Below are 142,050 nucleotides of genomic sequence, written 5' to 3' on the forward strand. Positions count from 1 at the left end.
ACAATGCTCATAAGCTTTTCAAAGGGCATACATCTTCCCATACCATTGCTCAATCACCCTAACTATAATTCTCAACCAACTATGGGAAAGTCAATCACAGTCCAAGAAGTTCCGTTAACTTATCTATATTGACTAGGACAAGTTTGATCTACCGTGTAATATAGTGTTAGCATTCCTGTGCAAACAGACATGGTGTGGTACATAACCCATACCTGACGGCAGAAAGTAACTTCCAACCAAATGGTTTTCAGCACCCAAGGGCCCTCAGTATACGGCTAAGGTTGTCAACAACAACTGACGAAGGGGCATACAAACCCCCAAGATTAATGGCATGATATTCCAAAACTTTCCATTGGGGGCAATTAAAGCCGTCTATATTGGCTGCTAATAGTCTCCAGAACCACGGTTTTCGGCAATGCAGATACTATATGCGTGAGACCTGCACCATGAGCACCAATAATAACAGAAGCATCTTGAATGGCCCGGACTTGTTCTTTCATCGACATGTGTGCAAACAATCCATTCAGTAGGTTTAATTTGCACTCCTTGTGATTCGACACCCAGCTCTTTAAGGCATCAAAGAGTTCTTGTTCATTGCTTAACCTTGATTCAACTCTACTACCGTGACGTGGATGCAGTAGATAATCTTCACGCCGAACAAAAAGGATATGGAGACCTGAGGCTTGCTTCTCAATATGCTGCCTATGCACTGGAATTCCAAAAGCAGCTCTAATCATTTCTCCAAACTCAGACAGTCGTGCAGTTTTCTGGTCATCAGGGTGCTGCCAAAGCTCTGGTGCAGAAGCTCCCTCACACTTTATATCTTCAGTGAGCCCCTTAAACCATGCAGTCTCATATCCAAGAGGTGAAATAATAGCATGACGAAAACAAACTGGACCACTAAAGCTTTTCGCATATCTAAGGCTAGAGAACAATGCTTTCCATGTTTCTTCCAATTGTGTCTGAATGACCAATGCAAGAGAGATCAGAAACAGAAGATTGGACCAGCATTCAGACCATTTTAACTATAAACAATAAAAATAGACAAAGTATAGCTGCATTTTACACCATAAAGTAGAGATCTTCTAAGGAAGATGAAGAACGAAAAAGAATAATATACAACAGAAGAACCAACAAAACATGTCATCCTGTCCTTAACAAGGCATCCTAAATTGCTTATGTTTTGGGGAAAACCCATTCTTGGAATGATATTTAGTAAGACTGTAAAACCAAAATCTAAAAAGAGTGTAAAATCCACTTGTAAAACCTTTTCTAAGGCCCACCTACAAAGTCCCTCCTATTATGGCCAATAATATTTAATTCATCCCAACAAACTACAAGTATTAAGGCATCTCAGTCCTTATCATGGTTGATACAGGTCAATGTTGTTGGATCACCACATTGTCAGTTTTCCTCAATCAGTTCATGATATCTCCATGTAATTTGTTCATGATATCTCCATCTAATTTTTTTTATTTTAAAAGTAAGTTTGACTGACATCACGCTCAAAGTAGCAAAAGGATCCAGGGGTATAGAAATCATATCAATTGAAAAACGAGAAAGATAAAAAATGGTAATATTCATCCTATCGTATGTAAAAGGACATCAACTGCAATACATATATGTCCCCTCCTCTAAACAGATACCCAAGAAAGTAGATGGTCACTTTCACTTTTCCAAAAGAATAATGTACCTCAACTACAAAAACCAGTGGAAGACTCTACCCTAGCATGTTTATGGAAAAAGAATTTGATCTCAAAAAATCCTAAACAAGGAACCAAATATGCAGAAACGAAGAATCCAAACGCACCGTTGCGAACGCACCGTTTCGAAACTCAGGCAACTCCTCCTCCTCCTCTTCCTCCTCCCCTCTCCCAATCATATCCTCCAAAACCTCGCCGCCAATCGGCATCTTCACCCTCTCCGGCACCATCCGGATCCTCCATCCCTCGCACACCGAGCTCCTCAGGGTCTCGCTGAATGCGCACCGGAACCAGCTGCCGGAATCTTTAGTGGGCTTCAGGAGATCGACCCGGCGGGTGAAGCCGTTGCCGAAGTAGGCCTCGCAGGAGCGGAACTCCCCGCTTGGGGTCGGGGACCAGGGGAGGTAGGAGGGGACGATCAGCCATGGCTTTAAGAAGCGGTATATGTGGTGGGGGTTTTGATCTGATAAAAAAAACTCCTAAAATTAAAATTTCAGCTTGTAAAATATTTTCGGGCACCATTTTAATCACTGAGAAAGTAAAATAGCTTTTAAAACAGGGGGTCGAAATTTGCACACCCCATTTTACATTCCACACACCCTTTATACTTTTTTAATATTTCTTATCAATCCACTATATATCTCTTTTAAAACTACTCTTCTCTCTCTCTCTCCCCCTCCTCCATCCCTCCCGGTTTCCACTTAAGCAACCTACACTTTAAGCTTGAATTTTTATCATCAAAATGAATGGTGAAGGCCAAATAACTTGGACTGATCGGCGACGATGAATTTCAAATGTTTAGTAACTAATGCAATTCTTGCATGCACACTTTAAGTGTATTTGATCGAATACAAAGCTCATAGAACCAGAAGCAGATAGAAATTAACCATTTCTTGCTAATACAGTCTACTCAAGCAAAATCACAGAGAGCCAAGCTACTACAGTAACAATTGAGCTAAATCCCAAGCTCAGAGCCACAATCTCTCATCAAAATCCAAACGAGTGTCACCGTCAGAAATCGTACATTCTCGACGGAGTGGAGAGCAGCGCCGTGGCCGCCGATGCCGATGATGAGAGCCATTCGAATCATATGAAATCTCCTTCCCAAACGCCACTGTTTCCGAACCAATACTCCGGGGCATGGCGGAGAAGCCCAGCACTCTAGAAACCACTACATACGTATTAATCATCTTCTCCCCAACAAAACTATCACTCAGGTCCAGCCTCAAGTCCCGCTTGAAAGCTTTCTCCGATGGGATAAAAACCGTGAAAGCTAGATCTTCCGGCAACATTTCGATCATCATCTCCCCAAACTTTCCGATCAGTAACTTGTTATCACTATGGGAATGATGAGTGGTGGCTGTTGTGGCTGGATCTGGAAGACGTATTATTGTGAGTGCGAGTATTACAAAGTTGCAAACCAATACCACCCCCAATGCGAACGTGATGAAGACGGAAATGAGGTTCTGGACCCAGTCCAGGCTGAGCTTCCCTTCGGGGGGCCATTCGATTGGGAAGTCTAGCTCCGGAGGCGGTGACAATGATCCTAGGATCGCTGGTTCTGCAACTTTCGGGACTTGGTTTGGAGATAAAGATTGTTCTTGATGTTGGGATGTGGGTAGCGGAGGTTGTTCTTGATGTTGCTCAAAAATTTTGAGTTTTGATGATGAAAATTCTAGTAAGCTTAAAGTGTGGGTTGCCCAAGTGGAAACCGGGAGGGAGGGGGAGAGAGAGAGAGAGTCTGAGATTTGGATCGGAGGGGGAGAGAGAGAGAGAGAATGGTAGTTTTGGAAGAGAAATATAATGGATTGATAAGAAATATTAAAAAAATGCAAAGGGTGTGTGGAATGTAAAAAGAGGTGTGCAAATTTCACCCCCCTTAAACAATCTCAACTTAGCTCGACAAATTCTTCAGGGACTTACATTGGCATCTCAATTGTTTAGCTTTAGGTTTTTATGATTAGTTCATTTTTGTAAATTTTTAGTCAAATTGAAAAACACTACGACATTATTGTAATTTACCATTATCGATCAATATAAATGGTTCTGGTTAGACAGACGTAGTTGATTAATTGAAGTGATCTAGTTCAGTACCTTAACAATATTTCAATTTGATGGAATATTCACAAAAGTGATATACTCATGAAGATTTAATAACTGAAAAGTCGATTTGCCAAGTTGTGATAAGTAAATGTGTTCCACAACCAATCTCTTACGTTGGCAAGCAAAAAAGCTATTCGATTGTGGACAAGCTCTATGTATATATGCACATGGCTGGAGAGATCCTTGTTGGCATTTGAATGATGGCACTCATGGCAAGAGGGATAAATGGCCTGTGTTTGCTTGGCGCACAGCAGGTGACGGCGGAGAGGCTGCCTGTGGTGGGGCAGCATGGGTTTTGTAGATAGGATGTTGGTATCACGGCCTTAGCCGTATTCAACTTGGACTTGGGCTTGTTGGTATTTGGGCCTGGGTTTTGGCCCTAGTCCAAGATTACATTTCTATTTTGATTTATTAAGCAATAAGTTTAGTTGGACGTGGCTTTATGCCGGTAATAAGTCCTTATCATTTTTTGGTAGGGCGACGTGGGCTCTATCCCGGATTGCACACTCAGTGTGCCTTGTCTGGCCTAGTGAGGTGATGAGCTATTTGCTTGATCAAATGGATGCAACCTCCTAGTGGCAAGATGAAATTGAGTGTCGCCGGAATTAATTCTATGCTGCAACATAGTAGGAAAGCTGTGCTATTTGTAATGATACTTCTTCGTAATAGAGTTATCTTTCCGGAATGTCACCGCTATGTCAAAGCAAATAGAGTAGCCATTCGTGCACTCTTTGTTACTTGGTGCTTGTTCGAATACATAGATTTTGTGGAGAATTCTAGTATTATTTTAGGATGTTCTCTTTATGCTTATTATAATTTGGGGTTTAGCCTCTACGTCCTTCCCCCCCCCCCCCCCCCCCCCCTTGTATTGTGCAATTTTATTAATCAAGGCTTGAGGGCAACCGCACCAGCCCATTTCAAAAAAATACACACACACACACATGGCTTCTTTGCTAATTGCTTTCTCAAAAGTACGAACACCCACGGTTAAACGTTAAACGCTAGACAATTAAATGTGATATCCCAAAATATAAGTGAAATTGAAAACTATTTGGTAAAAGATCCCTCGCTTATATAAACTATCCACTTGAACAGTTGCCATTAAGTATATAAGCGAGGGTGTTTGCACTAAATAAAAACCGCCACAATTTTGCACTTTTAAACATTAATCGCACATATTAACGGTTGCCATGAATTTTTTTCCCTCAGTTCAAACAAACATAGATAAAGTTGATATGTTATTACATGCAGTTGATTCTCTCTCTCTCTCTAAAACACACACACACACATATATACACACACTATATTGCTATATATGCACCTCGTACAGTATAATTACAGAGAATGTAATTAAATCACACAAAGCCTGCTATATTATCTAGTTTTGGACACCACAGTAAGTCTTCAAAGCAGATTGAGCTATCTGACCAGCCTCTGAATAGTAAAATCCAAGAAACTCGACATGATCGAATGGCTTGAAAAGCAGAGGATGCTCTTCATCCACAACCTCCTCTGGGGCTTTTATTATGTAACCTGCTTTTGGGATAGAGAACAATCCAGTGGAGTACCTAGCCTCATTTCCGGTCATCATCACTCGATGATGTGGAGAATGTAGTCGACCATTTGTCCATGCCTGCAAATCAAATCAGCACAAGTTTTATTATAGTGAAACCAATTAAATACATAGCAATTGGTATAGTTCTGACTTTTATGGATCCAAGCAAGTGTGTCACACGGAACTCACTGTTTCTGTTGAAATCAGAGCATTCAACCCAAACCAATAGGCAATGAGTGAAGACGCAGATGATGTATAAATGGTTTGATCTCATATATAAGCATTTGGCAAGACTATATATGAAGCACTGATTGTGGATTTCTTTACGTTTAGACAATTACTGTGATAGTATTTTCACAATCAAGAATATATGAAGCAACTCACATAGAGAGAATCGCCAATCATGGCGATAAATGACTCCGGCGAAGGTTTGACATTGATCCATTTCCCATCTTTGGTTTGCACCTCTAGTCCTTCAACTTGGTTTTGGTGCAAAATGGTGACAATGTTCTTATCTGTGTGGGAGTTTAGGCCCAGCTTAGTCTCGCTGGTTTGAGGGCCCTTATATTTCATAACTCGAAGAAGGTAGTTTGTTGACCCTATGTGTTCCTCCAGGTATTTCTCAAGTCCCAAGCTCTCCAAAATCATTCTCCTTATAATTTGATCCAGCTCAGATAGTTTCTCCGAGAAGGAATGAACAGTTTTGCTGCCATGAAAACCAATATTTGCAAGATAAGCATTTGATAATCAACCATTAGGTCTCATGCGTTCAACGGCCGGAAATTAAGTATATTTTTATTTTTGGATTAATCAATGGATTGCATGTATGATTAAGAGTAATAGTTACCGACAAGATAATATAGCAGATATATTTGTTGTTGCCACTATATACAGTCGGGGGAAAGAGTGTACTAACCTAAAATTTGGGTTTTGTTGAGGCCAAAAAATGTTTGTGAAACTTTGAACTTGTCGATCGACGGTTGCTTCCTCAATACCCATGCTCTCATATAGGGGCACCATGGGGTATTGCCCGACATAGCCATGAAAGGGCTTTTGAGAAACGTTTCGCAATTTGGTTTGTAAAGGGAGGTCGAAAAGCTCTTCTGTTGCTTCAAATATGCCTTTTCGAACGTCTGAAGGAACTTTGTTAAACAAAGCCTCGAAGCAACCATACTCTTCGAGTGCAAAGCGGACTCGAGCTCTAACTGAGTCCCACTCGGTGGTGCCCGGCTTGAGGTTTTGCATGGAGAAATCTATGGTGGGAAGTTTGAGAGGTGTTTCTGATCCCATTGTTATATTTGGTTGGGTTTAGAGAGGAAGATAGAAAAGCTCCCTTGTTTGAGTTCGTTTTTATGATTTCTTCAATCTTCGACTCCATCTATTTATACAACTCGATCTGACGATGTTATTACGAAGAGTCACTTCTAGGACTTAATTACTCAAATAAAAACCTAGTTTACTACAATGAAGACCTTATTTACCATATTAACAAGGTTTTTTTTTTTTTTTCATTTACCTATTTTACTCTAACGAGAATCTTATTTACCTTAATGAGGACTTTTTCTAGTTATCACATGAATCCTCAAAATAGTAATATGAGTTCTCAAAATAATAAATATTATATGAAATATGGCATGTATAAAAATATTAATATACGTATCTTAGCTTTACGCTCCTTGAGTACGTGGATATATTTTTCTAAGAATATCTTGAAACAACTCTATTCATACCTAATATTTGGTCTATATATTTGTTCGTTTGTTCTTTTGTCAAATGATTCAATGCGTGGTCCTCATTTTTGTTTTATCTTTGTGGCTAAATTTATTTATTTATGTTCTAAGGTACAATTATTACAACTTTTTTTTTTTTTTTTTTTTTTGAGTGGAAGACGACAATAGAACCAACACACACACCCATGCAGTGTATCCCAGCATAGCTAGACTAATCACTGCACCGCAGACGCACGAACCATTGGGTGTTTTAACTAACCCAGGTCCCTCAAATCTGCTGGCCACGGGATGGAGTTGGGATTCGAACTCTAGACCTGGGGGTTCCAGACTAGTCGAATAATGAATCTATCTCTTCGCTGATAAGTGCTCTGCATAATCTGCTTCTGGTAGTACTTAATCAATATAAAAGCACTGGGGATATGTACAAATTTTCTAAATGGTAGCAGGTACTGACTACTACCAATCACGTAATACGATGTTTTGCAATTGCTAAAGTTTTAAGTTATCAAATAAGGGACCCTTAATTTTTAATTGGAATCCAATTAAACTATTAAATAGAAGATCTTTTCTGATTAAGACCATTTCAAGTATTAATCTTAATGGTCCATGCATGACACATGAAGTTGGAGCTTTGTTAACTAGCTAAAATATATAATTCTCAAATGTGATACACCATTTCAATTAATATTGGTGGTCCATGCATGACACATGAAGTTCAGGTTTTGTTAACTAGCTAAAATATATAATTCTCAATTGTGATACACCATTCCAAGTATTAATATTGATGGTCCATGCATGACACATGAAATTCGAGCTTTGCTAGCCCGCTAAAATATATAGTTCTCAAATGTAATACATGATTGCTTAAAATATAGGTCTTATATATTATCATTTGAGAGGAATTCGTACAATAAGTCTCTAAGTTAATTTGAACGCTTTATGGCAGTACATATGCACATTGTTTATTTGAATATTAGAACATTTCACTAAGAAAAGTACCAAGATCAAGGATAACAAAAATGTCATTTGCCTTTTTAATTGCTTCCTAATCAAAACCCAAGATTATCCATTCATAGTATTACACAACAACGGGTAGATCAGTTGGCCAATTGTAAAATTTTTAAAGGGGAGGTTGATGGTCATCACCACTGTGTCAAAAGAATGGACTCCTCCTTAATCCACGTTCACTTAACTGTTAAAATTCATGGTTTGCATTAGACTGATTAAATTGACAAATATAGGATCGTTTATGATAAAATTAGAAATGCAAGGACTTAATTGATATTCACTCTAATATACAAGGTAGCAAATTGAGTTTAGCCCTTTTCTTTTTCCTCCTTTTTCTTTTATCTTCTGTACTACCTCACGCAAATCATGCACACATATGCTCCAAATCTTCACAAAAATTCTTTGTCAAATGGAGTGCACTTATTGCATAAGTAGGTAAGCCTTGAGCCACGACTCTTATTAAGATATCCTTGCCTATTCTACTTAACAATTTCCCTTGCCAGTTAGCAACCTTCTTAGCCAAATTCTCCTTGATGTACCTGAAAGTAGCCGTTTCTTCCTCCTAACATAAGAAGGCAATCCTAGATATTTCTCATGTGAAGCCACAACCTCCACCCCCAAAGGACTAGAAACTTCCTCTTGCATTAAGACTGGTACATTCTTGCTAAACACCATAGAACTTTTATCAAAGTTGACCAACTGACCCGAAGCTCTCCCATATGTCTCAATGACATCTTGTATCTCATAGCAATCCTCCAAAGAACCGTGAGCATAAAGCATACTGTCATCCGCAAACAATAATGGTTAACTGAAAGAGCCTCATTGCAAACTTCAATACCAAGAAGAAGCCCATAAGCTTGTTTCCATCTAAGTAAAGCCGAAAAACATTTAGCCCTAATGAGAAATAAATATGGAGATAACGGATCCCTATGTCTCAAACCTCTACTCGGAATCACATGACCCTGAGGCTTGCCATGCACCAAAAAGGAAAATCTCACATAACAAACGCATTGCATCATCATCTCAATCCAAGAATGAGCAAACCCAAATATTTCAATTACTCTCCTTAAGAATAGTCACTCCATTATGTCCTAAGCCTTGCTAAGGTTCAGCTTCAAAGCCATATAACTGTCACTGCGCCCTCTTATTTGTTGTGTACAAAATAAGCTAACTCATTTGCCAAAAGGATACTATTTGTGATCAACCTACCATGGACAAATGCACTCTAAAAAGGAGATATCAAATTTGGTAAAATCATCTTCAAACGATTAACAATGACTTTGGAACAAATTTTGTAAATAACATTGCACAAACCTATAGATCTCAAATCTGACATGTGCTTTAGATTACTAACTTTTGGAATAAGACATATGTGAGTGAAATTTATCTGCCTGAGAAGCTGACCTGACTGCAAAAGCTCTGAATAGCCTCAATGACGACTGTTCCAATAGTATCCCAATAATGTTGAAAAAATAGAGGAGGCATCCCATCTGGTCCTGGTGATTTAGTAGGGTACATTTGAAAAGGTGCATACTTTACCTTATCCTGCGAATATGAAGCACAAAGCTGTTCATTCATTGCTTGAGAAACGCTCCTTCTCCAATCAAGTCTCTAATTGTCATGGACGCGACTTGAGTTCCTTGCCATTGAAAGATCATCCTAATTGGATTATTATCAAGACTTTGATTTGGGACTTGGATTGTTACTTAATTAGACCAAGTCTCCAATATGAGATTTGTGTCCCAATTTCAATATTTGAATTGGAATTGTTAATTAATTGCCCTCGCAAACTTAGAGAGAGATTGCATGTAACCCTGTTAGGGTGCATGTTGGAGAGAAAATATCCTACATTAGAAAAGTGACAAAAGATAATATAAATTATAAGTGAGTAGCTTACACCTGATAGAGACCTTTTGTGTTCAAAACAAAACATCAAATAGGTAGTTAAGTTAGGACAATATCGATACAATAGTAGACCACATATTACACTTGTCGTTGTTTAAAAAAATGTACCTCTACTTATTATGTTCCCCAAACTATAATATAATGAGCTAGAGTAGATAAGAAGAACGGCACTGGTTCAGGTACTATTGTGACAATATATATATATATATATATATATAGCATAATTTTGTAGTTGATAGGTACTCGTAGCAACTTAAATTTATCATTTTTATGGTTGAATTGGTCTAAATATGTTCTAAATGTCTCATTCTATACATATACATACATACATATATATATGACATCAGGGCAACAATCTCACCTCTATATATAAGTTTCATATCAGAGCCATAATTCTGCAAGTAAACTAGCGAGCTGTTACAATTAAGAAATAATATTTCTTATCGATCACTCAAAAACTATGGGGTCTCAAACTCAGCCAGCTAAGGTTCCCATTGTAGATTTATCAAAAGAGGACTTGAAGCCAGGCACAGATGCATGGCTCTTGGTAAGCAAGGAAGTCATGTATGCCCTAGAAGAGTATGGTTGCTTTGAAGCTATTTACAATAAAGTTCCCTTGGAACTTCACAACTCAACTTTTTCTTTGCTCGAAGACCTTTTCAATCTTCCCTTGGAAACTAAGATGCAGAACACCAGTGACAGGCCTTACCACAGCTATATTGGCCATGGACAGTATTCCTTTCTTCCTCTCTACGAATCCTTGGGTGTCGATAACCCGACGACATTAGAAGGAGCTCAACGCTTCACAAGTATCATGTGGCCTAAAGGAAATGACAAGTTTCGGTTAGTGCATGTGGCTCATGACTCACTCTAACGCACTAAATCAAATTTTACTCATCAAACTAATGATTTGTCAGTATTTCATTTATTCAAATCCCAGCGTACGCATGTGATTGTATAATTGTAAATATATACATATTTTCTTATTGTGTAACTATTTAATCTCTGAAAAATCAGTGAAAGTGCTCATTCCTTCTCAAAGCTGGTGGCCGAATTGGGAGAAATGGTGACAAAAATGGTGTTTGAGAATTATGGTGTGGAGAGGCTCTATGAGTCCCACATGGCATCAACGACTTACCTCCTCAGATGCTCCAAATATAGAGCGCCTCAGCTGAATGAGACTGATATGGGATTGCTTCCTCACAAAGATAAGACCTTCTTATCCATACTTAATCAAAATGAGATTAATGGTTTGCAGATAAGAACAAAGGACGGAAAATGGATTGATGTGAAACCTTCACATTCATCTTTTCTAATCATGGCAGGAGACGCATTCATGGTGGGTCGATAACTTTTGCTTTTTTTAAATAAAATTTCATCAAGGAATAAGAGAATTTCATTAATTTCTTAAAGATTCGATAAATAATAGTGTACGACTAACTAGTTAGATCCTGAATTTTAGTTTTTAACAATTTAATTAGACAAAACATAACCTTAACAGAATTAAAGACTTAACGTGTAACATGGTAAGAATTACAAAAACGAAAAATATAATCTGACAAGATTTGCAAACAAATAATAATTTTATATCATCGTTCGCATACAATTGTGTGTGTATTTTCTTCATGACGTTGTGAGAGTGGTATTCATAATAGAAATGGTGATAAGGAAGGGAAATTCATGTCAAACATTTTCGTTCATTTCATTTTAAATCCCAATTACGTACATGCCTGAATCTCAGTACCGTAAATCTTTTATTTTCACTTGATATATAGGCATGGAGTAACGACAGGTTACACTCTTGTGAACACCAAGTCGTCGCGAAAGAGAAGAAAACCAGATACTCCTTGGGATTATTCGCATTTAATAGTGGGATCCTGCAAGTACCTGAAGAGTTAGTCGATGAGAAACACCCCTTGCTCTACAGGCCTTTCGATCATATTGGTTTCCTTTTTTTCAATAGGACACCAGAAGGAATAAAATCTGAGTGTCCTATCAAAGACTACTGTGGTGTTTGAAATCTCTATTGATCTAGAGGGAGCGTGGTCGGGTTGTCATCTTAATTACTTGTTGTCTTTCCGCTGTATGTAGTGATAATGTCAATTAAGGTTGTTGTCGTATTTTCTATATTTGGCTGCTACTGTTTGAATAAATAAAGTAAAGGAAAATAGTTTCTTAACTTCTTCAACATGGAGTCTCAAATATGATTATGTTGATCATTTAGATGAAAAAAAACATGTTAAAAATAAATAAAAAGGGATGCACTACCAGCTTTCTCCTTTGACAGTCCGACTTTTTAGTAAATTATAGACCTCTCCCTGAACCTCAGAACCCTTTTATTTATTTTTTTTGTTGCAAATTGCAATCAACTAACATTAAACTTTAGGAAAGTTACAGAACCCAGAAATTGGGTCAAGTGCAGAAACGAAGACGAACAGCAACATAAACTGGAGGGTAAGAAACCAAACCCAAACAACAATATAAACAGAGAAACAAAGATAGAGAGAACAACAACAACAGGAACCCAAAACCAGGGCAATCCATCCAAACCCAATCTAGCCAAGCAATTGACGCTGCCACGGCGATAGCGCCACTGCCAACGAAACTCGCACCAATGTGCATGAATAACATTGAACCTGATTTGGAGAGCTTGAGAAGGTACGACGGCGATCCCGATCGAGAGCACCCGAAAATCCTAAGTCTAGACACACAAGAGGGAGCAATAAACCTCAAATCATCATTAGAGAACATCTTCGACAGCCAAAAGAGGAACCGTAAAATCCAGAACAAGAACTAAAAGAAACAGTTCCACAAAGGGATCAAAAGAACAGCCACCTAAAGGGTGAACAATCCGGTGTTGCACGAATGGGTTCTGACCCAAGTGCGCTACCGGGCAAATCCTGCTTAAAACAAAAACAAAGGCGGAAGGCAGCAGAAGAGAGACGCTGAAAGTAGCGAAACCCAAACAAAGAATATGATCTGAAAGTTGAAAAGAAACTAGATATGGAAGGGCAATTTGGAGCCGACGAGAACACACCGAAATAAAGGAAAAGAAAGAAACAAATAAACATAAATGAAATAGAGAGGCAAGATATCTCAGATGCAGGCTGTAGCCTGAGCAAAAGCGCCCATGATAGGCAGAGTACGCTGCCACCGACTTTCACTAGGGAGGATAGAAAAGCCGAAAGAAAGGTTTTGGTACGGTCTTATAACTTAAGAGCTTAAGTTTATTAATGGATACGGCCGTGAAAACAACCTGCAGACTCTGGTGAACATGAGTTCAATTAGTACTATTGAATTTTTGTTACATCCATAACTAGAATTACCTGTTTGGGTGGTCCTTTGAATGATAAACGATTAAAATCTTTATTTTTACTTTCATTTTAAATTTTTAGGGGACTCTAAGTTTTGTTGTAAAACAGAAAAATTTCTGAGAGAGAGAGAGAGAGTTTGGACACATAGAATCAGATTGTGTGTGTATTCATCTCACCATGAGGGGGTTTATATAGGAGTACATGATGTATACAAATAGGCAACGTTTAATAGCAACGTCAATTACTCCTATTCACAATCCTATCAATCACTAATCTATAGTGAAAGGAAAGGCATATATGACTCTCCATCTATTTACATGATATTAGCCATAATTATTTACAACACTCCCCCTTGGATATTTCATGTCAATAGTGTTGCCTAGGCTGAGCGCTTCTAAGTTGCCTCGTCAAAAACCTTGCCAAGTAATAAAAACCCTGTGGGAGAAAAACAACCTTGGTCGAAGGAGAAAAAGAGCACAACGCGCTTGAGTGTGGAGTAGCAGTATCACAGCTTCAGAGATCGGTGACGTCTTCTTATTAGCACCATAAGTAGGTAGTATGTCTACGAGAGGGATGCATTAGAGTTGCTACACCAAAACCTTGCCCAGTAAGCCCAGTGGGAGAAACCCGTGGTCGAAGGGAAAAGATGAGCAAATGCATATATGTCAAATCAAAGCATCTTCAGGATGTACTATAATTGGGGTGACCATGCTAAAGATGTGCCTCGTTAAAACCTTGCCAGGTAACAAAACCCAGTGGGACAAAATAACCCTGAACGAAGGACAAAAAGAGTACACGATGGTCAAGTGGGTATGCTTCAAGATACTCCCCCTGATTTCGACTCCCCCTGAAAATTACATGTTAGGTAATTCAGATAGTTTACGTAGACCAATACCTTGAACATACTTCTAGAATGTAGACTTTGGTAGTGACTTGGTAAAAAGGTCTGCACGATTGTCTTCAAATCAAATATGCTTAACTTCAATCTTCTGATGCTCCTGTTGTTGCTAATTGAAGGAGAACTTCGATGCAATATGTTTGGTGTTGTCTCCTTTGATGAAACTCGTCTTTATTTGCTGTATGTAAGCAGCATTATCCTCGTGCATAATGGTTGGTTCATCAATGGTGGAATGCAGTCCACATGTGCTTCGAACATGCTTTGTAACGACTTTTAGCCATGTACATTTACATACTGCTTCGTGAAGAGCTAGTATCTCAGCATGATTCTAAGAGGTAGCAACAACTGTCTATTTCGTAGACCTCCAAGAAATTGCAGTATTCCCAATGGTAAAGACATAACCAATCTGGGAACATGCCTTGTGCGGGTCTGATAGATATTCTATATCAGCATATCCAACAAGGCAAGCATCATTCTGAGGATCAAGGGGGTTTGATCCATTCCTTGATGCGTAGGGATAGAATAAGCCCATATCCGCCTTACCTCTAAGGTAGCGAAAAATGTCTTTTATGCCATTTTAGTGGCAGTGTGTTGGCGCAGAGCTATATCTAGCTAACAAGTTCACATCGAATGAGATGTCCTGTCTAGGTCATTCAACCAAGTACAATAATGCGCCTATTGCACTTAGATATGGGACTTCTGGCACCAATATCTCTTCGTTATCATCTGCAGGACGATACGGTTCTCTTTAGACTTCAGACGACCATGGTTGTGCTTGCTTTTATCCTCATTAAAGCATCTTAACATCTTCTGGATGTAATTTGGTTGATGGACCAAAATTTCATCTGCACTGTGCTCGGGCTCCAGGTCGAGACAATAATTTGTTCTCCCAAGGCCTTTCATCTCAAATTCCAACTTCAGGTGCTTTGCGGTTTCCTTGATCTCTTCAGGAGTATTGATCAAATTCATGTCATTAACATAGACCGCCACAATTCCAAACTAGGAACTTGTTTCCTTAATAAACACGCATGGGCATAGTTTATTATTCACATATCCCATCCCGATTAAATATTCACTTAGACGGTTATACCACCTCCGTCTGGATTGTTTCAATTCATAAAGTGAACGCCTCAAAACTAATGAAGAGCGTGTTCCGTGGTCTAGAACTATTTGCATCGGATATATTAAGTCCTTCTGAAACTTTTATGTATATCTCTGTATCGTGATCCCCATAGAGATAAGATGTGACCACATTCATAAGCTGCATATTCAGTTTTTCGGAAACTACCAAACTGAAAAGGTAGTGGAACGTTATGACGTCCATTACGGGAGAATACGTCTCCTCGTAATCAACCACAGGGCGTTGAGAAAATTATTGCGCCACTAGACGAGTCTTGTGTATCACAATCTCGTTTTTCTCATTACGCTTCCTTACAAATACCCATTTAAATTCTACAGGTTTAACATGGGGAGGTGTAGGAACAACAGGTTCAAACACCTTTCTCTTTATCAAGGAATCTAATTCGACCTGGATTGCTTATTTCCTTTTTGGCCAGTCGTCTCTTCGTTGAACTTGATCAACAAAGCAAGGTTCGACGTCATCGCATATTATAGTTTCGGTGGCCACCGCAAATACTAATATATCATCGATGATGATCTCATTCCAATTCCAAATCTCACTAAATTTACCGAGATTTCTCTATTCTCGGGAGTAGGTTCAGATGTTGGAGCGTCCCCCAACATCGTCTCTTCTAGGACAGACCCATAATCCGGATTTATCTCATGAGATGGATCGGTTTGAGATTGCGATGTTAAGAGGATTCATTTGTGCCAAGTTTACCCTCTTCTGGGGATAAGAATCCTTCAAACCTAATGGTCTACCTCACTTCAGGGAAGGGACATATGACTGGTTAGCCGCCATGGTCGTACCTCGTCCATCTGGGACGACACATCCTACAAGGACGTCTATCCTTGCAAGCACATTTGCAGCAGGTATATATGATCTCGTCACTTTAGCTAGATCAGAGAAAGCATCTGGCATATTTTGGGCTACACTCTGTAGATCTAGAATTCTCCGCACTTCATTATCACATTGTGCGGTTTGGGGATCAAGATGAGACATAGTGGGGACATTCCACATCAATTCACGTCGTTCATCAGGAACGGTAACGTTCTTATCTCCCCCTAACGGCGGGAAGACTGTCTCATCAAAGTGACAATCCGCAAATCTAGCGGTAAAGAGATCGCCTGTCAAGGGCTCGAAAGAGCACATAATGGATGGGATTCATAATCGACATGTATGTCCATCCTTTGTTGAGGACCCAATTTTGTACGTTGTGACTGCACAATTGGCACGAGGACTGCATACCCAAATGCGCGTAAGTGCGAAACATCAGGTTCGTACCCAGTCACCAACTGTAACACGGAGTAAGGTTGGGTAGCAGTGGGCCTCAACGGGACCAACATAGCTGCATGCAAGATTGCATAGCTCCATGCAGAAATTAGAAGCTTGGTGCGCATTACCAAGATTCTATCTGCGAGATCATCTTGGGTGTGAACATAGGGAACTATATGTTCAGAATCAATCCCAAGGGATATGCAATAATCATCGAAAGACTTCGATGTATACTCTCCGGTATTATCAAGTCTTATGGACTTTATGGGATAATCCGAGTGGTGAACCCTCAATTTCATGGTCTGGGTGAGTTTAGCAAAAGCAGCGTTTTCTTGTGGACAATAGTGTAACATGTGATCACTTTGTCGATACATCAACCAAAACCATTAATATTTAACTGGTCCACATGGTGGTTGGATATGTCCACAAATTTTCCTTGCATTCTGTGCAGAAAAATGGTGGTGTATGTACTAGTCTTTGCATATGATGGTCTAGTATGGCAGAGCGTGTCATTATATACAAGACCCTTATTTAGAAGGGGGTGCACCTGTGATGAATTGAGGATACGGTGTATCATACTTTGACCTGGATGTCCCAAAAGGTCATGCCATAGCAAGTAATTGCTTGAATTAGTTAGCTTCTAGCTAACAGATTTCAATTTCTCCAATGTACGCTTCTGGTCGCACACTCGGAGGTTATGCAAAGATATTCCACGCATTTTTCTCAATGGTTTCAATGTGGTAACTGTTGGTTCGAATATCCTTAATACTCAATAACGTTCTTCTGGAACGTGGAGATTATAAGGCCTCATTAATGGTAGGTTCAGTACCATTGGACAACATATAGTGGGTTTTGCCATAACCCTCTATCAGGTTGGATTGGCCTGATACGGTTGTCACAGAGGTATGAATAGACAATAAGTTTGAAAAACATCTCCAATCTGGGAGTATGGTGTGTGTAATAACACTTTTAACCAGACAACAAACTTCCCCACAGAATATATCTATTCATTTATTTAATTCAATGGATCACATGTATAAATAAGTTTATTGAATTAAATATATTCGAACATAACCACATTTCTATAATCCAAAATAATTGAAAACATAAATCACCAAAATCTGAAAATGTTTCATTCATTAAGATGAAATAGATATGACACAAGGGATCAATTATACCCATGTCTTCGAGTTCTAATCCTCGGTATGTTCAGTAACTGCCTGAAAATCCATGATCTCTAGTGTCGAATCGATAGAAAATTACCCTTCAATAAAGTTGGTATTTCGAGTTCCTCGACCGGCGTAATACTCATCTACTGCTTCGACTATCGCACAACAGGTGCGGGACCAGCAATCGATTCCTCCACATCGATAACAAAGATCATGCTGATTCTGGTGGCAGCGGGCCGGACCAGTGTTCCTTTGAACTCAGGCTTGTTGAGTTAGGGCATCACGGTTCCTACAACGTGGGCCTTGGCCACGTGGAGCTGGATTACATGCACCTTGGCCTTTTGGGACTTGGCCACGTGGCTGATGGTCATATGGGTTATTTTGTTCTGCCAATCATGTCTTGCTTCAAGCAAGAAATGGTCATCTGATGGTGAAAGTGCTCTTCCAGAATGACCCAAAGAGTCTGTATATCCTCCTCATCGGATACTCAACTTGGAGTGTTTACTCCATATGTTTCCTTTTTGAAAATTATGGCACTTATATTAAAAGCCTCAATGATGACATTGTTAGCATTGATTGTTGATCTTATCTTCTTTGCAGTCAGATGAATTTTCACATCTTGAGTTCACTTTAGATAGTTTCTTCTGGAGACCTCCAAAGCAACAAAGTCAAACATGTTGAGATTTGACATTTCTTACAGGAAAGGAACAAATAATATTAGTGCTTTGGGTAATATCATCCATAAGCAAGTAATAAGAACTTCAAGTTCTATAACATGGTATGAAAAATCGGATTAGACATGTAAAATCTACTGGTTTTATCATGTGTGGTGAATTTATGAAGGAAACTTCAAGTTTCTTAAATGGCATTATCGAAACTACAAGTTATATTTATGTATGAACTACTGGTTCATCAAATACCTGCATTTTCTACACATATATTCTAATGCGAAAATTTGGCAAGTAACAAAATGATATTGAATAGAGCAAATTGTAATAATATCTCACAAATTGGATAAATAAAAATCACAAATCAATTGAGATATTAATTGCATGCTAGTAATATAACAGATTAATTATCACACAATTATGTGAATAAATGCTTCTGGCAATTAATTACACATATTAGATATGGTGAATTTATTTACAATATGATTTACAATATGAAATCATTTTTCCTTTTATTTTTGATTCTGTTGGACCAAAGAAGGAGTGGGTTTGATAGTGAAGCCTATCGAGCTTAGTCTGCAGGCTTGTGACCTAGGCTTTCATGCGCTAGTCAAAAAGTATGTGAGGCCTGCTAGGCTGCTAGGTCCTGCAGAGGGAGAGTGGGCCTGCTGGGCTCAAACTGGTCTGCCAAGGAATGAAAAGTTATTACTCAACTCTTTCGGTAACTCCAATTGAATACGACCAGGTAAGGAAGGATGAGGTTTAGGTGGAGCGAAGCTCGCTTAAGTACAATGCCTCATCTGAACCTTTCCTAGACATCGCATCCAACTGGATGAGCCTAGTTTGAGAAGATTCATAACTTTTGTCATGGTAACATGTAGTAAGTTTCTATTCTGGCCTTGCAACTTGGGCCTGAGCTTCTGGCTCGAATTTGTTGCTATGACTTTGGGCTTGATTTGAGCTTCTGACTCAACCTCTATTAATATTCACAATTATAACATAACCAAATTCAATATATGTTATTAAATCGTAACATAAATAAATTAATGCAGAGGTTATATACCTAGGGAAATGGGTTCAAATCTCATTAATGCTTCTGACATTACGTACAGGTAATAAATTTGGCAAATGCTTCTGGCATAATGTTTATGTAATAATCACGTAATAATTTAGCCAATAATGCTTCTAGCATAAGGAATTATAATGGCATAATTCAAATTTGTGTAACCAAAAATTAAGCCCATAATTCTTCTATCATAATTCAGGCAATAATTCAGAATTGTCTCAATGTGATAATGAAGTGATTGTGGTAATGAGCATAAATTACAATGGTAATTGCTTTGGATAAAATCAATCAAAATCAAATCACGGGTTGATCAATCACCAATTAATTGGCCTCAAATCTGCTTCTGGCAGAATTAATACTAAATAATGTTAACACATATTAACTTGCCATAGTGGTACAGCGGACAACATGTTGAGTTGGTACCTATTTTAGCTGGGTTCGAATCCCAGCAACTGCATAATCTGTTTTTTTTACTACAGATATATAGTTGCAGTCCATAAATTTTTCTCTTTTCTTTTCCAATCAAACAATCCCAAACACATGAACAAATATATACAAATACATATACCAAGTAAATAAATCATGTAGGATTTGCTAGGGTTCATGCATTATGGTGATTTTTCATATTCAATCAATAGGCTCAATAAGCAAGAAGCATGAATATAAAATTAGGTTTTGGAAAACATTACTTGATGAAGGACGGATAAATCTTCAGCTTATGTGTGCAGAACTGAGAAGGTTGTCTTCTCAGCCAATCCAAGAGCTATTCGCCTCTTCTGGACAGCTCACACTTCAACTCCAATAAGGCTGAAATTTGGAGGGCAAATAGAAGAGGCAGAGACGAACAACTTTGATGAAGAAAAGTTTTTGATCTGAGGTCCCGATCAAGAGGTTTCGGGGCGTGCAAACAGGCTGCAGCAGGGGGGTTTTTTTTTTCTTGGCTAGAGCTTTGGTTAGAGCTTCGTGCTGATAACGTGTTGTAAAACAGAAAAATTTCTGAGAGAGAGAGAGAGTTTGGACACATAGAATCAGATTGTGTGTGTATTCATCTCACCATGAGGGGGTTTATATAGGAGTACATGATGTATACAAATAGGCAACGTGTTGGTGAAATTACAATAAAATTATAATTTCTATATGAGAAACTCGTTGACAAAAGGCTGAGGCGCGGGTATCTAGCTCTCTTTAAGGAGATTCAAGCCCTCTGCGGAACAATGCCGGTGCACCAGAAATCTCTTGACTTGTCCCCTCCAGGATACAACAGCCCAACAACAAGTTGTGTGGCTCACACCAATCTGCACAAATTGGAGGAACCCAAAGCTCCACCAAAAGAACACCTTTCTTTGGCCAAAAAAACATACAAGACACTTTGGGGGATTTTTGAAAAGAAAGTTGATGGGTGAATAGTAGTGTATCGTAATAATATTACGTAAAAGCAATGATGTATATTAGCATGCAACAAATGGTGCTATTTATAGGCTCTTAGGACACTCCCTACCATTAATAGGATAGTAACCAAAAGCCATAGGTTACAAGAATTAAAACCCAAAATAAATCAAAATAAAACACCATGAGTTACAAAATAAAATTCAAAATAAATTCTGAATTTAAACACACAAATAAATTCAGATTTTAAACACAAAATAAATTCACCCAAATTTAATTTCAATAATAAATAAAATATTAAAATGTAACAACATTCCCCCACTCATTTTAATATTTTAAAAACAAATATCAACCAAAGTTACCGGCCAAAGACAAACCATTATGCGTCATGAAGGTGTGCTCTGCATTGAACCTTCACTTAGTGAAACAGCAATCCCTACTCCAGAGTTGATAGTGGTCTCAGACTTGAACTACAACTGCTTAAGGGAAAATAAGAACTACTGCTCACACATAATAATTCAGGTGTTAATATGAGCTTTATTAGCCAGCACGTTACGGCCTTGTGCTTATCCCGGTTTTCATGAGTATATTTCAAGAATAAGCCCAATTCTTATAGAGAGCGGCCCCACTCTCACACTCATATAGGTAAAATCCGTCAAGGATGCTCTTGTAACTATGACATCCCACTCATATAAGCTACAGATTTTATTAAGAGTTTTAAGTGAACTCAACCTTCATATACGTTACAAGATTAATGCACTTACATCATAGGGATGAGTAAGAAAATATAGTGCATTTTTCTTACGGCCACCTTATGATTTGTTTTTCCCATTGAACCCAGTTTTTAGGATCTCTAATCACCGGGTTGGGTGTCCTCATATATGGCTCATGATGATATGGGCTTCAATCCCATCCCCCTCGATGTATTCCAGACCTTTTCTCTTGCCAAGCCCTTAGTTAAAGGATCTGCAAGATTATCACATGATTTAACATAATTCACATTAATAATTCCATCACTCAAATATGATCTCACAGTACTGTGCTTTCTTCTTATAAGTCTGGATTTACCGTTATAATAACTGTTATTTACTCTACCAATAGCTGCAGTGCTATCACAATGAATCAATATAGGTGGTATAGGTTTTTCCCACAAGGGAATTTCATGCAATAAATCTCTCAACCAATTTGCTTCTTCACTTGCTGAAGCTAGAGCAATAAGTTCAGCTTTCATGGTTGAATTAGAGATAATTGTTTGCTTCTTTGATTTCCAATGAATAGCACATCCACCTAATGTAAAAATATAACCAGTGGTAGAGCGAGAATCACCTGACAGAGTATTCCAATAGGCATCACAAAAGCCTTCAAGTACAGCAGGATATTTTTTATAAAATAATCCATAATTTTTAGTACCAAGCAAATATTTCACAACACGCTCAATTGCATGCCAATGTTCTTTACCTGGTTTACTTGTGAACCTGCTAGTACTCCAACTGCATACGCAATGTCAGGTCTAGTGCAGTCAGTTGCATAGCGCAAACTGCCAATTATGCTAGCATATTCCTTTTGATTAATCACATCATTTTCACTTTCAACAGGAAATAAGTGAACACTAGAATCAAAAGGAGTAGACACATGCTTGTGGCCAACATAATCATATTTCTTCAAAATTTTCTCAATATAATGTGACTGATCAAGAAAAATACCATCACATGTTTTTGTTATTTTCATGCCCAAAATAACATTAGCCTCACCAAGATCTTTCATATCAAAATTGCTCTTAAGCATAGTTTTTGTCTCATCAATTACATGCAAATTTGAGCCAAAAATTAACAGATCATCCACATAGAGACTAATAATAACATGTGAATTTTTCCAAGATTTATAATATATGCACTTGTCACATTCATTTGATTTATAACCATTTTCAATCATGCAGGAATCAAATTTTTCATGCCACTGTTTAGGAGCTTGCTTTAAACCATAAAGAGATTTAGATAACTTACATACCTTATGCTCTTGACCAGGTTCTATAAAACCTTCTGGTTGGTCCATATAGATCTCTTCATCTAAATCACCATTTAAAAAAGCTGTTTTCACATCCATTTGATGAATAATCAAATCATGAATTGTAGCAATAGCAATCAATAATCTAATGGATGTAATCCTTGTAACCGGAGAAAAAGTATCAAAAAAGTCTAGATCATGTTTTTGCTTAAAGCCTTTAGCAACAAGTCTAGCTTTATATTTGTCTACACTTCCATCCGGTTTGAGCTTTTTTCTAAGGACCCATTTACACCCAATGGTTTTAAAACCTGTTGGTAAATCTACTAATTTCCAAGTATTATTAGAAATTAGAGACTCCATTTCATCATTTACAGCCTCTTTCCAAAAAATTGCATCTGGTGATGATAAAGCTTCATGTAAAGAAATAGGATTTTCCTCAATATTATAAACATAATAGTCAGGGCCAAAATCTTTTTCAACTCTAGCTCTCTTACTTCTTCTAGGTTCATTTTCATTAGTTTCTTGTATATGCAAATTAGAAGAAGAAGAACTAGGTTGTGAAAAAATATTTTCTCTAGATTCTTGACCCCCACTATTTTTTGATTTAAAAAGAAATTTTTCTTCATGAAAAATTGCATCACCAGATTCAATCACAACATGATTTTCAACATCAAGAAATCTATAGGCTGTACTATTTAAAGCATATCCAACGAAAACACAAGTAGTAGCTCTAGCACCCAATTTTGGTCTTTTAGGGTCAGTTAACCTCACAAAGGCTAGACAACCCCTAACTCTAAGATAACCCAAATTTGGTTTATGCCCATTCCACACCTCAAATGGTGTAATTTTTGTATTTTTATGTGGCACTCTATTCAACACATAACAAGCAGTTAAAACTGCTTCACCCCAAAAATTAGAGGGAGCACCTGAATCAATCAACATGGCATTTGTTAACTCAATCAAAGTTCTATTTTTTCTTTCTGCCACACCATTAGATGCAGGTGAATAAGGTGGAGTAACTTCATGAATCACTCCTAAAGATTGAACAAAAGAATTGAATTCAGAAGAATCATATTCTCTCCCTCTATCTATCACTTCGGAGCCTTTTAATTTTTCTACCAAATTGATTTTCAACCTCAAGGAGGAACTCTTTAAATTTGGCAAAAGTATCACTTTTATTTTTCAACAAATAGACATAAGCATATTTAGAACAATCATCAATAAAAGTGATAAAATACATGTTACCTCCACGAGTTAAAATTCCCTCAAATTCACACAAGTCTGTATGAATTAATTCCAATAGCTCGGTATGCCTTTCAACATTTTTGTTGACAGAAGAGTATGTTATATCATAATAATCATAAAAATGATCAGCAAGACAGTTCAAGAGATAGTACCGACAATTATACTCATCCTTTTGAAATTTTTCAACTTTTTCTTCATGAGCAAGGAGTTCATCATCCTTCATGCCTTCGGTACTCTTCTTTGATGGATTCTTCTCCGTTAGCACATAGGCAACTTTGAGAAGATTAAGGTAGAAGAGAACTTTTCCCTTCCATCTCTTGAAATGTGCACCTTTGAAGCGGAAAGGCTTGTTGAGATCTCCCACATTGTCAAGCGGCTTCTCTTGAGTACGCTCCATCTTCTTTGAATCTCCTTAAAATTGTTGGTGAAATTACAATAAAATTATAATTTCTATATGAGAAACTCGTTGACAAAAGGCTGAGGCGCGGGTATCTAGCTCTCTTTAAGGAGATTCAAGCCCTCTGCGGAACAATGCCGGTGCACCAGAAATCTCTTGACTTGTCCCCTCCAGGATACAACAGCCCAACAACAAGTTGTGTGGCTCACACCAATCTGCACAAATTGGAGGAACCCAAAGCTCCACCAAAAGAACACCTTTCTTTGGCCAAAAAAACATACAAGACACTTTGGGGGATTTTTGAAAAGAAAGTTGATGGGTGAATAGTAGTGTATCGTAATAGTATTACGTAAAAGCAATGATGTATATTAGCATGCAACAAATGGTGCTATTTATAGGCTCTTAGGACACTCCCTACCATTAATAGGATAGTAACCAAAAGCCATAGGTTACAAGAATTAAAACCCAAAATAAATCAAAATAAAAACACCATGAGTTACAAAATAAAATTCAAAATAAATTCTGAATTTAAACACACAAATAAATTCAGATTTTAAACACAAAATAAATTCACCCAAATTTAATTTCAATAATAAATAAAATATTAAAATGTAACAACACAACGTTTAATAGCAACGTCAATTACTCCTATTCACAATCCTATCAATCACTAATCTATAGTGAAAGGAAAGGCATATATGACTCTCCATCTATTTACATGATATTAGCCATAATTATTTACAACAAGTTTGACTTTTTGACGATACACTTTTTCTTCAAATTCATGAAATATGTAGAGTACCTTAGATTAGTTATCCGAGGCTAATATGTGAAAGTCAAGGAATGCATTAGCATAGGAGCTGGATGTCAACAAGATATACAAGCGAAAAGTGACATCAATCACTGTGAAACCCCCTAATTCTGATTCTCTCTGATCAAATAGAAAAAGCTAATAGAAGCCCACCAAGAATAGAAACTGCAGTCAGAGCTGACTGATAATGAAATGAAAGGGCGAGTAATCAAAGAGAAAACTGAGAAACACTTCGTTCCCATCAACTAGTAGAAATTAAGTTTACTCGCAATCATTAAATCAATGAAGCAAATCACTCATCAAACACAATCCACTGCAGAATCATCAAGTATAGGGATACAACCTTTGGGAGGATTGGTAAACCTTTAAACTAGCCTTTACTCTGTCATGGTTATTCCTGTTTATTTTAGCACAACCCTTGAATTTTTATTTTATTTTTCATTTTTATGAGTACATTTCTCTAACTGGAAAGGATAAACAGAGGAATATTCAAAGTAAAGCTAAACTAAAATGCAACATCATTATACAAAAGTCTAGCTAAAGAAAAATGGTTTGAGTGTGTAATGTATCAGAAATCTACAAGCATCTAAACATTTTCATTCAAAATACCTCATGCACAAAATTTTCAATTTTACACTAACTAGCCCAGTGTTCACAGCTCACATGAACATTTTTGTGGTTTTATGATCTTTCTGCACAAACCATCTAAAAGAAAAAGGAAATCAGTGATCAGTCATGACGAGTGATAACAAACAAACATAAGAATGAAGAGTAAGGCTAGTTACTTAACGTCTTCTTTGGGAGATTAGAGAGACTACTCTCATTCCCTTAATCATGCATGATCACATTGTGACAATATTCCTTTTCACAACCCTTTTGGATGATTGGTTTATAGATGAAACAGAACTTGAATCTTTACTTTTACTTTCATTTCAAGCTTTTAGGGGCTCTAAGTTTGATTTTCTGACGATTCACTTTTTCAAGAAACTTTCTTCATGAAATATGTAGAGCACGTTAATTAAACCGAGTCAATGAACATGCGCCATGCAAAATCGGAGTTCGTATAAAGGAGTTCTGATCTGAAAAGCAGAATTTACTATTTCAGAAAACATACTATAAATAGCCGTTTCACCTTTCCTCTTCAAGAAGTTTCCAATTTCAATTAAAACTGGAGGTGGCAAACGGGCCAGCCCGGCCCGGCATTACCAAGCGGGCCTAGTCGTGTTTCGTGGTGTGCTCTGGTCGGCCCATTTATTGTCGTGTCAGGTATTCGTGCTGACCCATTTACTTAAACATTAAGCCTGGTCTGGCCCATGGCCTGAGCCCATATCGTGCTGGGCCGTGGTCAATAAAAGGATCATACTTGCGCCTACCCATTATAAAATATGATTTTAAAATTTTAACTTGAATAAGTAAAATGTAATGACCTGGATTTTTGCATTAATTTCTTGTATATTTTTATGAAATTAATAAAGGTCCAAGTGATGCAGAACGGATGACAGTCCAATTCAAAGAGCAGTTTGATCGTGCAAGAGGAGGAAAACGAAAAGTTACTAGTAGCCATGACATAGCTCGGAGTCCGATTGGAGTGTGCCATAGCTTTCTGGAAAGGGAATCACGCTAGGAACAAAACTCGTAGCTATGCTACGATGTGTGGGCTTTTTCAGGGTTTCAGGGTCTTTTAGGGCCTCAAAACTACAATTTACTGTTTTTTAGCTTGTCCGTTTCCTAGTTTTTTTTTTTTGTTTGTTTTTTTTTTTACCCGTGGGCTTTAGGGTTTCAGTGTTAGTCGCCTTAGGGTTTCTTTTCTCATATAAGCAACCTTAAACGGGTGTAGAACTATCTTTTATCATATTATCAATCAAATTGATTCTCTTTTATCTCTGGTGGACTCCAGAATCCTTTATTTAGGTTTATCGCTTGTAAACGTAGTTTATCATTCCGACAGCGTCACCAAGTTGGCACAATTATAGGTTCGGTGCTTTGTTCTTATGTTAATTGAGGAATTAGAAATTATTTTAAATAATTATTCGCTCGGAATGCTTCGATTCAAGGGTTGATTTTCCATACGTTAGGATTTTGTGAAAACTTCTTTCATGGAAATCGTAGAGCGCGTCGATACTAATTTGTGGATATGTGGAATGTGAAAGTCGGAGTTCATATGAAAAAGTTATGGCCACTGGAAAAGGTTTCTATTTTTGTATAGAGGACAAAATTTCAGGAAAAAAAAAACCCCTAGTTTCTTTTTTAAGAAAACTGGATACTCTCTCTCTCTCTCTCTCTCTCTCTCTCTCTCTCTCTCTCTCTCTCTCTCTCTCTCTCTCTCTCTCTCTCTCTCTTGCGACCAGAAATCGCTTAAAAAATTCGACCGGCAATATCTTCTCCGTTCGACCGCCGTTGGACGCTCCACCACTTGCAATCGCTTCGCTCTTCCTCCTCCACCATTCTGTGGCAGCTTTGCCACCTATCTTGGTGTCTACGCGGCGAAGCAAGGAGAAACGGATCGTAAACCCAGTTTTTAGTCAAAGACGGTTTCTCCGCCGTCCGGCCACCCTAAGCTTTGCCACCGGTCATTTTGGAATTCCTAGAAGATAGTGATCATGCTCTCCAAGAGGCTTGAACAGATCTGAAGCATGGAGAGAGAATCGAAGCAAATAAAAAAACGGTGAAAAATCTCCGATCTACCCACTGTTGAGGTAATTTTCGATTATTCCACTTTGATTTAGACTTCGTGCTAGTTGTGAAAGTTGTTGTATATATTGAGAGAAAAATTTTGGCATAGGTTCCGCCACCTGATTCGTAGGATGATGGTGGCGCTTGGGGGTAGTTTTCGGCCACCTAAGGGACAATTTCTGTGAATATGATCTATTTGTCGATACAAGCATTTTGATATACAACGCTTAATTTTTGGAATTGTATGATTAATTATGTTAGGGTTTCTACAGTTTCGATGATCTTGATTTTTGATTTGTAAGGATCCGGCCTTCCAATCGACTTGCAGTTTTATTATGTTAATCGTAGAAGTATTCCGGAGAATCAGATAAAGTTTGGCCTCGATTGGCTTTACTTTCGGGTTCTAGTTCAAATGAGGGATTCGAACTTTAAATTAAACTTCTTGAATCGTTCAGGAATAAATTCCAAGAACCTTCCTCTAGTAGACTGTTGAGAGGGATCAGTGTTGGCACCCCATAGCATGGTAGACATTCATTATCCTTGGTGTGTAGAACTACGGAATTGCATCATTGAAGCTCACTCTGACCGGGAATTTTAATGGTTGACTGATCTATTCTCTCTCTAAATGTTGTCTAAGATTATGAAAATCCCACTTTCAATCATGATCCTCTCTTCAATCTTCTGTCTCCTCCACCATTTGAATCACATCTAGAGACCTGCCAATGTGCTTTGAATTTCTTGAAAATCAGGGCTTTGGGATTCAACAACCATAATCACATACGTGAAAATCCCATCTTTTTCAGCTTGTACACTGACACGTTTCACCATGGTTGTCTTGCCAACGCCTTCTCTTCCATGCACCCCAATCACAGTGATGTTATCATCCTCCAGTATCTTAGTGACTTCATCCATAGCTCGTCTTATTTCTTCGAACTCTTTGTTACCTCCATTGTTTTGAATTCAAATTTGATCTCTTTACATACTTCACAAACAGCAGCTAGCTCTAGCAACATGTGTGTGTCTGTGTGTGTACACAGAGAGGATCAAAAGAAGACGTCCGCAAAGAGGCAAAAGTGCGAACGTCCATCCTCCGGCCTAAATCAGGCATCGACGTCACGATCAAGATGAAGGCCAAGGTGATCAAGGTTGATGGTCTAGGTGGCTAGCTCACCCAAAACTTTAAGCACCATCAAGGTCGACTTCGAACTCGTAGCCGACAAGTCCACCGACAAGAAGCAGCTCAAGATTGAGGCCTGGTTTCCGTTCGGCAAGAGCACCGCTGCCGTTGATGCCTGAGGATGGACGTCCGTATTTTTGCCTCTTTGCGGACGTCCCTTCTAATCTGGCCTCCACACACACACACACACACAAAAATCAGAAACCAAAAACTTATAAAAGAGAAAACTCCAAAATTTACAATCAGACACTTATTAAAAAGAAAGCTGGGAGTTCTGATTTAGCCAAAGTTTAAAGCACCATCAAGTTCGACTTCAAACTCGTAGCCGACAAGTCTACCGACAAGAAGAAGCTCAAGATCGAGGCCTGATTTCTGTCCGGCCAGAGCACCGCTGACTTCAATGCCTGAGGATGGACGTCCATATTTTTGCCTCTTTGCGGACGTCCTCTTCTAATCTAGCCTCCACACACACACACACACACACAAAAATCAGAAACTTATTAAAAAGAAAACTCCAAAATTTACATGCAATCAGAAACTTATTAAAAAGAAAACTGGGAGTTCTGATTTTGAATGGTAACCACACAAAATTTACAATCAGAAACTTATTAAAAAGAAAACTGGGAGTTCTGATTTTGAATAGTAAACACACACACACACAAACAAAATTTACAATCAGAAACCTATTAAAAAGAAAGCTGGGAGTTCTGATTTTGAATAGTAAACACCAGTGTTTTCAAAGGCGTCGCCGAGGCGAGCCCGGGGCGCGCTTTGGTGTGAGGCGACCGGAAATCGCCTTGCTCCCCCAAACTCAGACGTGCTGCTGGAAAAGCGGCCGCCTAGGCGACGGAGCGTCGCTTTTTTGCAGAGGCGGCACCTCAGGCAGGAACGCGAGGAAGAAGAAGACGCGAGGTATTTTTTTTTAATTTTTCTTTCCGTCAAAACGACGTCGTTTTGACTTCTTTTTTTTTTTTAGTTCCCATACGGCACCGTTTTCTTCTAGGTCTCTTACTCTCTTTAACCCCGGAAACATAGTCACGACTCGCGACATAATTTGATAGCTGAACACGGCGCAGCCAAGGAAGAGTGGAAAGAAGAGTGGGTGCGTTGCTTGGCTGGTGGATCTACAAGGTACAAATTGCAATCTCACTTCACTTCTCTTTTCTTTTTTCTTCTTCAAGTGTTGGTTTGATTGAGGAACCGATAGTCTGGGTTCCATCTCAATTTTGTTTAGCTTGATTCTTTTTTTTTTTCTTTTCTTTTGTTCATATTCAAGTCGGTGCGTTCCTTTGCTTGCGATCAGCATGGTTGTCTTGGTTGTATGTTTTGCTGCGGCACAATCAATTGCTAATAGTATTTTTGTTGTTGTTTGTGTTTGATGTGGTTGGTAATTGGATTAGCCATGAGTGAGAAAGGGGAAGATGGAAGAGACAAAGCATGGAAGTACACAAAAAAATTGGAAGGGGAGAGATACTTTAGATGTGTATTTTGTAATCAAGTATGCAGTGGCACTATATCTAGACTTAAGCATCATTTAGCAGGTGTTGCGGGTGGTATGAAAGCATGTAATAAAGTCCCTGCAGATGTGAAGAAAGAGTACAAATTAGTTTTAAAAGTATTTAAAGATGATAAAAATAAGAGAAGCATTATGTTGCGTGAGATTGGGGAAGGAATTGGTGTAGGAAGTAGTAGTTGGACATTGATGATTGTGATGATATTCATGTGGGTGTGGATGGATATGATGATTATGAATTGGAAGAATGAAGTGCAGTTGTTATTTTCGAATTAATTTAGTATGAAACTATGTATTATTGAATTTAATGTTATGGGAGTTCTTATTTAGAAGTTAGAACCTTATTTAAGTATATTCATATTATTTATAAATGTAGAGTATTATTATAATAATTACGGGAAAGGCGGTCGCCTCAACGCCTTGAGGCACTCGCCTTGCGAGGCTCTAGGCGGTCGCCTTCGCCTTCGCTTTCGCATTTGAAAACACTGGTAAACACACACACAAAAACAAAATTTACAATCAGAAACTTATTAAAAAGAAAACTGGGAGTTCTGATTTTGAATGGTAATATTTAGTATATCACAACGGAAGGGATCGAGTAATGCAATTGGCTTGAAACTTACTGTCACCAGAAACCTGACACCCATCATTAGTGGGGTACTCAATGTTTGAGCCTAAACCCATGCTCAACTTCTGCCTGTATTTAACATTTGTCATAGAAAAACAATTTAAATTCCTGGGGAGTTATACATTTGTGTATTGATATATAAGACCATTCACTATTTCTTGAAGATCGTCATCCCCCCGCACCGCCCCCCACCACCACCACCACCACCAAAAAAAAAAAAAACTCGGACCAAGACATAACTTGTCCTTGTTCAAATAACAAAAGCAGGGTCAGGAACAATAAATCTCCGAAGAGAATCGATAGCTTCAAATATCTTGGAGGCTTGGAGCTTTTAAATCAGTCATTCACAACCACTGACTAAGGATTACTAATCCTTTTTACCAATTACTAATGGCTACAAACACTACAGCTGAAGATTCAACTCAATCTTCTGATGTGATTATGGCAATTATCTCAATTTGTGTACAATAATAATAGCATTCATGCATGCATATAGTTACGCTGAGCATCTCTTTCTTTTGCCTTCCCTATATCAGCTCTCTTAAAGCTTATACATATCCTCCCATCTGATCAATAAGAAAAGAAAACTAAATAAATAATTAGCTATTAATAAGTGTCTCAACATATAAGGACAACAGTACAAACTGGAATTGAAAAAAGAAAAGAAAAAATAAAGTGGCAGAAGTTTAAAGCAAAAGCTGAACGAAAATGCAACACTACCATGAGAAATAAATTGATGATCTGAAATAAAATTGCCTATATATACCGTTTACTTTGTAACATTAAGAGACAACCTATTCACAAAAATTTCTGTGTTCATTTTTTCTTTGTGTACACATCCATCATCTAGTTAGTGTAATTTTGTTCATTGGTCCTAAGCTAGTGTCAGTTGACTACCAAAAGAAAATTTCAAAATATTCTGATCACGTGAAATGGTAACATAAAGATCTACAAAATGAAAAGCTTGTTAAGATTCTTTTGATGAGAATTATAAGAGTTTCGATGCACCAATCAGATTCATAGGTGCATATATAATCCACCCATATATAAGCTCAAGCTGAAGCTCAAGAAGTGCAATAGGAGTAGCCCAATATGTCTTTGGAAATAAATTTATGGCACTGGAATAGAAAAAAAGAAACAAAAACAGAATGATAATTGACAAAAATATATATGACAGATGAAGATTATAACACAGAGACATACCTTTTCGCTAGAGAATTCAAATGTTGTTGATCGTTGAGTTTAACAGAAGCAGAAGCAGAGTTTACAAACTGGGGGCACTCATCCACATACAAGTATTCCAATAAAGGGCATTCGGTATGAACAGTACCATTTTCGGTGCAGAACCATGTGAGCTCTGGAAGATTTATCAAAGCTAATTTCTTCAATTCTGGAAACAGATATATCTTTTTCAAGCTGGTGCATGCTTCAATAACTATGCCCAAGTTAGGGCAGCGCTCTACAGAGAGGTCTTCCAATTGCACAAGAGATCGAGCTACATCGGATGGGAATAGATTTTTCAGTTTTGTACACTTGCAAACTGCCAAAACTTTAAGATTCCCAAAGATTGCATGTGGAGCCGGACCATTCCAGATGCTTATTAGTTCGAAGAGAGCGCACAATCTCATCTCGCTCAATTTTGTCAAGAGAATCGTTCCAAGCTCCAGCCCTTCAGATGCAAACACATATTTCATGTGTTCCATATTTACACAAAATACTGTTTCTAGATTTGTTAGTCTCTGCAACAATTTTGGTGGTAAAAGTGCATTCACCAAGTTACAACAAGTTTGCACTTTCAATAACTTGAGATTGCACAGAGATCCCAGAGGTAATTCACCAACACATAACTCCTTGAGGCATTGCAAGTGAAGGAGATGCAGCTCTTCCAAGCTCTCGAACACAGGTTTACTTGGATCCCATGTTGTTGCATTTATCAACTCTTCCAAGTTTTCATGGCACCCAATTACAGAGAGATGCTTGAGTCCATGTAATCTCCCATGCTCATATTCCTTAAGAATGTTGTTTAATCCCTTACACTCTCTGTACTCTAGTTTTTCTGCTTTCTGTGTCACCACATTGATAAACCAATCCGATAAGCCATTGATTGTTCTGTCAAGAGTCAAGGTTCTTGAAGGTTGATCATCCGGAGCAAGCATCATTTCCGAAGAGAGATCTCTGCTGATGCATATGTCAAATTTTACCCAAGTCGGCTCAAAGTACCCAATTTCTGTGGGTAAGCAAGCTGCATCAGATATGTAAACCTTCAAAATGTTTAAACGGAACAAGCTAATTATCTCATCAAAGTCGGCATTTGTTTGTCCCACTGCTTCCTCGACTTTACTTCCCCAGTCCCCAAATTCACATTTCATGTACAATTCTTCCAGTCTATACAACCTCGATAGCACTTTAGATGGAATTTTGTGAACACAACCACCAGTGACGTCCAGCATCCTTAGACTGGTCAAATTTCCTATCTCTTTCGGCAACTCCTTATGAGGAATTTTTTTCAAGCTAAGAATCTCAACTTTCTTCAGCTTCCCAAGTATGGAGATGTCGGTTATTTTATTGCAACAATCCAAATACAAGGCTTGGAGGTTGGTGAGGAGATTGAATGAAGAGGGTAGTACTGAAATACCGGTATAGCTAAGATCAAAGACCCTTAGTGCATTTGGACATTGAAAAAAAGTTTTTGGAATGTCACTGTTAAAACAACTAATGCACATTGGAGTTCTCTAAATCTTTCTCTAACTATCTAGATTAGTCTAGAACTTGTTCAAGTACTGGGTCTAGATTAATCCATAATGATCATGTAATCAAATGTCTAGAGAGTTCTAGTGTTGCTCACTAATGTGTGGTTATTAATTAACCACATGAGGAAAGTCGGTTGACTTGGCCTATATATATATATGTACTAAGCTTTGTGCAATTAAGAATGAATCATCAATTATCACAACTCCTCTGTTTTACAACCATCTCCTCTGTTTCTAACTTTTAACACCTCCTCTACTTCTAGTCCTAGCTCACCTAGCTCCTAAACATCTTTTTCTAAACACATTGTTCTATCCCACTACCTCTAAAGCTTCCGCACTAAATTCCAACAGTGGTATCAAAGCCACAAATTCTAACAGTGGTATCAGAGCTTGCTTCGATCAAATTTGGGGCGTTGATTTGTGTCTTCCACCATGTCTACCTCCACCTCCAACCAAACATCAATCCCTCTTCCCATCTTCAAGGGAGAAAACTATGATTTTTGGAGTATCAAGATGAGAACCTTCTTTATGTCTCAAGATCTATGGGACATAGTAGAGAAAGGATTCTCGACTCCAGAAAATCCGACGGTGGAGCAATTACGGCAAGAAAAGAAAGAAAAATTAAGAGATGCTAGTGCTCTCTTCGCCATTCAACAAGCAGTGGACGATACAAATTTTTCAAGAATCATGGGAGCTACCACATCAAAAGAAGCTTGGGATCTACTAAAGGAGGAGTTTCAAGGGACGACAAAGGTACGTTCCGTTAAACTACAAACAATGAGGAGAGAGTTAGAAAATTTGAAAATGAAAGATTCTGAGATCGTAAAAGATTACTATTCCCGGTTAAAGGAAATAGTAAATCAATTAAGAGCCTATGGTGAAAATATTAGTGAGACTAGAGTAGTTGAAAAAATACTCATTAGCCTCACTGAAAAATATGACCCAATAGTTACTGCCATCGAAAATTCTAAAGACATGACAACTCTTTCGGTGACAGAACTAATAGGCTCTTTAGAAGCTTATGAGAAAAGATTGAGTAGTCGGAATGAAAGTCCTATAGAAAGTGCATTCCGATCTAAACTCAATATTCGATCTCAGAAAAATGAAAAAGAAAAGAAGTTTGAAGAATTTTCTAGAGGAGGAGATAGACCCAAATATTGGGCAAATAAAAAAGATATAAAGGAGAAAAGAAATTATTCTCCATGTGGAATCTGCCACAAAAATAATCATCAAGAAAAAGATTGTTGGTTTCGGGGAAAACCAAAATGTCGAAACTGCAACAAATTTGGTCATATTGAGGAAAATTGTTTCCTCAAGAAAAATCACCGAGCAGATTTTTCAGAAGAAAATGAGCAAGATGAGCAGCTCTTCTATGCATGTCACTCGGCGATTGAAGAGAGAAATAAGAAGTGGTACGTGGATAGCGGCTGCAGCAATCATATGTCTGGAGATAAAACCATTTTCTCCAAACTTGATACTTCACAAAAGTCTCAAGTGAAACTAGGAAATGGAGAAATGGTGAAAACTAAAGGCAAAGGTACGATTTCCATCCCGACTAATTTAGGAACTAAAAAGATTAATGATGTTCTATTAGTTCCTAGCCTGGAGCATAATCTCCTAAGTGTCGGACAAATGCTGGAAAATGGTTATGCTATATTATTTCATGGAGACTTCTGCAAAATATTTGACAAGAAAAGAAGGTTGATATTCAAAATAAGGATGAAAAATAGAAATTTCCCCATCCAATGGCAACAAATGGCCATGAAAGCAGAAGTCAAGAAGAAAAATATTTGCCTAGTGAAAAAGCAGCCGAGGACTCTACCACGTCAAGCAAATAAAGAAAGGAGTTCAAATCCTCCACAACCAAAAAGTTGTGAAGTTGCGATGAAGAAGAAAGCCAGAGAAAGGCTATGGAAGAAGAAAGCTGAAGGAAGGCCATGGAAAAAGAAAACAAGAGTGAGAACACCTTCGCCAAGGCACTTCCAAGATCAAGACTTGAATTACTACGAGATTGCTCGGAATATCATCAATGTGCATTAAGGAGGAGTGTTAAAACAACTAATGCACATTGGAGTTCTCTAAATCTTTCTCTAACTATCTAGATTAGTCTAGAACTTGTTCAAGTACTGGGTCTAGATTAATCCATAATGATCATGTAATCAAATGTCTAGAGAGTTCTAGTGTTGCTCACTAATGTGTGGTTATTAATTAACCACATGAGGAAAGTCGGTTGACTTGGCCTATATATATATATGTACTAAGCTTTGTGCAATTAAGAATGAATCATCAATTATCACAACTCCTCTGTTTTACAACCATCTCCTCTGTTTCTAACTTTTAACACCTCCTCTACTTCTAGTCCTAGCTCACCTAGCTCCTAAACATCTTTTTCTAAACACATTGTTCTATCCCACTACCTCTAAAGCTTCCGCACTAAATTCCAACAGTGGTATCAAAGCCACAAATTCTAACAGTCACATATACCAGCATTACTTTGGAGCAGTAAAATTTGGAGTTCAGAACATACCAAAGATTCGGGAACCTTGCTAAGTTTGTTTCTCATTAGTGAGATTGCTGAGTAGCCTTCATGAGCATCCATTGGCCAATCCTTCAATTCACAACCAGCTTTTACGAATAAAGCATGACCTTCTTCAGACAAAGCAATAGACATGGCCACATTTCGGATGCCACAATGCATCCTTATGCATCCCTTCTTGCCATCCAAAAGCAACCCCGAAGCTTTAAGGTATGCAACCATAGAATTTGCTCTGTCTCTAGCTTCTTGCAATGTGTCAGAATATTGAAGCAAATCCTTTCCAATCCCATACTTCAACAATTCTTCAACTGGGATATCATAACCTTCTGGAAACATGCAGCAAAGCAAGAACAATGACTTGGCATCATCAAACCTCAAGGTATGATAGCTTAACTCTATTCTTTTAAATGTATCTGTCTCATCTTTAGTGTGGACAAGTTGAGATGCATTTAGTTTTTGAGCTGCTTTTTGCAATTCATTGTCATTATCTCCAAATGCCTTTGAAACTGCTTCATTCCACTCTTCCACGTATTTATATCCAAGTGCCCTTGCAGCTTCTTCCAGTACGTTTGGGAGACCAGCACATTCTCTAACTATGTTCCTCTCTTCATCATAGGAAATGGTAGATTCATGAAAAGGCTTTCTCAACTTCTTCATGAATAACTTCAAAGAATCTTCCTCTGATAGGACATTGAGAGGAATATGTGCTTGGCACCCCATAGAATGACAAAGATTCCTGATCCTTGTGGTGAATAGGACCTTGGAATTGCATCCTTGGAGCTCGTCATAGCTAGGAATTCCAATGCTTGACAAATTTATTACCTCCTAAATGTCATCCAAGATAATAAGGATCCCCTTTCCTCCCATGATCCTCTCCTTCAATCTACTGGCTCTTTCTATTTCTTCATCCTCCACCAATTCCATTCCCAGCTGATTTACCAATGCACCTTGAATTTTTTGCAAATCAGGGTTTCGGGATATAACAGCCATAACAACATGATCAAAAAGCCCAATTCTTTGGGCTTGTGCACTGACATGTTTCACCATGGCTGTCTTGCCAACGCCTCCTCTTCCATAGACCCCAATGACGGTGATCTTATCACCTTTCAGCATCTTCTTAACCTCATCCATGGCTTCTCTTGTTGATTCAAATTCTTCAAAATCTCCCCTTGGTGCTTGAGGTACTTTTTTGAGCACAAATTTCACAATGTCTTCAACCAGTTCCCTTTCAGATCTGCATTGAGAAGGGTCAAATTCCATTAGGCAACTAATGAATGCAAACGTACGTACAACAACTTTAATTTTTAATGATAGAAATCATACTTATGGTTCTTTGAATGCCAGCCAGAGAGATTTCCCACTTTTGTTAAATCAGCTCTCCACTGCTTCACCTTCTCTGTGTCATACCTTGCCTTGCTTTCATGCTTTGTAAAGGCCACTTCAAATTGACCCTTCTGATATCGTATATCAGAAGGATCCACATGATAAAAAATTGGTAGAATTGTATCCTTGCCTTCCATGCATTGAAAAATCTTCGTGAGTTCATCTAAACACCATGCAGAAGAAGCATAGTTTTCTGACAGGACAATGATCGCAAACCTTGATTCTTCAATTGCTGTCAGTAGACTTTGAGAAATATCCTTCCCTTTCTCAAGTTGTTCATCATCCTTAAATGTTCTAATTACTTTCGTGTTTTGCAGTTCATGGTATAAATGGGATAGAAAACCCTTGCGAGTGTCTTCACCCCTAAAACTCAAAAACACATCATGCTTCCACTGAGCTGGTTCAGCTGTACCTCCAAAAAAATTAGAAAAAAAAAAAAAGGTATCAAGAAAAGTCAAGAACTGAACAAAGAGAAACAAAAGGGAAACCACAACGAAAAACAGACAAGAAGGGAGGTTGACAGATCATAAAAAAGTGATGGAAGCACAAGAAGACATAGAGTTAAAAAACAGAGTAACTCACAGTTTCCAATGGTGGCTTGTGTTGTTGCTTCAACTGTTTCAAAATCTTTGCTCGACTTTGGCATTGTAGGCTCAATTTCCATAGTGGCTTGCTCTGTTGCTTCAAATGCTTCAAAATCTCCCATATTGATTTCAATAGGTTCTACTTTACAGTACGCAGATTCCGCAATGGCTTCAACAAGTTCTCTTTCAGTACTACAAGGAAGAGTTATGGGCAATAATCATCAGGTAAACTAATAATAAATCTGAAAGCACAAGTATAACTCTTGGTTGTTAATGTATTCTCAATGATACAAGGTTAGGATTCTGTGTACGCCAATTAGACACTTCGTTTAAAGCATCGACACATTTTTATTAATGTTTTGAATTTAACATCATGGATTCAAATTTACTCACCACCAATACTTTGGTGGTGATACCACCACTCAATATAAAATTGTCATGTGTTATAAAACATAATTATAATTAATCATAATGTTTTATTAAATAAATAAATTTTAAGTATTAAATTAATTCTACATGACGTGGTAAGTTTTAATTGGGTGGTGATATCACCAGAAAAAATGATGAGCAAATTTGAATCCTAACATTATAGACCTCTATTTCGTTTCCGTTGATATTTTTTTTTTTTTTTGGGAGGTATTCAATAAAATAAGAGTGATAGAGGGGTTGCTATATATTCCCCTCCTACCCTCGATCAGATATAGTAATTAATAGGCAGTCAGTCATATTTATGGCATTGCCACAATTATATACAAGACTTAAAGAACGAAGATGACTTGGTGGCAACCAATGTTGATAATCACTCCATACATTTTAAAGGATGAAATAGAAAAGTCAAAATTATAGAATATAAGAAAAGAAGAGTGACGTAATTACCTTTTGCGTATTAGACCAAAGTAATATAACTTATCACTCCTAAAAAAATGTTCTTGTTCTTGTGAAAAGAACGCGCCTCACGCGCGGCGAAAAAACAGAGAGAGTACGAGTGCTTCTCCCGGCCGAACGCCGCCGGCGCTCCTGCCGTAGCGTTCCGGTCCGGGAGAGGATGATCGGTGCAGTTTTATGCCGGAGGCTTGGCCTAGGGAGGGATGGCGGCTGGATCTCGGACAGAGAAGACCGATCGGTTTTCTTTCTTCTTGGATCGGGGGTCAAGGTGGCTCGGCGTGGTGCGATCTACCGGCTGAGTCTGGTGTCACGGCAAAGGATGGTGGCTTGCCGTTGCTTGGCGATGGCGGGGCTGAGGTTGGAGGCTTGGCGAAGGCTGCGGTCTCAATCTCATGGCAGAGGCGGGCCTGGAGGGGATCTGATCTCTCTGGGGCTTCTGCTTCTGTTGGCGTCCAGGTACTGGGGTGGCCCGCTTTGTGGTGCGACGACGTTGTGGTGGTGGGATTCGCTGCGGCGGTGGGGCAGTGCAGAGGGGCTGGACGGCGGAGCGCGCGGGCATTGGACTCGATCTTGGTGGATTGCGGCGTCGGATCCTTGTGGGGAGTGGCTTGTGGGCCGAGTCTTTAGGCTAGGGTTTTTGTTTAGTCTGTTTAGTTTACTGGTTTTGCTGTTAGTCTTTAGTTTGTTAGTTGTTGGATCTGTTCGTCAGATCTCAAATAAGTCCATGCTTTTTAGAGTTATGGTAGTCGTCGTGGTTTCCGGCAATCGGATTGATTTGGGTTGCTGGCTCGTTGTCAGGATCCAGTCCTACCTGGTCTTTGTGCTAGGTTTTCAATATCAGCCTGTGTTGAGGAGAAAGGGTGATTCTGGGATAGCCCGCCCAATAGGGTTCTATTGGTTAGTACCTATCCTAGTTAGTGCTACTTATTTTGGTCCGATTGGCTCGAGCAGCGGCTCAATTCGATTGTGGTTGTTGGTTCCATTGACGCGTCCTTTTCTCTTTGTCGGAGTAAGGATATGTGATGTTAGTCTGAGTGTTAGTGTGATGTATACCCTGATGGGTGTTGTAATTTGAAGTATTCTTAATTGAATGAAGTTATTTTCGAATCAAAAAAAAAAAAAAAAGTAATATAACTTATCATTGAGTTGCACTTGGTTCCAGCTCTGGAAGTCGGAAGCAAAGGCTGAAAACTGGGGGCAGTCCTTCACACTCAAGTGTTTCAATGAAGGACAGTCGATATCAATAGTACCACTTCCACCGTACAACCTAGGAAGTTTCTCCAGACCTAAGTTCTTCAATTTTGGAAGAACAGTCTTCTTGTCACTCACTGTTTCTTTGCTTACTTCAATTAGTCTTTCCAGTAAAGGACAATTGTCTACAAAAAGGTCTTCCAATTGAAATAGAAATTGAGCAGCATCAAACGAGAAGAGGCCTCCTAGAAAGTTGCAACGGTAGATGAACAAACTTTTAAGATTCTGGAACATTGCTTGTCGAGCAGGACCATTACATATGCTTCTTACGGCAGATAAATTGAAGAATATCATCTCTCTCAATCTTGATTGCTGCTCAGACCCTTCAGATCCAAACACATATTTCATTCTAGGTATATCCTTACAGATTAGATTCTCCAAATTTGGCAAACTCTTTAACAACGTTGTTGGTAAAAGTACATTTCCCAAGTTGGGACAATAATGGACCTTCAATAACTTCAGATTGACTAGAGACCCAGCTGGTAATTCACCAACGCATAACTCTTCCAGGCAATCCACTCTCTCTATATGCAACTCTTCCAAGTTCTCAAACACAGGTGTACTTGGAACCCATGTTATTCCGTTCATCAACTCTTTCAAGCCATCATTGGGACCAATAACAGAGAGATGCTTCAGACTATGTAACCTTCCATGGTGATATTCCACAAGAATGTTATTTAGATCCTGATTCTTTATGTAGTATAGCTTCTCTGTGTTCTTTGTCACCACATTGACAAACCAATCTGGTAGGTTACTGATAGTTGTGTCAAGAATCAAGGATCTTGAATTACAACCATACTCAGGGATTTGATTGCTTAGGTCTCTAACTATGTTTTTGGTGCTTTTGTCTCCACTGATGCAAATATCAAAGTAAACCCAATTGGGATTGAACTCAACTTTTTTAGGGATGCATTTTGCATCAGACATGCAAATCTTCAAAATGTTTAAATATAATAAGCCAGTTACCTCATGAAAGCCAATAGTTTCTTCTCCTTCTTCCTCAACTTTACTGCCCCACTCCCAAAATCCACAATCCATGTACAGTTCTTCTAATCTATGCAACTCTGAGATTACTTTAGGTGGAATTTTGCCAATAAGTCCACCGGTAATGTCCAACATCCTTAGATTGGTCAAATTCCCAATTTCTCTCGACAATTCTCTGATCACATTTCCTCTCATACTCAGAATCTCAAGCTTCTTCAGTGTCCTCAGGTTAGAAAAGTCAATCATGGGGCAAGATTCAAAATACAAAGCTTGAAGGTTTGTTAGGAGACTGAATGATTGGGGAAGTGATGTAATACTAGTGTGGCTAAGGTCTAAGACCATCAGTGCATTACTACTTTGGAAAAAAGCTTCTGGAATCTCTTCTAGATGATTATTCCCCTGTAGTAATAAAATCTTGAGTTTTGGACATACCAACTCTTCTTCGGGTAGCTTGCTAATATCATTCTCCATTAGTGAGACTGCAGAGTAACCTTCATGTAATTGACGTGGCCAATCCTGTAAACCACAGCCAGCTTTTACCAAAAACCCATGCCCATCTTCAGATTTTGCAATATTCAGGGCCGTATCCCGGATGACATCATGCATCCTTACACATCCCTTTTTTTCACTATCCAAAAGCAAGCTAGAATCTTTCAGGTACCTGACCACTGAATCTGCTGTTCCTCTGGCTTCTTCAATTGTTTTGGCACGTCGAAAGAATCCTTTCCCGATTGCATACTTGAACAAGTCTTCTATTGGGATGTCATAGTCTTCTGGAAATAGGCAACAAAGCAAGAAGCATGACTTGGAATCTTCTTCTTTCAGGTAATCATAGCTCAACTTTATACATCTGAATGCATCTTCTCCATGATCAGGGTTGGCAGTTTGTGACTTCTCTAGTCGTTGAGCTGCTTCTTTCCATTCCGCCAGGAATTTATTTCCAAGTGCCCTTGCAACTTTTATCACCGCAATTGGGAGACCAGCACATTCTCTAGCCACCTTCCTCGCTACATCCTCGAATTTAGTAGATTCAGAAAACCTTCCTGCATTTCTCACAAATAAGGTCCAAGAATCTTCTTCTGATAGGGTGCTGAGGGTGATATTTTCTTGGCACCCCATGACATGACACACATTCCTTATCCTTGTGGTGAGTAGGACTTTGGAATTACAATTTTGAAGTTCCTTGTAGCTTGGTATTCCTATTCTTGACAAATCGATTCTCTCCCAAATGTCGTCTAAGATTATAAGGATCTTATTTCTCCTCATTATCTCCTTACTCAGTCTTGCTGCCCTTGAACTTTGTGTACTTTCCTCCAATTTGATGCCGAACTGATCTGCAAATGTGCCAAACTGATTTGCCAATGTGCCTTGAATTTTTCTCACTGTAGTTTCCTGCAATCCGACGCCCAACTGATCTGCCAACATGCCTTGAATTTTTCTCAAGTCAGGGCTTTGGGTAACAACAACCATAATCACATGATCAAAAAGGCCAGTATTCTGAGCTTGTTGACTGACATGTTCCACCATGATTGTCTTTCCAACGCCTCCCATGCCGTAGACCCCAACAGCAGTGACCTTGTCATCATTTAGCGCATTCATAACCTCGTCCATGGCTTGTCTTGTTGCTTCAAATACTTCAAAACCACCCGTGTTGATTTCCACAACCCGTTGTTTTACTTTACTCCACATAGATTTCATAATGGCTTCGACAAGATCTCTCTCAGACCTACAAGGAAGAATTAAGGGTCAGCTTACTCAGCTATATTAATAAGCACAAGTATAACCCTTGGTAATTGAGATAGCTAATCTCATGATGCTTACTTGTAATCCAGTGTATGCCACCCGGACAAACTGCCCACTTTTGTTAAAGCAGCTCTCCACTGCCTCACCTTCTCTAATTCATACTCTTGCTTGGCTAAAGCTTCTGCAAAACTCCCCCTTTGAGATCTTACATCAGAGGGTTCCACATTATAGAAAAGTGGAAATATTCTGTTGTTTTCTTCCATGCACTCACAGATCTTTGTAAGTTCCTCCAAACACCAAGTAGAATGAGCATAGTTTTCCGACAGAACAACAATTGCACACCTTGATTCTTCAATTGCCCTCCGCAGAGCGCGAGAAATATCATCCCACTTGTGATTCTTCTCTGGGTCAGGATCTGGGTCAACCGTGACTGTTGTGATTCTTCTCTCTTGCAGCTGATTGTATATATCGGTTGTAATACCCCATCCAGTGTCAGGACCCCTGAAACTCAAATACACATCATACGTCCACCGACGAGCTATTGATGATGGTTCAGCTGATGAAGGAAGAGATGCAGCAGTTTTTCGAGGGCTCAAGTCCATTGAAAATAACCGGAAGAAAAAACCGACCAAGGCATCAAGAACAGGCAAAGAAACCAAAAGCAAGGGGAATAATGGAAGAGTGACTATCTAATTCACACTGTCAATACCATTACCAGCATATTTTCTACACACAAAGCCCCATATCTTATCACGTCTTTGTTTACTAAACCCTATACCCTAAACTCAACTAGTTGCACATGTTTATATTTTTTAACAACAGATCTTATCGTGTCTTCAATTAAATATAATGCAACTAGTCGTTACTGTTTAAATTATATTCCTTTTACACTTTACTGGAGTAAATCTTATGAGCAATTTCTTTAATTTTTATTTCCCTTACACTACTAACTCTGCCTTGCTGGTTTGCAGGTTCAGTTCATTTCGATTTGGTTTTGCTCTATGAAATCAAGTCTGCCACTTCAAGCTATTTAGCAATTGTTGCTAAAATAGATTTTCTAATCATAACTTTGTGCATCGATTATTAACCTATTGCAATTATTTGTGTTTATGATCCTATGACATCTTCTTCACCTACAAATATCATTAACATTAGTTTTGGAGGACTGCTAAGTGCTAACCTGTTAAGTGTAAACAGTAAACCAGTCTACTATCAAGCAAGCCGTAACAATTTGACGAGATATTATCATTTCATGTTAGACTACTTCACTCCTGGTAACAGGTACATCTCAAAGACTTTTTAAACTGCAAGCATTAAACATGTCTTGTTATAGCTTAAGCATCATAGTAACCCTTAAAATAGCACCACAAAACTCATCCTGTTAAGCTTCAAGCTAGAACATCCAAATGCTTGATAATGTGGCTGCCATTCTCATTCCCTAAATGCGCCAGCGACCGGGTAACTCCACATATTTGCTCCAAAGTATAGGCTAATATAAAACAGCCAAACCAAAGTTTAGCAAGTACGGTTTTTCTTTTCTTTTCTTTTTAAAAGGCTTAACAGGGGAGGGTACACTTCAAGGTATCAATCAGGTCATTGACTCGAAATCCAAGGTAACAGAGCAAAATAGCCACTCAATGATTTTGCTACAATTTCAGCTCAAAGATATTTATAAGGAATTGTTGAGAATTATATACGCATACATACCCAGCAGCAAGAATTGACTGCAGCATTTTTCTGAGCATGTCAACTGATCACTTCAATGTCACTAGATTTATTGAATGGCTGTTGGGATCCCTTCCGCAGGTGTTTTGAACCCAAAATATTTTAAGTTTGTATATCGAGTTTGAGGCCCCTGCTAGATCACCAACCTATTGACACACAGATAAGTACAACAAGTCTCTATAACCATCCAACCCAAATGAAATGAAAAATTACCTCGGTAATAACCATTATGAGTAATTGCATCTGGAGACGAATTCGATTTTATATAGCAAAACAAATCTAGGTCTTTTGTTATCCCCAAGGGCAAAATATCAGTTGAAAATACTCCTGGTTGCGGCAGATACAGCTGTCATATGAGTTCAGTATGAGCATGTCATGCGCTAAATGGAAGTACCACCAAATGAAGTGCGTTACAAAAGTGAGAAACAATTAAAGAAAAGGAAGGGTTCGGACAAAACCTTATGGCCAGAATCTGCTGGAACATTATCCGAAGCATGAATGTCAATCTACACTTTCCTCAAACAAGTTTCCTGAATTACTACCAGAAATATTTGCAGCATTCTGTTCGTAGTCACAATCAACCAACTCTTCTAGTCTATCAACCTGAACTGGTATACATATAAAATATTAAAAGTAATTAATAAGATGCATTTTTACTCAAGAGAAAGAACAAGTGCTAATTGAAACTGGAAAGGTTAGCAGTTCATAAAGATGGATTCTTTCTTTGTAAGGCCATTTTGAGGCATTTATCCAAGATTGTAGATTACTAACTCAAGCTGTCTCCTATATGGTTTGGAGTTTTTAGTAAATCTTAAAGATACAACCTTGGATTAGTTATTCAAGGCTAATATGTGAAAGTCAAGCAATGCATTAGCATAGGAGCTAGTCAGCTAGATGTCAATAAGATATACAAGCGAAAAGTGACGTCAATCACTGTGAAACCCCCTAATTCTGATTCTCTCTGATCAAATAGAAAAAGCTAATAGAAGCCCACCAAGAATAGAAACTGTAAGAGCTGACTGATAATGAAATGAAAGGGCAAGTAATTAAAGAGAAAACTGAGAAAAACTTTGTTCCCATCAACTAGCAGAAATTAAGTTTACTCGCAATCATTAAATCAATGAAGCAAATCACTCATCAAACACAATCCACTGCAGAATCATCAAGTATAGGGGTACAACCTTTGAGAGGATTGGTAAACCTTTAAACTAGCCTTTACTCTGTCATGGTTATTGCTGTTTATTTAGCACAACCCTTGAATTTTTATTTTATTTTTCATTTCTATGAGTACATTTCTCTAACTGGAAAGGAAAAACAGAGGAATATTCAAAGTAAAGCTAAATTAAAATGCAACATCATAATACAAAAGTCTAGCTAAAGAAAAATGGTTTGAGCATTTAATGTTTCAGAAATCAACAAGCATCTAAACATTTTCACTAAACACAAAATTTTCAATTTTACACCAACTCACCCAGTGTTCACAGCTCACATAAACATTTTTGTGGTTTTATGATCTTTCTGCACAAACCATCTAAAAGAAAAAGGAAATCAGTGATCAGTCATGATGAATGATAACAAACAAACATAAGATTGAAGAGTAAGGGCTAGTTACTTAACGTCTTCTTTGGGAAATTGGAGAGACTACCCTCATTCCCTTAATCTTGCATGATCACATTGTGACATTATTCCTTTTCACAACCCTTTTGGATGATTGGTTTATAGATGGAACAGAACTTGAGTCTTTGTAGTTCAATTGATCTTACGAGTTGAACCATAAGATGTCAAAATGAATCTATGAATTGGATCTGCTGCTCACTTTTTAAAGGAAAAAAAATAAAAATAAAGAGGAAGGTACAGCAAAGAGAAGGTGGATCAGAAGTCCACAAAGGAGGAGCAAAAGAGCAAAAACAGTGCTCTAAGCAAAACAGAACAGAAACAGCCCTAGATTACAGTACACTTCTCTGATGCTCACTGATCGGTTTAAATTAAAGATACACTGTTATTCAGAATCAAAATCCTATCCTTCAGTCCCTTGTATGAATAATAAATTAACAGCCAATCTTGTAAGGTGTATATAGAGTTTGAATTAATATTCCAACTTGGTCTGCAGACATTTTTATTTGAAACAATAGGAACTGATGAATAGAACTTAGAATGCTGGAAAATTCAGACTAGAAGGATAAATGGTATTGCAACAACTGGGCAACACAACTTTGGCTCACAGGGATGGACTCGCTTAGATTGTTCATTATGGTATTCAAACTTTGGGATTTAGGTTAAAGATGCAGCTTAAAAGACTGGACACACCTGTCAACCTGCAAAAGTTATGACAATGTCCCTTTCATTAATATGGTGTGCTCAAACCTAAATGTTTAGTTAAAAACCCTTGGGGAGTATTGCTAAACTTCTGCCTATAGTTAACCTTTCTAAAACATGTTAGTTAAAGCTATTTTTGTTAAACCTTTTAGATATTGGCCTAAACAAAACAACCTTTAACCTGCAAAAAACTCTGTTTGATCATATGTACTTATTTACAAACATGTGAACATATATACTTGATTTTGACTTATGAGCACATTCTTTTTTATTTTCTTCTTTGGTCTGGAACTACTTCATTAAAGGCTCAAAAGAGTACAAAGATCAATACGTACAACACAACAGCATTAAGAAACACAAACCGGCTAAGCTATGCTGATAACAAACGCAGGAAGTAGTGAATTTAGTAAAGGCACTAAAGGAGGCTTAGACAGTCTATCAACCAATATGTGTGTGTGGGTGTGTCTAGACTCTAGATTTCATTGTATTAATTTTGGTCATTACTCATAAGAGTTAAGTATCTATCTATATTACAAGATACACATGCAGGATACAGATTTTCACCACAAGATAGAGGAGCGAAAATTGGTCTTCCTAGCAAATTTTTTTCTTTTGATGAATGATATTCTTTTTCTTCACACCAACAATCCCGTTAATTCACAATTAAAAGGTTTCCTGTATTATATATCAGATCTTCGGGAGCAACCCATCTCCCAATTTTGCATTCCAGATGAAATGCATCTCAGAAGTTGACACACTGAGGCCTTGTCGAGGGCTCCAAATTTCCTCATAACATGAAGTATGTGCATGGAAACTTGCATCATCATGGATATGAAAGACTGACATGACAAACTTGGACCCAAAAGCAGTAGACTCAAACAAAAGAATCGAAGAACTGACCTAGTACTCCATCATGAGCAAATCAAGTTACTAACTGAAAGCACCTCTAATATTATTACCCAAGAAAAAATCACAGACATTACTTATTCCAGGTGAATGGTAGAGTATATGAAATTACCATGTTCATTTATTAGGTTTCCTCAGCAGTGGCCATCGTAGGAAGGGCAGCCATGATAGCATAGACACTGATGCGGACAGCCTCATGATAAGGAGCAAAAACCTGCTGTAAGAAGCTTAGGAACCAGATATATTAGCGAGATCCCCCTGCCAATAAACATTGGAATTACAGTGCAGTACCAAATGTCCGAAAGTTAGATCTAAAGCTAATATAAAACAGGAATCCAATAGACAATTATAGAATCTTGCAAATTAAGCTAAAGACCTCTTTTCATTGGTACTTGCATGATTAATGAAGGGGTATTAAACAGGGATTGCAACAGTGAAGCAGTCGAACCATCTTCTATTGTACATTGAGCTTTTACAAGTAATCTGTTTTTGTTCCAGAGCATCGGTCAGGTTTTGAATTGGAACTTAGATTAACACAGAACAACTACAATGATGAGAGCATGAACTAGTTAATGATGCTTCTAAAACTTCAGGACAGAGACATACAAAGAGAAATTCTGAGAATCAAAAGTATAGACTTTAGAGATACCCAATGGTAAAAATGTGCTTGATCATAACTGTGAGCATATCAAGTATCTCTTCATTGATGGTAGGAATTTTATGAGATTGACGTACTGTTGGAATCCCTTTAGGCAGTTATTTTTAACGTCGTGATATGTTAGCACATCAGCTAGATCAGTCATTGCGGCCTCAGCTGCTAGATCATCAACCTTGAATACAATGACAAACCAGCAAAAATTCATGTACTCTAAGCGAACTCGTGATAGAAAATTCATGTTGATAACATAATGAGTGAAGTATATGCTGAAATGATATTTTTCCACTCGTGTAGCATAAAATGATCTAGCTACGTACTTTTGTTATCCTCAGCGGGAAAACAAATTAACTTGAAAACACCACTGCCTGCAGTTGCAATTTTATATGAGCCAAGTACTAAGACATCGGGTGCTAAACAGATCGAAGCTACATTTCAATCTGCTGAGTACTAGGGCACAATGATCTACATTAGAAAAAATGAAAACATAAAAATGCAGTAATGAAATCAGACAAATAAGGTGTGGACAAAACCTTCTGGACCAAAATCTACACTCGAAAGAGCAGTACTCTATCCAATTAAAGTCATGCATCGCGTACAACTTCATCAACCTGCATCCACATCCATACAAAATTAAAAGAAAGCAACTCATCAAAATCGCTTTCTTTTCTTCACTTGCCAATTTTTGGTCTTTAACCAAGCAATGTATTACTATTTCAAGGGTTGTACAGTTGTTCTATGCGGTTGATTTGGAGTTTCATACTAAAACTCAAACGATACAAGGATTTGTAATACAAGTCTCAGATCAAAAAGTGAAGCAATACCAATAAAAGCATATATAGGAGCCAGATGCCAATGCGAAACCCAAAATACCATCAAACAATGCTATCCACCAGGTTCTGTATACTTTGAACCCAATAATAGAAAGAAGAACTCAATCCAAGTTTTGATCAAAGTCTGTAAATTTGGTATAATAGGAATACACAAAAGCAAACGTAAACAAGTGACAGTAGTGAGAGGAACTTGCCGAGAATTTCAAATGAGAGAGGAGGAAGGAGACCACAGGCTTCATAGAGAAACGAGTGATCACCGCGCGCGGAACCGGACCGTTCACTAAAGCTGAGCACCCACCTCTTCGAATGCGTCTGCGCGGTCTTTTCCCGGTTGGCACTTATTATGGAGATGTTAAATTTGGGTGGTCGGGTTCCTCGAATGACCCGACCAGATCCATGTACTTGGGCCTAGCCTATTTAAGAACTGGGCAATTGGATAGTTGGGTCAATAGTGGGTGGGCCGAAGTACAAATTCTTTATCATCAGTGCAAGTCGGAGGCAGGAGATCAACATCAACTGCACTAATTTTCCGTGTTTCAATTTTGTCACCTAATTAATATCGCGACAGCTGTTTAGCATGAAAGTTGACTATTAACTCAAACAATTTTTTCATTTAACAAAATAAAAAATAAAAAATCAAAGGATGAAGATGATCAATTTTGAAGGGCATCTACAAAATTGGGTAAGGGTAGGAAATACGACTCTTTCTTGTATTTAATCAGTCAATCAGGATAGCTGTGTAAAAAAGAAAGGGGAATTTGATTCTACACCCGAATTCACACACACCTTTTAGATTAAACTCATCTATAAGATTGTTTTAATATACACCATGTTTGAGCTCAAAAGTATCTTTGGGCTGGGTCACATGAGAGATAAGCACCGCAAGCAGATAACAACGGCCCAAACGGATAGCTCTTGGCAGATACCGCGCGACGGCCCAGATGGGGCCCATGTTCCGAAAGACCACCCCAAGTAATCATTAAGATTCCCTGCCTACATGGGAGTCAGAGAATACAGCGAGGATTTCCCCCAGGGAGAAAGAGAAGTGGCAGGCGTGCTAGGCGTGCTATGGGATCTAGTCACTTTTACAGAATAGCAGGAATATAGCATCATGACTATATTAGTGCGCCATTATTGTGGAACGCTCGCGGGGATAGGTTTAAATATCATATCCCAATGGCCCGCATCCAATGAGGAATCAGCTTTACTCCTATTTTAATTATATCCAGATCAATTAACAATTATCTGTGGTATCTGTCAAGATTCCCAAGGTAATGCGTCTACATGTCAGATTCCTCTAAAGTCCAGAATATAATATTCTACATTTTTTTAGGACTGGGAATTCACAGAATAGCCTATATTCGAGGCTAGAACGAAAAAGAAAAAAGGTCAATCAACCAATTAATCTTTATGATTATCCAAGTCTCTCCGGAGCAACTTATCTCTTACCGGTGACCACACTCCAGTCCTAGTCTCCCTAAGAGCCGACTGTCAGTGCCGCCAAACCAAACCGGCAACCATACTCAAGTCCTAGTCTCCCCAGGAGCCGACTACCAGCACCACTGCCACTGATACTATCTCGACCAGAGAAGTAAGGGTAACGCCCTCGCAATCCAGGGAAGCTAAAGTCAGGCTTTAGCAAAACCCCTGCTTCTCCTCTACTTCTCGGTGATTCGCTCTACTCAATCTACAACGTTGAGTATCGATTGCGTGACAAGAAGAAACAAAACAAAAGTCCTCGCTCGCGTGGCATAGAAAAGAACCTAGCGACAAGGTTGGTGCTCCCCTCATCCACAAGAGCTTGAAAAGAAGTCAGGTCAAGGGACATCCCCGACGACCGTACCCAACGATGCTGGCACGCCCGCGCAATCACATCATGTCACCATCATCACAGCAAGAAAAGAGACTGTTGACCAGAGCAGCGAAGTTGGAGCCAAACACACCCAAACCTATTAATTAGGTTTATCTAAATAAAAAAATAAAATAAAAAATAAAAATAAAAGCCTATTAAATAGGATAAATATTAAAACTCATTGTTGTTAAGAATTACTAAAGCTGCCACCATTCCCAAACTTTCTGCATATGCAAGTCTTGAAATGTTTGCGTAAAGGCATCACCCAAAATTAATCAACTCTTGATTCCAGCAATTGAAATCAATACATGGGTTGGAGGTTATGTAACCTCCACATTCAAAAGCCTAATCTAAATCAATACCTGGGTTGGAGGTTATGTAATCTCCACATTCAAAAGCTGTAATTATAGGTGTCTAAGTCATTCTTTGAATGATTGAGGTACAAATTGTGAACTCCTTGAATGATAGGTACCTAAATCATTTGCTTCTGTTAAAACCCACAAGATGTTTAACGCCTGAATGATAGACAAAATTGTGCAATTTTACCTATGATTTATTCTACCTAAGTTATTTCCTGATTGATAGGTACAAATTGTGAACTCCTAAATGATAGGTACCTAAATAATTTGCTTATGTTAAAACTCACATGATATTTAACACATGTACGTACGATAGGAAAAATTATACAGTTAGGCCTATGGCTCACCTAAGGGACAGTTTTTAAGGGACTGTGGGGGACAAGTGAATTTGACGGCTGAAAATAAATGCACAGTTTTAAGTTGTTATAATTTCTGCTTTTATATTTAATACATGTGGTTGAGATGCATTTGTCCCTCACAGTCCCTTAAAACTGTCCCTTAGGTGAGCAAATCTGCCAAAATATATAGCAAGTGAAAGATAATGACAAGAGTGTTGGATTATGCTATTTCATTTCCAGTAAATGAGGTGAAATGAATATTTTACTAAAAAGTCAACAGCTATATTTGAGGAATATTTTACCTATTCAATTAGAAGGGTAAAATAGTCAAACTAAAAAAAATGAAAAATCATGATTATAGACTTAAAACCTATAAGGAAGGTTTAATTATGTGAATGTGTGTAGATTAAAAGAAAATATAAGAATGAGTTTTTCCTAATAGGAGCTTCATTTTTTGGGTTCTTTTTCTAATTTTCTCAGAAAGAAATTAGGATATGCAAAGCATGAACCTTCCTGGTCTATCTTGCTCTTCATTTTGCCTTTCCCTTTTTGTTGGGTATTTCTTTTGTATAATGGAAATTTTGAGCAAGCTTTGGCTGCTGATTTTTATTTTGTGTTTCATCATTTCACAGTGATTTCTCTTTGATCCCTAACCATTCTACCACTCTCCCTATAGGGGTTAGGAATTAGGACAAAGGGTTTGTAATTGTGTTTGAAACTTTGGATCCCAATACCAATATACCAAATGAAGTCACAGATTATTGATTGAAGAATCTGTGATTTTTCTTGAGTTCTTGTGGTTCATCCCTTGACTGTACAGACGAAGGACATGAAGAGAAAGAAGCAATTTGTTTCTTTTCATTTATTAAATGAAAAAATTATTTTGAGTTAACAGAGTTAACTTTCTGTTAGCGGGAAGACACAATTGAGACAAATAAAACTGACTGAGATAGGGGATCTCCTCCCCTGAGTCTCTGACATCTTCTTTACCAATAAACATCATTAACATTAGTTTTGGACAACTGGTTTAACCTGTACAGTGTAAATAGTAAACCATTGTATCATCAAGCTACCTACACTACTAGCAAAACAACAATTACCCACAAATTTTAATCCGTGTGAAATAAGACTTTCTCACACGAATTTCAGTGTGTGATAGCTTTTACCCACGGTACACGCATAGGTTGAGTTACCATGTGATTTGGAGGGGGAATAATACTCATCTCACACGGATTATTTTGTCCGTGTGAATATTAGACGTGGGCCCCACTATCTTTCCATAAATATAGAATACCGTAACGGAATGCAGTCCGTGTGAACAACTCTATTTCACACAGATTTCTGTGCCAAATATGTGAACTCTATTTCACACTGATTTATGTGTGAAATACAATTCATACTGATTTCTGTGTCAAAACCTATAATCTTATTGACACGGATTTCCGTGTGAAATCCCTATACTCTAACTCACACTGATTTCAGTGTGTAAGAGTGACAGCATTTAAAAAAAATATTTCTGCTAATTAATTTGCAACCTGAACATAATAATACTTTTATTTCTCTACAATAAATATACTTCAAATATTTACAATGAAGTGAACAAATCCACAACTCAATCGAAAATATTAAATTTTACATTCATAGCAAGATCTTATTTACATTCCTAGCAAAATACATTTTGTACCAAAGTAAATTCTGGGATTACAAAAACAAGCTGCTTTCTAGAATACATTGTTGTTGAAGGTGAAATATCACTAAGATTTTCCCCCTTTAACAACATAATCCTTGTCTAAGAATAATTTCCATCAAAATGCTTTGAGGACTAACTCAAAGTAGACAACAACATAACCATCAAACTAGATAATGGTAAGTGAAACCAACCCTTTCAGTTCAGCTGCGAATCTGGAACAATTTGAGGCATTTCGAGTCGATACGCATCATTGATGGCTGGGGCTGGTATCACAAGTCAATTGCATTGTGCGTGGACTGATGCAAGCTGTGTCATTTGGTCATATACCAGCAGTAGAAATGGTTCAGAAAACAGAAGGCACGACCGTATGTCATGATCCTATCCAGCAGTAATACTAGACAATATCATATTTCTGTCAATGTAAATGTACTACAGGACAGTGGTATATGTGAAATAAGACATGTCAACATATAATTGGTCATCTGGTAAGGCAGCCTTAGAAATCTTTGAAGCAAATGAGGTATTCATGCGGTAGATTTGTACTATGGAAAAGAAAGATTAGATAGGAATCTTCACGTATAAAATCTAAAACTTTTGCACCCATAAGTTTCATATAAGCATTAATGCCACAAAAGCATTGCTAATACCTTAATTTCATCATCAATTTCCAGTCTTTCACTGGCTATCATAGGTCCAACATCCAATGCTAAGGAAAGCAATATAGCTTACTTGTGCAACCGACTCTTCAAACTCAGTTGAATCACAGAATGCAACGGGTCCTTTTGTTTAGAGTTTGACGCGCAGAATTGAAGGAGCTAGCTTGTTGTGCTAGTTCAGCTCAAGCAGCGGCACAGAATGCTGAAATAGCCCTCGCACCTAAAAACAAATAGAACACAGCTTCATTCAATCAAATTTAATACTCAGCTGGTTGCATATTCTAATTGTTATCTAAAATAAACAGAAGTATGGAGCTAGCTAATAGATGTACTAGTTCTATATTAGAGTTCTTATCAGCCTACACTACAAATGAAGGAAAGGAGCTCAAATCTTTCATATGTGTAGATACATGCCAAGCTTGAATAACCAGAAATCCAGAATACTCTACTGTTTGGACCTCAAAAACAAAAGCAGAGGCTGATCAGCATTAGTACTTTGCATTTATATATTCATGAACAGAAAAAAATTGATGCTTCTGTATTTGAGCTAGAATAGTAATTCAATAGGTTTAGAAAGACATAGAAAAATTGGATGATTAATTGACTGACTACATAAGGGAAGTTTTCAATTTTTTTATGTACACCAAATTCCATGGATGTCTAATACATTTTGTGAACCAGAGGAATGTCCGAATGTGGGATATCATGAATAAATATAAGGGTAAGACATAAAACAAACAATGAAATAATGCCTAAACTCTCAAGTAATAAGCAAAGAAATTGTACAAGATTTTGTATCCACTTCAATAAAACCGTGAGATTCAATGAGATAATGGAGACTTGGATTATAGGTTGCAACCATACCCAGGCCTAACCCAGCTCCTCTCTTCAACCAAGGGCCTCCATATCTCAATATTTGTAACACACTTTTACTTATGATTCTCGAACGCTCTGCAATTGGTCCCATGGATTCAACCTGCTTATGTTGACAAGCTACAGCAAATGGAAAGCTGAGATACACTCCAGCTGCTCCAGCAATTAAACCAGTAGCAGCTTCCTGATAAAGACTTGGTCACATACCATCATTTCTAGCAACTACTTTTCCTCTCAGAAGGCTATAAATATTAAAGCAGAACATTAACATTCAAAAATAAGTCCTAGCTCCTACGTATACAGATAATATCAATCACTAAAAAAAAAACACAAACGAAATCAGCTCTAGTATAAATACTTACTTGTAGAATCCAAGTATCTGACCAAAAGCATCAACCAAAACCATACCAGGATTCATCTGTAAGCAACAACCAGAATTAGTAACTTTGGGAACACAAATCACTATATGCTAAATAGGTTTTCATTGTGCAAAAGCAGGCATCTTTATCTAGCTATGAATATAATTTATTTTCTATGAACCCAAATCCTTGTTTGTCATGTGCCTCTCAGTACAAACATGCCCAAACTAAAAAGGATGAATTACTAACCCCCATTTTCTGATTCGAGCAGAGGAGCTGGGCTTGTCGAACTGAATGACAGTATGACACCTTCCAAGGGCATATTCTCATCACCGACAAAGTCGGGCTGGTTATTGTTTATCAGCAGCGGAGAAGGAAAGGCCGAGGAATTGGAGAGTGGCTCTTGGAATTGACGGCGGCTGATCTGCAATCGACGCCTCTGCCGGTGGTTTTTGCTAGTGTGAGGTTGAGGGATTTGGACGGGTTGGGTCTACAAACGAATTTGGGTATTGGAGGTTTACCCTTTGATATGAGAGGGAGAGATTTACCTTTTTCCTGTAGTGTTTGATCAATCTGCTAATTATACGAAGAATTTTCACGGAAATCCGTGTGAAATACATCCACATTTGCAATTGATATCCGTGTGTATTTACCTCGGTAACTAATAACCATCATGTTAATTGTCATTCGATTGTTTACACGGAATTATGTCTCTAATAGACTTTTTCACACAGAATTCTGTAGCTAATTGTTTTTTTCATACGGATATCTGTGTTATTCATTTTACACAGAAATTTGTACCTCGGTAACTAATAACTATCATGTTAATTGTCATTCGATTGTTTACACGGAATTATGTCTCTAATAGACTTTTTCACACAGAATTCTGTAGCTAATTGTTTTTTTCATACGGATATCTGTGTTATTCATTTTACACAGAAATTTGTACCAAAAACTTATTGTAACGGAAATCTGTTCCTCCATAATTCACATAACATAAAAAATTAACGATTTCCAAATAAACTAATTTATAATAAGTACAGAAATCAGTGTGAATTGATATTCACACAGATAACCGTGTGAAAAAGTTTTAGTTTTTACACAGACATTTGTTTACTGTTGTTTATTCACACGGATTTCTGTGTTAACATGTCACACAGCTATTCGTGTGATACTCATTTCACACACAAATCTGTATCAAAAACTTATTGTAACGGAAATCCGTCCCTTCATAATTCACATAACATAAAAAATTAACGATTTCTAAATAAACTAATTTATAATATGTACAGAAATCAGTGTAAATTGATATTCACACAGATAACCGTGTGAAAGGATTTTAGTTTTTACACAGACATCTGTTACTGTTGTTTATTTACACGGATTTCCATTGATATTGTTATTATATTAAATTATTGTGGGCCCAATTATGCTCATTTCATATGGTTATTTGTTAGTATTTCTGTTTCGCACGGATATCTGTGGCTTTTAAATATAGTAAATCTGTGTGTGTTGTTATCTTGCTAGTAGTGCTAACACAGTGAGATATCATCATGATGTTAAACTATTTTTCTCTTTTTTTTAATTTTTTTGTGAACATTGAAACTTTTTTCATTTAGAAATACAAGCACTTCAGTTCTGTTATCAGGTACATGTAGAAGATTTTTTTACACTAACATGTCTTGTGATTAAGCTCAGAAAAGCAATTCAAATTAGTAACCCTTAAAATAACACCACAAAGCTCCTCATGTTCAAGCAGCTAGAAAATCCAAATGCTTGATAATGTGGCTGCCATTCTCATTCCCTAAATGCGCCAGCGACTGGGGAACTGCACATGGATGCTCCAAACTATAGAACCCAATATAAAACAGCCAAACTAAAGTTTAGCAAGTATGGTTTTCCTTTTCATCTTTTCAGAAGGGCTTAACATGGGAGGGTGCACTTCGAGGAATCAATCAGGTCATTGAATCGAAACTCAAAATAACATAGAGAAACTCAAAGTAACATACAAAACCTTATGGCCAGAATCTGCTCAAACATTATCCTAAGCACAAGTGTTAATATATATGCACTTCGCTCAAACGAATTTCCAGAATTACTACCAGAAATCTTTGCAGTATTCTGTTCGAAGTCACAACCAACCCACTTTTCTAGTCTATCAACCTGAACGAGCATCCATACAAACTATTAAAAGTAATCAATAAGATGCATTTTAACTCACGGGAAAGAACAAGTGCTAATTTAGCATCTACGTATCTCATCCATGGCTCTCCTGTTGCTTTAAATTGTTTAAAATCTCCCCTAGGTGTTTTGACGTACTGTTTTGAGCACGAATTTCACAATGTGTTCAATGAGGTCCCTTTCAGTTCTGCATTGAGAAGGGTCAAACTCCATTAAGCAAATAATGAACGCAAAATGCAAACATACGTACAACAACTTTTGTAATTAATGATAGAAACCTTACTTATAGTCCTTTAAATTCCACCCAGAGAGATTTCCCACTTTTGTTAAATCAGCTTTCCACTGCTCCACCTTCACTATGTCATACCTTCCGCTCCTTGCATGCTTTTGTAAGGCCACTCCAAATGTATCCTTTTGATATCGTACAACAGAGGGATCCACATCAAAAAAAATTGGCAAAATTCTCTTTTTGCCTTTCATGCATTGACAGATCTTTGTAAGTTCATCTAAACACCATGCAGAAAAAGCATAGTTTTTCGACAGAACAATGATCGCAGACCTTGATTCTTCAATTGCCGTCAGCAGACTTTGAGAAATATCCTCCCCTATCTCAAGTTGTTTATCATCCTTGAATGTTCTAATTTCTCCCGAGTTTTCCAATTCATGGCTTAAATGGGATAGAAAACTCACGCGAGTGTCTACTCCCCTAAAACTCAAAAACACATCATACTTCCACTGCGGAGCTGGGTCAGCTAAACTTCCAAAAAATTGAGGAAAAAAGGAAGAAAAAGAAAAGAAAATAGGTATCAATAACAGTGCAGATACAAACAAAGAGAAAACAAAAGGGAAACCACAATGAAAAACAGACAAGAAGGGAGGTTGACGGATCAAAAGAAAGTGATAGAAGCACAAGAGAAGACATAGAGCTAAAAAACCGAGTAACTCACAGTTTCCATTGGTGGCTTGTGTTGTTGCTTCAACTGCTTCAATATCTTTGGTCCACTTTGGCATTCTATGCTTAATTTCAGTAGTATTCCTTTGATTGCACACAGATATCACAATGGAATTTTCATCTGACTCCGACGTCATTGTAGGCTCACTTTCAATAGTCTTCATTTGACCGCACACAGATGCCACAATGGCTTCGACAAGTTCTGTCCCAGTCCTACAAGGAAGAATTAAGGGTCAAATAATGGTCAGCTATATTAATAAGAACAAGAATTAACTCTTGGTAATTGAGATGGCTAATCTCAATATCTCATGATGCTTACTTGTAATCCTGTGTATGCCACCCAGACAAAGTGCCCACTTTTCTTAAAGCATCTCTCCACTGATTCACCTTCTTTGATCCGAATTGCCAAGAGTGCCCACTGCACACAGATGCCACCATGGCTTCGACAAGTACTGTCCCAGTTCTACAAGGAAGAATTAAGGGTCAAATAATGGTCAGCTATATTAATAAGAACAAGAATTACCTTCTCTGATCCGAATCGCAAAAGAGTACCTTTCATCCTGAAAACTCCCCTTTTGATTTCTTACATCACTAGGGTTGGCCTCATAAAAAACTGGAAGAATTCTGTGACCGTCCTCCATGAACTGGCAAACTTTTGTAAGTTCATCCAAATACCAAGCAGAACAAGCATAATGTTGAGACAGAACAACAATTGCGAACCTTGACTCTTCAATTGCCTTTAAGCGAGCGCTAGAAATAAGTTCCCCTGGTGCAATAACTTGATGATCGGTGAATGTTGTGATTCTCTTCAGTTGCAGCCGATGGGATAAATGTGATATAAAACTAGTCTCACCATGCTTGAAAATCAAAATCACGTCATACTTCCATCCACGAGCTGTTGATGATGGTTCAGCTGATGAAGATGCAGCAGTTTTTCGAGAGATCGGCCGGTACATTGAAAACAACCAGAAGAAAAACCGAGGTGTCAAGAACAGGCAAACAAAGCCAACAGTACGTTATACGGGGAATAATGGAAGAGAGACTGTCTAATTCACTCTGTGAATACTAGCATACTGTCTACACACAAAGCCCCAAATCTTATCACGTCTTTGTTTACTAAACCCTAAACCTTAAACTCAGCTAGTTAGAGATGTTTATATTTTTAACCACAGATCTGATAGTGTCTTCAATTAAATATAGTGCAACTAGTCTTCGTCTTTTTCATTTTTTAAATAAAAAAAAAGACTGCAACCACAACGTCTAGTTCAACCTCATTGAAAAAACAACGTCTAGTGCAACTAGTCGTTGCTGTTTAAATTATATTCCTCTCCAGTAAAATATTAATTCTTATGAGACATTATCTTTAATTTTTATTTCCCTTACACTATCAACTTTGCCTTGCTGGTTTGTAGGTTCGGTTCTATTTGGATTGGTTTGCTACAATCCCGATCACCTGGTCAGCAACTAACCAGGGATCATTTGCTCACTTACCGTCTGATTGAAATCGGACGGTTGACAGATATCTGGATTTTGGGGGAGGAGATCTGTCAACCGTCCGATTTCAATCAGACGGTAAGTGAGCAAATGATCTCTGGTCAGTTGCTGACCAGGTGATCGGGACTGTGGTTCGCTATATGAAATGAAGTTTGCCACTTCAAGCTGTTTAGCAATTGCTGCTAAAATAGATTTTTTTTTTTTTTTTTAATAAAGGAGTTTGGAACTCAGTCAAGCTAGGGGGCTCATCCCCACGCCCATATTATTATTATTTAAATTTTGCTGTGGGGGGGGGGGGGGGGGGGGGATGTAATACCTATACCCCGAGCATGCATAGTTGCGTTACAATTGTCTTCATAAAAGACATCATGTAAAAAACCAGGAGCCTCCACTAAAAAGAGATCCACAACACGATCAAAGCTAGCAAAATATGCCAACCTATGGGCCACATTGTTTGCTTCACTTCTAGCAATACTTTGTGCATCGACTATTAAGCAATTGCAATTGCCTCTTATTGCGTGTGAAATTCTATTTATAACTATCTATTAAGGTGAATTGGTATTTCCTTGTAGTTTTTCACCGACACATACCATGTAATATTCCCAACAACTTTCACTTTCTAAACTCATTATTATAATTTAATTGTTAGAATATGGACCAAGTGGTTGAACCCAGAGGAAGATTTAGGGGGTGGCGAGGTTAGGCAGCTGCCCAATCTCGATTCTTTCACCAATCCATGGAAGCTTTTGTGCTCTTAAGGTGTTGCAAAAAAAAAAAAATTTATGAGAGAGAGGCAAGACGTTGAAGATGACAAGATACTGCTCTTGATCTCTGATTTTGTTCTTTAATTGAACTTACATATATATCTTTTTTTTACTTTAAATTTTATTTGAGAGAATAAACATCACATTTTATCACATTTTATTTGAGTAAAGAGTAAAAATTAAAATTAACATTAATGTCTTTCTCTCTGACTCTCGTGAGAGAGGGTTCTTGGCAGCGACTAGGTTGGGCTGGTGGCGGCCTTGCATTTCAACCAAGAAGGGGGTCTCTTCACCTTCGTCTTGGCTGCATTTTGGTGTCTCCAGGCTCGCTCGACTGTGCCTATTCTCTGTAGGCTGCAACCATATTCTCCTTGTTGTGGTCGCGGTTTGTGCTCATAACAATGGTGGTCTGGTGATTGATATGGAATTGATCGGGGCCTGTGACAGGGCTGTAGGTTGGATGAAGACCGCGATGGAGGGCATCGGTGTCGAGGCCTTTATACATGGTGGTGGCGATCTATGGTTGGGCTGGGATCAGTCGAATTCTAAGGAGGATGAAGGGATTGATGATGATCCAGATTTCTCTTTGGTGGTAGGGATTGATGTTGGGATTTTGCAGGAATTGGATCCATCTCTATTCTGGAGGCGTGTTGGTTTCTATGGCAGTCTTCAGGTGGGTGCTACCGGTGGTGGTGGAAGCGCAGGAGGCATATTCCCGCGAATGGTGGATGGCAGCAGCGGCATGATTACCTTCTCCTCTAGGGTTTATCCTAGGTGTGTTGATTGGGCCTGGCATTGGGCTGCTAGGGTTTGGTTTTGGGCCCAAGCAGTTGTTTTGTCCTCAAGGATCGTGGCATGGACTCTATTTCTCAGGCCTGGGCTGGTCTAGAATTGGAGATCAGGATGAGGGCTCATCCTTTACTTCCATTATTGCTTAAATTTTGTTAGGTTGCAAAGATTACATTATCTGAGGATTCATTTTACTATTTGCTTCGGAGGATGTTTGATCTTTGTTTGAAATAAAGGTGCGTTATTTTCCTTAAAAGGTGGGTGTACTCGAGGTGGCCTGGGGCTTGTTCTTGTTATAGAATAGGTGTTTAGGGTTCCCTATGGAACGATTATTTCTGTCGACCTCATAAAGGTGTTTCGTTTTTGTACTGCTGAATATATATAATGAGCTGACCTCTTTTCATAAAAAAACATCACATTTTATCCATTTTCTGTTTAAAAGCTTAAGAGTTTCTTTAAAGCACAAACTCTACTACACACTCTCTTATCAAACAATATGCCCCCGGTTCCAAACCCCTTAAAATAAAAAAATAAAAAACAGTGACGCCCCCTCTAATCATTTCATGAAATTTTTTTCTTTTTTGAAATTCAATTTAAATCAATTTTAGTTTCTATCTCCTATTTATTTATGCTTGTTTGGTTATGAATCCTAATTTCAAGAAAGAAAAAGATAAAAACAAGAACAAAAATGTCTGAGATAATTTAATTGATTTCAATTATAAGTTGAGACTTTTCGCTTCAAAAATAAAAATTGCTCTTGCTACTTAATAATCTTGCCCCATGTGAAAAAAATTTCTGGATCTGCCACTAATTAGCTGAACCAACAAATAATTCCTCCACTTGCAGGTCAAATGGTCAATGCCCACCAAAAAAATAAGCTTGATGCAATCATTGGTGTTTATGATCCTATGACATCTCGTCATCTTCTTTACGGGAACGTCTTCCGTGCTCGGAGCTTTTAATGACTGTTGTAATTGGGTCCACACATGTAAATTTATTAAGGGGAGGTGTAGATGGAAAAGGCTATGCCTGTTCTCGGTAACTGTTGGTTGGGTGCCTCAAGGTGAATTTGGATTTTTCTTTCAGCTTCGGGTGAAAAGATTTGTACGTACAAGTGGATGAATTCCCTCAAGATTGACTAACTGGTAAGTAAAAAGGATCGGAATTTATGGAGTTGTGTGTAGAAGAAGTAGATCTGGAGGTGCGGCGTATTCCTATGAAGACTGAATCCTAGTACATTTCTGATTTCTCTACAACGGAATGGAACCGGGGGCATCAAATTTGTTGAAGGGGAGCCAGGTAATGAAAGACTACTCTGATTCCTCAAGTTTAAAACAGAGGAAGCAGCTAAGGATTCTTATTGGTTTTTGTATCAGATTCCAACTCTGATGGGAGAGGCTTAGTCCTATTGCACTCTCATTTCTTTTTCTTATTAATTCATGGCATTTTCTACTGAAAACGCCTGTGTTTGTGCATATTTGGAATAGTTGAATCAAGAACAGTTTTCCCTCTTTGAATTAATGCAGCAGCAGCTTGGTTCGTTGCTTTTGACTATATCAGTGTGTAGTATTCTGTTAACAAGGAGCAAGAGCTCTCACCGAATCCGTCTTCTATTGTTTGATGTTTTGTAATTTTCTTTGGGAACCCTTTCCTATATTTTTTTATTTTTGGTGGGCTTGTATATACTGTGTCCACTTAATAAACCAATTTCTTTTTTCTGGAATAAGATATTTCATTGATAAAAGCAGAGTAATTACATAACAGAATTACATCATAGGGTTAATATGGCCTCAAAATAGAGGCCAAACATATGAAGCATCTACATCAAGACCATAACTAAGCCATAGCGGTTCTGCTTCCTTGGCAATTCTGTGTGAATCATAATTGCCTTCTCTACCAGCATGTCTCCATTTGACATATTCAAAGGATCCATCAGTGCATTGATTTCATCCACCAATGCACGACATTTTCACTTAAATCAGCTCCAACAGTGAATCAATTGATTACATTCCCATAAACAGTGAATCACTTGATTATATTCCATAAACTTTCATATTGAGCTGGATCAGAATTCCATTTGTGGATTCTGATCATAAGCCAAAACTGTCAGACATGTAACAAGAACCCATATGAAAACTGATAAATCAATTAAACAGACACAACTTATAGACCAGATGCATTAATCTACATTCCAATCACAATGTCATATTGATCATACAGAGTAGAAAGCGAACGTAATTGTAGCACAACCATGCTGATAAACTTTTTAGTACATGAACAATAAGATTGTGACTGTCTCAAAACTTGTATTGATTCAAGAACTCAAAATTACTAGCACAATCAACATGCTTGTGAATTCTTTGAGGCAGATGGCAATGTAATAGACATATATGCATATCTGAAGCTTTTGATGGCAGTAGTGACCTGTCATACAATGCCTACAGAGCCAGAGAATGCAGTCAAATACAATATTTCTGAGTTTTTGGCCTTGAAACACAAAAACCCTCAATCAAATACACAAAATCCACAAATTTATCATTTGACAAGAAGTCATACAGTAACGTTGATGCATAGAATCCAATGACACTTTCAATATTATAAAACTAAAAACAATCATATTATCACCATTTAACCAATTTACTTCCGAATTGAGATTATTGGCATTGTGAATTGTTGAGGGCGAACCTGAATCTAGAAGCCATTGAAGGTTTATTATTTAGCCCCAAATTTAAGAAAATCATGAACATATCTGAATTGACAAACGGAACACGAGCCAAAGATTAAACAACAATAATTCATCATGACTGAACCCAAATTGATATAAAAAGAAGTTTGTACCTATACTACATATACATGATTGTCTAATCATGACACGCCCGTAATAGCATCCATCTAAGCCTGAAAGCTCTATAAACCTGTGAAGAGAGGAAACAAAAAGAAACAGCATACCAAATTCAGCATCATGGAAATAACGGAGATGCAGGACTGCTTCAGACGCAAACTTAAAGCAGCGGTTTGATGATCTGGGAGGAGTTCGACCGGAATAGGACCGGTCTGGCCAGAACAGAATGTAGACCAGGTTAGATTCTCTCTCACAATTAGCAAAATAAAAGGGAGAACTAGAAGAAAAAAACAAATGACAAAGCGATGATGAAACTTAAAAGTGTCTGTGTTACTGTGTATACCTGGAATTGGGCCGCCTCGCTTTTTGCCTCTGGACCTTGCTCTGCGTCCTGATGACTCTGACTCCTCCACCACTGTCGATTACGATGACTACTACTACAACTCATGTGATGGGCTCGTCTCTTTAACACTTTGTGCGTGTTCATTCTCAGATCTAAAAGAAACCCCAAAATAAAACTTGGAAAGAAACCCTAATTTGGTTTTACCCATTACCTACAAATTGAAATTGAGAGAAGCATTAACCATTCGTGCTGAGCGAATTTGCATTGCTCGGACTTTGGATTTGAGCTCCTTCGATAGACCTGAAGGGAGGAACAGAGAGAGAGAGAGAGAGAGGAAACTATTTTCTTTCATTATTATTGAATCGATGAGGAGAGAAATATGAAAGTAAAGTGGACGGGATTTTAAGTTGAGCTCAAAATTTTGCCGCCATCATAGGCGGGAAAGAAAATTTTCAAAGCTAGAAATTAATGATTTCTAAAATTCTCACATTTCTAAAAATCATAATAAATAAGTTTTTTTTTTTTTTGGATGATTGGGGGCCAAAATCATAATAAATAAGTTGGGTGTCCCAAAAATTCTCACCAACTCATCGTGACACGTTTTTTATTGTTGTGTATCAAGTCTTGTATTCATCAATAGTCTTACAATTTGAAGTGCGGAGTTAATAAAAATAAGAAAAAAAAACTTAGTCGGTTGACCGAATTTTGAATCAAAAGCTTTAAATAATGTACTTGTCACAATACCTATTAATACACTATATATGTATGGATAATGTCAAATTTAACGATTTCTAATTTCAATTTTTTGGATTGCACAAAATCGTTATCTGTCTACTAAGGTTGTATAACTAGTTTATTAGTGTGAGGGTGACTTTGTGATTTTGACTCTTTGCTGCAAGACCCTCCTAGTTGTGCGAGACTAGGCCCAAAATCGTTCAAAGGTTGACCCAAGAACAACTTCGTTGTAACCTGTTAGATGTAACAGCAGTTATTTGGCTTGATGATAACAAGAGCGATTAGACTTGATTTCATAAGAACAGGGCTTATAGGCGGGCATGGTGTGGGAGCTAGATGCATGAGAGTTTAGCAAAGTGGGAGAATTCCAGCAGTAACATGATTTCTGGATTTTGGGTTAAGGTTGGTTGGGAAGAATTGATGGCTAGGGATTCAGAGATAAAGCTTAATCTCTTGCTTGATGTTTCTGGGCTGTTGTGGCTTGGTTTCCTACGGCAATGAACTCGCCTTTTATAGCGGTGATAAACGGGGAGGATTTGTGCCAAGAACCAGAGGCTTTGGAAGGGTATTTTAAAGCTTTCAGCTTTTGTTTTCCCCATGAAACCAAAAGAGTGAAAGCTTGCTTTGGCTATGAGGGTGAAGATCAGTGGCACAGGTATAGGACGGTGATGGGGATCCCAGATTTTGTGCTGCTGTGATCTTTGAGAGATCGTAATCCCCTAATTTGTGTTATTGTAAATTGTGATTACAAAAACCTAAGAGTTATTGGAAACTGAGACAGGATTTCGGAGGATGTGAGTTGGGAAGCTTTTGCATAGGTTTGGGGTTCTTACCATAAAAGGGTGGAGCAATAATCCCAGCAGCAGCTTGGAGGGACAGCGTTCCTAGTTTGGGGAAGACGACTCCAATGAGTTTTTTGGGCTACAGACTTTGGTGTAATGGACTTTGGGTAGGGGGTGACACTAGTGGGCTCTAAGTCTTGTTGGGCCTGCCTTCATCTCTCTAGTAGCCCATGTTAAGATATTGGCCCTCAAAGCATGAATTTTGGTTCCCAAGTCCAAAATTATTGACGAGCCTTATCATAACAATGGGCCTCGCACGATCCGTTACCTTCCACACCACATCCCACTGTATAAGCCCCAAACGTAGCTTGGGTCTACGCGTATCGCATGGTAAATAAGCGTGTTGGCTCATTTGGAAATGCCTGTCAATCGTTTGAGTATTTAGGCATCTCATATCGCTTGTTAAATGGAGAACTCTCTTTTGACGTAAAAAATGGGCTCGCTTGAAGGCCCAATTAGGTTACGAGGTTGATGACTCGTTCCCTTTGCCTGTCACTAGTTAAATTCGAACTTGTGGAAATTTGGGTATCAACATTAGCCCCCTTGATTATGTAGCTCGTGTGACCACGTTACGGGCTACATAATCAAACATTCGAAGACTTATTGAGTGATTGTGTATGACCCCTCTCTCTCTCTTTTTTTTTTTTTTTTTGAGCTAGGTTGGCCTGCGTATCTTATTGATACAATTTATGACTTATCAAGCTTTCCACGTGACAACAGATCTTCACTGTCATTGGACTCCTAGTTAGAAGAGAGGAGTCCTAATTTTCAGTTACTTTTCTTCTAGGAAAACAGCATTGGCGTGTAGAGTCATTTCCTTTTCTCCTCGTTTTCTTCCATATTTCGATTTGCACGAGGCGCCTTTCTCTTCAAGTGTCAGACCCTCGATCTAAGGAAAGAAGACTCATATCCTTTTAGATCTATTTGGCTTGAGAGACTCCATTTCTGCTCCCTTACTCTCTCAAGAAACAGATCATTTGCGATTTCTTCTACGCTTGGTAAGCCTGGCAGATTGCACCATCTTTTGCTTGACCATCTCCATCCTTTGCTATCACTGTCTCTTTTCTTCTCTCTTCCCTTCTTTTTTCTTTTTGTTTTAATTCCTGCCATTGCTGTAATCTCATATTGGCCAACGCGATATCAGGTTACAAATGCGATTGCTTATTGCTGGTGTGATATTGTTGAGTCGCTGCCGTGGTTGACTCGTTGGATATCGCATGTTCTATTCTGGTGTTATCAATTCCGCTGTTGCAATCGCTCGTGGCTTTGGCTATATTAATTTACTGTTGTGATTGATCTGCTGCTGAGATCAGATTTTGCTATTGTGCTTGATTTGCTACCACGTGCTTTGAAGAGTACACAATCTGTAGGTATTTCTTCCCATTCCCTAGCCTCATAACGCATCCTGATTTGCTTCTATCTTATTTTTTTTATTTATTATTATTTTTTTTTTCTTGGCTTGGCTTGGCTTGGCTACATGCACTCAATAATCCTGGTTTTTTTTTTTTTTGATTAGTTCTCTGCCTGATGTAACAATAGATTGATTTAGCATGAGTGACTTGATCTTTTGCTTTATGCGTGGAATTTTTTTTTTTGTTGGTGTGATTGCCATTGAACACGATAGAGCTTGCTGTTAGTTTGCTTGGTTTATCACGTAAGACATGCTTATTAGTTTGGTTAGGGCTATGTTGATTCAATAGTTTCAACTTTAGCTTAACCCTTTGCTTGGTGTGTGATTATGAATTGGTTGAGTCATGGAGTGGCTTGGATTGTTATTATTATTATTTTTTTTTTTGCATTATGCGTGGAGTCTTACTGCTATGGTTGCAATGGAACATGATGTAGCTTGGTATCACATAGCTTAGTTCATCATGTAAATTGTGTCTGTTAGCTTGGATTGACCACGTTGGCTTTGCGATAAAAATTTTTTTTTGCTCGGCCTCTTGCTTGGCATGTAATAGTTGATTGATTCACAGTTGATTGTTTGTGAATAGCGTGCTGTGATTCAATGGCTTGGCTTTCCCTTCTTTCTTTTTTTTTGTTAAGAAATACCTCATTGTATGTGCAGATCCTTGTATCTTCCTAATCACATCATGGCTCCTGAGGTATGTAGTCTAGTCGATCATCATTTTGTGCTTGAGGATGGCCTTAAAAAGGAGTTTAGAGGCAATTTTGAAGCCTCCAGAGATGTCAGTCTTGAGCAGATTTCCAGGCTATTGATTGAGAGGAGGGATTATCCAACAGTCCCCATAAACTTTGAGTATCCCTGCGGTTTAGTTACAGGGTGGCCACAATGGGTTGACAATGAGCTAAAAGACGAGGCTACGAGAATTAGACTTTCAGAGGCTGCTGTTCTTTCTTCTGTATTTATCTCTGCTCGTTATGATATTAACAGGGATGTGGAGTCTCTTCGTCATGTAGTTCGAAGATGGAATCCTCACACGCATACCTTTGTTTGCGAGTGGGGAGAATTTACCCCTACTTTGGAGGACGTCTTCAACATTATGAGACTTCCCATTGCCGGTTCAGTCAACCCCCTTGGTTTTGATTTTGACTCAGAGAAGTTGCAGGTTCTTGTAGAAGGGGCCTCCAGTGTCAAAGGATGTAAGCGCCGTTTCTCAAATTGGGTGAAGCATTTTTGGGGTGTTACTGAAAATGGGGTGTTTGTCCCAGGTAAAGGCTTTCATTCTGGTTGCCGCCTGGAAGCAATGCTATCTCTGTGGCTGACGAAATTTATCTTCATTGAGTTCTCTTATGAGTATATTGAAGAGCGTGTGTTTCCCTTGGCAATTGCAATAGTAGCCGGCAGTAGGTTTCCTTTGGGACCAATGTTTCTTGGTCACGTCTATCGTCTGGTTGACTACATCGTTGTTGACGAGTTGGAAAGCGTTGGTCAGTGTGGAGTTACTACTTTGGTTTCTACCACTTTTCTGCAAGTATTTATCTGGGAGCGGTTCAAAGGACTAAAGGTGGAGCCCCTGACCATGAGTCTCTCTTTGGAATTGTACAACAACGACAAGGAAGGCAGCAAGCAAGCACAGACTGAATATTTGCCGCCGGTACTCCCTCTGCTGTGTCATTGGTTCAAAAGGAGACAAGATAAGACTGTGTTTGCCCCGAGCATGTTAGATGATGTAAATAATTTCATTTGGCAACCCTATCTCCAGCCTTCTGAGTTTGAGACATTTTCGTTTTCTGGTAGAGAAGAGCAGTGTGCTACAGCTCTCGGTCGGGTTGGGCTCTACATGACTGTTTGCCCAAATTTGATCCCATCCATCAGTGAGGATAAGGAAGACCTGGATATTTTCCCTATTGTTTATTCTCCTGATAGAGTGATGTGGCAACTTGGTTGCCTTCAGGATGTTCCCTCACCTCCACCTCGCTCACTTAACTCTAAGATCGCAAGCTTTTCTCATATGGAGCTTAGATGTGTACTTGATTTCTCTGGCAGAATTGCGGACTTCCCATCTCAGTTGCCAGGGAATGCTGCAAATGCTAACGCTTCCCTTGCTTATAGTTGTTATTGGAGGGGGGTGTTGTGCAGGTTCAGGCTTTTTGTGGAAGTCGGCAGTCCTCAGCTGTTGGGACCTATTACCAGCAGTAGGTTGGCTAGCCCCAAGGCTATACTGACTTATGTTGAAAAGCATAATCTCACCTATACAGAAGTGTACAGCGATGGTACTAGAAAGATTGTCGGCTATTTAAAGGGTTTTGAAGCTAAGAGGGTGAAGGGAGAGGGAAAGGAGTGCGATAAGAAGACGGGTGATAAGGGTGATGCAAAGGAACACAACACTCAGAAGCCTATTCGGCGTTTCAAGCCCAAGGTGGATTTTGATAAGTTTATGCATACGACCCAACACGGAGTCAAATTGATGATTCCCCCAAGCATGCCGCTTCAAAAGAACAAGGAGGTAAAGAAGAAAAGATCCTCAACCTCCCGAGCAAGTGGTACTTCTCATGCAAAGCAAGCGAATGCTACAAGTTCTGAAGTGAAGAAAGGGGTGAAGAGGAAGGCCGGTGTAGATTTTGATGTCCCTCTTTGTCGAAGCAACCATGTAAAGTCTATGAGTTCTCCTTCTCCTTGTGGTCCTCTAGTTTATCTTGAGTTGTCTGAGTCTGATCACGGAGAGGATTCTCAAGGGGGTCCAACTGATTCTTCTAAAGAGGACCATACTAATTTTTCAAAAGAGGTATCTGATCATCTGCCTGAAGTGCATCTCATAATTAATCAAGATGGTGATGATCAGGTTGTTTCTTCTTCTTCCTTCCCCCTTTTTTTTTTTTGTAACGACTTCTCCCCTATTATTATTTTTTTTTTCAAAGGGAGCTAAAACTGCTTCTCTTTTGTAGGTTGTCGAAGATGAAGGCATGAGTGATGGTGATAACCAAGTGCGCAACATCCCTTTTTTGCTCATCTACTGCTCTCTCTCTGTTTTTTTTTATTGCCAAGATTCTTTTTTTTTCTTGAATTTGATGATGTTGCTTCTCCGCAGGCCATTGAAAACAGCAGTGTGAGCAATGACAATCAGGTATGTCCCAGCTATTCCTTTTCCTCTTTATTGTATTTGTCACATGCATGGAGATTCTTTGGCTCACAAAGTATATTCTTCTTAGGTTGATGTGGAATTCGAGCCTTTGCAGCATAGTCCGAGTGAGAGTGAAAATAATGATCAGGTAGCTTGCTTATTTGAAACTGAAAGCTTGGATTATATATATATATTTTTTTTTTTTGCATCAGCGTGCTGATGTGTTTTTGAATTGGAGCTTTTGGCCTTTCATCTGCCTGCTGCCATGTGTTGGGAACACTTTCATGTATGTTCATCAAATCTTTAGCTTAAGATAATAGTATGAAAGAGTAGATAAATGAGTAGTGACATGGAGATCGGATAGTTAAATAGGTTGATGTGTGTATCTGTATTGTAGTATGCATAATTATGCTTGCTAAACAACAAATGGGTATTTGAAAGGAATGAAATGCTTGGTGATTCAAAATCAATGTTTGGTTACTATAACTGAAGAGTGAAAGTATCGTGTTTGTTTGCTAAATTGTTCGTGAAACAAGATAAGGAGATCATGTAGTCAAACAATGTAACACATAAATTGATAACGTCTGTATTAGTTATGTGAAGTGTATGTCATGTAGTGCAGCAAGCATGACTTTTGTGTTAAGAATGGTGATAAAATGCCTGCAGCCTCGTGTGAAAAATGACATAAAAGTGATGAAAAGAATAGGAGGAAACGTATAATTGAAAGCTCAGAGAGATTATTTGCTGCCGGGAACAGCAATAGGAGTAGTACTTGTGAGAAAGTAAAAGAAATAAAGTGTGTTTCGAAAAATCATGAGTACTAAATAGTGTGAACAAATAAATTTGCAAGTAAGATGAGTTATAATGAAGCAAGTTCTCAGGTAAAATAATGCATGTGTAACAAAATAGAAAAGAAAGAGAGCAAAATTGGAATGAGATACACCTTTTGCTATGATTCTGGTTATTTGCTTGGAGTAACAGATCAGGAAATCACTTCCTTCTCTTGAGGTATGTTGCATTACTCATGCGTCTGTTTTTGTGTCTGTTTTGATTTCTTTATCTTGCTTGCGAAGTGTGCTTGAGTATTGAGGACAGATTTTTTTTTTTTTTACAATCATGCAGCATGATATTGAAGCATTTATGCTTTTCCAGCCGTTGTAGTTTGTGATAATACTGCACTTGATACTGCCGCTGTTACATGAGTTTTGCCTCTTTGATATTGTGAAATGTGAAAGGCATGTAATATTTTGCAGAATCAGATATTTTCCTTTTCTTACGATTTCCTCCCCCTTTTTTTTTTAGGAGCAGGATCATCCTTCAGATGTTGGTAAGAGTAATGACGGGGTTGGTCATGACACGGCAGTACATGCCTTAGTTGAGTCTGATAAGCATGCTCCGGGGATTGATAAGATGACTATCATTCAGACTCAAAGCCTTGGCCCAAGCTTGCCTGCTAAAGGGTCAACTAGTGAGTAGGCGACCCATATGGACAACTTCATGATTCGATTTGCTTCTAAAGGAGTCTGCTCTAGGCATGGCTGATGTTGCACCTGTATTAAGCGGAGACACCGCTGATTTTGCGGGTATGAAAATTCCTTCAGAGTTAGCGGGTCCCTTGGCTAGATTTGCTGAGAGATATAGTGGTGGAGATATGTTTAACTTAATTGATCGAGACTATACTTCAAGGAAGAAGTGCGAGTTGATTAAAGAACTTGGCATGATGTTGTACAGCATGGAAGTTTGCTAGATAAAAGATGGGGAAGTGTTCCTTATTTGGAGATACGCTTGTCGTGATTTCATGGGGGCAGGTCTTAATGTTGGCTTCCTGCTGGATTCCTTAAAACAAGGTGCAAAGCACTTCTTTGGTTATATGATGAGGTTTGAAGGATCAGAGAACCAGTATGAGATGGTTTCACAAACCAAGAAGGAGATGGATTCACAAACCAAGAAGGAGCTTGCACGTCTTGAGGGAGAGTTGCGCAAGGCTCAAGATGATCTGAGTTTCAGTTTGCGTGACGTTCCTATGCCTGCTATGGAGTGTGTACTAGAATCTTCTTGGAAGGATGATAGTCACTTCTTTCATTATTTATATTAGGATTTGGGTTTATACTGCTTTGTAGTATGAATGCAGCTTTTGCTTTAATTGAGCGTTCATGTATGGAAGCTCACTCAGTAGGACTAAACTTTGCAGCATGTATGAATACCTATCTTTATTTATCTTTAAGGTTTGTTCTGGTGATATTGCATGTTCTTGCTTGTCACTCTTTTTTTTTTTTTGAAAAGGTTGGAGCTAAATGAATAGCATTTCGTTTACTGCCGGAATTGTATTATTGCCTTACTGCTTAGGCTAGCGTTGACCCTTCCCTAAGTTTTATCCCCCCTTTTTTTTTTAGGCTCACGCTAGCCCCCTTGTATAGATTCACGAAGTCTTCAGTTAGAGCATCTCGGTTTTGGCAAATGAGGTAAGGCAATAGTGAATATATTTAGAAACACCTCTTCATTTCACATTGCAAGCTTCTTAATACAAATTTAGGCATCATCATGGTGACGTGCCTTACAAAAGCTTCTGAATGATAAAACAGAAGATGTGTCTTGCAATTGACTACAGAGATTGATAGAGGTTTTTTTTTTTTTTTTGAAAGGAAACTGAATGATAAGATAGGGGACCTTCATGTATTAAGGTCTAACAGTAGTAAGGCTTGAGCCATTTGCCATTGATAGGATCAGTCAGCCTACCGTTGTTAGCATGAACGAGGCAATAGTAACCGCTGCTGTGAGACTCCTTAACGACAAATGGTCCTTCCCACTGAGCTGCAAACTTAGAAGGGCCAGGCATCTGTCTTCTTACCCAGTCAACGGTTCTAAGAACTAAATCCCCTTCTTTGAAGCTTCTCTCTTTGACTGTTCTATTGTAAGCTTTAGTCACTCTTTGCCGATACTCTTCTGCCCTTGCTTCTGCTTGTCTTCGCCTCACATCTGCTGCTTCAAGGTCCATCGTTATCCACTTAATACAAGATTCACCATCCCATTCCAGATCATTAACAGCTAGCACTCTAGCCGTCAGGATCATAAGCTCTACTGGTAAAACTGCTTCAGATCCATAAACAAGGGAATATGGGGAAAACCCGATGGCACTTCTAGGTGAGGTGCGATAAGCCCACAAGGCATCCGGTAGATGAGTGCTCCATCCTCCCTTGTATTCATGTACCATATTGCTTAAGATTCTGATGAGCGTCTTGTTTGTAGCTTCAGCTTGGTCGTTTCCTTGAGGATAATAAGGTGTTGATCTCATGTGCTTGATTCCATATCCCTTGAGTATTTTGCTTACTTCTTGATTGACGAAGGGTGTTCCATTGTCAGACACAATTTTGTAAGGAATACCAAATCTGCAAACGATGTTCTCCCTTATGAAGTTTGAAATTGCAGCTCCCGTGGCCTTACGAAGTGGAACTGCCTCCACCCACTTGGTGAAAGACTCAGTTGCTGTGAGAATCCATATGAAGCCCCTAGAAGGTGGGTGAATGGTTCCCACCAAGTCCAACCACCAAGTGTGAAATGGCCAAGGTGTTTTCATGTCTTGTAACAACGTTGGTGGCTTGTGACTCAAGTTTCCGTGTGCTGGGCATGTGTGACACTTCTTGACCGTGTTATAGGCGTCTTCACGCATGTTAGGCCAGTAGTATCCCAAGTCTAACAGCTGCCGGTAAAGCTTCTTTCTTCCTTGATGCTCTCCACATTCCCCAGCATGCACTTCTTGTAGAACTTGTTGACATTCAGTAGTCCCAAGGCATCTTAATGGCTCACCATTGAATCATTTTCTATACAGCGTGCTCCCATCCACAAAATACCTTTTCACCATCTTCTTGACCTTGTATGCATGCTTACGATTTTCCGGTAGTGTTTTACTTATGAGGTATTCCAAGTATGGTGACCTCCAATCTTCAGTAATTGCTGCTGTAAATCCTTCCTGCTCTGACAAAGTTGAGGAGCACTTAGAACATGAGAGTTGCGTCTCCGCTGCTTGTTTCTTCATGTCTGGCCAGTAATAACCTCTACGTTGCAACCTCCGGTATAAGCTGACCACCTGCTCAACCCCACAAGTGGCCTCATGTACTTCTTGCAATCTCCTCTGAGCTTCTTTTTCATCTACACAGCGGGCTAATACTCCTCCTGGAAGACGCTTGTACAACTCTCCAAATATCAAACTATAGTCTCCCAGTGTTCTGAGTCTATCTTCCTTGTCCAACTGAGCCATCTCGTCCTTGACAAATTCCCGCCAATCTTTCTCACTTGATGGGTTTGAGAAAATCATAGCTTCTACACATGGCTTGTTGTTTTGGATTACAGTGATGTTGGGTTGCTCCCTTGTGAATGAAAGCTTGGAACCAAGGGTAGCTAAAGTGTCTGCATATCTGTTAGTGCTGCCAGGAATGTGCTCAAGAGTTATCTGCTCAAACTTCTTGATTAACTTTTCTGCCAAAGTCCTATAGGGTGCCAAGGTTACTTCTTTCACTGCAAAATCTCCCTTCAATTGGCTAATGACTAGGTTTGAATCCTCGATCACTCTGATTTTCTTGACTCTCAATTCATGTGCAGTTGCAAGTCCAGCAATAAAAGCTTCATATTCTGCCACATTATTAGTGCATGAGAAGTTTAGTTTGAACGAAAGGGGTTTGGCATGTCCCTTAGGGTCCACGAGTACAACTCTAGCTCCTCCTCCATTAGCCATGGCTGACTCGTCGAAGTGAAGAGTCCAAGGCTCCTCTTCTTCAACCACTGCTGTCATTCCAAGTAACTCTCTGAGTATGTCATGAGAAACATCAAATCCTTCTTCTTCTGGGAAGAGGGTGATCATGTCGATCACGGCTTGTCCCATAATAGCCCTTGGTGTCGTACATACAATGTCGAACTCAGACAACTGGAGCAGCCCTCTTGCTAACCGCCCTGATAGCACTGGTTTCGTCAGCAAATATCTGACCAAATCAGTCTTTACCATAAGTTGAAGCTTGTGGGCCAAAAAATAGTGACGTAATCTTTGTGCTACATAGACAAGTGCTAAACAAAGCCTTTCTGCCTTAGGGTAGCGTGTTTCAGCCCCTCTCAAAAGCTTGCTCACATTGTAAATAGGAAATTCTTCTCCAGCTTCACCATCCTGTGCTAATAATGCTCCCACTACTGCATTGGTGGAGGCCAAATACACTTTTAAGGGGACGCCTGGAGTTGGTGCTTTCATGGTTGGGAGCTTGGTGATGAGCTGCTGAACCTTCAAGTAAGCCTCCTTGCATTCAGCGTTCCACGTAAATTTGTTCGCTTTTTTCAACAGAGGTGTGAACGCTTGGGTTACAGCAGCTAAACCAGGTATGAAGCGTCTTATGTAAGACAATCTTCCTAAGAAACTCTTCAATTCTTTCTGACTTGAGGGTGGTGGATGAGATGCAATGGCCGGATCTTGCTGGGATCAACGTACATCAATGCCTCTACTATGCACCACAAAACCAAGAAACTTCGCCGAAGACACCCCAAATCCGCATTTTTTTGGATTCATCTTCAGCTTATATTCTCTACATCTTTGTAGTACTTTCCTCAAGGTACCCTAATGCTCGCTTCTAGTCTTAGATTTCACCACCAGATCGTCGACATAATCCTCCACTTCTTTTCCCATCATGTCATGGAATACTGCCGTCATTGCCCTTTGATAGGTAGCGCCAGCGTTCTTCAACCAAATAGCATGACTGTATAGTAAAAATTTCCATATGGTGTGCGAAAAGCCGTCTTTTCACCGTCTCTGGTGGCCATTTTAATTTGGTTATAGCCGCTGAAACCATCCATGAATGATAGCATCCCATGGCCTGAGGTCGAATCTATGAGGACATCCATGTTTGGCAACGGGAATTCATCTTTAGGACATGCCTTATTCAAATCCCTAAAGTCAACACAAACTCGTATCTGACCGTTCTTTTTCTTTACAGGAACAATATTTTCCAGCCAAGTAGGGTGCTTGATTGGCTTGATGAAACCAGAGGCTAAGAGTTTTTCAACCTCTTGCTTGATTTGCTGCTCATCATTGGGATGGTAATTTCTTCTTGGCTGCACCACTGGTTTCGCTCCTAACTGTACATTCAGAGTGTGACACACCAGATTCGGGTCTAATCCCGGCATCTCCTCATAGCTCCAGGCAAAAACATCTTTATAGTCTCTTAATAAAGAGATGAGGCAGCCTCTTTCTTCAGGTGACAAATAGGTGGAGATGGAAATATTTTTCTAAACAGCGGGATAATCACTCAAGTTGACTTCTTCCATTTCTTCTGCCACAGCAGCACTTCCGTCCTGCATACACTTTGGCGCTGGCATTGCTTTTTGAAGGGGAAATCTCTCAGGTACCACGAAAGCCCCTACTGCCTCTTGAACTTGATCACACTCCATGGCACCTGCTGATTTGGGGCCTTCCCATAATGAACGGTTAGGCCCCGCATCCCGTCATAAGCGATATATGGTGCGGCCATCCGGCAGCACCACTCGAGAGTATTGAGGCTGCTGTGCTTGAGCATAGACGCTTTGTTGCCTCACCAACATTGCAAGCTCGTTGTTGCTGAGATCTTGAATGTCAAGCCATAAGGGTAAAGGAGTGCCCGCGGCTTTAGATGGATTGCCTCCTTCTCCGTCAGTGAATTCATCATAAAATTGTGCCTCAGCGTGATGACTTTCTGACCGGTGGAACGGTACTTGATTTCCTGGCAACCTGACAGGCTTGAGTCCAATCCTCCCCTTAACACACTGGTGGTAAGTGGAAGGCACGAGCTTATGCTTGTTCAACCACGGGCGTCCCAGCAGCGCATGGTAACTAGTGTCAGCATCAACAACATAGAATCTGGTAAGAGACTGAATTGGTCCAACCTTGAGGTTTAGTAGTATGTATCCCACAGCCTGCTCACTTCCATTAGCAAATCCGGTAATTGCCATGTTTGCCTTCACAATTTTAGTTAGAGAAACTCTAGCGGCATTGAGCACTTAAAGAGATATAATGTTCAAGGAAGTGCTTGTGTCTACCAAGGCTCTTCTCACGAATACACCATTGACTTGTGCTTCCAAATAGAGTGGCCTCCGGTGATCTGGATAAGAAACTTCCATATCTTTATCGGTAAACACAATAGCATTGTCACCTTCTAGTAAGCTCTTGCCCCTTTGTGTCTCAGTCCCGGCAGCAAAACATTGAGGGCCAAATGCTTCAGATACGTCCATCAGGGCTTCAGCAGCAGCTTGCCTAGGTTGGGGCCCATACTCTAGCTGATCAAAGAGTGACTTGAACTTGGGATTTTGCTGAAGAACTTGTGCAGCAGTAGGCTTAGTACGTTGCATCACATCAGTTTCCACAACGTCTTCTTCTACCTCAGTCATATGATAGACCTGATCCATTGTGTTCACAAAATTCTGACCACCATTAGCTCTCATTCGGCCTTCCACAGTTAGGCTGCACTCATCATGGGAGAACCATGGATTGTCATAGCCATATGCCCTGAAGTATTGTTGCCAAGAAGCTTGGTCAATGGGGCCTTGATATTTTCTTAATGCCCAAGATCCATTATCCTGATGCATGGTATCATCTCCTACGCCAGTGATAACAGAACATACCCCTTTCCCATGCCGTTTTGGCAATGGATCATCATCTATAGCTTGCTTCTTTGATGGGAGCTCGAGAGTACCTTCATCAATCTTTGCATGAAGGAACCTTCGCAACGTTTGACAGGCAGGGGTAGGATGTCCCACTATTTGGAGATTTCCACCAATGACTCTTCATCCTTTTCATCATAGCAATCCAAAGCTAAATCATGAAAGTGACAAACAAAATCCACCAGGTTTTCTCCCGTCCTTTGACGAGTGTTGTTCAGTTGTGCAATGGTCACCCTTTCCTCATATTGGAAATATTTTCTACAGAACTTGCCTGCAATTTCGTCCCAATTTCTAATGGAACCAGGAGCTAGGGTGGTGTACCAAGTATATGCACGATCAGTGAGGGTTTTGGAAAATTCCCTCAGCCTGAGATTATGATTGCTAGCATGAGGGCCGAGAGCATTGATAAATTGACTAATATGCTCTTTTGGGCTGCCTTTTCTCCCATCGAAAAGAGTAAAGGTGGGTGTTTCATAATTTTTGGGATAAGACAAATGCATTATGCTTGAAGGATAAGGGGGTTGAGGAGCATACTTCCAGTCTTCAGAGCCACGACGCAATTCTTTTTCCAGCATGGCAACAACATCGTCTTGGGTAACAAAAGAAGGTGCCTTCTGATTGTCTGATGCTTTTGCAGCAGAGTCCTCATGGGACACCTTCTGTGGTCGCTCTGCATCATTTGGTTGCTCAAGCTGTTTTGTTGCTGAGATTGAGTTGACCAATTGTTTCATGGTATCAACCATTTCCTTTTGAGTCCTACCGAAAGCACTGAGAATGTGTGCCAAGTCTGCAGGAGTGATTTCCTCCTCCTCTTGCCTTTCTTCCTGATCTTGTTGCTCTTCATGCCTGGAAATAGAATCAATGTGCTCTTCTCCCTCTTGGGAAGGCATACTGCTGTTATTCCTCTTTCTTTGCGGTGGAGCCATCTCGTAGGTCACAGCCTAGTTCCCCAGTGAAGTCGCCAAAAATGTGAGGGTGACTTTGTGATTTTGACTCTTTGCAGCAAAACCCTCCTAGTTGTGCGAGACTAGGCCCAAAATTGTTCAAAGGTTGACCCAAGAACAACTTCGTTGTAACCTGTTAGATGTAACAGCAGCTATTTGGCTTGATGATAACAGGAGCGATTAGACTTGATTTCATAAGAACAGGGCTTATAGGCGGGCATGGTGTGGGAGCTAGATGCATGAGAGTTTAGCAGAGTGGGAAAATTCCAGCAGTAACATGATTTCTGGATTTTGGGTTAAGGTTGGTCGGGAAGAATTGATGGCTAGGGATTCAGAGATAAAGCTTGATCTCTTGCTTGATGTTTCTGGGCTGTTGTGGCTTGGTTTCCTACGGCAATGAACTCGCCTTTTATAGCGGTGATAGACGGGGAGGATTTGTGCCAAGAACCAGAGGCTTTGGAAGGGTATTCTAAAGCTTTCAGCTTTTGTTTTCCCCATGAAACCAAAAGAGTGAAAGCTTGCTTTGGCTATGAGGGTGAAGATCAGTGGCACAAGTATAGGACGGTGATGGGGATCCCAGATTTTGTGCTGCTGTGATCTTTGAGAGATCGTAATCCCCTAATTTGTGCTATTGTAAATTGTGATTACAAAAACCTAAGAGTTATTGGAAACTGAGGCAGGATAGGATGTGAGTTGGGAAGCTTTTGCATAGGTTTGGGGTTCTTACCAGAAAAGGGTGGAGCAATAATCCCAGTAGCAGCTTGGAGGGACAGCGTTCCTAGTTTGGGGAAGACGACTCCAACGAGTTTTTTGGGCTACAGACTTTGGTGTAATGGACTTTGGGTAGGGGAGTGACACTAGTGGGCTCTAAGTCTTGTTGGGCCTGCCTTCATCTCTCTACTAGCCCATGTTAAGATATTGGCCCTCAAAGCATGAATTTTGGTTCCCAAGTCCAAAATTATCGACGGCCCTTATCGTAACAATGGGCCTCGCACGATCCGTTACCTTCCACACCACATCCCGCCGTATAAGCCCCAAACGTAGCTTGGGTCTATGCGTATCGCATGGTAAATAAGCGTGTTGGCTCATTTGGAAATGCCTGTCAATCGTTTGAGTATTTAAGCATCTCGTATCGCTTGTTAAATGGAGAACTCTCTTTTGACGTAAAAAATGGGCTCGCTTGAAGGCCCAATTAGGTTACGAGGTTGATGACTCGTTCCCTTTGCCTGTCCCTAGTTAAATTCGAACTTGTGGAAATTTGGGTATCAACAATTAGTTGTAATGAAAAGTATACCTTCCATGAGCAACAATGTGTAAGAAATAGATTTTATCAAAATCAACTATAGGATGTTATTACAATAAGAATAAAGAAATAGACTTTATCAAAATCGACTATAGGATGTTATGACGATAAGAATAGATGAGTGATGTTAGCTATTTTTTTACACAATACCTATTAATACGTTATAAATAGATGAGTGATGTCAAATCTATTGATTTTTAATTTGAAATTTTTGGATCGCACAAAATTCTTAGATGTCTACTAATGTGGTATAACTAGTTTATTAGTTGTAATGAAAAGTGTACCTTCCATAAACAACAATGTGTAGGGAATAGACTTTATCAACATCGACCGTAGGATGTTATCATGATAAGAAGAAATGGTTATGGTCAAAATTTCAGCTATTTTCGTCGTTGATTGAGTCTCGATCTTCCAGGTCAACCTTAAACCGTAAATACCGCATAAAAATAATATGCTCATAACCGCTCATTCATAACTACTTTATTTTATCTGTCAGCTCTCACAATCTCGTGGGTATGAGTTATATCAATTAATGTAAAAATTTCATGAAGTTTATCTTCTCCTGGTTCAGCTCCCCTTAGAGAAGCATAAGCATATAAAGGGTTGACCGCTTTATTTAATATCAAAATGGTTGCGTATTGGAGTATTTTTTTTTACACAATACCTATGAATACACTATAAATAGATGAATAATGTCAAATTTATCGATTTCTAATTTCAATGTTTTGGATAGCACAAAATCTTTTTATTAACTACACCCTTCAAATGATAAGACCGTCAATAGATACAGCATGAAAAAATAACCCTTTGATGTGAAAATTACATTATTTTAGGCTTTCAGTCCAAATTTGATCCAATTTCATCTATGGTTCAACCTTGATCCCCTATATCAATTGGATACGTCTTTATAACCTTATTTTTATCATCTACGCTCTTTATAGGGCAAGATTGTCAACAAAAATAAACCTTGAGACACTTATCGTTTGATGTGAGAATTACATTATTTTAGGCTTTTCGCTATGAAATTGGTCTAATTTGGTCTATGTTTCAACTCCGATCTTCTAAGTTAACCGAATAAAGCCTTTATAATCAACTACACCTTCAAAAGACAAGACCATCAACGGATACAAAAATTGAGAAAATGACCGTCGGATATGAGTATTACATTATTTTAGGATTTTAGTCCAAAATTGATCTAATTTGGTTTATGTTTCGACCATGATCCTTTAGGTCAACAAAATAAGTCTTTATAACCAACTCCACCCTTCAAAGGGCAAGACCGTCAGTGGATACAAGGCTTGGATAAATGACCATTGGATGTGATAATTATATTATTTTAGACTTCCGGTCCAAAATTGATCAAATTTGGTCTATGTTTCGACCCCGATCTCTTAGGTCAACCCAATAACACTTTTTAACCCTATTTCTATTTACTCTACCCTTCAAAGGGCAAGACCATCAACTGATACAAGACTTGAGATACCAACCATTAAATGTGAAAATTACATTATTTTGGATATCATAATTAAATTATTTTTAGCTACCTATGTACAAAAATTGGGGATTATGGTTTGTTGTTCTTAAAAATTATTAATTTAGCAAAAAATAAAAAAATAATGCTAATAGCCAATGTTCATCTACTTCAAAATATGCATCATTTTTATCCATAATTTTTAGGGGGATGATGTGGTTTTTCAGATAAAAAAAAAACATAAGTTTGATTACTAATTCGGGTAACAAAATGTAGTTTATACTTTATACTTTACAGTTTATTAGGGAAAAAAAAGTATAAATATAAATTTTTTAAAAAGGAAAAAAAATAAAATAAATGAAGAGCTGAAGGTGGTTCGAACCTGGTCCCCATTATCAAGTTTAGCTATGCCTTAACCACTGCACCAACCAATGACGAAAGACGCTTTTTTTCCCCTTTAAAATATTTATACGGGATTTATTTGAGCTGGATTACGATTCTTCGACCCTTCAAATCAACTTCATACTCAATTCTTGGTTTTGGATGGTTATTTCAGAATCTTATATTCAAACTTCCATCTTACCACACAATGGGCATAAAACTAAGGAGAACCCAGTTGTATTGCCATTAGTTAACCCGAGAATTCGAGTAGAACTTTTAATTCAATCGTCTGGTATTCGTACCAACATCGATTAGGGTTTTTGATGGTGTTCAATACAAGAATTTGAAAAAAATTCACACTTAATATGAGCAAGGAGATGCTTGACTAATCCAAGATCAACGTTCCTATTGTCGGCAATCTGGTCTCGCTCCACAACTACAGCCGCTCCTCCTCCCAATCTAAACCTTCTTCACGACAGTCCAGGACCTCTCAATCTGCAATAGTGTAGTAGTATTCTCCTGTTGTCTTCTCCTACCTCGCTTCTCCAGTTTAGGATCTCTCTACACATGTAAGCAAAACAATAGTTTTCTTCCCGTTTGCACTGTTATTTTATTTTATTTTATTTTTTTTCACTTTTGTAAATCTATCGTGGGACTCAGATCTCTTCCTTAACTTTGAAAACTCTTGTAGGTAATCGGTTGACACAAATGGGCGGCCCTGATTGCTGCAATTAATTGGACGGACAGAAATAGTGCTAATGTGAACGACTCCATGCTCGGAGCATGGCAGAATTTCCGCTTCTTTACCTACAAACATCATTAACATTAGTTTTGGAGGACTTGTTGTAACTTGTAACATGTAAACAGTAAACCATTCAAGCTTGCCATAACACTTAACCATCAAGCTTGCCATAACACTAAACAAGATATCATCATTTCATGTTAAAAAGCTGTTTCTTTTTCTTTTTTTTTTGAACCTTGAAACTTTTTTATTTAGAAATACTAACGCTCCACTTCTGGGATCAGGTACCATCTCAAAAAAAAAAATTTACACTGCAGGCATTATACATGTCTTGTTATAGATTAAGCATCTCAAAAATGCAATTCAAACCTAGCCCCTTCACCACAAAACCCATCCTGCTGATCAGGCTTCAAGCTAGAACATCCAAATGCTTAATTGATAATGTGGCTGCCATTCTCGTTCCCTAAATGCGTCAGCTACACATCCATTCCTTGGGAACTCCACATGTATGCTCCAAACTATAGGCCAATATAGAACAGCCAAACCAAAGTTTAGGGAGTATCGTATTTTTTTTTGTTTTTTTTGTTTTTGCTTTTCAAAAGGGCGCGCTTTACACATGGGAGGGTACACTTCGAGGAATCAATCAGGTCATTCAATCAAAACTCAAAATAAAACTCAAAGCAACATACAAAAAAGGGGTAGGTCTAATGTGCAGATCTGCATGGTTTACAACTTTACATATTGTATTATTGTAATGTAGCGCACATGGCATCACGTGATATTTTCATAAACCGGTAACAGGTTTCAATAGGTGAAGACGCAAAATGTACACACATATGAATCCAACTTGGGAATTTTGGGATGCCCATCGGAGAGTTTGGCATCGGGTGCCGCCCCGCAACTGGTATTTTTGAGTGTTGAATTTTTTTTTTTTTGAATCAAGCCCAATGGGTGAAATAGTATATTCATCACAAGTTAGAATAGCTCGTTACATATCATTCCGCTGTTATTTAAGGACATAGACAGACAAGAAGGTAGTGATAGTATCCACAATGGTACGTAGAAATAGACCCACTCACTATACATTTCAAATCATAGAGATAGCGGAAATCCTCCTTTGGTACTACGTCGGAGATGCTATAAATCTAAGTTTCTAATACAAGGAAATTATTGAATTTAGATAAAATCTAAAAACATAGGTTGAGCCAAGGGCCTAAACCATAGCCCAAATAGCAATGGACTAGGGCAGAACCCCAGCCCAATAGTTCGCGGCCCAATAGGGTAGTCCACCAAGGGAAAAGGCTCTAGGCCCATCATGCTGGTTCGAGCCAGTCCCCTGTCTCTCGCATCCCTGTCGTACATCACCGTCCGACCAAGCTCCGACCTACCCACGTCTTCCCGATCTGCCCCACCACTACCGCTCCCTATATCAGCACAGAACAACCATCCCAGCGATCTAAGTAGTCCCGAGTCTACGCCGCCGCCGCGACTTGCATCAGCATAGAACATCCATCCCTGAGCCAGGCGTTGCAACCGCACTCCGCCATCAATCCGTGGCACCGTCGATCCAACAAAACCCAGCATCAGGGATCGGCAAACCGGACTGTAAGGCACGATCTCTCCTTCATGACCATCCCAGCCGAATGCACAGACATAACTTGAGCAAAAACCCTTCGACAACCCCATGGACATTTAGGTCTCCCGTCTGGTAGCAAACCCTATGACGACGAAGAGGCCAGAGACCAGCCCCGACATCCGGGCGCCGCCGGACTAGAATAAAGTTTCAACCGGAGGCCGCCTTAAGGTTCCTTGAGGTTAGAGAAGTGCGAGCCCCGCAGATTACTTTTGTATAACTACTAGAGTTTTTGAGTGTTAAAATTTACAATAAATATCATTGATTTATTGGCTTGATTATGTATGAGATTAATTGTTGGGATTTTATTATAATTGATTGGCTATAAATCTGAGTCCTTGAACATCGAAATCGAGCAGTGTGTCGCCATCAAAATCTTTGATTGTGAGCAAATCCTTGATGCTGTGCTTTATATATAAATATATAATTACGTATGTACATGATGAAGCCTCAACGTCATTATGAATGAAGGATTATTGATTGAGCTGGTGATTCATGGAAACCGAGCTCTCTTTAGGGTAGATTGATTTAGTTTGTCAGGGAAAATGGTTTTTCTTTTTTTAATCAATTAGTGTTTGATTGATTATATGTGGGCCAGCATATGTCTTGGTAGTTTTTTTTTTGGGGGAATATATGAATAGTGTTTGAGTTAGTTGTAGAATTTTTTTTTTTGGTACATAGTTAGTTGTAGATTTGGTATATATAGGGATTTTTGTTTTGGTTAAATAAATTTTATTGGGAGTAATAACCTGTTTATGGCCCCCAATAACTTTTTATTGCCCTCCAAAAAACCTTTTATCAGAGGGGAGGGAGGGCAACAAAAAGTTTATTGGGAGACAATAAAATCGGACTTCAGTCACCAGTCGCTGGACTTCGATTATCAAATTCTGATGGCCAGTTGCCAGACTCCGATCACCAAATTCTGGTGATCAGTCGCCAGACTCTTATCTCCGGTCATCGGAATCTGATGAAGTCTCCGATGACTTCTCTCTCTCTCTAAATGATGACGAAAGAGAGGGCAAAATTGTCCTAAACATAAACAAAAATCAATAAAAATATACTTAATTGGATATTAGGGTAAAAGATATGTAATTTATTGGGTAAGTGGGTAATCTCGTAAGCTGTTTGGGTAAGTGGGGTTAATGTAGCTCAAATTTAGTTAAATGGACATTTTCCTCTCTAAAATCATCTGGAATAATTGTCATAATAAGGCACAAAATAAAAAAAAAATATGAGCAAACTTCCACATTCATCCCGAACTCCCCACCCCAATTAAATTTTTATAGAATGAAACAGTTGCATTTGACTGTACGGGTCAAAACTCTAATATATTTATGTTAAGACTTAAAACAAACTAAGGTTCGTCTCTCCAGAGATATCTGATAAAATTGCAACCATAAAACAAACCAGTCTCTTTAAAATATAAGCAATACATGTGACCATGAACATCGCAACGTAATTGCATTGAAAAGATGCATATCATTTTTAGCCCTATGGTTCTAATTTTAATTACTTGCCTCATACGCGTACAAGACACCGTGGATGTTTTTCAATTTTATCTTTTAATGTATTTTTTGTTTTACCAGAATAATCCAATTAGATAATTTCATTATGATTTTTATTAGGGGAAATGATCATTTACCCAATTTTAGCTTTAAAATTGCCCACTTACCCAACACTCTAAGAGATTGCCCACTTACCCAAACACTCTAAGAGATTATTACCCTAATACCCAATTAAGTATTTTTTTAATTCATTTTTATTTATTTTTGGGACAATTTTGCCCTCTCCTTTTTTGTCACTTGAGAAATAAGTCATTGGAGACCTTGCTTGACTCTGGTGACTGGTGACCCGACTCTGACGACCGGTGACCGGATTCAGGCGTTTGAATTTATTGCCCCCTAATAATACCTAGTAACCATATTATTGCCCCCAGTAATCATATTATTGTCCCCCAATACTCATATTATTGCCTCTCAATAATCATATTATTGCCCTCCAGTGAATTGCATAAACTCCCAAAACCAACATGAGTACACTATAGGCACAATTGATCAATTTATCTGCATATTATTGCTCCTCAATACTCATATTATTGCCTCCTAATAATCTTATTATTGCCCCACAATAGACATGTATAACTACTCAATAAAACTTTTTTTTTTTTCATTCTTCTTTCTTCTTTCCTTATAAGCCTTCTGCCAAATTTACCATAAAAAAAAAAAACAAAACGACGTCGTCCAACAGATTGACGTCTTCCGAGCCCTGCCAGCGAAGCCCAGACCCTATTCCGGCGTGGAGCTTCGGAGCTTCTCGGACATCTGACGAACAAAACCTGCAAAGCCCAGAGGGGTGTGGATTGTGGAGTTGGATGGCGTCATTCTTTGGTGGTCCGACAGTGAGGACAGAGCTGCAACGATGGAGGTCTAACATTGACGGTGGAGTGGTGGGCGCGGTGGCTTGATGGTGGAGGCCCACCAAACCGAACCCAAATTCAAACCCGAACCGGAAATTTTGATCTACAGACATGGAGAGAGAGAGAGAGAGAAATCGGTGAGGGGAGACAAAATAGATCGAAGAGAGAGTCTGAGAGTTGAGATGTAATTTATTAATTAAAATATGGGCAAAACTATTAATGGATGTTAGATTGGGTAAATGAGGTTAAAAAGCTCTTAGTGGAGTAAGTGGGCAATTTTTTAGCTGAAAATGGGTAAGTGGTCACGGCCCCATTTTAGAGTGTTGCTATTGAGACCTCCAAATCTGCTCATTTAACCTCACTCTATTATGAATTATTAATGACATATATAACCTACTATAAAATGACTATTAAGGACAATAATTATACCAACAATATATTACATTGATTTTCTATAGACTTTCCAATTCAATAATATTAGATTACATTCTTTATTATTTTCCTAATCTATTTTAATTTTTCAATTTCACTACATACTCATTAAAGCATTTATATATATATATATATATATATATTTAATAAGAGTTAAAACTATGATTATGTGACATAAAAATATATGATATACATGTTGAACGCGTATTGGTGAGGGAAAACAAAACAAATCTTAGTCTATCCATTATATTTACAAAAAAAAAAAAAAAAAAAAAACAAAAAATGAGCTAGCAATTTTTAAAAACAAATATTTAAATAATTAATCATAAGGTACATAAAATAAACATTAAGAAAAATATGATTAATCTTCATATTTTTTTTGAATAAAAGGCCGGTGCGGCTGCCCTCAAGCCTTGATTAATGAAACTATCGAATACAAGGGGGAGACATGGAGTCTAAACCCCTGATTACAATAAGCATCTAGAGTATTTTCTTAAATAATATCAGAAATCTCTACAGGAGACTTGTATTCTAAGTTTCTAACAAGCACCAACTAGTAAAGAGTGCACAATTAGCTACTCTATTTGCTTTAACATAGCAGTGATATAGCGGAAAGATAACTCGATATGTAACCCGATTACAACATAGCATAATTACCAGATTTAGCACAACTTTCCTCCTATGTTGCCGCTGAAAAGTAAATCTGACGACACTTAGTCTCACCCTGCCACTAGGCGGCAACGCCCATTTGACGAATCAAATAACTCGTCGCCGACCTAGAGCAGACAAGGCACGTAGAGTGCATACACAACCACATAGCCCGATTAATCTTCATATTTTTTTGCAGAGCTAAAACAGAAAAAAAAAAAAAAAGTTAAAAAAAAAACCACAAAATAGTTCATGTTATTTTCTTGTTGATTAGAAATTAATTTTTAAAACTCAATACCTTGCGTTTAATTTTTGTTATTGAAAAGAAAATTTATGCTGTTTGATTAAGGAATGGATATGTAATTAAGATTTATAGAGTAATTAATTCATTGAATTAACTAAGTTTTTTTATTTTAAAAATAATAGTTTGTTTGCAAATTATATGAGTGAGGTTATTTGAGGAAATTTAGTGAGGTTTAGTGAGTAAATTTAGTATTAGAAAATTGGGGCCGTGACCACTTACCCAATTTCAGCATGAACATTGCCCACTTACTCCACTAAGAGTTTTTTAACCCCCTTTACCCAATTTAATATTAAATGACAATTTAATCCTTCAATTTATTAAAAAATTACAGCTTCACTCTCTCTCCTCTATCTCTCTGCAGACCGATCTCTCTCTCTCTCCCCTCCCCCTCCACGTCTCTGTCTCTCTCTCTCTCTCTCATCTCTTTCCGGCGATCGAGGAACATCCCCATCGAGCAACTCACACTCACCATTCCGGTGACTATGCGAGAGTGAAATCGAAGACGACGAGGAGCTTTTCCCTTGGGGCTTTCCTTTCCCGGGCTTCCTTCGACGGAGGGCAATGTCAGAACTAGAGAATCCGGTAGCGAATATGACTCGCCGACGCCGCCGATGACTAGGTCCTCGTCAACGAACTTGCAAAGCGTGTCGCCGATTTGCTTGAGCGACTGGAAATAAGTTAGATGGGCTGCGTCCAAGGCGTAGCGGGTATCCGACGCCGTTTTGATGTCGTCTACTTTGGAGCCACCACAGTCCATATCATCAAACACGATTTTCTCGTTGATGTGGCTTTTTTTTTCATTCTGGTTTTTTTTTTTTTTTTTGGTATCCTGAGATTGCAATGTAACTGTGGGGTTTGTTTGATGGTCTACTGGGGGGCAGTAGACACATTATTGGCCCCCAGTAGACTATGATACGAGGGACAGGGATCACTATAGTGTGGTGTTTTGATAAGTTACATGTTGTTTTCTGTGTATTAAAGTCAAATTATCTGTGAATCCTACAAAATGGTGCATTTTTGGTGGTCTATTGGGAGGCAGTAGAGACATTAGACTTTGTATTGAGGGGCAATAATATGATTATTGGGAGGCACTAATATGATTATTGGGAGCCAATAATATGATTATAAATTGATCAATTGTGCCTGTAGTGTATTCATTTTGGTTTTGGGAGTTCATACAATTCACTGGACGACAATAACACGATTATTGGAGGCAATAATATGACATTTGGGAGGCAATAATATGTTTTTTGGGGGGCAATAATATGATTACTGGGGGGCAATAATATGGTTACTGGGTATTCTCCGGTCGCCGGATTCCTGTCTCCGGTCACCGGTCACCGGAGTCCGAGGCCGACCACTAGTCACCGGAGTCCGGTCACCGGAGTCGGCGGTCGGCCGCTGGTCACCGAAGTCCGGCAAGGTGGAGGATGATTTCTCCCTCTAAGTGAGAAAGAAGGAGAGGGCAAAAAAGTCCCAAAAATAAATAAAAAGAAATAAAAAAGAATTAATTGGGTAAAGGGGAAATAATCCCTTAGAGTGTTTTGGGTAAATGAGGTTTTTAAACTCTTGGTGGAGCAAGTGGGCAATTTTTAAGCTGAAATTGGGTAAATGATCATTTCCCCTAGAAAATTTGATAGGAGGTGTAAAAAGCATAGGAGGTCATGTGAGTAAATTTAGAGGTTCCAATAAAAAAACTCATGATTTTATTATGAATTTTATTTTTTTTATTATGAAGCCCATTTTAAGCACGTGTGGTTGATGTATGAATTTTTCTATCTTTTATTTTACTAACGGTTAGCGGCATTGAGGGAGTAGATGGCGGTGTGTTGTGTAAGGGGTCCAAATCTGGTGGGGTTTGGGATTGGTGCACAGGCTCGTTGTCTTTTGGGTGATGGCGTTGTGGTGGTGTTCCTCGAGTCATGGCGGTGGTGGGCATGCTTGCAGTGATCACGGTGTGTGTGGAATGCTCTCACTCAAAGAAGTGAAGGCTGGAGTTGGGCTTGGCCAGTTTTGTTGGGCCTTGGGCTCTGCCTCTTCCCTTAGGCTTTGGGTGCTTTTAGGCCTTTTACGTTTCTTTAACTTCTAATTATTTAGTTGTTTCTGGTTGGGTGTGTGAGCCACGGAACCAACCTATGTTACAAGTTTCTCAGAAGATTATGCATACGCGTTTCGCCCTTAATGATTGGCAGAGGAATACTTTTGGATGTAGACGCAGGGAGATTGAGTTCTTGCGGGGTAGACTCCAGTTCTTCTTGATTTACCTGCTTCAGAATCTAACCAACAGGAGAGTCTGTCTTTGTCCTCAAAATTAGATGGTCTGCTTGTGCAGGAGCATGATTACTGGAAGCAAAGGGCGAAGATTACTTGGCTAGCTGAAGGTGATCGTAATACTAAGTTTTTCCACAGGAAGGCGTCCAATCGACGAGCAAAAAATCGCTTGCTTGGGCTCTTTGTTAACCAGGGGGTATGGCAGTCCACGGAGGGGGGTATTGAGGCTGTGGTTCTGGATTATTTTGGTTCAATGTTTAGGGCAGGTGAGGTTGATTTGTCTCATATGCAATCTGTAGTGGCACTGGTTCAGCCAAGGGTCACACCAGAAATGAACTCCATGCTTTGTGCTCCTTACACGGCAACTGAAATCAGAGTTGCTCTCATTCAGATGTATCCCACTAAGGCTCCTGGACCGGATGGGATGCCTCCTTTATTTTTTCAACGATATTGGGATACTATTGGATCTGATGTTGTGTGTGCAGTTCAGAGCTTTCTCCATTCTGGTCAGTTACTTGCTTCGATTAATTACACACATGTTTGTCTTATTCCAAAGGTTAAAAACCCTACTTGCATGTCAGATTTGCGTCCCATCGCTCTGTGTAATGTCATCTATAAGATTTTCTCTAAGGTGATCGCTAATAGATTGAAGGGTATCCTCTCCCAGATTATTTCTCCTTTTCAGAGCGCTTTTATTCCTGGGCGTTTAATATCTGACAATACTCTTATTGCTAATGAGGTTTCTCATTTCATTCATAATAACCGTTCCAGTTCTGATGGAGTGATGTCTCTTAAGCTTGACATGAGTAAGGCTTATGACCGCATGGAGTGGGTTTTCTTGGAGGCAGTCTTATGTCGGTTGGGATTTGATGAGTCCTGGATACAGGTCATTATGCAGTGTGTGAAGTCTGTGCGTTATTCTTTTTTGATTAATGGGCAGCCTCGTGGCTACTTGGCACCTACCAGAGGTTTGAGGCAAGGTGACCCGTTATCACCATACCTATTTCTGCTTTGTACTGAAGTGTTTTCAGCTCTATTGGAGCATAAGGCTACTCAGGGGCAACTTCAAGGGGTTCAGATTTGTTCAGGGGCTCCTACTATCCACCACCTTTTATTTGCAGATGATAGCCTTCTATTTGGCAAGGCTAATTTAGAGGAATGTTCTCATATTCAGGATGTCTTGTTGGATTAAGAGTTAGCTTCGGGCCAAAAAGTTAATTTCTCTAAAAGCAGTATTGTAGACCCCGTGAAATTCCGAACGTCACTTTTTGACGGGAAAATTTTTCGTGACCTTTGTTCGGCTAAAGACTTTTGGAAATAGTTTGGGTTTGGGCCTTGGGCCCAAGAATAGCGTAAGGTTAGAGTCTAAAATTTACTCTGGACACCCAACAGACGGGTATGCTAGTGAACCTAGCCTAATAAGTTAGTCGACCTTTGACCCAAACCTCTTCCTTGATCCAATATGGTTGTAGCTCATAATGACATCTTTGCATAATTTTGAAATATACTTGTGCGTGCGTTTACGATTTTCTTATTTTACCTTTCTTAATAATTGGCGAAATTTCTGCTCGCTTTACCTGAAGCTTACTCGTCAAGCATCTCACCGACTTTCAAAAGCACAATTTATTTACTCCTTATGTTTTTCAAACTCGAGCAAAACTCCGACAAGGTTTTCTATCTAAAAATAAGTTTTGTGAGACCCGATACTTATTTGGCATTGTCAACACTTTAATTTGAGTTTTCTTGTATTCACTTATTTCACTTTTATTTTCCCCATCATTTTGGTTTTTACCACCTTATTTTTACCCCAAATTTATCTGCCCAAAGCTGAGCCTTCTCCTTCACACGCAAAACTCAGCTTTTCCTATTTCCTTGTTCACGTCAGAGTTGGGCAGAGAGAAAGGGAGCCTCGTTCAGCTCTTCCCCTCCACGTTTCCATCATGCAAAGGACAACTCCTCCTAGAGAACCATCTCAGACCTTCAAAAGAGAGAATCCAGGCCATCAATCGTCATTCACCCTTCTCTTCTCACCTTTCCTCTCGTCCCTGGACACATCAGTCCGTTTGCGAGCCTCGAAACACCTAGTTCGAGATCTCCGATCAGAAAACTTTCTTCATAAAAGTTGTTCGCTTATGTCTCCTCTATCTAGCCTCAAAATTTCAGCTCCATCGGAGTTGATTTGAGTCCTGTACACCCCTCGAAGAAGAAGCTGTTCTGAAAGGAGCCTGTTCCGGATTTCTGCTTGAATTCCCTCTCTTGCTCTACCCGAATCCCCAACACCTTGCTTGAGACTGATACCAACAGTTGGTAAGATTCTTAAACTATCAAGTTCCTAATTCATTCCTCAATTTTTAGGCTCAATACGTTCAAAACAACCCATCTACATACTGAGCAGTCTCTGTTTCACTTTGCATGTTTGAGATTGAGCAAACTTCTTGGCCTGCAACTAGGCTCGATCCAATCAACTCGCTCAGCTCTCTTTCCTGTTGAATCCCTCAAGAAAAACTCATCTTTTGGTTAGTCTTTGGTGAGTATCATCCTTTCCTTAACACTATGTATTTTTGGTTGTTATTACGAATTCTTGAAGATTATGAACTTGTCACTGCTGTTGTTGGTATCTTGCTGCCTTAATTTTGATTTGTCATCCATTCTAATGTCTAGGGATTCTGCTAGGTCATGGCTACACCTTGAGTGTTAGAATCGTATTTGGTTCAAAGGTTATTTGTTGTTGTAGCTGTCCAAATATCATGTTTCAATGCATTTTGTCATCGAGCTACAACACCTGCCCCTATACTATTAGAAAGCAACCTGAGCTATAGATCATTAGGAGCATTAGACATGCCTCTTAAGTGTGTTAGATTTGTGCTAAAACATGGTTATTTTGAACATTCAAATCATGCTTGATCATAGAGTTTATTTGTGTGCTTGTTGTCCAAACACCATGTCTTCAAAACATCTTGTTAGTGAGCTACAACACCTTCCCCTTATAGTATTGCAGGGTGACTGAGACTTTGAGTCTTTAGAATCTTTAGATACTTTCTATAGGTGTCTTAGAGTTTACTTAACCAGCCATTTTGGGTACCAAAGGAGCTTTACACAAAAGAACCAGTTTCTGCAGATTTTCAGTTTTCAGTAAAATCTGACCCAGTTGCATTCATTTCAAAACTGGAGCTAAACCGTTGAAAATTTGGGGTCAGTTTCTTCTAAAGAAATATATTAGACACATATATGAACATTCCAGAACCCAAAATCATTTTTATAGAATTAGTTATGCAATTTTGAAATAGGAGGACAGAAGCTTGTATTTCTGGAAAGAATCTGCACATTGTTTTACTTCAGCCTTTAAAACCTTTACTCTTCGTTTGGTTTCACTTGAAATTCAATAACCATTTCAATCTTACTGAGTTGGTTGTCAAGCCATCCTTCTTTCAAAATTTCTCAAGAGTTTACCTCAAGTATTTTGAACAATTCCGTGACCCTTGACAGCTCCTTTAAAACTCTGTTTTCGGTTTTCAGCAACCTGTCTTTTAAAAAGTGTTCTTACCCCCTCTTCCTAACAACAAACCCCTTATTGGAACCCAAATGGTCTGGTTATTAGTTAGTAATTAGGTTAAAGGAAATGTTTTCTTCGGAGAGTTATGTGAGTGAATAGCTAGCCTAGTTTATCGTGATTAAGTCACTTATTTGGTCTAGGCTTGATGTCTTGGTAGGATCTTGTGAAGTGGTGGTTGCTACAAGGTTGCATTGAGGCCAAGTGCTGCAAGAGAAAGCTCGAGTTCCAGGTAGGGGATGCCTTTAACTCTATCTATGCTTTTCTTGCATATACAATGTTTTATATGAGGCCTCTTGCATGTTTTGGAAATTATCTGTTTTTACAACTTGAAATGGTTTGCGTGGATTGGATTGATGTGTTGGCAATTGATGGGGATGTAAGGAGAGGTCAGTTCCTCCTTGAGCCACCGGTGGTGGGCAGTGTGCACCATGCCCTTGATTATTATTATCTCCCCTTTGTCTCTAGCCTTGTGATTAATGAATTCCGGAAAGTGATTGGCTAGATGGACGGTTGTGATGGAAGTGTGAAAGATGATCAATTGCCGTGGGATTGTAGTTACGTGGTGACGATCACGTGGAAGCGCAAACTTGTTTTTATCTACTTCTTTTATTCAAAACGATAACTCATGTTTTTAAACTTAGATATGGGGGCGGGCATGGGCAATGACTGGATGTAGGAGCCTAACCCCTACTTTAGTTTGTTTTGCAGGCTGTTGTTGTCGAAGCTTGGGCACGGAGGATAATCCTTGGAGGACACAATTTGTTTTATTCTATTTAAAGTTTATTTCCTTTTGGCTTGCTTGATTTCACTAAATTTTTGTAACATTATGTATGGTTGATGATGTGTGTGATTGCTTACCACCAAAGTGGAACCCTAGGGTTAGAACCTCCATTTGAGTTTAGGTCCTAGTGGGCTAGACCTAGAAGACTCACATAAATTACCATTTAATGAACTTAATGCAAACTTGGGCTAAGAACTAAAAATTGACATAGGTTCTAAAACTCAACTCAACACCACCTTCCTTTCCTCTTATTCGCCTAGTTCATAATCTTGCGATTACGAGCCAAGCCCACTATACAAGCCCAAAAATTTCGGGCTTATAGATTTCTTGATTTCCAACCTAAAGGCCTTGTCTCTTTGAGGAATTCTAGGCCCAAAACACTTACTCCCAGTGTCGCGGGTGTAGGGTTCCTTGGGGAGGCGGCGCTGTGGTAATCCGGTCTCCGGGTCGCCACAAGTATTGTCTTTAGTAAGAAGGTGTGCCCTTCTATGCAGTAGCTGATTGCAGGTTCACTTGGTGTGGTTATTGTGGACAAACATGACAAATATTTGGGTCTACCTACTTATTTAGGGAGAAATAAAACTAAGTCTTTTGCTTACATACAGGAGCGTTTGAACAAGAAGCTTGAGGGTTGGCAAGGCAAACTTCTGAGCAGTGCAGGGAAGGATCTTCTTATAAGGGTAGTTGCTCAGTCCCTTCCTTCATATACTATGAGTTGCTTCTTATTACCTAAGCATTTATGTGATTCACTGCATCGGAAGTGTGTTAAGTTCTGGTGGGGCAGTAAAGGTGAGAATCGGAAAACTCATTGGTTGTCTTGGGACCGATTATGCCAACCCAAAGAGGCTGGTGGAATGGGTTTTCGGGATTTACATGCACATAATTTGGCTCTTTTGTCAAAGCAGGGTTGGACGCTAATTCATAATCCAGGTTCTCTTTTGGCTCGATTGTATCAAGCTAGGTATTTCCCTAATGGTGACTTCTGGTCTAGTGAGCTTTCTTCATCACCTTCTGCATGTTGGAGGGGTATACATGCAGCAAAACATATTTTGAGGAGAGGTGTCCACTGGCAGGTAGGGAATGGGCAGTTAGTAAGGGTTTGGGAGGATCCATGGATTCCAAGACCCTCTACTTTTCTTCCTATTATTCGTCGTGTGGATGGCCCAGAGAGGGTTGCAGATTTGTTACTTTCAGGTTTTACTTGGAATCAGGTTCTTATTAATCAATATTTTGCACCTGAGGATGTGGATTTGATTCTTTCTATATCTCTTAGTCAGCGTGATGTACCCGATCGTCTTATTTGGCATTATGATAAGAGGGGAAGATTCTCTACTAAAAGCGCTTATGCTCTGGCTTTTAGTGAGTTTCATGATAGTGGGGTAGCTACTTTTCATCCGAGTAATATTTCTTCTTTTTGGAAGAAGATTTGGTTTTCTCAAATTCCTGGTAAGGTTAAAGTTCATTGGTGGAAAGTTTGCTCTTCTATCCTTCCTACAGCTGCTCAGCTACGTACTAGACAAGTCTTAGTCCAGGATGGTTGTTAGTTTTGCAATGATCAGGATGAATCTATTAATCACATTACGAGGGATTGTCAGTTTGTAAAGGATCTGCTTTCTTTCTTCCCTGAGTTGCATGGTGTCCTACAGATTGATTGCAATGAAGGTACGTCAATTGTTACTTGGTTGGCATCTTGTTTTGAAGCTCTCTCTAAAAAGAATGTGGCTCTTTTACTATTTGTTGGATGGTTTGTATGGAAGGAGCGTAATCTGAGAGTGTGGTCAAATAAATTTGTTTCTTTGACCCACTTGCATTTTCAGATTAGATCCTCTTTTATGTTGTTTCAGTCTCATTTGGTTACTACTCAGAGTACTTCTGGGATGATTAGGTCAGGTTGGTCCCCGCCTTCTTCCGGCTGGCTAAAGGCCAATTGTGATGGTGCTTTTGATTTGTTATCTAAATCTGGTGGGATAGGAGTGGTTATACGTGATGCATTGGGTGACATTATTGGCGGTGCATGCATGAAGGTTACTTCTGTTGCCTTTCCTGAAGCTATAGAAGTCATGGCTTGTAGGGCTGCTTGCTCCCTAGCAATACAGTATCATCTTTCTCCCATTATTTTTGAGACAGATTGTCAGCACTTAGTCTCTTCTGTTGAGTCTGGGGGTGAAGAAACCTCCCCCTTGGGTCGTGATATCGAGGATATCAACTCCTTTCTACAGGTGCTAGTTGGATCTTCTTTGAGGCATGTGTACCGTGAGGCCAATACAGCGGCCCACAACTTAGCTAAACTTGCTCTACTTTCTTCTTTCAATTTATCTTGGAGTGGGCATGTCCCTCCAATTATTAGAAGCTTTATTGCTTCCCATTGTACCTATTGATTGGTCAATATAATCAGTTCGTTTTTCCCCTAAAAAAAAAAAAAAAAATCCCAACTTTTTTATGAAGCTATGAGCTTTTTGTATTTGTACTAGTGATATCGTAGTTTATAGGCTTGCTTTTCTTAAGCGATAATTGTATAATGAGTAGACCTATCCCTTAAGTACCACCCACAACTTCTTATTTGTCTATAGAGGACAGCGGAAGAGTATATAATAGTTATTCTAGCTTGAGTATCAGTGACAAGTCGATTTGATTTTATTAAAAAGAAAAAAAGAAAAATTTAAATAATTTCATTATTAATTTTATTTTCTAGACTAAATGGTATTATTGTTATTTTATAATTCAATAAAGTCTGTGACACCAAGTGATTTGCATCACATCACTTCTTCCCTATTCAAGATCTAGGGAGTTCTGCAGAATGAACCATATCTTTAGATTTAGGGACCAAGGCAGTCAAGTTAATTTGTCCCCAATAAGACCGATTGACCAAATAAAAGTATTGTATTGAAATGAAACAAACAACAAATACAATCCAGAGCTCCACAATGGTTGTCCTAACAGTATAAACGCCATTCACTTCATTTGTAAACAAAGCATGCACTCTATTGATTTACCGAAACTGATTCGGCCATAAAAAAAATGCAAGTATATTATGAATGCATGCCAATTATGACACTGTCAATAACAGATATATACAAATCGGAATTACTTTCCAATGCTAACAAAACTATCTGCCACAACTTGCTCATTCACCTCTCACCCACTAAATATCTTCATTTGGAACAGAGGGGAAGACATGAAACGCCAAACACTGATCGAACATCAATAAATCATATTTCTACAACAGAAATGATGGTGAAATAATTAATGGGATTGCTGTACGTGCAAGATGATTTTCAGATCGAGCAGGCACCTGCAGACAAAAGGATGCTCGTTCTTCTAAAGTCATATGATATATCCCATTGCCAGATCTGGCATAGACCTTGAAAATCACTGAAGTTATAACAAGCAGTCAAGCATGCACTCTACCAGAGTAAGCCAAGATTTGGTGGCCGAACACAGGATTCCAAAGCAAATTATAGAAAATGGATGAGTTGTCAGCCTGCTTCTTTGGGTTGAAATGTTGAATAGAGCTGGTATCAAAAGCAAAGATATAAGCAGTGGATTATACATTTTCTTTTTCTTCTTTAAATAGGTGAAAGTATTCTTTTTTGATCGCTTTCATGGAAGTTGTGAGTGCAGATATGAGCACTATGAAGCAGTGAAATCAGTGGAATTTACCTTATTACCATCACAACTTATAGCTGAATAAATCTTTTCAACTCTGCCTGTGGTGATTGTAAGGAGATACTGATCCAGAAGACGTGGGAGGAAGGGGCTTATTTACAAATGGATGTTTTAAAAGCTGAGCAGCAGTGGGACGATTATCTGGCTCAACTTGTAAGCATAGATGGATAAAATCTTGTGCCTCCCTTGAAAGAGAATCAGGAACCAGAGGGGGCTCCCCCTTCATAATTTTCCATAACGCCGCCATCTGTTTAAAGAAGAAGAGATAATTAATGTTATCCAAACAAAATAGAGGTTGAAAAGATAAATAGTCTAGTCATTCTGAACCATAAAGAGTCTATTGAAAATGGCACAAACCCATTCGAGATTAGGGTATGGAACCATCCTAGTTAACATCTCCAACACAGTACATCCAAGACTCCATATATCAGCTGGAAGGCCATAACCTGGATTTTCATGTTCAACAACCTGCACAATAATGGCTTGGCTAAGAAATCCTAAAAAAGTGGACACAACGTACTACAGGATAGAATTATCATACGCAACCTCTTGGTCAATAAACTGGTAATGTATAAGTATCTTGCACCTTTTCAAATTTGCAAAAGCCAAGACATCACCTAAATGCTAGAAAAAGATAATTCATATGATACAAAGGAAAAATAGAAGCTGGCAAGATACCTACAACCAAAATCCCATCCCCATCAATCACAAACATTCATCAGCCTATAAAGCTATGCAGCCTTAAATAAAAGCTACAGAAAGTCATTGGGGAGAAAATAAAGGTTCAAACACACGATACGAAACAATTGTTGCGCCAACAAATAATCTCCTTGGCACTTGAGCAATCATTGCCACAAGCATAAAGAACTAAATTTACTGTTGATTCTGAAATGACCATCTTAACTAACACTGTTAACTATCATAATTACTTTCTGGACTTAACCCAATTTCTTTCGATATGCTCTTGGGACGAGTTAACTAAGTAGAATTAACACAATCTAATGAAACTACATAATAGTGCTATGTATCTGGCTGTGTTCTTTGGAGAAAGAATTAATTATCTAATCAGAAACAGTTTGGCTCTGTTATCTAATGTTTTCTTCTTTTCTTAAAAACAATAAAGAAAGAGAATAAAACAAAGAGGACAGTAAGAAGAGGGAAACAAAGAGAAGATACATTAAAATTTACTTACAGACTAAAAACTATTTTAAAAAGCTTATAGTTTTAGTTTTATGCATCCTTCTTCCTCTCCTTTTCACCTTTCTTATTTCCCTTTCATACTTTTCCTTCTCTTTTTTGTAATTATAAAATAAATAAACATGTAGACATTCTGAAATAAGCCCACCAAGAGAGGGGGAATCAACATAATTCAGAAAGCTAGGCATTAGCCAAGGGCCAGCACTGATGCATATACTGTATCATAGTTACAAATGATACCATAGTTTAGATTAGAACAATAAACCGAGTTACCTAGGCAAAATTGGATAGACTAATTAATACTTGTCATTACATTGCCCACCTTATAATTCCTATCTTCTTGTATTTCAACTTTGTTTTTGTGTTCTGGTAGAATAGAATATAAGAAGTTATATCACTTTACTGTTCCTCCGGCCAATTATTTACCAATATCCTCTGTTTCTAATAAATGGTATATTTAGAATCCAACAACCTAACCAAAGCAACTAACAACAATTCTGTCAGAGTTCAAGAAGCAAGAATCATTCGTGAAAGTCATCCTCTACAAGGATCAGTATATTTATCAGTGATGGAACTAGAATAAGACACGAGTGATTGATTTGGAAGTATTATAGGCATGTCCTCCAATAACAGAGCTCTTAAGCACACAAACTAATACAAAATTTTAAATTCTAAAGTGCAAAGGCAAACCTCAGGGGCCATCCAGTTTGCAGTTCCTCGGCAAGAAATTATATCGTTCATTTTGATAGTCTGGAAAGAGGACGCAACACACAGTATAAAGAGAAATAATTCACAACCGTGTGGAAACTACTGAAAACAATAAAATACAATTGAATTTGGGGAATTGAAGACAAACCTTTGCCAAGCCAAAGTCTGCAAGCTTCACAGATCCATTAGCATGCACCAAAATATTTGCACATTTAATGTCCCTGAATGCAAGAAACAAAAAGATGAGAATATGTACCCAAAATTACAAGGTAAAGGATGATCAGGAACATTGTGATGGTGCGCCAATTTGTTTTCTCAGTTTTTTGGAATGAATCCTCACATGAATATGGCTCATTGGTGGGACTTCAGAATCTTCTGAGATCAATACCGCCAAAACCATAATTTTCACATGCATAAATATACATATGTCACCTGAGTTACCTGTGAATCACATTTTGGCCGTGAAGATACTTCAGACCTTGCAAGATCTGTCTAGTGTATACAGAGACATGCAAATCTGTAAGAGGGTACGTTTGATATAGCTTTTGAAGGGAGCCTTTGGTTACAAGTTCCAGAAAGATGTAGAGCTTTGATTCATCCTGCAAAGACCAAACAGAAAATGTAAATAATATAACGGTGCTCACAAATAAGTGGATTCACAGGTGTAAGAGCTATGAAAAATGAATACTGAATCAATAAATGGCTTAACTGCTGCACAATAAATACACCTTCTATGCTACTAGTATATATGTAACGAGTTCCTCATACTATTGGACTCAAACAGAAGTATCATATAGTATGGACACTAGATGATAAGGTAACCCCTCAAATAAATGCATAACAGTGTGGACAAGCATGTTTACAATTATCTACAGTGAGTTTGTATGTGAGAAAAAATAAATTAAACAAAGATGCTAACTGCATAAAATAAATCATGTGACAGAAAGGCAAAATATAACTCTGTTTGTAATTATTTCGTATTACAATTATCTACGGTGAGTTTGTATGTGAGAAAAAAGAAATTAAACAAAAATGCTAACTGCATAAAATTAATCCTGTGACAGAAAGGCAATATATACCTCTGTTTGTGATTTTTCCATATTCCAGTCTATGCATTAAAGGAATGTCGCCAATGTCATGTCAATAAGTTTCAAATAAAAGTAAGCATCTACATATCATTACACGAATCTGTAGCAAAGTAGCAATATCATATCATGAACGGAATTTTGGAAATCCATGAGTACTTACAATTGTAGAAAAGTTCATAGCATAGCTAAATAACAATCGATGGGAATAGACTATAGAATAATGAGTACCTTTTGTGTGCCATAATACTGAACTATGTTCTCATGTTTACATTGACTCAGAAGTGCAATCTCCTGGAAGAAAACAAAAACAAAAACAGACAATGAGAAGAAGAGCATCTCAGCTAGGAACAAAAAACGAGGTAGACTCTACCGGTATACGATCACTGAGTCAATTACTTAATAGTTAATATCAGGGGCATGAAATTTCAGGACACAACATGAAATACAAGCCAATGTCACCTGTTCAAGTTGAGAAACTTTTCCTTGATCAAGCAAGGAAACTTCCTTGACAGCAATGAAGCATCCGCCACTGAAAGAGAGCAAGATCATATCAACAAAGATCCTGAAAATATCAGAGCTAAAGAAAAGATGAAAACGTGGAACCACTGTTTTAATAAACATTATATGAGAAAATTTGTCAATATATAAGTGCATTGGAAACAAAGAAAAGTTCACTTTAATACAGTTATAAATTTTTCATAAGGCCATAAGGGAACAAGGAGTTTATCCATGGAAGTAATGATACTGCAGAAGTTGCAAAAATAAAAGGAACAAGTGGATAGGCGTCCTCACTCCCCTATTAAAAGATAAGAGATACCACAATGGCTCAATAGTCTCATAACGAGCCTAGCTCGAGCATGGAAGGTTTCAACTTCCTCTTCACACTGAGCAGAGCTGGTCTTTTCATCACTATATCACCAAGTCCAATTGAATTTTGAAACAATTCACCCTAAAATACTGGTTATATCGCATCACGTATTAAAGTTACGGCCCTTCACAGGCATGGGTTTACCATTCAATCCACCTAATTCTAAATGTAGAGATAACTGTGAACTAGAGAAACGAGATCAATATACAATTGAACAAGTCCGACCTCAAGCAATGGAAGATAATGAATTTTAAGACATCTACAAGATTGAGCATTCACAATTAAGCTGCTAAAATGAGTTTTGAGCAGCACTTACTCAGAAATTCCTTCATACACAGACCCGAAGGAGCCGCAGCCGAGAAGATGACCCTTTTTCCAATTAGTAGAGATTGTAAACCCAATTTCAATAGGTTTTACTTGACGGCACACAAAATCCACAATTGTCTCCACAAGTTCTCTATCAGTCCTACAAGTAAGGAAGAAACAAGAGTCAAATAAATACAAAAGCTATGCGCATAACTTTTAGATATTGAAATAGATAATCTCATCATGATCGATACTTACTTATAATTCTTTGTCTGCCACCTGCAGAGACTGACTACATGGTTTGAAGCATCTTTCCAGCCCTTCATCTTGTCTGATGTGTGTCGCCCAGAGCTTTCATGCTCTTGGAAAGCTTTTTCGAAACTCGTCTTGCAGTACCGTACATCAACGTTTGCCACATTATAAAAAATTGGAAGAATTCTGTATTGGTTTTTCATGCACTCATAGATCTTTGTAAGTTCCTCCAAACACCAAGTATAATGAACATAGCTTTTCGACATAACAACGATTGCAAACCTTGATTCTTCAATTGCCTCCACGAGAGAGGGAGAAATGGGGTGCTCTCGTTCAAGATGTTGATTCATTGAGAGTCCACTATGTTGCAGCCCATAGTATAAATGATCTGTAAAACTGTTTCGAGTATCTGCACCCAAGAAACTCAAATACACGTCATACTTCCACTGACCAGCTGTTGATGATGGTTCAGCTGATGAAGGAAGAGATGCAGCAGTTTGTCGAGAGATTGCAGGTTCAATTTCAGTAGTGGCTTGCCTTGTTGCTTCAAAATCTCCAGTGTTGATTTCCGCAACGTGTTGTAGTTTACTGTACACAAATTCCACAGTAGCTTCGACAAGATCTTGCTCAGCCCTACAAGGAAGAATTAAGGGTCAAATAATGGTCAGCTATTAAAATGACAAAATACTGTTTACTCCCTATACTTATAAGGTCTCGACGTTTCAGTCCCTGACGTTTCAATTTCACTTAAAAAGTCCCTGAACTTTCCAATTTCATCTAAAAAGTTCTTGCTGTCAATTTTCCGTTAAAAAATTTGTTATCTTGCTGACGTGACACTATTTCAACAGTAAAATGACTATTTTACCCTTATTGACCCAAAAAAAAAAATTACTCTTTTTTTAACTCTTTTTTCTCTATTTTTTTAATTTGTTCTTTTTTATTCCTACTCTTTTTTTTAACTCTTTTTTCTCTATTTTTTGAATTTATTCTTTTTCATTCCTACTTTTTTTTTTAACTCTTTTTTCTCTATTTTTTTAATTTGTTCTTTTTTTTTCCTACTCTTTTTTCTCTCTTTTTTTTTTAACTCTCTTTTCTCTTTTTTTTTTTTAATTTGCTCTCTCTCTTTTTTTTTAACCCTCTTTTCTTTTTCTTTTTTCCTACTCTTTTTTCTTTAACTCTTTTTTCTCTTTTAAAAAAAAAAAAAAACTTTTTTCCTCTTTTTTTTATTTGTTCTCTCTCTTTTGTTTTTTTTATTTTTTATTTCTTTCTCTTTTCTGTTTACCTCTTCTTCCTCTTCCTCCTCTCTGCTCTTCAGCCTTCTTTTCCTCCTCCCTAATCGCAGCTCCAGTTTTCGGCGAGCATCACCACCTCTCCTAATCACCATTGGCGTGCCCGCCGCTCCAAGCAAGTGCTGGCCATTCCACCATCCATCCATCATCCCCGTCATGCCAGCAAGCATCACCACCTCTCCTAATCACCCTCTCCATACAGCGGTTCCAAACCAAATCGGAGCACACCCAAATCAAATCAATTCATATTCCACCTCCCTTTCTTCGGTGCCAAAACAGTTCAAACATTTCTCTCTAAAGTTACGATCAGAAACAGCCAAATAGACCAAAACATGGAAACTCGCAGGAAAACTCAAATATCTTATCCTCTTCGAATCTCTATTGGCTCATCATCTCAGCAAACCAACACCAAAGAAACGTTATTGACGTCGAGAGAAAGCTTCTGATATAGCTCCGACACCACGAAGGGGCCGGAATCTGAAGGGAAGAGAACCCGACCATTCCAGCTTCCAAGCGTGGCCGAAAACTGGAGCTGCGATCAGGGAGGAGGAAAATAAGGCCGAAGAGCAGAGAGGAGGAAGAGGAAGAAAAGGTAAATAGAAAAGAGAAAGAAATATATATATATATATATATTAAAAAAAAAAAAGAGAACAAATTAAAAAAAAAAAGAGAGAAAAGAGTGTTAAAAAAAAAAAAGAGAACAAATAAAAAAAAAGAGAAAAGAGAGTTAAAAAAAGAGAGAAAAAAGAGTAGGAAAAAAAAGAGAACTGTTCAAGGAAAACCTAATTTGTGTTTAGCCCAAACTCTAGATTACTTGACCTAGTGGTAATAGGATTTAATTAGAAGGATCTAGAATCCTAATCAATGTAGAATTACTTTCCTTGTATGATTGAGATTCTATGCATTGTAATCCTCTATATAAAGAGGCCCCTATTATCAATGAGAATACAGCAGCAAATTCCTCTCAAATTCAGTTTCTCTACAACACGTTATCAGCACGAAGCCCTAACCCTGAAGCCCTAAATTCGTAGCTTTCAAATCCCAAAAATCACCGCCGCCCACCTTGAAGATCTCAACTCCAACAGTCCAGAACCGGCGGCCCCACCACCAGAACCTGCCGGCAAACCACCGAACCGGCCACCGGAAGAAGCAATAGTTCTCCTGCCCGGTTCAAAGCATTCTTCACCACCTCCTGCAGCCATACTCGACCCCCTGCAGCATCTCCACCCCAGAAAACCGGAACCGGAAAATCCCCCACCGGAACCGGCCTAGAACCATCCGAACCGGCCACCAGAAAAGGCTGAAACCGAACCGGCAGAAAGAAAAGAAAAAAAAAAAAAAAAGGAAGGAACTAGCAGCCGAGCCCAAGCCGCAGCCTGAGGCCCAGCAGCTGAACCATCTGACGTCATCCTTGCGTCATCTGCCACGCCAGTGCCACGTCAGCATCAGTCATCTGCCACGTCAACCTCCAGTCAGCTGCCACGTCAGCATCAGTGCCACGTCAGCAATCTGGTCAACACCGGTCAACCACCGCCGGCAACTTTTCCGGCCGACTTCCGGTGACTTTTCCGGCCACTTTCCGGCGACTTTTCCGGTCAGCTACAGTAACTTCCGGCAGCTACAGTACTTTCCGGCGACGACTTTTCCGGCCATCTTTTAAGGTATTTTTTTATTAAACGTTCCCGTTTTTTTAGAGTTTTAAAATTGAATTTCTCTTCTTTTTCGGGGACTTCCAACATCCCTTCTTCTACCCCCCTTTCTTCTTTATAGGGGAGACTAATAGCCGAACTGTGGGGGTTCGTGCTCACTCCAAGCTTGGAGCTTGTAGAGTCCTCCAAACTTAGAGTTTGTTGAGAAGAAAACGATCGACCACATACATCGTTGTTTCGATCTAATCCAAACCCCTCTTGGAATCGGATTTTCTTGGAAGCGACTACGCTCAGAAAATTCCTAATTTCTTGGAAGCGACTACGCTCAGAAATTTAACTGTTTTTCGTGGTAGCCTTTTTTCGCTCCGAAACTAACCCTAATCTTGTGTTGTTTTTCAGGATGAATTACTTGAACAAGTTGAACTTTGTTCCACTCGAGACAACTGGCGCAGGATACCATAGGTGGGTCCGAGATGTGCGCCAACATCTTAAGGCTGATGGACTTCTGGAAGCCATCCAAGAGCCTAGTCAGAACGTGCTCTCCATTGAGTAAGCTACTGCTTTTGAAGCAAAACAAGCTAAAGACATAATTCTCATGACAAGGCACATGAATGACGCGCTCCAAAATGAATACCTCAATGAGGAAGACCCAAGAAAGCTATGGGTAGAACTTGAGCAGCGATTTGGCAACGTTCGTGACTCCCTGCTTCCTGATTTAGAAGTGCGATGGCATAGCCTCCGCTTTTGTGATTTCAAGTCTGTGCTTGATTATAACTCGGAAGCTCTTCGTATCAAGTCTCTGATGGAGTTTTGTGGCCAAGCCATAACTGATACGATGTTGATCGAGAAGACTCTCTCTACCTTCCTCGTCTCTGCACTGATGATTTCCAAGAATTATCGGATTGATGTAAATGCAGGACGCATCACAAGGTTTCATGAGCTCATTGGCGCCATGAACGTAGCTGAAAAGCACGACAATATTCTTGTGAAGAACTATAATGCTAGACCCGTGGGAACTAAGCCTATTCCGGAGTCTAACTATAGTCGCGCCCCCAATGGAGGACGCAAGGAGCGAAACCCTAGGGACAATTCTGGACATTCTGGTCCATATGTTCGCCCTAAAGAGGAAGGAAATCGCCGAGAGAGGCGTGCACGGAACCGTGGAGGTCAACGTGTGAAGAGAGAGAGAGGCGGAGCCTCCGACCATGGTGGTAACGCCACCAAGAGCATAGGTCGTCCAAATCGCGCCCCAATGGCCCCTCGATCAAGGAAGCCTGACCATAATGATGTTTGTTTTCGATGTGGATCAACTGAACATTGGGCCAAAACATGTACCGCACCCCAGAATGTTGCAAACGCATACAAGACGTATCGTGAAGCAAGGGAAGCGAATTACATGGCACAAGAAGATCAAGATGGCGATCTAGATCTAAGGGTGGAAGACTACAAGGATCAAGACCCAGAAACTGGCGATTTTGATTAAGTCTTTTTATTTTCCAAGAGATGTAGGCGATTGCTATGTTACTTTTTATTGGATTAGATTTTCTTTGATCATAGAAACAATGATGTACTCCGTTGGCTTATGAATAAAATTTCGAGTTCTTTTCATTATGACTCAATTTTGATTCTAAGCATATTACTTTGTGACTACGATGGCTAGGCCATCAATATTAATTCAAGGACATGGAATAGCCCAAGTTCCCCTTGCCAAAAGGCACCTTGATTATTGTCGCAAAAGCTCTCTACGCTCATAGGGAAAATCACACCTATGAATAGCCAACGAATTCCATGCGAAAATGCATGTAGAGAACGGAAATAAGTTCCTTTGCATTACCTCTAATGATTGCGAACAAAGGCGCATCTTATAGAAGTTTATGTGTCGCTCTAGTGGACTTTATGTCACTATTCGAGCTATTAAATCCAATAAAGTTATGAGAGAAGATCTCTTGGATTTATACACATATTGGCTTTGTCACGACAGGATAGATCATCCTAGTCATGATATGATGATCCGTCTACAAAAGACTTCACATGGACATCATTTCTTTCGAGCAAAACGAAGCATGAATCAAAAGTTGATTCTTAGACTAAGTGTGACCGACGCTGCTGCCTAGGGCACCGCCTCCGTCCACCACCAGCCTAGGGCTGGCGTAGTCCCTATCCATGACTCCATGGATGGCGTCCATCATGGTGATGGCGCCCTAGGTGATGCTGCAATCACCAACTTGCTTCACATAGCGTTTCGAACGCTCAGGCCTAACCAAAATACTCAATGGTTGCTTTTAAGGCCTCTCGCTCGTTTTACTAAGCCTTTTCCTTAGGGAAATTAGGACTGAGACCGTCCTATGCAAAGGATATGACAATCCTCATTCTGTTCTTACAAATAATCCGTAAGGATTTTGTGGATTGATTCAACCAACTTGCGGACGTTTAAATATCTCATGATGTTGGTTGACACGCAAACACACTGGTCACGTGTTGTGCCATTGTCCACCTATAAATGATGCTTACGCTACACTCCTAGCACATATCATACAACAACGGGCTCATTCCCCGAATCATCCTATTTAGTCAATTGGATTTGACTATGCTAGAGAGTTTACATCGAAAGACTTTCGATGGATATTGCAATGGGCTTGATGTTGGACATCACATTCCCATGTACACACCCAATTGGTCTCTCGGACACGACTACGATGGTAGTCCGAACATTGGTAATGTGCACCAATCTTCTTACATCCGCTTGGGGTGATGCAATATCGCATGCAGCTATGCTAATTCGTCTATGACCTACCGCCACTCAATGTACCTCTGCGTTACAGCTAGTGACTGGGTACACGTATTTTGTACTTACGCACATTTGAGTGAGCCATTTATGTGCCAATTGCGCCGCCACAGCGCTCTATGATGGGTCCTTACTGACGAATGGGCAACTACGTTGGCTTTGAGACCCCAACAATCGTCTGCCACTTAATGCCCTTGCAAAGCGATCTCTTTACCGCTAGATTTGCGGGTTGTCACTTTGATGAGACAGTCTTCCCGTCGTTAGGGGGAGATAAGAACACGAATGTTCAACAGGAACGACAGAAATTGTCGTAGTCTGTCCCCACTATGTCTCATCTTGATCCCTATTAAAGTGACGAGATCACACAAATATGCTGCAAACATGCCTGCAAGGAAGGACGTCCCTACGAGAGGACGTAGCGCCACCCTACGCGGAGGTAGGCATGGCGCCAATGCCAAAGAGAGTGGCACTCTGGCGTTACAGGCCATGGCCCCAGCTAGGATGTGTGGGAGGCCCGTGGGTTCGAAGGATACTTTGGCACATTCCAATCCTTTGATCATCAAGACTCAAAATCCGTCTCATGAGTATCTTCCGGGTTATGGTTATCGTTGGGGGACGCCTCAACGTCAGAACCTATTCCTGAGAATATAGAGCTCTATGAAACTTACACTAGTGTACATGAGACGTGGGATAGAAACTCCATCATAATTGATGATGTAGTTGCGTATTTCGTTGCGCATGAGTTCGTTGAGTCAGATGATATCGAACCACGCTCCGTTGATGAATGAATGCCAACGTAGAGAGTCTTTGGCCTAAATGGAAAGATGCGTTCCAGGTTAAGATGGATTCTCTAACGAAGAGGATGGTTTTCGAGCTAGAGATGCCAACACCTCCTAACATAGAACCTGTTGACTAATGGGTCTTCGTTAGAAAGCGTAGTGAGAAAAAGAGATGGTAATCTCGCAAGGCTTCTCACAAAACGCCCTGGAATCGACTACGATGAGACATATTCTCTCTTAATGGATGTCATTGCACTCCACTATCTTGTCAGTTTGGTAGTTTCCGAATAACTGAACATGCAGCTTACAAATGTGGTCACTACGTATCTCTATAGGGATCTAGATACGGAATATACATGAAGGTTCATGGCGAACTTCATTTACCCAAGTCAAGAGGTTCTAGACCACGGAGCGCGTTTACAATAAGGTTGAAACGCTCACTAAAGTGACTACTTGATTGGGAAGGGATATGCCCACGCGTTTCTATAACAAGTTTCGGATTCTATCGCGGTTCATGTTGGACATGATCTTCATTAGAAGCCTTTAAAGAGTCAAGGGAAACCGCTGAACACTTGAAATCCGTAGTTTGAGATGAAGGATTTTGGGAGAACACGATTATGTCTCGGTTTAGAACTTGAGCATCGTGTCGATAGATGCTTAGGCATTTTTGACAAAGTCAAGCCCTCAAGCACCCCCATGATCGTCCGTAGTCTTGATCCTGAAAAGGATCCTCTTCGTCAAAAGGATGATGACGAAGATGTGCTAGAGGCAGAAGTGCCTTACTTAGTACAATAGGCGCATTATTGTACTTATCTCAATGCACAAGACCGGACATCTCATATGTTGTGAACTTGTTAGCTAGATATAGCTCTGCGCCAACGCGACGCTATTGGATTGGTGTAAAAGATATCTTTCGATACTTGAGATGTATGAATGATATGGGCTTGTTCTATCCCTATAGAGAGATGATGGATTCGGACCCATCACACACCAGAAACGCCGCCAACTCTGGCCTGCGTTCTCTATTCCCATCCCAAAACGACATGTGTTTTGGAAGGTTTTGCTGATGTTGGGTATCTCTCTGACCCACACAATAGTCATTCCCAATCCGGTTAAGTGTTCACCATGGGAAAAGACCGTGACATCTTGGAGGTCTACATAATAGACCCTAGTCGCTATATCTTCGAACAATGCAAAGATCATTGCTCTTCACGAAGTGGTTCGTGAATGTATATAGATTGGATCCATAATTACGCATATTCGAACAATTGTGGTTTGAAGTCTACCACAGATGAGCCTACGAGCATTTAGGATAATGCTACTTGTTTTGAACAAATGAGGCTAGGCTACATCAAAAGCGACAACACCAAGCATAATCAGCAACAACAAACACTCCTCGAGATCAAAGTGAACTAGGTTCGATCTGATGACAGTGAGGCAGACTTGTTTACTAAGTCATTGCCCAAATTCCACGTTCGAGAAACATATGGCAAGAATTGGCTTGCGGAAATTATCTGAACTCCCATGATCGTAGTCATCAGGGGGAGGCGCAGGCATCAGGGGGAGATGTCTACATGTTCACCTCGAAACGTGAAGGGTGTGTTGTGCTCTTTTTCCCCTTCGACCGAGGTTATTTTTGTCCCACTGGGTTTTTGTTACTCGGCAAGGTTTTTAATGAAGCAATGAGAGAAGCACCGCGTTTGGGAAACACAAGGGGGAGTGTTCAAGGAAAACCTAATTTGTGTTTAGCCCAAACTCTAGGTTACTTGACCTAGTGGTAATAGGACTTAATTAGAAGGATCTAGAATCCTAATCAATGTAGAATTACTTTCCTTGTATGATTGAGATTCTATGCATTGTAATCCTCTATATAAAGAGGCCCCTATTATCAATGAGAATACAGCAGCAAATTCCTCTCAAATTCAGTTTCTCTACAACAAGAACAAATTAAAAAAATAGAGAAAAAAGAGTTAACAAAAAGTAGGAATAAAAAAGAACCAATTAAAAAAATAAAGAAAAAAGAGTAGAAAAAAAAAAGAAGAGAACAAATTAAAAAAATAGAGAAAAAAGAGTTAAAAAAAGTAGGAATAAAAAAGAACAAATTAAAAAAATAGAGAAAAAAGAGTTAAAAAAAATTAGGAATAAAAAAGAACAAATTAAAAAAATAGAGAAAAAAGAGTTAATAAAGAGAAAAGAGAGTAATTTTTTTTGTCAGTAAGGGTAAAATAGTCATTTTACTGTTGAAATAGTGTCACGTCAGCAATATAACAGACTTTTTAACGGAAAATTGACGGCAGGGACTTTTTAGGTGAAATTGGAAAGTTCAGGGACTTTTTAGGTAAAATTAAAACGTCAGGGACTGAAACGTTGAGACCCTATAAGTATAGGGAGTAAACAGTATTTTGTCCTTAATAAAATAAGGGGTCTGACTCTTCTAAAGTGAGAAATCTGTGAATTTACTTTAATTTCTTAAAGGGAAAAATTCACCAACGGTGTCTGGACACTTTGGGGACTTTCAGAATGACACATGAACTTACAAAGTTATCAATGTGATACCTGGACTCATTTTTTCATATCAACGTCGTACCTACGAACAGTTTCCGTCACGGAGCCATTAAATTTTGCACGTGCGATGCACGTGAGTCACTTAATGAAGATAAAAAAACCGATTTACCCTTAAATTTTTTTGGAAAAATTCACTAACGGTGTCTGGACACTTAGGGGACTTTCAGAGTGATATATGAACTTACAAAGTTATCAATGTGATACCTGGACTCATTTTTTCATATCAACGTCGTACCTACGATCAATTTCTGTCACGGAGCCGTTAAATTTTGCACTTGCGATGCTCGTGAGTCACTTTATGAAGACACAAAAGACCGATTTACCCTCAAAAGTTTTTTTTTTCCTTTTCTTTTCTTTCTTTCTTTCTTTCTTTCTTTATTATTCTTCTTCATCTTTTTCGGATTCTTTATTCTCTCCTTCTCTCCTTGCCAACACCACCGCTTTCGGAGAACCCACCATCGAATATGTAGGAAGAAAAATGGGGGAGAGCCACAACAACCTCCACCACTGCACAATGACGTCGTCCTCCGCTGCTTTTTGATTGGGTTTGGGGATAAGGATTGCTTCTTCCTCCACCGCTAGCGAAATCGTGGAGGCTTGAGGCCACATTCTAAAGGCCATTGGCCGGAAGAATTGCCACAGCAAGGTCTGCACAGCCAAAGGCCCCAGGGACCACCCCGTCCGGCTCGCCGCCCATACCGCCATTCAATTCTACGACGTGCAAGACCGGCTCGGATACGAACGGCCCAGCATGGCTGTCGATTGGCTCATCAAGAAAGCCAAGGCCGCAATCGACGAGCTGCCGCCGTGGAACCCGAACTCAATTTATGTTGAGACAACATCTTCTCCAACGATGTCGATATCCGCCGCACAGGACACGCAGAACGTGAGCCTCCATTTCTCGATGGTGGAGGCTCTGAGTTCTTTGTTTCCTAATCGGCGAGGCACAATGGTGGGCAGCAGTAGAGTGGCGGAGCTGGTGAATCAGAATATCTCAAATTTTCTGCAGGCGAGGATGGTGTGGAGGCCGAAGTTAATGTTAATCTTTGTCTGCCTACAATTGCCTCTGATCGAAGTTGGGCTAGAGGCCGAAGTTGTCGGCTAGACCGGTGAAGTTGCAGGTGAGGATGGTGTGGAGGTGGTGTTGCAAGTAGGGAACAACGGAGAGGATGGCGGGGTGGGATTGGAGCTGTGATTCTGTGTTTCTGATCAATGGTGTATAAAAAGGGGTTGGAGGAGAGAACAAGAGTGGTGGTGGCTAAGTCGGCGGCAACGGGGATGAACTTGGAGTGAGAGGTGAAGCCTCAATGCACAATTTCAATTTGCTGTAAGATGTGAAGTGGGAGGAACCAGAAGCATCTGCGGTGCATGAAGGTGGATTGAGATGCAACAACGGTGTTTGATCGGTGATCGGCGGTGGGAATTGGCCAAGCAAGATGATTTGAATCTTCATGATTCAAATTAGGGGAAGAAGAAAACAAAAAAGAAGAAGAAGAAAGAAAGAAAGAAAGAAAGAAGAAGAATAAAGAAAGAAAGAAAGAAAAAAAAAAACTTTTGAGGGTAAATCGGTATTTTTGTCTTCATTAAGTTACTCACATGTAAAATTTAACGGCTCAATGACGGAAATTGGTCGTAGGTACGACGTTGATACGAAAAAATGAGTCTAGATATCACATTGATAACTTTGTAAGTTCAGGTATCATTCTGAAAGTCCTCTAAATGTCCAGACACCGTTAGTGAATTTTTTCCTAAAACAAACTGAGGGCAAAATGTCTTTTTTGCCCTCATTTTTGGGCTCACATGCTCACAGTTGGTGAAGACATGACGGAAGTTCGCCAGAGGTACGACGATAATACGAAAAGTAAAGTCTAGGTATCACATTGATAACATTCAGAGTTTAGGTATCATTTTGAAAGTCACCAAAGTGTCCAGACACCGTTGGTGAATTTTTCCCTTTCTTAAAATCTGGACTCTCTATATAACCTAACGGTCATGAAAATTGACACATCACTCTTTCATTAATTTTTGTTTTTAGACTAAACCCCGGTTAACTTTCCGTTAATTATAGGGAAAAAAAAGGGTTTGTGTTCAAGTATATCTGAATTGTGTGTCTAGCTCAAACTCTATTTACTTGTCCAAGTTGTAATAGAGTTAGTCTTACAAATATTCTCAAAGATATCCTAACCGTTGTATGATTTAGTTTCCTTGTACGACTCAAATTCCATGCTTGTAATCCTCTATATAAAGAGGCTCCTATTATCAATGAAAGACACAGCTTATTCTCTCCAAATTTCTGATTTCCTAAAACACGTTATCAGCATGAAGCTCTAACCCTGAAACCCTAAAATCTTAGCCTTTAAACCCAAGCTACCTCTGCCGCAAAGTCCTCGATCCCAGGAGTACAGAACCTCTGGCGGATCCCCCAGAATCGACCGGAAAAGCCTCGAACCGGCCGTCGGAATACTTGAATCACTTGGGTTAACCTCTCTTGGTTAGCCTTGTTCTGCTAGCCTAGCCTACCTCCGAGCGCCTCCTGCTCCCCTCTGCCCTACCGGCGAGGCTAGCAAAGTTAGCCTAGCTCCAATAGCTTCGCTTGCCTCTGTGCGCCCCCTGCGCCCCTATGTCCTGCCGGGTAGCCTCTCTTACCTTGTCTCCGCGCACCCCTGTGCCTGCTGTTAGCCTCACTACACCCTCGTTAGCCTCACTACACCCTCGTTAGCCTCGCCAGCCCAGCTTGCCTTCGCCGACCCCCCGAGCGCAGATTAGTCTCCCCTCGACAGCAGCCCCCGCACGCCTGTGCGCAAGCACACACAACGTTAGCCTCGCCAGCACCAGCAGACAGCCTTACTAGTGCACATGCACACACACAGCAGCGTTAGCCTCACTACTAGCAAGCCTCCAGCCAACGTCCGACCACCATCGACCATTTTCCGATGACTTTTTCGATGACTTTTCCAATGATCTATTTTCAGGTATTTTTTATTAAATGTTCCCGCTTTCAATATTTTTGATTTCTTTTCTTTTCTTTTCTCAGGGACTTGCAACCTCTCTTCTTCTATGTACCTCCCTTTCTTCTTTCATGGGGCAAACCTAAGCCGAACTATGGGAGTTCGTGCTATCTCCAAGCTTGGAGGTTGTTGAGACCACCAAACTAGAGTTTGCTAAGAAGAAATGATCGACCACACACATTATTGTTTCGCTCTAATCTAATACCTCTTGGAATCGAATTTCTTGGGAGCAACTAAGCTCATAAATTCCTAATTTCTTGGGAGCGATTATGCTAAGAAATTCTCAATTTCTTGGGAGCGATTACTCTCAGAAATTCTCAATTTCTCAATTTCTTGGGAGCAACTACGCTCATAAATTTTTAGTTGTTTTCATGGTAGCCCTTTTTGCTCAGAAACTAACCATTTTTTCTTGTTCTCTTTCAAGATGAGTAACCTGAACAAACTAGACTTTGCTCTATTGGGAATAACTAGCTATGGATATCACAAGTGGGTTCATCATGTTCGCCAGCATCTCAAGGCCCAAGGAATCTTGGAAACGATTCTTGAGCCTAGCCAAGACGTGCTAACTGTTGAGCAAGCTTAAGTTTTGGAAGCAAATAGAGCAGCCTTGAAGGCAAATAAGGTGAAAGTCGTCATCCTAATGACTCGTCATATCGATGATTCGCTCCAGTACGAGTATCTGACTAAAGAAGACCCCAGAAGGCTGTGGGTCTCACTCGAATAGCGCTTTGGCAATGTCTGTGACTCCCTGCTTCTTGACTTATAAGTGAGATGGTACAATCTCCGCTTCTGTGATTTCAAGTCAGTTCTTGACTACAACTCGGAAGCATTTCGCATTAAATCCTTAATGAAATTCTGTGGAAAAGATATCACAGATGCAAGGTTGATTGAGAGGACTCTCTCTACCTTCCCCGTCTCTACTTTGATGGTTGCTAAGAATGATCGAATCCATGTTACTGCATGATGGATCACAAAGTTTCATGAGCTAACTGGAGCCATGAATGTCACTAAAAAGCATGACAACATCCTTTGTGCAGAACTATAATTCGAAACCCATGGGAACATAGCATATTCCGGAGTCCAATTATAGTCGCACCCCTAAGGGAAGAGGCCAAGAGCGAAACCCTAAATCTAGGGACAATTCTGGATGTTCTGGTCTATATTCTCGCTCTAAGGAGGAAGGAAACCGCCAAAATAGGCAGACACTGAACCGAAGAGGTCAACGTGTAAAGAGAGAGGGAGGCAACACCTCTGGCCATGTTGGTGGCGCCACCAACACTGAGAGCCATCCTTATGACACTTTCAAAGCGCCTCAATCAAAGGAGTGCGAGCACAAAGATGTATGTTCTCGATGTGGGGCATCCGGTCATTGGGCATACATTTGTAGAGCTCATAAGAGTATTGCCACAACCTACAAAGCATATTGTGAAGCAAGAGAAGCTCACTAAGTGGAACAAGAAGATCAAGAAGATCAAGAAGATCAAGAAGATCAAGAAGATGATATCAAGTTAAGGGTTGAAGACTTCAAATCTGGCTAGGATCAATCCATCGCCAATTTTGTTTAGGTCTTTATTTTCCAAGAGTTGTAATAGGCAATTGCCATCTATTTTGTACTAAATGTCATTGGTTTAGTTTTTCTTCAACTAGACTCATCCAAAGTGAGAATGATGTCTAGGAATGTTTTGAGATAAGTGGTAATTAAGTGAGCTTTGCTCCACCGACGTCTCTCTACTCACCTGGTCATATTTATTTTGGAGTTACCGAAAGAAGTCAAATGACTACCATTTTTTTTGCATTAGCTAGTATTTGGATTAGATTCTCTTAATGGTCAAGAAACAATGATGTACTCCATTGGCTTATGAATAAAATTTTGAGTTCTGTTCATTATGACTCTATTTTAATTTCAAGCATATTACTTTGTGACTACGATGGCTGGGGCATTAGGATTAGTTCAAGGACATGGAATGGTCCAAATTCTTCTTGCCAAATGGCACCTTGATTACTGTCACATAAACTCTCTACGCTCCTAGGGAAAATTGAACCCTATTAAGCTATTCAAGTCAACGGATTCCACGCGGAAATGCATATAGAGAGTGGAAAATAGTTCTTTTGCACTACCTCTAATGATTGTGAATAAAAGCGCATCTCAGGGAAACTTATGTGTCTCTCTAGTGGATTTTATGTCACTAGTCGAGCTATTAAATCCAATAAAGTTATGAGAGAAGATCTCTTGGATTTAGACACATATTGACTTTGTCATGACAAGATAGGTCATCCTAGTCATGATATGATGATTCGTTTACTAAACACTTCACAAGGACATCCATTCTTTCGAGTGAACGAAACACGAATGAAAGGTTGATTTCTGGACTAAGTGTGATGGCCGTCGCTGCCTTTGGTGCTGTCGCCGTCCACCACCAGCCTAGGGCTGGCGTAGTCCATATCCATGACACCATGGATGGCGTCCATCATGGTGATGGGCCCCAAGGTGATGTTGCAATCACCAACTTTGCTTCCAATAGCGTTTCAGATGCTCTGGTCCGACCAAAATCTTCATTGGTTGCTTCTAAGATCCCTCACTCGTTCTATAAAGCTTGTTCCTTAGGGAAATTAGGACTAAGACCTTCCTACATAAAGGATATGAAAATACTCATTCTGTTCTTACATAAAATCCAGGGGGATTCTATGGACTGATTCAACCAACTTGCGAACATTTAAATATTTCATGATGTTGACATGCAAACACGCTGGTTACTTGTTGTGCCATTGTCCATTTGTAATGCTACTTATACTACACTCCTAACACAAATCATATGGTGATGGACTCACTCCCTGGATCATTCCATTCAGTCAATTAGACTTGACAATGACAGAGAGTTTACATTGAAAATTTTCGATGATTATTGCATATCACTGGGAGTGATGTTGGACCTCATATTCCCATGTACACACCCAAATGGTCTTGTGAAAATGAGTATGATGGTAGCACGGACATTGGTAATATGCACCAATCTCCCTATATCGGCTTGGGGTGATGTAATATCGTATGCAGCTCTGCTAATTTGTCTACGACCTGTCGCCACTCAATTTATCTCTGCGTTATAGCTAGTGACTGGGCACAAGTATCTGGTACTTACGCATATTTGAGTGTGTCATTTATGTGCCTCTTGCGCCTCTATAGTGCACTAGATGGGTCCTCACAGACGAATGGGCAAATACGTTGGATTTGTGATTGCAACAATAGTCCGTCATTTACTACCCTTGCTAGGAGATATTTTTACTACTAGATTTGCGGATTGCCAATTTGACGAGATAGTCTTCCCGTCGTTAGGGGGAGGTAAGAACATGGATGTTCAACAGGAACAACATGAATTATCGTGGTCTGTCCCCACTATGTCTCGTCTCGATCCCCCCTAAAGTGACAAGATCAAACATATCTGATGCAAACGTGCCTGCAAGGATGGACGTCCTTACCTATGAAAGGTAGTAGTGCCACCCTACACAGAGGTAGGCATGGCACCAACGCCATAGAGAGTGACACTCTGGCGTCCCAGGCCATAGCCCTAGCTAGGATGAGTGGGAGGCCCGTGAGTTCAAAGGATACTTTGGCACCACCCAATTCTTTGATCATCATTACTCAAAATCTATTTCATGAGAATATTCCGGCCTAAGATTATCTTTGGGAGACGCCTAAATGTCAAAACCTATTTTTGAGAATATAGAGCTCTACTAAAATTATACTAGTGTACATGAGACGTGGGATAGAAACTCCATCATGATTGATGATGTATTTGCACATTTCAAAGCACATGAGTTTGTTGAGTCCGATGATATCGAACCACGCTCCGTTGATGAATGAATATCAACATAGAATTGGTTTAAATGGAAAGATGCGATCCAATTTAAGTTGAATTCCCTAACGAAGAGGAAGGTTTTTAGGGTCAGTGATGGCAACAACTTTTAACATAAAATCTATTGACTAATGGGTCTTTGTTAGAAAGAGCGATGAGAAAAAGAGATGGTAATCTTGCCTTTAGGCACAAGGTTTCTCACAAGACTCCCTGGAATCGATTACGAGGTGGTATATTCTTCCTTAATGAATGTCATTGCACTCCACTACTCTGTCAGTTTGGTAGTTTCCGAATAACTAAATATGCAGCTTACAAATGTGATCACTACATATCTCTATGGGGATCTAGATACGGGATATACATGAAGTTTCCTGGTGGACTTCATTTACCTAAGTCAAGTGGCTCTAGACCACGGAGCGTGTTTGCAATGAGGTTGAAACACTCACTAAAGTGACTACTTGATTGGAAAGGGATATTCCTGCGCATTGATTGAAGGGTCTTAGAAGAACACGATTATGTCTCGATTTGAAACTTAAACATCGTGTTGATGGATGCTTAGGCATTTTGACAAGGTCAAACCTTCAAGCACACCCATGGTCATCTGTAGTTTTGATCCTAAAAAGGATCTTCTTCGTCCGAAGGATGATGATGAAGATATGATAGAGGCAGAAGTGTCCTACTTAAGTATAATAGGCGCATTATTATACGTAGCACAATGTACAAGATCAAACATCTCATTCGCTGTGAACTTGTTAGTTAGATATAGCTCTGCGCCAACGCGACGCCATTAGATTGGTGTAAAAGATATCTTTCGATACTTGAGATGTACGATTGATATATATGGGCTTGTTCTATCCTTACAGAAAAATGATTGATTCAGACTCATCACACACTAGGAATGTCGCCAACATTGGCCAGCGTTTTTTATCCCCATCCCAAAACTACATTAGTGTTTTGGAAGGTTTTGCTGATATTCGGTATCTCTTTGACCCACACAAAGTTCATTCCCAAATTGGTTATGTATTCACCATGGGTAAGACCATGATATCTCGAAGGTCTATAGAACATACCCTAGTCACTACTTCTTCAAACTATGCAGAGATTATTGCTCTTCACGAAGTGATTTGTGTATGTATATGGATTGGATCCATAGTTACTCAGATTCTATGTTTGTAATCCTCTATATAAAGAGGCCCCTATTATCAATGAAAGATACAGCTTATTCTCTCCCAATTTCTGATTTCCTAAAATAGTTTGAGATTTCTCAATATCCTCGATATTTCCTCGATCTGTTTTTCACAAGCACTGATATTAATTTTCACATCTTTCCAATATTTTATTTTGAGTCTATTTTTAGTTGATTATACAATTTTGATTTAAAATTTTGGCAAAATTTTCCATCGATATTCGATATTTTCTCAATATTTCTATCGAAATATCTTTTTTTCGAACTATCAATATTTCCATGACTTTCGATATTTTATCATTGGTTACACAGACTTTCAACTCCTTGGTTGCCGATTACCACATCTAACTGCCCAAAAATTGAAGTTCTAAACAGTCGAAAGCCAAAATAAAAATTTTCGAGCTTGGTTGAATAGAACCTATAAACATTTGCGTCTTCAATATAGACTTTCACCAATAGCATCTATGACACTGCTTGCTTTTAAGGTCAAAATTTACTGCAAGTTGTAAATTGGATCCAGAGTTCAACCTACTTAATGCTACCCTAGAACTGTTGTTGCTGTACGTAAAAATAGACCTGCAAATTGGATCCAAAGCAGTTCTTTCTTCTTTGGTCTTAGTGAGTATCAGTGTTTTACCCAGATAACCAATCTAATTATAAATGAGATCTGCAATTGTATAGTTATCGATCATATTGTCCAACATCTTAAGCTTAAACGGATGCTAATAAATCTGGACTCTCTTATTTCTCTAATATCTTGAGATTGTGAACCATCGAAGGTTAGAGTAGGCTAAGGTTGTTTGTTAGGAAGTGGTAAGTCTTGTAGTCTTTTCCAACTCGAGAGATTGAAGTTCATTTGGCCTTTTTTTTTTTTTTTTCCTTCTATAGTTAATGAAAAGTTAACAGCAATTTAGGTTAAAAACCAAAAATTAATGAAGAAATGATGTGTCAATTTTTAAGACCCTTAGATTATATAAAATTCAGATTTTATGAAGTTAAAATAAATGCACAGACTTCTCACTTTAGAGAAGCCGGATCCATTTAATAAGCACAAATATAACTACTCTCGTGATGTATTGAGATATATATCTACTCTCGGTAATATATTGATATAGCGACTCTCATGAGGCTTACCTGTATTTTGGAACCAACCCAGCGAAGTCGGCCACTTTTCTTAAAGCATCTCTCCACTGCTTGACCTTCTCCGATTCGAATCGCTCATGCTTGGTGAAAGCATCTTCAAGACTCATCTTTTGATTCTTACATCACTAGGCTTGACACACTACTACAAAAAGGGCCTAAGGGGACACATATAATGGGGACACATGAAGGATTTGTGCCTTTAGATGAGAAATAGGGACTAAAGAGGATATGTGTCCCCATAATCAGAAAGGGGACAGATTATGTGTCCCCAATCAATAAATATACCTACTGTGCACATGCAATTGGAAGTATATGTATTTGTTATGTGTCAATCACAATTAATCCGTATCTCGTATTCTCTCTCTCTCTCTCTGAGTGCCGCGTTTTTGGCCATCAGTCTCTCTCCTGAGGGTCCTTTCTTCTGTTTTCAATGTATATTATTGTGTATTAAGTATACAAATGCCTGAACACTGAAAGGTTTGTACGAGCTACACGCGCAGCAGGAAAAAGAAGCGAGAGTTTTCTCTCTCGGCCGGACGATACCGGAGTCCAGATCTGAAGTCAGATCAGCCTAGCCTCTTCTGACAGTATGGGCAACGATTGGTGTTTGCTGACCGGTGGGATCTGCTGTGCTGCTCTCCGACGACAGGTCAGATCTACTATCTCCGGCTCTCTACCTCTGGTTCTCTCTCTCCGAAACCCCCAAGGGTTGCAATATGTTGGGCTATTTATCGCTTTTACTTTTTAAAAGGTTACCCTTTTTCTCTTGAAATTAATAGCAAATATTATGGCTTTCATGGCTCGAATCAAAGAAAACTCTAGTTTGGATCCATGGTTTCTGTTGTGTGGAATGGAGGTAGAAACTCTATTTTGATGATGAGTTTTCTTTTTATTACTTCCAGGTTTCATTTTATATGTACTGTAGATTTCAAATTTATTTGGCCTGCATTTGATCTGAATGTGATTTCAAGCAAATTAACTTGAAGCAAAACCATGATTGCAGTAGATTGGATTAGGCTAGGAGATCTTGGTCGATTTCATCTGTTGATGAGGGGAAGTCTAGTGCGCTTTGGATCGGCAGTAAGGTTGAAGTTGGAGTGGTAGCGGATTCGATGGAAAGAGACCAATTTCTCTCAACACAATGGTAATCTTGATCTTTTCATTAATAAAGGGGTGCTATATTCAGATAGTTTATTTGTTTCCTTGTTTAGATATTGGTCAATATGTTGCACTAACTATATCAATTGATCAACAATGCTCTTACAATTTGTAATCCGAAAAATTTACAAGTCACGGATTCTCACAGCTGATAATGGGTGCAACTAATTATGTGAATTGAACTTGTTATTGTGTTTGTATTATGTGTTCAAATAATAAATGTATATTGAGTAATAAGTTTACCAATTTTATACATAATGATGTTTTGATTGGACTGCTTTATTAGAGTTGAGGTTGGCATCTTATGACATTAGTTTTATTTCAAATTTGTGGTTAAGGAGAATCATTGCTGAATTGATTCGGACTATGAAGAGCATCTTTTGTATTTTTATCACACAAATTCATGCCTTCATTAGAGGTCTTTTGATGAAGAATGAAGGTCGTTTGATCAACAAAGAGACAAGAGATCTCATAAAATCTGCAAGTTTTAGTTCAATTGGTATCTCCACTACTGTCCTAAGATATAGAGGATTTAGGAATAATTAAGTCTATAGTAAGCACTGGCTTTCGTTGGCTTAATATATATGCCTTCTTTCATTGTCATATACTCTTGTTTTTAACTAGCCATTTGCTTCAGGTTTCACTTCCAATTTAGTGACCCCATCAGAGGACAACAGCATAGCATGGAGCACGGTAGAGAACTAGAGATACTAGAGACCAGCTCGAGGGAGAGGGTCGAGATTGAGCAGGTCTCAAATCTTGATTTTGAAGTTATAAAAAAGGCGATTGCATCTGGTAATTTACTGTTACTATCCCTGTATCCAAGTAATGACTTTGAAATTTTAGTTTGATTATTGATTTTGCTGTATAGTTGGATAGCTTGATTTTATCTTCTTTTAGCTATGTTTGATTATGATTCAGCTATGTAACTAAACTTTAGTGGGAGGGAAATTGGAAGTAGAGGTTTATAGAAGAATCTACTAATGGATCCATGTCTAGAGTTCAAGTTTAGATTATTATAATTCACAGTGGTGCATTATACATAAGCTAGTTACTTGTCTTTTTTGTACTTATGTAATTAACTAGGTGGTTCTTCATTTGTTTTCCAGGCTTCATTCATCTGTGGCAAGCTCTAACCAAGCAGAAATATGTGGTTCTATAAAGGAAGTTGAAGCAATATTGGAACAAGTACTACGATTACTCAGGATTTCCATGATTTTGTTGTAAAACAGAAAAATTTCTGAGAGAGAGAGAGAGAGTTTGGACACAGAGCATCAAATTGTGTGTCTATTCATCTCACCATGAGGGGATTTATATAGGAGTACATGATGTATACAAATAGGCAACGTTTAATAGCAACGTCAATTACTCCTATTCACAATCCTATCAATCACTAATCTATAGTGAAAGGCATATATGACTCTCCATCTATTTACATGATATTAGCCATAATTATTTACAACACTCCCCCTTGGATATTTCATGTCAATAGTGTTGCCTAGGCTGAGTGCTTCTAAGTTGCCTCGTCAAAAACCTTGCCAAGTAATAAAAACCCTGTGGGAGAAAAACAACCTTGGTGGAAGGAGAAAAAGAGCACAACGCGCGTGAATGTGGAGTAGTCGTATCATAATAGAGATAGGTGAAGTCTTCTTATCAGCATCATAAGTAGATGGTATGTCTACGAGAGGGATGCATTAGAGTTGCTACACCAAAACCTTGCCCGGTAAACCCAGTGGGAGAAACCCGTGGTCGAAGGGAAAAGATGAGCAAATGCATATATGTCAAATCAAAGCATCTTCAGGATGTACTATAATTGGGGTGACCATGCTAAAGATGTGCCTCGTTAAAACCTTGCCAGGTAACAAAACCCAGTGGAACAAAATAACCCTGGACGAAGGACAAAAAGAGTACACGATGGTCAAGTGGGTATGCTTCAAGATACTCCCCCTGATTTCGACTCCCCCTGAAAATTACATGTTAGGTAATTCAGATAGTTTACGTAGACCAATACCTTGAACATGCTTCTGGAATGTAGACTTTGGTAGTGACTTGGTAAAGAGGTCTGCACGATTGTCTTCATATCAAATATGCTTCACTTCAATCTTCTGATGCTCCTATTGTTGCTAATTGAAGGAGAACTTCGATACAATATGTTTGGTGTTGTCTCCTTTGATGAAACTCATCTTTATCTGCTCTATGTAAGCATCATTATCCTCGTAGATAATGGTTGGTTCATCAGTGGTGGAATGCAGTCCACATGTGCTTCGACCATGCTTTGTAACGGCTTTTAGCCATGTACATTCACATACTGCTTCGTGAAGAGTTAGTATCTCAGCATGATTCGAAGAGGTGGCAACAAGTGCCTATTTCGTAGACCTCCAAGAAATTGCAGTATTCCCAATGGTAAAGACATAACCAGTCTGGGAACATGCCTTGTGCGGGTCTGATAGATAGTCTATATCAACATATCCAACAAGGCGAGCATCATTCTGAGGATCAAGGGGGTTTGATCCATTCCTTGATGCATAGGGATAGAATAAGCCCATATCCGTCGTACCTCTAAGGTAGCGAAAAATGTCTTTTATGCCATTCCAGTGACAGCGTGTTGGCGCAGAGCTATATCTAGCTAACAAGTTCACATCGAATGAGATGTCCTGTCTAGGGCATTAAGCCAAGTACAATAATGCGCCTATTGCACTTAGATATGGGACTTCTGGCACAAATATCTCTTCGTTATCATCTGCAGGACGATATGGTTCTCTCTAGACTTCAGACGACCATGGGTGTGCTTGCTTTTATCCTCATTAAAGCATCTTAACATCTTCTGGATGTAATTTGGTTGATGGACCAAAATTTCATCTGCACTGTGCTCGGGCTCCAGGTCGAGACAATAATTTGTTCTCCCAAGGCCTTTCATCTCAAATTCCAACTTCAGGTGCTTTGCGGTTTCCTTGATCTCTTCAGGAGTATCGATCAAATTCATGTCATTGACATAGACCGCCTCAATTCCAAACTAGGAACTTGTTTCCTTAATAAACACGCATGGGCATAGTTTATTATTCACATATCCCATCCCGATTAAATATTCACTTAGACGGTTATACCACTTCCGTCTGGATTGTTTCAATCCATAAAGTGAACGCCTCAAAACTAATGAAGAGCGTGTTCCGTGGTCTAGAACTATTTGCATCGGGCATATTAAGTCCTTTTGAAACTTTTATGTATATCTCTGTATTGTGATCCCCATAGAGATAAGCTGTGACCACATTCATAAGCTGCATATTCAGTTTTTCGGAAACTACCAAACTAATAAGGCAGCAGAACGTTATGACGTCCATTACCGGAGAATACGCCTCCTCGTAATCAATCACAGGGTGTTGAGAAAATTCTTGCGCCACTAGACGAGCCTTGTGTATCACAATCTCGTTTTTCTCATTACGCTTCCTTACAAATACCCATTTAAATTCTATGGGTTTAACATGGGGAGGTGTAGGAACAACAGGTCCAAACACCCTTCTCTTTATCAAGGAATCTAATTCGACCTGAATTGCTTATTTCCTTTTTGGCCAGTCGTCTCTTCGTTGAATTTGATCAACAAAGCAAGGTTCGAGGTCATCGCATATTATAGTTTCGGTGGCCACCGTAAATACTAATATATCATCGATGATGATCTCATTCCAATTCCAAATCTCACTAAATTTACCGAGATTTCTCTATTCTCGGGAGTGGGTTCAAATGTTGGAGCGTCCCCCAACATCGTCTCTTCTAGGACAGACCCATAATCCGGATTTATCTCATGAGATGGATCGGTTTGAGATTGCGATGTTAAGAGGATTCATTTGTGCCAAGTTTACCCTCTTCTGGGGATAAGAATCCTTCGAACCTAATGGTATACCTCACTTCAGGGCAGGGACATATGACTGGTTAGCCGCCATGCTCGTACCTCGTCCATCTGGGACGACACATCCTACAGGGACGTCTATCCTTGCAGGCACATTTGCAGCAGGTATATATGATCTCGTCACTTTAGCTAGATCAGAGAAAACGTCTGGCATATTTTGGGCTACACTCTGTAAATCTAGAATTCTCCGCACTTCATTATCACATTGTGCGGTTCGGGGATCAAGATGAGACATAGTGGGGACATTCCACGTCAATTCACGTCGTTCATCATGAACGGTAACGTTCTTATCTCCCCCTAACGGCGGGAAGACTGTCTCATCAAAGTGACAATCCGCAAATCTAGCGGTAAAGAGATCGCCTGTCAAGGGCTCGAAAGAGCACATAATGGATGGGATTCATAATCGACATGTATGCCCATCCTTTGTTGAGGACCTAATTTTGTACGTTGTGACGGCACAATTGGCACGAGGACTGCATACCCAAATGCGCGTAAGTGCGAAACATCAGGTTCGTACCCAGTCACCAGCTGTAACGCGGAGTAAGGTTGGTAGCAGTGGGCCTCAACGGGACCAACATAGCTGCATGCAAGATTGCATAGCTCCATGCAGAAATTAGAAGCTTGGTGCGCATTACCAAGATTCTATTTGCGAGACCATCTTGGGTGTGAACATAGGAAACTATATGTTCAGCATCAATCCCAAGGGATATGAAATAATCATCGAAAGACTTCGATGTAAACTCTCCGGTATTATCAAGTCTTATAGACTTTATGGGATAATCCGAGTGGTGAACCCTCAATTTCATGATCTGGGTGAGAGTTTAGCAAAAGCAGCGTTTTCTTGTGGACAATAGTGTAACATGTGATCACTTTGTCGATACATCAACCAAAACCATTAATATTTAACTAGTCCACATGGTGGTTGGATATGTCCACAAATTTCCCTTGCATTCTGTGCAGAAAAATGGCGGTGTATGTACTAGTCTTTGCACATGATGGTCTAGTATGTCATAGCGTGTCATTATATACAAGACCCTTATTCAGAAGGGGGTGCACCTACAATGAATTGAGGATACGGTGCATCATACTTTGACCTGGGTGTCCCAAAAGGTCATGCCATAGCAAGTAGTTGCTTGAATTAGTTAGCTTCTAGCTAACAGATTTCAATTTCTCCAATGTACGCTTCTGGCCGCACACTAGGAGGTTATGCAAAGATATTCCACGCATTTTTCTCAGTGGTTTCAACGTGGTAACTGTTGGTTCGAATATCCTTAATACTCAATAACGTTCTTCTGGAACGTGGAGATTATAAGGCCTCATTAATGGTAAGTTCAGTACCATTGGACAACATATAGTGGGTTTTGCCATAGCCCTCTATCAGGTTGGATTGCCCTGATACGGTTGTCACAGAGGTATGAATAGACAATAAGTTTGAAAAACATCTCCGATCTGGGAGTATGGTGTGTGTAATAGCACTTTTAACCAGACAACAAACTTCCCCACAAAATATGTCTATTCATTTATTTAATTCAATGGATCACATGTATAAATAAGTTTATTGAATTAAATACATTCGAACATAACCACATTTTCATAATCCAAAATGATTGAAAACATAAATCACCAAAAATAATCCGAGGATGTTTCATTCATTAAGATGAAATAGATATGACACAAGGGACCAATTATACCCATGTCTTTGAGTTCTAATCCTCGGTATGTTCAGTAACTGCCTGAAAATCCATGATCTCTAGTGTGGAATCGATAGAAAATTATCCTTCAATAAAGTTGGTATTTCGAGTTCCGCTACTGGCGTAATACTCATCTACGTACTGCTTCGGTTATCGCACAACAGGTGCGGGACCAGCAGTTAATTCCTCCACATTGATAACAAAGATCATGCTGATTCTGGTGGCAGCAGGCCGAACCAGTGTTCCTTTCAACTCGGGCTTGCTGAGTTATGGCATCATGGTTCCTACCACGTGGGCTTTGGCCACGTGGAGCCTAATTACATGGCCTCTTGGGCTTTGGCCAAGTGGCAGACAGTCATATGGGTTAATTTCGTTCTGCCAATCATGTCTTGCTTCAAGCAAGAAATGGTCATCTGATGGTGAAAGTGCTCTTCCAGAGCGACCCGAAGAGTCTGTATATCCTCTTCATCGGATACTCAACTTGGAGTGTTTACTCCATATGTTTCTTTATGAACATTATGGCACTCATATTAAAAGCCTCAATGATGACATTGTTAGCATTGATTGTTGATCTTATCTTCTTTGTAGTCAGATGAATTTTCACATCTTGAGTTCACTTTAGATAGTTTCTTCTGGAGACCTCCAAAGCAACAAAGTCAAACATGTTGAGATTTGACATTTCTTATAGGAAATGAACAAATAATATTAGTGCTTTGGGTAATATCATCCATAAGCAAGTAATGAGAACTTCAGGTTCTATAACATGGTATGAAAAATCGGATTAGACATGTAAAATCTACTGGTTTTTATCATGTGTGGTGAATTTATGAAGGAAACTTCAAGTTTCTTAAATGGCATTATCGAAACTACAAGTTCGATTTATGTATGAACTACTGGTTCATCAGATACCTGCATTTTCTACACATATATTCTAATGCGAAAATTTGGCAAGTAACAAAATGATACTGAATAGAGCAAATTGGAATAATATCTCACAAATTGGCTAAATGAAAATCACAAATCAATTGAGATATTAATTGCATGCTAGTAACATAACAGATTAATTATCACACAATTATGTGAATAAATGCTTCTAGCAATTAATTACACATATTAAATATGGTGAATCTATTTACAATATCAAATCATTTTTCCTTTTGTTTGATTCTGATGGACCAAAGGAGTGAGCTTGATAGTGAAGCCTATCGGGCTTAGTCTGCGGGCTCGTGACCTAGGCTTTCATGCGCTAGTCAAAGAGTATGTGAGGCCTGCTGGGCTGCTAGGTCCTGCAGAGGGAGAGTGGGCCTGCTGGGCTCAGGCTAGTCTGCCAAGGAATGAAAAGTTATTACTCAACCCTTTCGGTAACTCCAATTGAATACGACCAGGTAAGGAAAGATGAGGTTTAGGTGGAGCGAGGCTCGCTTAAGTACACGGCCTCATCTGAACCTTTCCTAGACATTGCATCCAACTGGATGAGCCTAGTTTGAGAAGATTCATAACTTTTGTCATGGTAACATGTAGTGAGCTTCTATTCTGGCCTTGCAACTTGGGCCTGAGCTTCTGGCTCGAATTTGTTGTTATGACTTTGGGCTTGATTTGAGCTTCTGACTCAGCCTCTATTAATATTCACAATTATAACAAAACCAAATTCAATATATGTTATTAAATCGTAACATAAATAAATTAATGCAGTGGTTATATACCTAAGGAAATGGGTTCAAATCCCATTAATGCTTCTAGCATTATGTACAGGTAATAAATTTGGTAAATGCTTCTGGCACAATGTTTATGTAATAATCGCGTAATAATTTATCCCATAATGCTTCTAGCATAAAGAATTATAATGGCAAATTCAAATTTGTGTAACCAAAAATTAAGCTCATAATTCTTCTATCATAATTCACGCAATAATTCAGAATTGTCTCAATGTGATAATGAAGTGATTGTGGTAATGAGCATAAATTACAATGGTAATTGCTTTGGATAAAATCAATCAAAATCAAATCACGGGTTGATCAATCACCAATTAATTGGCCTCAAATCTGCTTCTGGCAGAATTAATACTAAATAGTGTTAACACATACTAACTTGCCATAGTGGTACAGCGGAAAACATGTTGAGTTGGTACCTATTTTAGCTGGGTTCGAATCCCAGCAACTGCATAATATGAACACATGAACAAATATATACAAATACATATACCAAGAAAATAAATCATGTAGGATTTGCTAGGGTTCATGCATTATGGTGATTTTTCATATTCAATCAATAGGCTCAATAAGCAAGAAGCATGAATATAAAATTAGATTTTGGAAAACATTACTTGATGAAGGACGGATAAATCTTCAGCTTATGTGTGCAGAACTGAGAATGTTGTCTTCTCAGCCAATCCAAGAGCTATTCGCCTCTTTTGGACAGCACCCACTTCGAATGGTGTACAGGTCTCAAAATGACTCCAATAGGGCTGAAATTTGGAGGTCAGATAGAAGAGGCAGAGACGAACAACTTTGATGAAGGAAAGATTTTGATCTGAGGTCCCGATCAAGAGGTTTCGGGGCGTGCAAACAGGCTGCAGCAGGGGGGTTTTTTTTTTCTCTGGCTAGGGCTTGGGTTAGAGTTTCGTGCTGATAACGTGTTGTAAAACAGAAAAATTTCTGAGAGAGAGAGAGAGAGAGTTTGGACACAGAGAATCAGATTGTGTGTCTATTCATCTCACCATGAGGGGATTTATATAGGAGTACATGATGTATACAAATAGGCAACGTTTAATAGCAACGTCAATTACTCCTATTCACAATCCTATCAATCACTAATCTATAGTGAAAGGCATATATGACTCTCCATCTATTTACATGATATTAGCCATAATTATTTACAACAGTTTTAAAATTCTATGGAATTAATTCTACCTGATATAGAGGGGTTCTACTCCATATTGGGTTGCTTGGAGTTGAGTAGTTTTTGGGAGAGAATGTAATCCTCAGTTTTGGAGTTTGTTTATATATTGTTGGATAGAGTTGTTTAATGAAATGTATAATCACTATAATGATATTGTGATTAGTATTCTCTTGTCTTTTAATTTGATTTCTGTTCTTATTCTTTTTGTCTATGCATTGAATTATGAAAACTAAATAAATAATAATGATGATGATGAGCTATGGGCACAGATGTAGAAAGTGTCCCCAGTTTGGTGCAATGTATTTGTATAATTGTATAGTATTTGTAGTCTACTGTGTCATTTGGGGACACATTTATATGAGATATGTGTGCCATTTAGCAATAGGAACACTAGCAATAGGCACACATATGATATGTGTCTCTATAGCTCAATGGGGACACATATTTGTCCCTATAGGTATCAAAAGGCACACATGTTATGTGTCCCCTTAGGCCCTTTTTGTAGTAGTGACATAAAAAAACTGGAAGAATTCTGTGGCCGTCCTCCATGAATTGACAAATCTTTGTAAGTTCATCCAAACACCAAGCAGAAGAAGCATAATTTTGGGACAGAACAACAATTGCCAACCTTGATCCTTCGATTACTTTTAGGAGAGTGGGATAAATCTCATCCCCTACTTGACGATCTTGATAACCCATGAATGTTTTAATTCCCCTCCTCTGCAGTCCACCGTATAAATGAGATGTAAAACCCCTTCGAGTGTCAAGATCCCAGTAACTCAAATACACGTCATACTTCCAGCGACAAGCTGCAGTTGTTCGAGGGATCGAGGCCATTGAAAACAACCAGAAGAAAAACCGAGATGTCAACAACAGGAAGAGAGACTATCTAATACGAGCATATTGTCTCCATCAGATGGCCCAAATGTTATGGCGTCTTTGTTTACTCAACTTTGTATTGTCAACCATAGCTCTTATATATCGTGTCTTCAATTAAATATAGGGCAACTAGCCGTTGCTGTTTAAACTATATTCCTTGCATACTATAATTTACTCCTGTTCTTGTGGAGACATTTTATACTTTTATTTCCCAAAGCATGATAGGTGTGGGTATTAAGCAATTGCAATTGGCCTGTGGATAGACTCCGTTAGTTGGGACAGCCTCTTATTGTCCGTGATATTCTATTCAAGTATTTATCAACTGTCAAGGTGAGTTGGTATTTCCTTGCAGTTGTGCATATACCATGTAATATTCCCAGCAACTTTCAATTTCTGAAACGATTACTTTAATTTAATTGTTAGAATATGGATTATGGAACAAGTCACTATTGGTTGGAACAAGTCACTATTTCTCCACCTGCAGGTCAATGCTCACCATTAAAGGTAAAGCTTCATGCGAACATCATTAACATTAGTTTTGGACGACTAGTTTAACCCGTAAAGAGTGAACAGTAAACCTTTCTATCATCAAGCTAGCCATAACACTTTAACGAGAATTATCATTTCATGTTGAACTATATTTCACTTAGAAATACCAGCACTTCACGTCTGGGATCAGGTACATCTCAAAGATTTTTTACACTGCGAGCATTAAACATGTCTTGTTATATAACACCACAAAACTCATCATGTTCAAGCTTCAAGCTAGAACATCCAAATGCTTGATAATGTAGATGCCATTCTCATTTCCTAATTGCACCAGCGACTGGTGGAGTTCATATGTTTGCTCCAAAGTATAGGCCAATATAAAACAGCCAAACCGAAGTTTAGAAAGTACGGTTTTTCTTTTCTTCTTTTCAAAAGGGCTTAACAGAGGAGGGTACACTTCGAAAAATCAATCAGGTCATTGGGTCAAAACTCAAAGTAACATAGAAAAACTACCATGATAACATAGAAGGAAATGTTGAAAATTATACATGCATACATACGCAGCAGCAAGAATTTGCTGAAGCATTTTCCTCAGCATGTCAACTGATCACTTCACTGTGACTAGGTTTATTGAATGGCTGTTGGATCCCTTTCGCAGGTGTTTTGAACACAAAAATTATTTAGTTTTTCTGGTGAGTTTGAGGCCCCAGATAGATCACCAACCCTGATATATTGACACACAGGTAAGTAAAACAATTCTCTATAACTATCCAACACAAATGAAATGAAACATTACCTCAGTAATAACCATTATGAAGAATTACATCTGGAGACAAATTCGATCTTTTGCTTTATATAGCATAAAAAGTCTCTGTCCCTTGTTATCCCAAGGGAAAAATTATCATTTGAAAATGCTACTGGTTGCAGCAGATACAGCTGTCATATGAGATGAGTACAAGCATACGATGTGCTAACCATCAAATGAAGTGCATTACAAAAAAATGAGAAACACGTTCAAAAAAAAAAAAAAAGGGGGTTTGGACAAAACCTTATGGCAAGTTGCTCGGACATTATTCTAAGCACGAGTGTCAATATACAGTTCGCTGGAACGAGTTTCCTGAATTACTGCCAGAAATCTTTGCAGTATTCTATTCGAAATCACAACCAACCAACTCTCACAATCAACCAACTCTACTAGTCTATCAGCCTGAACTGGCATCCATACAAAATATTTTTTACTCGAGAGAAAGAAGAAGTGCTAACTGAAACTGAGAAGGTTGGCAGTTCATCAAAATGGATTCTTTGTTCGTCTGGCCATTTTGTGGCATTTATCCAAGATGTAGATTACTAACTCAAGCTGTCTCCTACATGGTTTGGAGTTGTATATTAAATCTTAAAGATACAATCTTGGATTAGTAATACAACGGTAATATGTGAAAGTCTAGCAATGCATTAGCATAGGAGCTAGATGTCATCAAGATACAAAAGAGATAAGTGGCATCAATTACTGTGAAACCCTCTAATTCTTATTATTTCTGATCAAATTGAAAAAATTAGGAGAAACCCACCAAGAATAGAAACTGTAACGCTGACTGATAATGAAATGAAAGGGCGGGTAATCAAAGACAAATATGAGAAACACTCCTTTCCCATCAACTAGTTGAAATTAAGTTTACCAGCAATCATTAAATCACTGCAGAATCATCATGTATAGGGGTACAACCTTTTGGAGGATTGGTAAACCTTTAAACTAGCCTTTACTCTGTCATAGTTATTTCTGTTTAGCACAACCCTTGATTTTTTATTTTATTTTCATTTCTATGAGTACATTTCTCTAACTGGAAAGGAAACAGAGGACAATTCAAAGTAGAAGGATAAATGGTGTTGCAATAAGTACGCAACACAGCTTTGGGCTCTCAGGGATGGTCTAACTTGGATTTTTTTTTTTTTGGTCATTGACTAACTTGGATTATTCATTATGGTATTCAAACTCTGGAAGTTAGGTTATTAATCAAGATGCAGCTTAAAAGACCGGAAACACCTGTCAACCTGGGAAAGATAGAACTGACATGTCCCTTTTATTAATATGGGGTGCTCAAAGCTAAATGTTTAGTTAAAAACCATATCAAGTTTGGGGAGTATTGCTAAACTTCTGCCTATGTTTAACATTGCAAGAACATGTTAGGTAAAGCTTATTTGTGTTTAAATTAACCTTATAGATCTTGACCTGAACAAAATAACCTTTTCACAAAAAGCAATTAACCTGTAAATAACTCTGTTCATATGTACTTGTATACAAACATGTGAAGATATATAATTGATTTTGACTTATGAGCATTTTTTTTTTCTTTCTATTCTCCTTTGGTCTGGAATAAGGAACACAAAGATATATAATTGATTTTGACTTATGAGCATTTTTTTTTTTTTTTCTATTCTCCTTTGGTCTGGAATAAGGAACACAAACCAACAGAATAGAGAAGCAATAAGGAACACAAACCAGCTAAGCTATACTGATAACTAACACAGGATGGAGTGAATTGGTAAAGTAACTAGAGGAGGCCCAGGCAGCCCATCATTGACCAATATATATGTGTCTGTACTTCATTGTATTACTTTGATCATTATTCATTAGAGTTAAGTATCAATCTATGTTACAAGATGCGCATGCGAGACACCTGATATCTACCACTAGATAGAGGAGCGAAAATTGGGATTCCTAGAAAAAAAAAATTCTTTTGATGAATGATATCTTTTTTTCTTCACACCAACAATCCAGTTAATTCATAATTAAAAGGTTGCCTGTATTATGTATCAGATCTTGGGGAGCAACTCATCTCCCAATTTGTTAGAAAGTAGCTCATTGATGAATTGCAACACAGAATTTGATACACTGAAAAAGTTTTGCATTTGAAGCCTTGTCAAGGGCTCCAAATTTCCACATAACATGAAGTCTGTGCATGTTATATAATACCTGATCTTGCATCATCATGGACATGAATGACAGACATGACAAACTTGGAGCCAAAAGTAGTAGATTCAATCAAAAGAATCAAAGAACTGACCTAGTACTCAATCAGCAAATCATGTTACTAACTAAAAACACGTCTAATATTATTACCCAATAAAAAGCACAGATATTACTTATTCCAGGTGAATGGTAGTGTATATGAAATAACCATGTTCATTTATTATGTTTCCTCAAGAGTGCCATCGTAGGAAGGACAGCCATGATAACATGGACACTGATGAGGATAGCCTATCCATGATAAGGGGCAAAAACCTGCTGAAGAAGCGTAGAAACCGAGCTATGATTTAGTTCCCCCTGCCAAGTAACATTGGAATCACATTGGAGTACCAAATGTCCAAAAATTAAATCCAAAGCTAATATAAAACAGGAAACCAATATATAAATACAGAATCTAGCAAATTAAGCTACAGACCTCTTTTCATCGGCACTTACACGATTAACGAAGGGTACTATTAACAAGGAAGTGCAACAATCAAACGGTCAAACCATCTCATCTTGTACAATGAGCTTTTTACTAGTATTTTGTTTTTGTTCCACAGCATCAGTCAGGTTTTTGAATTAAAACTCAGAGTAACACACAGAACAAGAACAAAAACAATGATGAGTTTTTGAATTGAAACTCAGAGTAACACACAGAACAAGAACAATGATGAGAGCATGAGCTAGTTAACGATGTTACTGCAATTTCAGGACAGAGATATACAAAGAGAAATTTTGAGAGCCAGATGCCAACGCGAAACCCAAAATACCATCGAACAATACTATCCCCCAGGTTCTGTATACTTTGAAACCAATAGAAACAAGAACTGAATCCAAGTTTTGATCAAGTTTGTAAATTTGGTATAGTAGGAATACACAAAAGCAAAGGTCAAGGAGCATAATTGTAGAGCTATGGAGTAAACAAGTGACAGTAGTGAGAGGAACTTGCCGGAATTTCAAATGAGAGAGGAGGAAGGAGGCAACCACAGGCTTCAGAGAGAAGCGAGTTATCTCCACGCGCGGAACTGGGGCAGCTCTACTGAACGAGCCGCCGCCTCTTTGAATGCGCCTGCGCGGTCTTTTCTCGGTTGGCACTTATGGAGCAATTAAATTTGGGTGGTCGGGTTCTTCGAATGGCCCGATCCATGTATTTGGGCCTGGTCTATTTAAAGACTGGGCCATTGGACAGTTGGGTTTTTACTCATTAGTGGCTGGGTCTAGGCCACAAACTTTGACTAGTCAAATAACATCCAATACATTCCCAAAAACAAAACAAAAAACATCAAAAAGAAAAAATTATAAATCCGTTATATATAATCCAACAGAACCTAGAAAGAACATTGTGACATGCTACACAAATTTTACTCATATATGCACACTGAGGAACAAAGATTGAGGTTATTGTGCCAGTAAGTGAAAGAAGTAGCTAGAAAGAGGAGAAAAATTACAAGTTCAATCAGTTACGTCCATAGATGTTTACATGTTATCTACTGGGAAAAGAACATGTAAAAGTCCGTACATGCAGTTTCCTAATACGAAAATTGGAGGCAAATGTGAAACAGAGCAGAATCAAACCAAAAACTTATGAGTACATGCAAATAAAATGTCATGTAAAATAGCAATGACATCCATCTTGCCAAATGAGGGATCTTCCAGGACCATTGAACATCTCTTTGATTTCGGACCATTGAACAGCTCTTTGTGCTGTTTCTTCTTCAAATAGTAGGCTATGGACAATTTTGTTTATCTTTCGATCTCTGCTTTCTCTGTCACCAAGAGTCAACAAAGTTCTGGAATGATGATCCGGTTAAAGTGCCTCTCTCTGACCTGTATCTGCACCAGATATATATGGAGACTTTTGAAATGTTAAAATGTGCACTAAAGAAAGAGGAAGCACAAGAGAAAAGATACAAGACAGAATAACAAATTTGACCAAAAAAAAAAAAAAAACAGAGAGAGAGAGAGAGAATAACAAAAGAAAGACAAAGGATGCTGATGACATTGTCGACATACCTTGGATAGAACCGAAACCTTCTTCCGCTTGTTCATCACCATTGAACTGAACGTTGTTATGGCTAATTCAGTCTATGGACTCAGAAGCTGTAAGGTATTTGACCACTGAATTTGCTCCGACTCTGGCATTTTCCGAATCCAAACTTCACCACAAAGTCTGTTAATTGGATAATACCATGATGATCATCTTCTAGGCAGAGGCAACAAAGGAAGAAGCATGATTTGGCCTTTTCTGGCTTTCAACAAATCCCAGGACATAAGTCAATAAAGTCCATGTGAAATAATAGCAATAAATAAGCCAGCATTTAGTGTATCTCACTAATTAACGTACAATACACTTCTCGATCTAATATTGAAAATATCAGCTAGGGGCAGAAATTTAAAAGAAAAAGCTAAACTAAAATGCAAGATCAGTCATCAGAGCAAATTAATCTAGAATGAATATAATCGAATAATATATCATCTGTACAAGGACCCTGTTTTCAAATTTTTCTTTCAAACTATGCATTTGTATATATGTAATTTGTACTAGTAGAGTACTGAAACATGAAAAAAAACTCATTGAGATGAAGTATTTTCTGTGTAATTTTGTTAGTTTCACAAACCTATTACCAAGAATCAGTTTATTTACAAAAATTAAATAGAAAGAATGTTCAAGATTATAAATATAAATGATAACAACAAAGTTATGATATTTTATTTCAGATTTCTTGGTGCATGTACTGATGGTGGGTGGAGAACTCAATTGCATAAAGATTGGCAAAACAATTGAATCAAAGATATTATTGAAACATTTTCACAACTAACATTTTGGCCTAGTAATTTGGAAATGTATATACGTCATGGCCATATTTTTTAAGACCTTTCAATGAAAAGAAAAAGAAAAAAAAGATCAAAAAGGAAGAAAAATAAAGAGAAAAGACAAATGAAGTAAGTTTATGGAACAACATCATTTATGGAACAACATCAACATACCTCTCCCTTTGGAAGTAGTCAGATGCAGAGGTTGGAAATGACAAGTTGGGGCAGTTCTTCACATACAAGTGTTCCGATGTTACCCATTTTCACACAAACTAGCTTTTCCAGATTTGTAGTTCTGCAACATGTTGATGGCAACAGTACATGTTGTCATTGATGGCCATGCCTTCTTTCTTTCGGAACCTCTTATCTTCTTCTGCTTAAAGTTGGTCCGTCTCTCGGACCTCTCTCTGCACCAGATATGGAGACGTCCAAAATGTTTAAATTTGCACCACAAGAATGAGGAAGCAGAAGAGTAAACTGAAGATAGAATAACAACAAAACAAAAGACAACAGATTTTAATACGTCATAGGGACATACCTTGCATAGGAATCAAAACAGGCTGCTTATTCATCATTGAAACCAACATGTCCTTAGCTGGAGAATTGAAAATATGGCAGCGTTCCACATGCGAGTGTTCCAATAAAGGAAACTCAATACATTCTTCATCATTAGTAGCACTTCCAGTACTACCATAGAACCTTGTAAGCTTAAGAAGCTTTTTCAAAGCTAACTTCTTCAATTTTGGTAAAACTATCTTGTCGTTCACTGTTTCCTCACTTGCTTCAATAACTCTCTCCAACCCTAGGCAAGCCTCTACTGAAAGATCTTCCAAGTCATGAAGATGGTGAGCTATGTCAGATGTAAAGAGATTTTTCAGCTTATTGCACTCGAAAACTACCAAAGTTTTAACATGACAAAAGATTTCACAAGGAGCAGGACCATTCCATATCTTTATTACGTTCCCTAGATTCTCCAATCTCATCTCTATCAACTCTGTCAGAGTACTTTGTTCTACCTCAGACCCTTCATATGAAAACACATACTCCAATTTATCCATCTCTTCACAACTTAGTTTTTCCAAATTTGGTAGTCTCTTCAACAAATTAGATTGTAAAAGTGCATTCATCAATTCAGGACAGCCTCTCACCTCCAGTAACCTAAGCTTGCATAGAGACTGATTTGGTAATTCACCAACACATAACTCCTTCAGACAATTCACTCCATCGAGATGCAACTCTTCCAAATTCTCAAACACAGGTTCATTTGGAATCGGTGTTATTGTGGTCATCAACTGTTCCAATTTGTCACTGGGACCAATAACATGTAAATACTTCAGTGAATGTAAGGTCCCTTGGTAATATTCCTTAAGAACATTAACTAAACCCCGACAGTTTCTATACTGTAGCTTCTCTGTTTTCTTGGTTACCACATCAGTAAACCATTTTGGTAAGGTATCCATGGTTGTGTCAAGAGTCAAGGCTTTTGAATCGGCTTTTGAATCAAGTGGAGAACTTGGATCCAAAAGCGATTCTCTAATTGATGGGTCTCTACAGATACATATGTCAAAACTTTTCCAATTAGACTTTACCTCAACATCTGTAGGTAAGCATTTTGGATCAGATATGAAAACCTTCAAAATCTGTAGATGTAACAAGCTAGTGAACTCATCAAAGGAAGCATTAGTTTCCTCTCTTGCTCCCTCAGCTTCGCTCTCCTCAACTGTATTTCTCTTGACTTCACTTCCCTCTGCTTTACTCCCCCAGTCCGCAAAATCGCACTGTATGTACAGTTCCTCTAATTTATTGAGGTTGCTTATCACTTTAGAAGGAACTATATCAACACAGACACTAGTGAAGTCCAGCATCCTTAGTGTGGTCAACTGTCCTATTTCTTTAGGCAATTTCAAAAGAGGAAGTTCTCTCATACTAAGAATCTCAAGTTTTTTCAACTGTCCAAGTAGGGATATGTTACTTATCCTTGACAAGCAACCATCTAGATACAAAGTGTGGAGGCTGGTTAGGAGATTGAATGATGTGGGTAGTAAAGAAATGGCAGTGTAGCTAAGATCTAAGACCCTTAATGCCTTTAGACGTTGAAATGAAGAAACTGGGATGTTATTCATAATATTACTTTGTAACAAAAGAATATGAAGTTTTGGAAATACCAAGTGTTCAGCGGGAAGCGTGCATATTTTGTTCTTCATTAGTGAGATCGCAATGTAGCCTTTACCTGCATCAATCCTTGGCCAATACTGCAATTCACAACCAGCTCTTACAAAAAATTGTAAGGAAATTTGTATGGCAACATCTCTGATGACATCATGCATCCTTACGCACCCCTTAATCCCTTTAGCATCCAAAAGCAAGCTGGAATCTTTAAGAGACTCGATGATTGTATGTATTGTGTCTCTAGCATTTTGCATGTTGGACTCTTCAAACAATCCTTTCCCAATCCCATACTTCAGCAAGTCTTCAATTTTGATATCATAATCCTCCGGGAATAGGCAGCAAAGCAAGAAGCATGACTTGGAAACATCAGATTTCAAGTAATCATAGCTTAACTTAATGCATTCGAACACAACTTTCTCGTCTTCAGGGTGGGGAGGTTGAGACACCTTTAGTCGCTCAGCAGCTTTGTTCCATTCGTCCAACTCTTTATCCCCAAGTGCCTTTGCAACTGCTTTCAACGCAACTGGAAGACCACCACATTCTCCTGATACCTGCCTTGCTTTGTTATAGAAAGTCGACGTTTTAAAAGAATTTCTTGCTTCCTTTGCAAACAACTTCCAAGAATCTTGTTCAGTTAAGGTATTGAGACGAATGCTTGCTTGG

The 142,050-nt window shown here is 38.9% G+C and overlaps 11 protein-coding genes, 4 long non-coding RNA genes and 2 pseudogenes across 23 annotated transcripts in view; 5 read left to right on the forward strand and 12 right to left on the reverse strand.

Moving 5' to 3' along the window:
- The window catches only part of LOC112202034, a 2,421-nt pseudogene extending 208 nt beyond the window's left edge, over positions 1-2,213 (reverse strand).
- A 2,777-nt stretch (positions 2,214-4,990) lies between these two features.
- LOC112166491 (probable 2-oxoglutarate-dependent dioxygenase AOP1) lies at positions 4,991-6,698 on the reverse strand. Its single transcript, XM_024303355.2, has 3 exons — positions 6,278-6,698; positions 5,746-6,067; positions 4,991-5,439 (listed from the first exon to the last, which is right to left on the reverse strand). Exons 1-3 carry the CDS (start codon positions 6,649-6,651, stop codon positions 5,185-5,187), a joined length of 951 nt encoding a protein of 316 aa, XP_024159123.1. The 5' UTR covers positions 6,652-6,698; the 3' UTR covers positions 4,991-5,184.
- A 3,722-nt stretch (positions 6,699-10,420) lies between these two features.
- LOC112165943 (probable 2-oxoglutarate-dependent dioxygenase AOP1) lies at positions 10,421-12,184 on the forward strand. The gene is made up of 3 exons (XM_024302657.2): positions 10,421-10,847; positions 11,022-11,343; positions 11,780-12,184. The coding sequence occupies exons 1-3, from the start codon at positions 10,465-10,467 to the stop codon at positions 12,020-12,022; spliced, it is 948 nt and encodes a 315-aa protein (XP_024158425.1). The 5' UTR covers positions 10,421-10,464; the 3' UTR covers positions 12,023-12,184.
- Positions 12,185-29,938: 17,754 nt separating this feature from the next.
- Positions 29,939-31,228, forward strand: LOC112201879. Its single transcript, XR_002936938.2, has 3 exons — positions 29,939-30,119; positions 30,243-30,338; positions 30,608-31,228. It is a non-coding gene; the product is annotated as an uncharacterized LOC112201879 (long non-coding RNA).
- Positions 31,229-31,658: 430 nt separating this feature from the next.
- Positions 31,659-34,093, reverse strand: LOC112201878 (probable disease resistance protein At4g27220). Of its 2 annotated transcripts, none has more exons than XM_024342807.2 (2): positions 32,552-34,093; positions 31,659-31,914 (listed from the first exon to the last, which is right to left on the reverse strand). In XM_024342807.2, the coding sequence occupies exons 1-2, from the start codon at positions 34,069-34,071 to the stop codon at positions 31,890-31,892; spliced, it is 1,545 nt and encodes a 514-aa protein (XP_024198575.2). In that variant the 5' UTR covers positions 34,072-34,093; the 3' UTR covers positions 31,659-31,889. The 2 variants fall into 2 exon arrangements, with proteins under 2 accessions (XP_024198575.2, XP_040362080.1); XM_040506146.1 differs by having other exon boundaries at positions 31,659-31,935.
- A 2,084-nt stretch (positions 34,094-36,177) lies between these two features.
- Positions 36,178-39,664, reverse strand: LOC112201881 (annotated as a pseudogene).
- On the forward strand, positions 36,806-40,561 carry LOC121049301. The gene is made up of 3 exons (XM_040506043.1): positions 36,806-36,844; positions 38,752-38,826; positions 39,547-40,561. Exon 3 carries the CDS (start codon positions 39,647-39,649, stop codon positions 40,559-40,561), a length of 915 nt encoding a protein of 304 aa, XP_040361977.1. The 5' UTR covers positions 36,806-36,844; positions 38,752-38,826; positions 39,547-39,646.
- A 32-nt stretch (positions 40,562-40,593) lies between these two features.
- LOC112164361 (probable disease resistance protein At4g27220) lies at positions 40,594-45,252 on the reverse strand. Its single transcript, XM_024300566.2, has 3 exons — positions 45,172-45,252; positions 43,543-43,965; positions 40,594-43,447 (listed from the first exon to the last, which is right to left on the reverse strand). The coding sequence occupies exons 1-3, from the start codon at positions 45,207-45,209 to the stop codon at positions 40,594-40,596; spliced, it is 3,315 nt and encodes a 1,104-aa protein (XP_024156334.2). The 5' UTR covers positions 45,210-45,252.
- Positions 45,253-53,984: 8,732 nt separating this feature from the next.
- On the reverse strand, positions 53,985-56,596 carry LOC112166390. 4 transcript variants are annotated; one of them, XR_002923233.2, is made up of 5 exons: positions 56,276-56,596; positions 56,030-56,085; positions 55,659-55,851; positions 54,786-55,014; positions 53,985-54,516 (listed from the first exon to the last, which is right to left on the reverse strand). It is a non-coding gene; the product is annotated as an uncharacterized LOC112166390 (long non-coding RNA). The 4 variants fall into 4 exon arrangements; XR_005810733.1 differs by having other exon boundaries at positions 53,985-54,444; positions 55,659-55,909; XR_002923232.2 differs by having other exon boundaries at positions 55,659-55,909.
- A 2,113-nt stretch (positions 56,597-58,709) lies between these two features.
- On the reverse strand, positions 58,710-59,760 carry LOC112201556. The gene is made up of 5 exons (XM_040506044.1): positions 59,712-59,760; positions 59,479-59,622; positions 59,155-59,372; positions 58,767-58,959; positions 58,710-58,713 (listed from the first exon to the last, which is right to left on the reverse strand). The coding sequence occupies exons 2-5, from the start codon at positions 59,595-59,597 to the stop codon at positions 58,710-58,712; spliced, it is 534 nt and encodes a 177-aa protein (XP_040361978.1). The 5' UTR covers positions 59,598-59,622; positions 59,712-59,760.
- Positions 59,761-64,343: 4,583 nt separating this feature from the next.
- Positions 64,344-65,732, reverse strand: LOC112168393. 2 transcript variants are annotated; one of them, XR_005810731.1, is made up of 3 exons: positions 65,633-65,728; positions 65,392-65,543; positions 64,344-65,260 (listed from the first exon to the last, which is right to left on the reverse strand). XR_005810731.1 is itself a non-coding variant. In XM_024305513.2 (3 exons), the coding sequence occupies exons 1-3, from the start codon at positions 65,533-65,535 to the stop codon at positions 64,504-64,506; spliced, it is 390 nt and encodes a 129-aa protein (XP_024161281.1). In that variant the 5' UTR covers positions 65,536-65,732; the 3' UTR covers positions 64,344-64,503. The 2 variants fall into 2 exon arrangements, 1 of the variants encoding a protein (XP_024161281.1); XM_024305513.2 differs by having other exon boundaries at positions 64,344-64,644; positions 65,156-65,260; positions 65,392-65,732.
- Positions 65,733-75,305: 9,573 nt separating this feature from the next.
- Positions 75,306-77,917, reverse strand: LOC112164363. The gene is made up of 3 exons (XM_024300568.1): positions 77,762-77,917; positions 77,405-77,605; positions 75,306-76,946 (listed from the first exon to the last, which is right to left on the reverse strand). The coding sequence occupies exons 1-3, from the start codon at positions 77,915-77,917 to the stop codon at positions 75,306-75,308; spliced, it is 1,998 nt and encodes a 665-aa protein (XP_024156336.1).
- A 1,340-nt stretch (positions 77,918-79,257) lies between these two features.
- On the reverse strand, positions 79,258-80,088 carry LOC112164364. The gene has a single exon (XM_024300569.1). It carries the CDS (start codon positions 80,086-80,088, stop codon positions 79,258-79,260), a length of 831 nt encoding a protein of 276 aa, XP_024156337.1.
- Positions 80,089-93,511: 13,423 nt separating this feature from the next.
- LOC112166986 lies at positions 93,512-96,418 on the forward strand. Of its 2 annotated transcripts, none has more exons than XR_005800584.1 (4): positions 93,512-94,014; positions 94,103-94,234; positions 95,401-95,489; positions 95,957-96,418. It is a non-coding gene; the product is annotated as an uncharacterized LOC112166986 (long non-coding RNA). The 2 variants fall into 2 exon arrangements; XR_005800583.1 differs by having other exon boundaries at positions 95,418-95,489.
- Positions 96,419-98,978: 2,560 nt separating this feature from the next.
- Positions 98,979-104,770, reverse strand: LOC112164365 (mitogen-activated protein kinase kinase kinase 1). The gene is made up of 11 exons (XM_040506757.1): positions 104,409-104,770; positions 104,133-104,312; positions 103,885-104,034; positions 103,160-103,229; positions 102,929-102,991; positions 102,054-102,211; positions 101,761-101,833; positions 101,595-101,654; positions 100,065-100,175; positions 99,702-99,954; positions 98,979-99,553 (listed from the first exon to the last, which is right to left on the reverse strand). Exons 1-10 carry the CDS (start codon positions 104,474-104,476, stop codon positions 99,739-99,741), a joined length of 1,149 nt encoding a protein of 382 aa, XP_040362691.1. The 5' UTR covers positions 104,477-104,770; the 3' UTR covers positions 98,979-99,553; positions 99,702-99,738.
- A 17,960-nt stretch (positions 104,771-122,730) lies between these two features.
- Positions 122,731-124,883, forward strand: LOC121049429. Its single transcript, XR_005800201.1, has 4 exons — positions 122,731-123,030; positions 123,385-123,525; positions 124,177-124,334; positions 124,649-124,883. It is a non-coding gene; the product is annotated as an uncharacterized LOC121049429 (long non-coding RNA).
- Positions 124,884-137,726: 12,843 nt separating this feature from the next.
- The window catches only part of LOC112167729 (disease resistance protein At4g27190), a 6,268-nt gene continuing 1,944 nt past the window's right edge, over positions 137,727-142,050 (reverse strand). The window contains exons 3-6 of one of the 3 annotated variants that reach the window (XM_024304781.2): positions 139,757-142,050; positions 139,393-139,630; positions 138,418-138,653; positions 137,727-138,237 (exon numbers count right to left, since the gene is read on the reverse strand). The exon at positions 139,757-142,050 is cut by the window's right edge and continues 539 nt beyond it. In XM_024304781.2, the coding sequence (XP_024160549.1) occupies positions 139,596-139,630; positions 139,757-142,050 (2,329 nt within the window). In that variant the 3' untranslated portion in view covers positions 137,727-138,237; positions 138,418-138,653; positions 139,393-139,595. The remainder of the gene's footprint in view (positions 138,238-138,417; positions 138,654-139,392; positions 139,631-139,756) is intronic. The other 2 variants (XM_024304780.2, XM_024304779.2) reach the window with 2 other exon arrangements.

Source organism: Rosa chinensis, chromosome 5, assembly GCF_002994745.2.
Source record: "Rosa chinensis cultivar Old Blush chromosome 5, RchiOBHm-V2, whole genome shotgun sequence".
Taxonomy (NCBI): domain Eukaryota; kingdom Viridiplantae; phylum Streptophyta; class Magnoliopsida; order Rosales; family Rosaceae; genus Rosa; species Rosa chinensis.

Bases quoted from the DNA above. Each gene is read 5' to 3' on its own strand.
- LOC112165943 (XM_024302657.2), top strand. From the start codon at position 10,465: ATGGGGTCTCAAACTCAGCCAGCTAAGGTTCCCATTGTAGATTTATCA. The intron at 10,848-11,021 runs GTTAGTGCATGT...CTGAAAAATCAG, and splicing joins AAAGGAAATGACAAGTTTCG to TGAAAGTGCTCATTCCTTCT. The intron at 11,344-11,779 runs GTGGGTCGATAA...CTTGATATATAG, and splicing joins TGGCAGGAGACGCATTCATG to GCATGGAGTAACGACAGGTT.
- LOC112164364 (XM_024300569.1), bottom strand. From the start codon at position 80,088: ATGGCTCCACCGCAAAGAAAGAGGAATAACAGCAGTATGCCTTCCCAA.
- LOC112201556 (XM_040506044.1), bottom strand. From the start codon at position 59,597: ATGGTGGCATCTGTGTGCAGTGGGCACTCTTGGCAATTCGGATCAAAG. The intron at 59,373-59,478 runs GTAAGCATCATG...TCTTCCTTGTAG, and splicing joins TGGCATACACAGGATTACAA to GACTGGGACAGAACTTGTCG. The intron at 58,960-59,154 runs GTGAGTTACTCG...TTGGAAGTTTAG, and splicing joins ACAAGCCACCAATGGAAACT to CTGACCCAGCTCCGCAGTGG.
- LOC112166491 (XM_024303355.2), bottom strand. From the start codon at position 6,651: ATGGGATCAGAAACACCTCTCAAACTTCCCACCATAGATTTCTCCATG. The intron at 6,068-6,277 runs GTTAGTACACTC...TTTTCATGGCAG, and splicing joins CAACAAAACCCAAATTTTAG to CAAAACTGTTCATTCCTTCT. The intron at 5,440-5,745 runs GTGAGTTGCTTC...TTTGATTTGCAG, and splicing joins TGATTGGCGATTCTCTCTAT to GCATGGACAAATGGTCGACT.
- LOC112164363 (XM_024300568.1), bottom strand. From the start codon at position 77,917: ATGGAGTGTGATCAAGTTCAAGAGGCAGTAGGGGCTTTCGTGGTACCT. The intron at 77,606-77,761 runs GTTTAGAAAAAT...CTGAATGTACAG, and splicing joins ACTTGAGTGATTATCCCGCT to TTAGGAGCGAAACCAGTGGT. The intron at 76,947-77,404 runs GCATGTCCTAAA...CGTTGATCCCAG, and splicing joins ACTTTAGGGATTTGAATAAG to CAAGATCCGGCCATTGCATC.
- LOC112164361 (XM_024300566.2), bottom strand. From the start codon at position 45,209: ATGCTCAGAAAAATGCTGCAGTCAATTCTTGCTGCTGG. The intron at 43,966-45,171 runs GTATGTATGCGT...TTTGAGTTTCAG, and splicing joins CAGTCAATTCTTGCTGCTGG to GGGTCCTGACACTGGATGGG. The intron at 43,448-43,542 runs GTAAGCATCATG...TCTTCCTTGTAG, and splicing joins TGGCATACACTGGATTACAA to GTCTGAGAGAGATCTTGTCG.
- LOC112201878 (XM_040506146.1), bottom strand. From the start codon at position 34,071: ATGTGCATTAGTTGTTTTAACAGTGACATTCCAAAAACTTTTTTTCAA. The intron at 31,936-32,551 runs GTATGTCTCTGT...TTATTTATTTAG, and splicing joins TTGAATTCTCTAGCGAAAAG to TTTTCTTTTCTTATTGATCA.
- LOC121049301 (XM_040506043.1), top strand. From the start codon at position 39,647: ATGATCGGTGCAGTTTTATGCCGGAGGCTTGGCCTAGGGAGGGATGGC.
- LOC112168393 (XM_024305513.2), bottom strand. From the start codon at position 65,535: ATGAACACGCACAAAGTGTTAAAGAGACGAGCCCATCACATGAGTTGT. The intron at 65,261-65,391 runs GTATACACAGTA...TGTTCTGGCCAG, and splicing joins GCGAGGCGGCCCAATTCCAG to ACCGGTCCTATTCCGGTCGA. The intron at 64,645-65,155 runs GTATGCTGTTTC...CTGGCTCTGTAG, and splicing joins TTTCCATGATGCTGAATTTG to GCATTGTATGACAGGTCACT.
- LOC112164365 (XM_040506757.1), bottom strand. From the start codon at position 104,476: ATGAATCAACATCTTGAACGAGAGCACCCCATTTCTCCCTCTCTCGTG. The intron at 103,230-103,884 runs GTAAGTGCTGCT...GCTCTCTTTCAG, and splicing joins GTGTATGAAGGAATTTCTGA to TGGCGGATGCTTCATTGCTG. The intron at 101,834-102,053 runs GTAACTCAGGTG...TCTTGCATTCAG, and splicing joins GGCCAAAATGTGATTCACAG to GGACATTAAATGTGCAAATA.